This window comes from Tursiops truncatus, chromosome 10 (genome assembly GCF_011762595.2).
Source record: "Tursiops truncatus isolate mTurTru1 chromosome 10, mTurTru1.mat.Y, whole genome shotgun sequence".
In the NCBI taxonomy this organism is placed as follows: Eukaryota; Metazoa; Chordata; class Mammalia; order Artiodactyla; family Delphinidae; genus Tursiops; species Tursiops truncatus.
The window spans coordinates 12152546-12296724 of NC_047043.1; the positions used below are offsets into that span (position 1 = coordinate 12152546).

The window sequence follows — 144179 nt, forward strand, 5'->3', positions numbered from 1 at the left end:
AAGCCCCACTCTGCTCTTGAATTTGGATTAACTCTCCATACAATATTTGGTTTAATTATCCACCTTGCTTTTCTAATTTGTCCTAGCAAGTCCCAAGCAAATGACTTGAGATATGTGTGGAAAGATTTTTTCTTAAAGTCATAGTACGAAATTTAGGGAAAGGAAAGAGATGAAAATTGTTTTGAAAGGACAGTAAGAATTCATATCTAACTATGATGAGTGGAAAGTACACTAGTTTTGAGAGAGAAGTGTAAATTTTTATTTTCTCTAGCAAACTTAAAAGAAATTGCAGAGTTGGTTCTTGTATCATTTTTCTGAAATGCAGCTATAAGTTTTACTGTTGATTTTTGAAGATACTCTGTAATTTCAGCTGCAAAGGCAATGCAGGAGGCAAAATAAATTATAGTCCCCCTTTTTAAAAAAGGCAAATACTTCTGAGAGGCAAGTGGAGCTTTCAGTCATACATAATTTAATGTGCAATTCTTTATTCAGCAAGGCTTTCCTTCTAAAGCCCAGGGAAGCTGGATTCTATTGGGAAAGGAAAATAGATAGTTTTAGAATTCCGGGGTCATGTGAGGCCCATGGCAAGAAGGGATGTGGCTTTATGTTAAAAACGGGGCTTTCCTGGAACTGTCCCAGATTTAAAACTGAAAGCCCCATGTCCCAGGAATCCTCCCAGGCCCAGGCAAACTGGGATACTTGGTGATCCTAAAATATGATTTCCTGTCTAGCTTCCTGATCCCATGCTCTCCTCTCCCCACAGCTAAGCCTTCCTCACCTCTACTTGCAGGTGTGGCCCCCAGTCTCTAAATAATCTCCTTCAATGTTTTCTAAACCTCTTTGATCACAAAGATCATCTGGATGCTTGTAAAAACACAGATTCCCAGGCTGCCCTCGTTTGGGGCAGGTCTCGCGAATCCGTAAGTTCACCAAGAAGGCAGGGGAGAAGTTCGGGAAGCAGGCCCTGGGTAGCCCATATTCAGCTGCGATACAAGGCCCTCTGGTCCAATAATGAGGAGACTCAGCAGTGATCCCTGAGTTCTGTGGTCTGACTTAGACCTTGGCCCACTGCTAGCATTTGGCTTTCCAGAAGGGTCTGCACTCACAAAGATCAGGGACTGTCTCTGAATCTTTGTCCAGAGGCTGATCTTCCCTGTTGGTGGACAGAGGTCTCTGGTGTTTCCTGCCTTTCTGAATCTCTTAAAGAGCTCGTTCTGGTTGTTGCCCTCTTCTCTCTCCGTACTCTGACATCACCTACCCGCCCAGAAGGTGACCTCTTGCCTATCATCAACCTCTGTAGCATAACACCTACCTCCACCTGCAGGGGTCCTGGCCTCTGCCAGCTTCTCCCACAGACTGCGTTTAACACTTTTCTGTCCAGACATTTTAAGAGATTCAACAGCATGAGAAGAATGCAAAAGGCAGGGAATGCTTTTGAAGGGTGTGAGTCCCTGAACTGACTGCTGAGGTTGAATTCCAGCTGTGTGACCTTTAGCCTCAGTTCTTCATCTGTAAAATGGGGGCAATAACAGTGCTGTAATGACTTCATTACATTGTTGGCAGGGTCAAATGGGAAGATATCTGTATCGCAGTTAGCACAGTGCCTGACACATATCAAACTGTTAGCTGTCACCCTCAATGTTATTATTACTGGTGCTATCACAGTCATCATTGTTGCAATGATTGTTTTTTACCAGGAAGTAAGAGAAAGGTACAGAAGATAAGGTAGGAGGAGGTCCTTTATCTTTTTAAAGAATTGTCAAGGGCTTCCTCTGCACCTCCCTCCTCCGCATCTCTTCAGCCTCCTCATCATACCAAAAGATTACAGCAGCCATGTTTTCAAGGTGAACATCAGGATCTATGACCTGGCCATTCAGTAGCAAGGAGTTAATACCTGAACCCTTCTAGAAAATTCTGGCAATATTATCATTATACATTTGGCCTCTTCTTAGAGGACCAAGAATTTGGGCTAGATTATTAGGTTCAATAAAGATGCACTGGATGTATGAAAGCTTTGGTGACCTGCTCTATGAACCCAGCCCCCTTTTGTATTGTGAAGTCCCAATGGCCAACTCACATCTGACTTTTAAGGATATAACCTTCTGCTACACCACCACCGAATGTATCATGTTTTGCCCCAACTCAGTGCATCGGAGTACTCTTCAAAGGGAAACACATTTACATGAATCAATTTATCTCTCATTTCATATCAAAGAAAGCCAATCAGATTATTTCAGCCCAGGGAATCCATTACTAGAGGAATAATTTTGCCTTCTAGCCCTTACTGACGAACAGGATTCATCTTATTTGTGATACTCACATGAAAGGCAAGACCCTCGGCAGATGAAAGAAAGACAATTGCCTCAGCAGAACACTTCAGAAGCATACGCTCAAGGATTGACAATGGCGCTGGTTTTCCAAGGTCTCTCCAGATGGAAGGGCTAGAGCAGAGGAAGGGCCAATTGCACTGTTAATTCAAGAACCGCTGAGTGCTCCAAAGTGTGGTTTTAGCAATACATATTCTTGACCCTTGGCCTTTTGTATTGCTGAGCTCCTCAACAACAGCTCAGGCTTTCCAGTGGTGGGATAAGCATTCTGATAACAAGTTTTACAGGTTTCCCATCACAGCTAGTATTGCACAGGCATTGCAAATTTAGAAGGTGTGGACCAAAAATGTCTCCTGCCACATCAGTCAACAAAGGATGTTGCAGCCCTCAAGCCCTCAGCCACTGCAGCCGCCCAACTGTGCACCCTGAGGGGATTCAGGATGGAGAAAAGCAGGATACTGCCCCTCAATAGTTAAGGTGCCTATCAAAGGAATGATTTCAATGAGCCCAGACTCTTGCACCTTCCTATACATTAACTTGAGATGTCTGATTTCTTCAACAGTCATCTTCTGATGTCCTGACTCCCTGGTTTTTGTGGCAGAAACTCCTATTTACCCTGCTCCTCCCTCACCTCTTCTTAGTCCCTCAGAGCTACCTGCAAGGCTACCTCCTGGGCTGAAGTCCTCAGAAAGACCACCAAATAGAACATAATTCTCAACTTCAGGGTTGTGCATTTTTCTTTTCAGTAAACACTAGGATGAGTCCCACCCATTGTGGGATTGATGTTCTTTGAAGCTTTAAGGTAAGTAAAGGAGGTCCCCTGGGAGCCCCCGTGAACCCCAAATCTCAAAGAATTTTCACCAAAATTGCAGACAATGTGATTTCAGTCAGAAATGTACTTCTCCAAGGGAGAAGTGAATGCCTCTCAGAATCGGGAGTCCAGACTCCCTCCGTCATAAGGCATGTGGCTGCCACCGACCATGTGACTTTGTGCCTTTGACTTGGTTCCGTGGGGTAGGAATGAAGAGGTGCTCCTTGCAGGCAGTGGGTCGTGGCTCCGCAGGGGCCCAGGTTGCCCCTGAGACGCCTTTAAAAGCTCACTCGCGTGGGGCACCTTCTGTGCTGTCCATTCAGACCACTTCCACTCTGGCGTCCTCTTCCTTGGCCGTTCTAGTTGGCACCGTAGAGCTTAGCACTCTAGCATTTTAGGCATGCTAGAGTAGCATCCTCAGCTAGAACCGTAGGCCCCTTGAGAGCAGAGGCTGTGTGCTGTTCTTTGTGTCTCTCACAGCTCCTGTAACCCCAGTGGCTGAAGAAGACGAAGGTGGTGATGCTGAGGATGGTGAAACCGTGGGTAATCATTAGGTAAATCCATTTCACCTGTAACCTGCCTTCACTAATCAAGGTCGTTTTAATTGTTTCCACAGAAGGTTTGCATGTCCTCCCAGCGGCAAGAAGCCTTAACAATGAGGTGTTTGAGGTGTTTTCCAGGAACTTGGAGTCAGCTGTGTCTAGTTTGAGCTGAGCTGGTTAAGACTACAGAGGACCACGACCCTTCAACTGGGCATGTGCAAGTGTCCACTTGGTGACCTTTTGAACATGGGAAGACCTGTAGCTCATTACGCCTGCTCAGAACAACGATTACCTCACCTTTTCCAATCACCTTTCCCCACGCTCCGCTCCCCCTGTCCCCATGCCTCAGACCGGACCGCCGTGCTTATTCTTTATCCCATGAAGACTCTGAGCCCTTCACCTTTGGGGAAGTGGATTTGAGGTTTGTTCTCTCATGTCTTTGCTTGGCTGCCTTGAGAATAAACCCTCTCTTTGATGCAAACCGTGGTGTCTCAGTGTTTTGGCTTGCTGCACATCGGGCATAAGTGATCCTGGTTCGGTAACAATAGTGTTGATGAGGACGTGTTAGCAACAGGCGTAACCAACATCCACTGACTGCCTAAGCCAGGGCAAAGCCCTTTTTATGGGTCTTCTCACTTCATCCTCCCAGGAACTCTTTGAGGTACAGATAAAGAAACTGAGGCTGGAAAAGGGTAAATGGGGTTAAGGTTACTGTAGGGTTGCACAGTGTCCTCCAAAATTCATGCCGGTCTGGAAGCTGTGAATATGACCTTATTTAGAAACAAGGTCTTTGTAGAATCTATTAATTCATTTAAGATGAGGTTGTAGGGGAGGAAAACATGGGTTTCCTTCAGTCCTTCTAAGTTCTTAGGTGGGGCCCCTGTAACCAAAGACAGATTCACAAGAGAATAAACCAACAGAAGTTTATTATCATGTATACTTTCTGTATACATGGGAGATACCCAGAGAATAGTGATTAACTCTCAGAGGTGGCTTAGAATTTAGGCTGAAATACCACCTTTGGCTAAAGATGAAAGAGAGAGGAGTGTGGAGGAGGCTGGTTATGGGAAGGTGACCAGGAAAAGCTTTAAGGTGAGCCCTAAATGCAGTGGCTGGTGTCCTCGCAAAAGGAGGGAAATTGGGACACACACAGGGGATACACCCCGGGAAGACACGCCATGTGAAGACGGAACACTGTAGCTCTGCTGCTAAAGCTGAGTGACACCAGGGACTGCTGGCGACCACCGGAAGTGTGGACGGAAAAAATGCACAACATAAAAGTTGAGAATTATGTTTTATTTGGCGGACAAAGTGGAGGGCTTAAGCCTGGGATGCAGCCTCTCAGATAGCTCTGAGAGAGGCTCCGAAGAGGTCAGGGAGGAGCCAGGATATCTAAGAGTTTTTGCAACAAAGACCAGGGAGTTGGAACTTCAAAAGATTACTGTTAATTAAAGAAAACCAGATATCTCAAGTTAATGATTTTTTTTTTTGCGGTACGCAGGCCTCTCACTGTTGTGGCCTCTCCCTTTGCGGAGCACAGGCTCCGGACGTGCAGGCTCAACGGCCATGGCTCACGGACCCAGCTGCTCTGCAGCATGTGGGATCTTCCCGGACTGGGGTAGGAACCTGCGTCCCCTGCATCGGCAGGCAGACTCTCAACCACTGTGCTACCAGGGAAGCCCTCAAGTTAATGATTTTAACACTTCAATATGTATGGGGAAGATGCAAGAACCTGGGCGCTTGGAAATCATTCCTTTGAAATGCACCTTAACTATCCAGGGCCAGTATCCTGCTTTTCTCCATCCTGAGTCCCCTCAGGGCTCACCATCTGGGGTGCCTGTAGTGACTTGATGGCTGCAACAGCCTTTGTTTACTCATACAGCAGGCAACATTTTTTATTTCACAGAAGCTAGGAGAGAGACCTGGCCAGATCTTCCCTCGGAGCCCTTACTGGGGATCCCAGCAACCCACCCAGCTGATACCTTGATTTCAGACCTCTGGCCTCCAGAACTCTGAGAGAATAAATGTCTGTTGTTTTAAGCTACCCAGTTCGTGGTAACTTGTTACAGCAGCCCTTGCAGACTACCACAGTCACATAGGAGTCTGATGGATACATGGTTGACTAACTAACCTGGGCAGTGACCTAAACCAGCCTATAACTCAGCTCCCCTGTCTGAAAGATCTGGATGATGTCAGCTGCTATGAGATCTGCCACAGCGTCATCCTTGGTGCTTAGCATACCTTGTTCTTTGTGTTAAAGCATTTCACAAAGTACAGCAATCCAAGTGTCTGATATGTGCAGAGCACCTCTGGAAGCATCAACCAGGGGGGACCTGAGCCCCAGGCAGCTTTCCTGGTGGCTTTGTAACCTCGATGGAATATAAGTGGCCCCCAGAAATAATCCCACCCACCGCCAATTTTTCTCAGGCCAATCCTTCAGGTTCAGTGAACTAGCGAGCAATGTCGTTGAATCAGGGATGATGAGCTGTGCCCGGGGTGGCCTGAAACGCCAAGCCAGCACGTTCAGGAGAAGGAAGTGGCATGAAATCTACTTCCAGTGAGTTAAAGTGGAACTGCACTCATACTGGTCTCCCCGCCCCTGTTCCCACCTAGTCTTTCAGCAACAAAATCGTGACATTTCTCCATTTCTCTAATGCACTGTAATATGCAGCATTTGCAGTGGATGGAATTGCCACATGGGGGTTTTGGACACTGGTCTCAGAGGAGGCAGCCGTCCCATGAGGAGGTCTGTGCAGACCCGGTGGGAGGGCTGTCAGGACTGCCAACCCAGTCCAGCTCCTGCCGGCATCTTGACAGACCTGAACCACTCTTATTTTAACTCACAGAATTGTATGTTTTTCTGCTCTTACCCTTTCCCTTAGCTAGATTTTTTTCCCCAATATACCCATTTTGACTCAGAAGGAAATTTTAATAGGGAAGAAATAAAATCTTCACCTTGCTAGGAAACAAACAGGAGTTGGAGAGGTCAGAAAGTGTTACCAATTAAAGAATAGAAAAAAAAATTGTGACAGGCAGACCACACGGAAATGTTTTTCATTTATTCAGAAAGTCACCTAATAGAAAGAACCAGTCTGTCAGAAATACTAACCGGGCACTGGCATGGATTTAGAACAAAGACTACATCTATAAACAGGAACACCCATGTTTTGGGGGATCTGAGCTAGATGGCAGATCTGTTTATTAATATACCTGGGATCAGAGATGCCCAGCCTAGTTAGACCTGATTGAGAGTCACTTTTCTCGAATCCATTGTGCTTGCAACACCTGTCTGCTTGAGATAAGAGAGGGGCCCAGGAAGGTGGCAGAATCGGCATCTTGCCTGGTTAGACCAGATATCGGGGTTGGCTTTATCTAACGGAGCTGTGTGGCTTTACATCCCCAGTGTAACGATTGATAACGTTATTTGTTTAGAACTAATGTACATAGTACTACCTAAGTGTAAAACCTCTCTGAATCTTCCCAGCCAGCCAGCGAGAGCTAGTTGCTGTTGACATCTTCTCCACTTCACAGATTAGCAAACTGTTCTGAGGTTAAGCATCAGCTTATAATGATTAGTATTTGGACCCAGACAGTCTGGAATTAGTAGGCTATGCTGTCTTACTAATCCAGTGGGCTCTTTATCACAGGAATTGCTAGCAAATTTTCATCCCAGAAATATCTGCTGAGATTCTGAAGTGCTGGGTGCTATGCCTAGTGCAGGGGTGGGTGGTGGAAATGTGGATCAGACACAGGCTCGAGACACCAGAAGCCAATCTTCTGCTGGAGAAGACGGACACCAACAATGAGGAGATGATGGGCCGGGCATGGGACCCCTAGAGAGTCTCCTGGTTTAGACTTGTGCTGGCGGTATCAGGACAGGCTTCACGAGGGAGGCAGATCTCATAGGACGAAGGGAGAGTGAGTGGGCGGAGCGTGCATACGGTGTGTGGTGTGTGTGCAGCACGTGAGGTATACATGTGTGTGAGCTGTGTGAGGTATGTGTGTGTGTGTGTTTAGTATGTGCGGTATATGTATGTAGTTTTATGTGTGTGTCTCTGAGGTGTACGTGCGGGGTGTGTGTATGACGTGAAGTATAGGGCTGTGTGTGTGTGTTTGAGTGTGGCGTGGTGTGTGTGGTGGGAGATGTCTGAGTGTATGAGGTGGGCATGTACAGTTATCCCTCGGCATCCTCAGGGGATGGATTCCCACCATGGATACCCAAATCCAAGGATGTTCAGCTCCCTTACATAGAATGGCACAGTATTTGCATATAACCTACATACATCCTCCGGTATACTCATCTCCAGATTACTTACGATACCTAACGCAATGTAGATGCTATTTAAATAGTTGTAAATACAACGTAAATACTATGTGAAGTGTTGCCAGTGTGTGGCAAATTTAAGTTTTGCTTTTTGGAACTTTCTAGAATTTTTTTTTCCCAAATATTTTTGATCTGTGGTTGGTTGAATCCGTGGATGTGGAACCCATGGATATGGAGGGCTGACTGTGTGTGCAGTATGTGAGGCACATGTGCATGTTTACATGTGTGTCTTTGAAATGTATATAAAGGGGATCAGAATATATTACCCCATGTGGCGTAAGAATTATTTTGAGCTAAAGGCAACTGAGAAGAAGGAGCCACAGGAAAAACCCTCTGCCCTCCTCCTCTCTACCTGAAAGCAGAGCGTAAAATCCCCTTCGTGAAGGGGTCTCCCCTCCCCTCTCTCATCCCACGAAGGGAGAGTGAAGCTTATCATGGAAACAACACTGAGATGAGTCTCATAAACAGAACCTTACTAACTAACCCTTATCTTCCCCATTTTATTAGTTTTCCCCGCTTATTTACCTTCCCACAATTCACTGCCCCTAAAGTCTAAACCCCTTTCCCTTTGTCTTGTCACTTCTACACAAATTTATTGCTCTTTGTTAAAGTGATATATAAAGCCCTTGGGTCTAACTGCTTCACTATTTTTCTATGAAGGTCACTGTATACATATGTAATAAACCATTTCTCTTGTTAACCTGTCTTTTGTCAGTTTAATTCATAGATCCCAGCCCTGGAACCTAAGAGTACAGACAAAAATTTTTTTTTCCTGTCCTACATATATGTGGGGTGGGTTTGTGAGGGGTGTGTGTGTGTGTGTGTGTGTGTGTGTAGTATGTGAGGTATATGTGTATATGTTTATGTGTGTGTCTGAGGTGTATATGTGGGTTTGTGTATGAGGTATACATAGGTGTGTGTTTGTGACTTGTGTGTGGTTATGAAGTGTGTGTGGTATGAGATGTATGTGTGTGTGAGGGGGGATGTATGTGTAGTGTATGAGGTCTGTGTGTCCCTGAGGTGTAAAGGTATAAGTGAGTGTGTGTGTGTGTGGTGTGTGGCGTGTGTATGTATGGTGAGGGTATGTATGTGTAGTATGTGAGAAGTGTGTGTTTACATGTGTGTCACTGATATGTATGTGGTGTGTGTGTGTGTAGCAGTGGAGGACGTGTACCAGCAGACCCACCTGTGGAGTCAGGGAGTGAGGAGAAGTGAGGGTGGAGGTTGCACCCGGAGCTGGATCACAGGGAAGCAGGTTGTGTTGTGATGCCAGCTTCTGTGTGAGACACACATCCGTCTCTGACAGCAAGAGCCCTGAGCACCTGCGGGGAGGAAGTCCACAAAGTCGGCTCTGAAGATGAGTACAGAGCCTAGCGAGAGGGGTAACAAGGACGAGGGGTGTTTAGCCTTTGGGTGGCTGAGGTTCCAAAGGTCTACATCAGGGAGAGCATGCTGGGCTGCCCTTCAGCAGATGAGACCCTGGGAGAGGTCCTCAGAGCCCCCGGCGTGGAGGTGGGGAGGCAGCAGGTCGCGGTTTTGAGCTGCACTCCTGCTCCCTCCATCCACCGACTGTGAGATTTGGGATAAGTCTTTTATTGTTCCCGAGCCTCATTTTCCTTCCCTGTGAAGGTAAAGCAAGGCCTTGCAGGGAGGTTGGGAGGATGACATGAGTAGTAATGTGTGTGTCTCGTGCCTCATGGGCACTCAGTACAGTCAGCTTTCTCTAGGCACTTAAATCAGGGCCTCCGCAGGTAACCTCCTATGATATAATCAAATAGAGGGAGAATGATACGGGGGAAATCTGGCCCCAGGAAACGAAGGCAGTAGGTGGACTAACTGTTACTTAAAGGATGGCCTAAGTATCTTGGTTCGGATGCTTTCCGTTTGTGTGTATGAGATCATTTCTGGGAGAACTACATCTCAGCTCTAGAGGCGCCTCCAGTGAACGGCTGGGGAGGCACAAGGGCTGCATCCAGGAGGGGTCAGGTGCATTTGGGAGCATAATGATTACACTCGCTCATGCTAGATCCCTCTGAAGCCTGGCTCAGCCACTTACTACCTGTGGGAACTTACACAAGTTCCTTAATCTCATGTCTCCATTTTCTCATTTATAAAATAGAAACACTTGTATGTATCTCAAGTTAATGCACACTAGGCACGCAGAACAAGGCCTGGCATGTTGTAACTACCATGTAAGTAGGGGCTCTTACTCTCAGTTTTCATCCTAATGGCCTTGTATTTCAGTTCTTCCTCAACTCCTTGGTTGTTCATGCCCTGCTTCCTTCCTTCTACCTCGTGAAAAGAACCTGCTCTTCAGTGCCTCATTTATGCTGATTGAGAACAGCACTCAAGTATTAGACCTTCTGGGTACGTTTTCATATTAACCAGGAATTATGTCTTGAGCCTAAGGGTGAAGCTGCCAACTGTGTATAAGGGAAGGAATTTGGAAAAACGGTTGGGCTTCTCCTAGTTTCCTGGAATTTCCTCTTTGAAAGCATAACACTCATTGATATATATCCTATGGTGAATATAATCCTAAGAATTGATCATTTATGGTTAAAAGATATTTCAGAAATATCTTAGAAAGACTAACACTGAAGTTTCTTATGTCAGCCTATCTTAAACTAGAATTGTGTGTCTGGGTGTGTATGTGTGTAGTCAGTGTATCTTTGATTGGAAATGTATATATATAGAGAGAGATAGATATATAGATATATAGATATGTAACATATGTTAATTTTTTCCTCTTTAAAAGAAATGCATGTACATCAAAATTGATAACTTGTATGCATCAAGGACACAATCAGAGTGAAAAGGCAACCTATAAAATGGGAGAAAATGTAAATCATATTTCTGATAAGGGGTTAATATCCAGAATATATAAAAAACTCCTACAACTCAACAACAACAAATAAAAACCTGATTAAAAAGTGGCAAAGCGGGCTGGGAGCTGAGGCTAGGGCTTCAGAGGTCAGATCCCAGGGAGAGGACTGGGGTTGGTTGTGTGAACACAGCCTGATGGGGGCTAGTGTGCCACAGCTAACTGGGAGGGAGTCCGGGAAAAGTCTGGACCTGCCGAAGAGTCAAGAGACCATTGTTTTGTGGTGCGTGAGGAGAGTGGATTCAGAGCACTGCCTAAACAAGCTCCAGAGACAGGCGTGCACCACAGCTATCAGCACGGACACCAGAGAACGGCATGAAATGCTAAGTCTGCTGCTGCAGCCACCAAGAAGCCTGTGTGCGAGCACAGGTCACCCTCCACACCTCTCCTCTGGGAGCCTGTGCAGCCCGCCACTGCCAGGGTCCCGGGATCCAGGGACAACTTCCCCGGAAGAACAAACCACGCATGTCAGGCTGTTGTAACGTCATGCCAGCCTCTGCTGCCGCAGGCTTGCCCCGCACTCCGTACCCATCCCTCCCCCAGCCTGAGTGAGCCAGAGCCCCAGAATCAGCCGCTCATTTAACACCCTCCTGTCTGGGTGAAGAACAGACACCAGAGGGCGACCTACAAGCAGAGCCGGGGCCAAACACAAAGCTGAACCCCAGGAGCTGTGTGAACAAAGAAGAGAAAGGGAAATTTCTCTGTGAGCCTCAGAAGCAGCAGATTAAATCTCCACAATCAACTTGATGTACCTTGCATCTGTGGAATATCTGAATAGACAATGAACCATCACAAAAATGAGGCAGTGGACTTTGGGGGCAACTACAGACTTGGGCCATGTGGCTGACAGGGTCTTGGTGCTCCGCCCACATGTCAGGCCTGAGCCTTTGAGGTGGGAGAGCCATGTTCAGGACATTGGTCTACCAGAGACCTCCCAGCCACTCGTAATATCAATCAGCAAGAGCTCTCCTACCTCTTATCTCAATGCTAAGACAGCTCCACTCAACAACCAGCAAGCTCCAGTGCTGGACACCCCATGCCAAACAACTAGCAAGACAGGAACACAACCCCGCCTATTAGCAGAGAGGCTGCCTAAAATCATAAGTTCACAGACACCCAAAAACACACCACCAGACGTGATCCTGCCCAGCATAAAGACAAGATCCAGTCTCTCCACCAGAACACAGGCACCAGTGCTCTCCACCAGGAAGCCTACACAATTCACTGAACCAACCTTACCCACGGGGGACAGACACCAAAAACAACGGGAACTATGAACCTGCGGCCTGTGAAACAGAGACCCTAAACAGAGTACGTTAAGCAAAATGAGAAGACAGAGAAATACACAACAGATGAAGGAGCAAGGTAAAAACCCACCAGACCAAAGAAATGAAGAGGAAATAGGCAGTCTACCTGAAAAAGAATTCAGAGTAATGATAGTAAAGATGATCCAAAATCTAGGAAACAGAATAGAGGAAATACAAGAAACGTTTAATGAGGACCTAGAAGAACCAAAGAGCAAACAAACAATGATGAACAACACAATAAATAATATTAAAAATTCTCTAGAAGGAATCAATACCAGAAAAACTGAGGCAGAAGAACAGATAAGTGACCTGGAAGATAAAATAGTGGAAATAACTACCACAGGGCATAATAAAGAAAAAAGAAAGAAAAGATTTGAAGACAGTCTCAGAGACCTCTGGGATAACATTAAATGCACCAACATTCTAATTATACAGGTCCAAGAAGAGGAAGAGAAAAAGAAAGGGCTGAGAAAATATGTGAAGAGATTATAGTTGAAAACTTCCCTAATATGGGAAAGGAAATAGTCAATCAAGTCCAGGACGCGCAGAGAGTCCCATACAGGATAAATCCAAGGAGAAACATGCCAAGACACATATTAATCAAACTATCAAAACTTAAATACAAAAAAAAAATATTAAAAGCAGCAAGGGAAAAGCAACAAATAACATACAACAGAATCCCCATAAAGTTAACAGCTGATTTTTCAGCAGAAACTCTGCAAGCCAGAAGTGAGTGGCAGGACATATTTAAAGTGATGAAAGGGAAAACCTACAACCAAGATTACTCTACCCAGCAAGGATCTCATTCAGATTCGATGGAGAAATTGAAACCTTTACAGACAAGCAAAAGCTAAGAGAATTCAGCACCACCAAACCAGCTTTACAACAAATGCTAAAGGAACTTCTCTAGGCAAGAAATACAAGAGGAGGAAAAGACCTACAAAAACAAACCCCCCAAAATTAAGAAAATGGTAATAGGAACATACATATTGATAATTACCTTAAAAGTAAATGGATTAAATGCTCCAACCAAAAGACATAGACTGACTGAATGGATACAAAAACAAGACCTGCATATATGCTGTCTACAAGAGACCTGCTTCAGACCTAGGGACACATACAGACTGCAAGTGAGGGGATGGAAAGAGATATTCCATGCAAATGGAAATCAAAAGAAAGCTGGAGTAGCAATTCTCATATCAGAAAAAATAGCCTTTAAAATAAAGATTATGACAAGAGACAAAGAAGGACACTACACAATGATCAAGGGATCAAACCAAGAAGCAGATATAACAATTGTAAATATTTACGCACCCAACATAGGAGCACCTCAACACATAGGGCAAATGCTAACAGCCATAAAAGGGGAAATCAACAGTAACACAATAATAGTAGGGGACATTAACACCCCACTTTCACCAATGGACAGATCATCCAAAATGAAAATAAATAAGGAAACACAAGCTTTAAATGACATATTAAACAAGATGGAATTAACTGATATTTATAGGACATTCCATCCAAAAACAACAGAATACACTTTCTTCTCAAGTGCTCATGGAACATTCTCCAGGATAGATCATATCTTGGGTCACAAATCAAGACCTGGTAAATTTAAGAAAATTGAAGTCTTATCAAGATATCAATTACAGGAAAAAATCTGTAAAAAACACAAACGTATGGAGGCTAAACAGTACATTACTAAATAACCAAGAGATCACTGAAGAAATCAAAGAGGAAATCAAAAAATACCTAGAGACAAATGACAATGAAAACACAATGACCCAAAACCTATGGGCTGCAGCAAAAGCACTTCTAAGAGGGAATTTATAGCAATACAATCCTACCTCAAGAAACAAGAAACATCTCGAATAAACAACCTAAACTTACACCTAAAACAATTAGAGAAAGAAGAACAAAAAAAACCCCAAAGTTAGCAGAAGGAAAGAAAACATAAAGATCAGATCAGAAATAAATGAAAAAGAAATGAAGGAAATGATAGCAAAGACGAATAAAACTAAAAGCTCGTTCTTGGAGAAGATAAACAAAATTAATAAACCATTAGCCAGACTCATCAAGAGAAAAAGGAAAAAGACTCAAATCAATAGAATTAGAAATGAAAAAGGAGAAGTAACAACTGACACTGCAGAAATACAAAGGATCATGAGAGATTACTACAAGTAACCATACGCCAATAAAATGGACAACCTGGAAGACATGGACACATTCTTAGAAAAGCACAACCTTCTGAGACAGAACCAGGAAGAAATAGAAAATATAAACAGACCAGTCACAAGCACTGGAATTCAAACTGATTAAAAATCTTCCAACAAACAAAAGCTCAGGACCAGATGGCTTCACAGGTGAATTCTATCAAACATTGAGAGAAGAGCTAACACCTATCCTTCTCAAACTCTTCCAAACTATAGCAGAGGGGGGAACACTCCCAAACTCATTCTACGAGGCCACCATCACCCTGATACCAAAACCAGAAAAAGATGTCACACAAAAAAGAAAACTATAGGCCAATATCACGGATGAACATAGATGCAAAAATCCTCAACAAAATACTAGCAAACAGAATCCAACAACACATTAAAAGGATCATACACCATGATCAAGTGGAATTTATCCCAGGAATGCAAGGATTCTTCAATATATGCAAATCAATCAATGTGATACAAAATATTAACGAATTGAAGGAGAAAAACCATATGATCATCTCAGTAGATGCCGAAAAAGCTTTTCACAAAATTCAACACCCGTTTTTGATAAAAACCCTCCAGAAAGTATGGAACTTACCTCAACATAACAAAGGCCATGTATGACAAACCCACAGCCAACGTCTTTCTCAATGGTGAAAAAGTGAAACCATTTCCACTAAGATCAGGAACAGGACAAGGTTGCCCACTCTCACCACTGTTATTCAACATAGTTTTGGAAGTTTTAGCCACAGCAATCAGAGAAGAAAAAGAAATAAAGGAATCCAAATTGGAAAAGAAGAAGTAAACCTGTCACTGTTTGCAGATGACATGGTACTATACATAGAGAATCCTAAAGATGCCACCAGAAAACTACTAGAGGTAATCAATAAATTTGGTAAAGTAGCAGAATACAAAATTAGTGTGCAGAAATCTCTTGCATTCCTATACACTAATGATGAAAAATCTGAAAGAGAAATTAATGGGAAACACTCCCATTTACCACTGCAATAAAAAGAATAAAATACCTAGGAATAAACCCACCTAAGGAGACAAAAATCTGTATGCAGAAAACTATAAGACACTGATAAAAGAAATTAAAGATGATACAAATAGATGGAGAGATATACCATGTTCTTGGATTGGAAGAATTAACATTGTGAAAATGACTACATTACCTAAAGCAATCTACAGATTCAATGCAATCCCTATCAAAGTACCAATGGCATTTTTCACAGAACTAGATCAAAAATTTCACAATTTGTAAGGAAACACAACAGACCCCGAATAGCCAAAGCAATCTTGAGAAAGAAAAACAGAGCTGGAGGAATCAGGCTCCCGGACTTCAGACTATACTACAAAGCTACAATAATCAAGACAGTATGGTACTGGCACAAAAACAGAAATATAGATCATGGAACAGAATAGAAAGCCCAGAGATAAACCCACGTACATATGGTCACCTTATCTTTGATAAAGGGGGCGAGAATACATAGTGAAGAAAAGACAGCCTCTTCAATAAGTGGTGTTGGGAAAATTGGACAGCTACATGTAAAAGAATGAAATTTGAACACTCCCTAAAACTGTATACAAAAATAAACTCAAAATTGATTAAAGACCTAAATGTAAGGCCAGACACTGTAAAACTCTTAGAGGAAAACATAGGCAGAACACTCTGACATAAATCACAGCAAGATCCTTTTTGACCCACCTCCTAGAGAAATGGAAATAAAAACAAAAATAAACAAATGGGACCTAATGAAACTTAAAAGCTTTTGCACAGCAAAGGAAACCATAAACAAGATGAAAGACAACCCTCAGAATGGGAGAAAATATTTGCAAATGAAGCAACTGACAAAGGATTAATCTCCAAATATACAAGCAGCTCATGCAGCTCAATATCAAAAAAACAAACAACCCAATCCAAAAATGGGCAGAAGACCTGAATCGATATTTCTCGGAAGAAGATATACAGATTCCCAACAAACACATGAAAGGATGCTCAACATCACTAACCGTTAGAGAAATGCAAATCAAAACCACAATGAGGTATCATCTCACACTGGTCAGAATGGCCATCATCAAAAAGTCTACCAACAGGGCTTCCCTGGTGGCACAGTTGTTGAGAGTTCGCCTGCCAATGCAGGGGACATGGGTTCATGCCCCAGTTCTGGAGGATCCCACATGCCGTGGAGAGGTTGGGCCCGTGAGCCATGGCCGCTGAGCCTGCGGGTCCAGAGCCTGTGCTCCGCAATGTGAGAGGCCACAACAGTGAGAGGCCTGCGTACCGCAAAAAAAAAAAAAAAAAAATCTACAAACAATAAATGCTGGAGAGGGTGTGGAGAAAAGGGAACCCTCTTGCACTGTTGGTGGGAATGTAAATTGGTACAGCCACTAATGGAGAACAGTACGGAGGTTCCTTAAAAAACTAAAAATAAAACTACCATATGACCAAGCAATCCCACTACTGGGCATATACCCTGAGAAAAACATAATTCAAAAAGAGTCATGTACCACAATGTTCACTGCAGCTCTATTTACAATAGCCAGGACATGGAAGCAACCTAAGTGTCCATCAACAGATGAATGGATAAAGAAGATGTGGCACATATGCACAATGGAATATTACTCAGCCATAAAGAGAAACAAAACTGAGTTATTTGCAGTGAGGTGGCTGGACCTAGAGACTGTCATACAGAGTGAATTAAGTCAGAAAGAGAAAAACAAATACCGTATGCTAACACATATATATGGAATCTAAAAAAAAGGTTCTGAAGAACCTAGGGGCAGGACAGGAATAAAGAAGCAGATGTAGAGAATGGACTTGAGGACATGGGGAGGGGGAAGGGTAAGCTGGAACGAAGTGAGAGAGTGGTATGGAGATATATCCACTACCAAATGTAAAATAGATAGCTAGTGGGAAGCAGCCGCATAGCACAGGGAGATCAGCTCCGTGCTTTGTGACCACCTGGAGGGGTGGCATAGGGATGGTGGGAGGGAGATGCAAGAGGGAGGAGATATGGGGATATATATATACGTACAGCTGACTCACTTTGTTATACAGCAGAAACTAACACACCATTGTAAAGCAACTGTACTTTATAATAAAGATGCTAAAAAAAAAAAATTGCAAAGGACTTGATTGACATTTCTCCAAAGAAGATATACAAATGGCTAACAAATTCCTGAAAAGATGCTCAACATCACTGATCATAAAGGAAATTCAAATCAAAGCCATAGTGAGATACCACCTCACATCCATCCATCCTTCATGATGGCCACTACTAAAAAAAATTACAACAGTAAATAGCAAATGTTGGCAAGGATGTGGAGAAACTGGAACCCTTGTGCACTGTTGGTGGGAATGTAAAATGATGCAGGTGCTGTGGAAAACAGCATTGCATTTCCTCAAAATATTAAGAGTAGAATTACCATATGATCCAGCAATTCTACTTCTGGGTATATACCCAAAGGAACTGAAATCAGGGTCTCAATGAGATATTTCTACACCCATATTTATAGCAGCATTATTTACAATAGCCAAAAGGTAGAAGCAACCCAAGTGTCTAGTGACAGATGAATGAATAAACAAAATATGGCATACACATACAATGGAATATTATTCAGTCTTATAAAAAGGAAGGAAATTCTGCCACACATTACAACATGGATGAAACTTGAAGACATTACGCTAAGTGAAAAAAGCCAGTCACAAAAAGACAAATACTTTATGATTTCACATATATAGGGTACTTAGAAGAGATAAGGGGCTGCGGGGAGGGGCAAAGGGGGAGTTATTTTGTGGGTATCGAGTTTCAGTTTTTCAAGATGAAAAAAGTTCTGGAGATTGACTGTACACAATGTGATCTGTTCAATTAAAAACAGTTAAGATGGTAAGTTTTATGTGCATTTTACCACAATAAAGATTTTTTAAAGGAATATGTAACTCAAGATAGATTATCATGAGTTGAAATTAATGTCAGTTTTCCAGTCTATATCTACATGTAATATATCTAGAAACAAAAATCTAATTTTATAGAAAAGACAATTTTACAGATTGCCAGTGACTACCAAAGTGGAATTTTAAAAATAATTGTAACTGAAAGGGAAATGTGAATATTTTGAATTTGAATTATAAAATACACTATTTAGGGCAAAGGTAGGGAATCATTTTATTGAGAGCTACAGACCCAGAAGGGAAGATAAGGACCACGCAGAAATAAAATCAACCTAATTTTCTTAAGTGGAGGTTTTTTTTTAAGGAGAGCCATTAAAATGTTTCATTTTATTCAAGTGAAGTTAAGCAACAAGATTTCACACAACGTGTGCTGATGTATATATACTTTTCCCAGCTCCCCATTGTGACTAAAGGTGTATAAAGAAAGAGAAAATAAGGAAGGAAGGCAAATGACATGGAAGCAGAGGGTTCTGAGGGGCTAGCTGAGCTGCTCTCAATGTCTCTTATCAATATTCAGAATTTAACCGGGACTCTAGCCAGCACGCTAGCCCCAAACGACAAAGGCCACAAAGACTCCTGAGTTCAAGTTTCAGCTGGGAAGTCCTTCTCTTTCTTGGCCTCCCTTCAGGTCCTTTGCGCACACAGAGAAATTACTTATAAAACCTTGAAACAGAACATTTCTCTCCCTTGCCCCACCTCCTTTTTTAGGAGCCACTGGCTAGGATACTGGTTATGTGAAGGGCTATAACCTATTGTTTCCTGGCCTCAGAATGGCAACTAGCGACTTCATCAGTGAAAAGGGATCTGGTTTCACTGCAGTGACTGGAATTACTTTGACAGGCCCTGCTGAGGTGCAATTCGGTGACTCCGCAGACAGGATTTCCTGGGGAGGATGGCAGCTGTTAGTCCCATGGCCACCGGGGAGAACTGTCCCAGAGCAGGCTGTGCTGTTGCTCCTGTGATATTGTGCTTGCCTTGCTAACACCCAAGACCTCTTTGTCTCAGCTCCCGGTGGGAAGGGTCGAATGTTAACGCACGGGGTCTTTCAGTTCTGACAGGCAGCCCACCACACTCCCGCCCTAACTGGTCTTTCCTGTCACACACAGGACTGAACAACCTTTGGAATCAACAAAGGGGCAATAATAACAATAAGACCTTGTGTTCATGTGATGTTTGCATGCTCTGTATAACAGTCATGTAATTTATACCATCTTATACAATCATATACAATCTTATTTGAGAACAACGGCAACACAAGTTTGACAGGGTCAGTATCTTTCCCATTTCATGGAAAAAACTGTAAAAGGAGGCTCAAAGGGGGGCACAAAATGCCAGTAATGTCCTCAAGCCCACCCAGTGAGTTAGTTACAGTGTAGGGGCTAGAACTCTGTTCTCTGGACTCTACTCCAAAGCTTATCAGAAGCACAAGCCCAAGAGAATTTTGTGGTATTTCCTTTACCAACATTAAAAGAGTTACAATGTACATTAGAAAACAGCTCCATATCATGAAAGGACCACTTGGCCACTAGGTCTTAATTACAACTATTTTCTCCACTCCTATCCTGCATGAAACTGGATATAGGGTCTTTAGCTGCTACCCCAAATTTTAGCGGTTCTATGTTGTGTTGAGAAACCAACATCCAGGATCTGAGCTGGGTCTCTGATCCCCCAGCAGACCCACCGGTTCCTGAGTGACATCTCTCCCTTTTCTCCTAATACAGACTCCTTAGTTTTTCCTGGTAACGAGGAAAAATTTGAATGGCGTATGCAGTATTTGATGGCCAACTGTGTCTCAAAAATAGGGTTGCCATATTTAGCAAATAAAAACACAGAATACTCAGTTAAATGTGAATTTCAGACAAACTACAATTAATTTTTAAGTAAGAGTACGTCCTAAGTATTGTATTTTATCTGGCAACCCTACTCATAAATGAATAAGAAAGAGATATTTTGAGTTGTTTGGCTGCATTTAACAGCTATTATGACAGCCACCTAATATTCTCCAGATTTTATTTCCAGGGAATACCTCTTATTTTAAAAATATGTATTTTTTGTCATCTTGACTCTAATAAGGCACTTCTAAGTTTCAGATAATTAAATTGAAATGGAAACTCTGATCTCTTTGTGAATTTGGGTTCCAGTTTGTAAAAGATGATCTCTTCTACATTCGAATTAATTGAATATTGAATTAGAAGGAGTCTAGTTAATTCATCAAGAGAAATTTAATTTCATTGTTGACTTGAAACATCTGAGTCCTCAAGCAAGTGCTCTAAATTCACCCAAGATGAAAACTTACAGCAGAAAAGGGAAAAATGAAACTGCCTATTTGTGAGATTAAGATGGACAGAACTGTCTGCTGTTTACATAATTAAATGAGATGTATGTGATCATCTCCATGGTAATAGGTCACAGGGAGACATTCAGAGTAGGGGGAGAGCAAAGGTTTGGTTTAATAGAAGGTTTGCTTATGGAGATATTAAAAAATCAAACAGAACTGTAATGTCTGTAACATAAGGGATGAAAGCTAATACGTATCCAGCGTAGTGTAACGTGCCTTGAATAGCGCTTATCAATCGAAACCTGCATTTTTCTTGAAATGTAAGGTTAAGAAAAGTGCAGAAGGATCCTGGCAAGTTATAGGAGTGCCTGAAAGATTAAAGAACTTCTTTAAAACCTGGTGTTTTATGTCAAGTGCAGTTGTCAGCTCTGGCTCAATTGTATCCATCCTCACTGTACTGTGATTCATGTGGACAGACATATTTTATTGCTTTGTACCCGGCTATAACCTTATACAGCATTAGAATGTCAAATTCAAGTTCACCTCACTCCAAGTTAGGAAAGCACAGTGGATATTTATGAAGCACAATGGAACTCCACTTCTGGGAAATGAATCAATAAAGCTGTGTAGCCAGTGGAGATGGAGGGCTATGACTGGACCATCTCCACAGTCACAGCGATTCACTGATTCAAGTCAACAAATATTCAGTGAGGGTCCTCTAGGTGTCAGGCACTATTCTAGGCACTGGGATTTGTCAATTAAAACAAAACAGATTTAAAAATTCCCACTTTAATGGGAGAATTATAGTCTAGTAAGGGGAGACTAACAATCAAGGCCATTCATTTGTTTGTTCCATAAGCAAATATTCATTGAACCTCTGTATGCCAGGCACTGTTGTAGACACTGGGATATAGTAAACAAAACAATGATCCCTGTTTCATGGGACTTGCATTCTAGTGGGAGGAGCCAGACAGTAAACAAATTAGTAAATTATATGTTAGGAGATGATACACAACTAAGGGAAAAAATAGAGCAGGGTAAGGGGAAATAGGAATTTTTTTGAGGGGGGGCGATGAGGAGTACAATTTTAGATGGAGTAGCCAGGGATGGCCTCGCTGACAAGGGAACATTTGAGTAGAGACCTTAGGGAGTGATGGAGGGAGCCACGAGGCTTCTGGGCCCCAAGCATCCTTTGGCTGGGGGCAGGCATGTAATCCAAGGCAGGCTGATCACAGTGTCTCTCTGGGATTTTTCAACCAGAGCTGACCAAAACCTACCATTTTTCCTCTGCTTCCAAAGCTGTAGAGAGGGAAGCCTGGAGCTGCTTAAAGTGCCCTTGTTCATGAGGAAATAATGATGGAGTACAGAGAAAGAGGGGAAAGAAATGGAGAAGGTGGTCACGGGGGGCTAGAGACCCTGGGTCATGTGAGCCCTGGGGCCAACCCCCTCCTGTCCCTTCAGCAGCTGGATTTTATGAGCCAACGTTTTCCTTCTTTTGCTTAGGCTAAGCCCAGTTGGGTTTCTGTGACTTTCGAGCAGACAGTGTGACCACACGGAAGGGAGCCAAGTGGCCATTCTGGAGCAGAGGGCCGGGGGTACCATCCGCATTTGCTGGAGGTAAGTCACCCGAGAGCACCAATTCTTGATGGCAGGTGCCTCGTGCGGGAAAGCTGAGCTATCAGGGGCCCTTGCCAGAGTAATGTGTCCCAGATGTTTACCACTTAGGGCTTGTAAATCTTCAGGAAAAATTTTCAAAAGTAAGTTGGGCTGGCAACTTTCTCTTTGGTCAAGTGAGGGCATGAGAGAATAAATAAATACACCAGCTACCAACCACTTTCACCATCAGTTCATACAGGATGGGGGCATCTTCGAACCCCAAAGGGGGAGCACAGAGTCCAGAATAAAGGATGGCATTGTGAATGGAATAAAATAGTGCTGTGAAAGACCCACGTTACTTTCCTTGTTTCACAAGGGGCTGGAGAAAGCTCCTCGAAGACCAGCCTCAGTGATTGGGAACTACTGCCCTAGAGCACATAGGAGTTAAAATTTCAAGGAAGAAACCAAGACTAAAGAGCCAGGTTACTCTTCCCAATGAGGTGATTTGTTTTATTAGACACTAAATCCCATGGGTGAAAAGGTTTTGTTGCTGGCCTTGCCTTGAGGGAAGGTAGAATATTGACCTTTTATCATTGGAGACAGAGAGAGAGAACATAGGGTTTTGATATCTTGGGATACTTGTTCCCCAAGGCTGGCCTTTTAGGAGTTTGCTCAGCCTGCGTGAGGAGGTAGTCCGACCCTGGTGAACTTTATATAACCTTTCACACTGGTCCCTAGGCCTTGGATAATCTCTAATAGCTATGCTGTGTTACTTCCTTAGAATTTTCCTTTTCTCTAGGATGGCTGTTTTCCTGAGCACTGCCTTGTGCTAGCCCAGATGTTGGCAAAGTTTTTCTGTAAAGCACCACATAGTAAATGTTTCAGGCTTTGTGGGTCACACAGTCTTTATTGCAGCTACTCCACGCTGTTGATGTTGTGCAAAAGCAGCCATAGAGGATATGTAAACAAATGGGCAGGGCTGTGTTTCAATAAAACTTTATTAACAAAAACAGATGGAGAGCCAGATTTGGTCCACAGGCCGTTGTTTGCTGACTTGTGCTTAGACCCTGTTTCAAAAGTACGATTTAACCCTCTCTTTTTGTTAAAGATGCTGATGAAGTTTGTTGCCTTTACCCAGGGGTAGAGGGAGTGGGGACTAACTGTTGTAGTCTTACTAATACCCTAGAACCTGGACTTCCCTTCTGCCTTACTACTAGGACCTTACACCATATTTATTCTCTGTAAAACAGAACCCCGGGCTTCCCTGGTGGCGCAGTGGTTGAGAGTCCGCCTGCCGATACAGGGGACATGGGTTCGTGCCCCGGTCCGGGAAGATCCCACATGCCGCGGAGCGGCTGGGCCCATGAACCATGGCCGCTGAGCCTATGTGTCCGGAGCCTGTGCTCCGCAACGGGAGAGGCCACAACAGTGAGAGGCTCGTGTACCGCAAAAACAAAAAACAAAAAACAAAACAACAGAACTCCAATATTTTCATTATGTGGTGTTTTCTTATGAACTTATTTGCAAATGCTTTGACTGATAAGGGAGTAATATCCAACATATATAAACAGTTCATACAACTCAATATCAAAAGAGCAAACAACCCAAATAAAAAATGGGCAGAAGAGCTGAAGAGACATTTTTCCAAAGAGGAAATGCAGATGACCAACACGTATTTAAAAAGATGCTCAACTTTGCTACTCATCAGGGAAATGTAAATCAAAACCACAATGAGATATCACCACACACCTGTCAGAATGGCGGTCATCAATAAGAACCAGATAACAAATGTTGGCGAGGATGTGGAAGAAAGGGAGACCTCATGCACTGTTGGTGGAAATGTAAATGGGCACGGCCACTGTGGAAAACAGTATGGAGGTTTCTCAAAAAGTAAAAAGAGAACTACCATATGAACTAACAGTTCCATTCCTGGGTACATATCTGAAAAAAACAAAAACACTAATTCAAAAAGATACATGCACCCCAGTGTTCATAGCAGCATTATTTACAATTGCCAAGATATGGAAACAATCTAAATGTCCATCAACAGACGAACGGATAAAGAAGATGTGGTACAATATATACAATGGAATACTACTCAGCCATAAAAAGAATGAAATAATGCCACTTGGAGGAACATGGATGGACTTGGGGGGCATTATGCTAAGTGAAATAAGTCAGATGGAGAAAGACAAATATTGTATGATATCACTTATATGTGGAATCTAAAAAATACAACAAACTAGTGAATGTAACAAAAAAGAAGCAGACTCACAGACATAGAGAACAAACCAGTTGTTACCAGTGGGGGAAGAGGGGCAACATAGGGGAGGGGGAGTGGCAGGTGCAAACTACTGGGTGTAAGGTAGGCTCAAGGATGTATTGTACAACACAGGGAATATAGCCAACAATCTGTAATAACTCTAAATGGAAAGTAATCTTTAAAAATAGTATAAAAATTTTTTTAAAATTAAAGATAAATGATTTCTTATACCAGGAAATAAATTAAATGTTCTACCCAACCTAAAAATTTTTTAAATAAATAAATTAATTAAATGTTCTTGTTACAGATTGAATTTATACCACCCCCAACCCCCAATTTATGTGTTGAAGTCCTAACCCTCAGTGCCTCAGAATGTGACCTTATTTGGAAATAGGTCTATTGCAGATATAATTAGCTAAATTAAAACAAGGTGATACTTGAGTAGGTTAGACCCTAATTCAGTATGACAGGTGTCCTTATGAAAAGGGAAAATTTAGACACAGATACACATACTGGGAAGCGCCATGTGAAGACTGGAGTTATGCTGCATAAGCCAAGGAACTCTTAGAAGCTTGGAGATCTAGATTAGATTCTTCCCTGGTGCCTTCAGAGGGAGCATGGCCCTGCCAGTACCTTGATCTCAGACTTCCAGCCTCCAGAACGGTGAGAGAATAAATGTCTATGGTTTAAGGCACTCTCTGTGTGGTACTTTGTAAAGGCAGCCTTGGGAAATGAAAAAGGGTGATCCAATGTAGACCAATCATGGATCTCACCTCTCACAAAGGACATGTCAGTAACAACAAGATAGAAAGTAGGCATTCCTAAAGAGTGTCACCTGAGATTATAGACTGAAAAAGAGTTGTTGATGTTTTCCTGGGTTGATCCAGCTTTATGAGGAGATGGTGTCTGGGCCTCATTGGGAAGGAGCACAAGGCCAGATGCCAGGGCACTTGGAAGGGCCCACCGTCCACATGGGTGACATACTAGGCCTCCCTGGGAGAGAACTGGGCTGCAGGGGTGCTGCTGCCTCTTCCTCGTGTGTTCAGGGCACCTAGTTTCCATCAGTTCCTCTGTCTTGCTGGCTTGGGCTTTTTTCTTTGACTCTTAGGTATTTTTTTTGGTATTATTTAAAATTCCCTATTTCCCGCTGATATCAAGATACACAGAAGGAGTCCAAAATCTGGTGGAGTGAGCTTAAATGTGAGTCACACAATCAAATTTATTTTTAAAATCTAACAGATTTTTGGTCTCTCTCAGCTGAAAGCATGTATTCTTCACATGAGCCTTCTGCCCAGATCATGGGAAGGAGAGACTTTCTCAGGTTTATCTTTCCTTAAAACATGTACCAGGGATACATCCTTCAAGGGTAAAATTCTGCTCTTCCTTTAAGCCTTGCTGTACAATTTCCTGGCAGCCACCAGAATTCCAAACACTAATGACTATTCCAAAATAGGAATACAACAGCTCTACAGATAGGTAAGCCAGTAGAACTGACGCACCATTGTCATTCTTCTATTCCACAAGTTTTGACTGAACTTCAAATATAGACCCTACTGTTCCCACCACCATTTTGTAGGCATTCCAAAAGGTATGGCAAAAGATGCTTGACATCACTAATCATTAGAGAAATGCAAATCAAAACTACAATGAGGTGTCACCTCACACCAGTCAGAATGGGCATGATCAAAAAATCTACAAACAATAAATGCTGGAGAGGGTGTGGAGAAAAGGGAACCCTCTTGCACTGCTGGTGGGAATGTAAATTGATACAGCCACTATGGAGAACAGTATGGAGGTTCCTTAAAAAACTAAAAATAGAACCACCATATGACCCAGCAATCCCACTACTGGGCATATACCCTGAGAAAACCATAATTCAAAAAGAGTCATGTACCAAAATGTTCATTGCAGCTCTATTTACAATAGCCCGGAGATGGAAACAACCTAAGTGCCCATCATCGGATGAATGGATAAAGAAGATGTGGCACATATATACAATGGAATATTACTCAGCCATAAAAAGAAACGAAATTGAGCTATTTGTAATGAGGTGGATGGACCTAGAGTCTGTCATACAGAGTGAAGTAAGTCAGAAAGAAAAAGACAAATACCGTATGCTAACACATATATATGGAATTTAAGAAAAAAAATGTCATGAAGAACCTAGGGGTAAGACAGGAATAAAGACACAGACCTACTGGAGAACGGACTTGAGGATATGGGGAGGGGGAAGGGTGAGCTGTGACAGGGCGAGAGAAAGTTATGGACATACACACACTAACAAACGTAGTAAGGTAGATAGCTAGTGGGAAGCAGCCGCATGGCACAGGGATATTGGCTCAGTGCTTTGTGACAGCCTGGAGGGGTGGGATAGGGAGGGTGGGAGGGAAGGAGACGCAAGAGGGAAGACATATGTATATGTATAACTGATTCACTTTGTTATAAAGCAGAAACTAACACACCATTGTAAAGCAATTATACCCCAATAAGGATGTTAAAAAAAAAAAAAAAAGAGTCATGTACCACAACGTTCATTGCAGCTCTATTTACAATAGCCAGGACACGGAAGCAACCTAAGTGTCCATTGACAGATGAGTGGATAAAGAAGATGTGGCACACATATACAATGGAATATTAGTCAGCCATAAAAAGAAATGAAATTGAGTTATTTGTAGTGAGGTGGATGGACCTAGAGACTGTCATACAGAGTGAAGTAAGTCAGAAAGAGAAAAGCAAATACCGTATGCTAACACATATGCATGGAGTCTAAAAAAAAAAAAAAAGGTTCCAAAGAACCTAGGGTCAGGACAGGAATAAAGACGCAGACGTAGAGAATTGACTTGAGGACATGGGGAGGGGGAAGGGTAAGCTGGGACGGAGTGAGAGAGTGGCATGGACATATATACACTACCAGATGTAAAATAGATAGCTAGTGGGAAGCAGCCGCATAGCACAGGGAAATCAGCTCTGTGCTTTGTGTCTGCCTCGAGGGGTGGGATAGGGAGGGTGGGAGGGAGATGCAAGAGGGAGGAGATACGGGTATATATATATACATATGGCTGACTCACTTTGTTATACAGCAGAAACTAACACACCATTGTAAAACAATTATACTCCAATGAAGATGTTAAAAAAAAAAGGATGTGTTTGCCAATGTTTACAACATCAGTTGTAAAAGAGGCCAAGGGTTCAACAGACACTTGGCATTGATCTTTTTAAATGTTGCCTCAACTCAGCACAGTCCACTAGGATCTTTGTAAAAGGATGTTCTGTCACGTTCAGCATCACGGCCTTAACCTTATCTTATTTCGTCAGTTTTCTTATTTCCCCCTCCTGTTTTTTCACCAAGCTCTCTGGCTCTGACACCTGCCCATCTCAAGACTTGACTGGAAAGTACATGGAACTGCCCATTACTGCTCTCCCTCCAACACACTTTCTGTGCCCCTTGGTCCTGTTCTGGTTCCCCTTCACTAGCAGCCCCCCTGAAGTCCACCCCATTTAGGCATCATTAATGGTACTTCATAATATGTTCTTACTCTTCCTTCCTCTACCTTCTAAACTCTCCAGCCCCAAGGCCCACTTCTGTAGACGTGTGCTCCTTGGGAGCTCTGAGCAAGAGGAGGAAGCACTATCAGTGGGGTAAGGATGGTGGCACCGGGCTTGGCAGTCGGGCAGAGGTGGCTTCCTAACATTTAATTGCTTAAACCAGTGGTGAAAGCTTTTGCTTTGGGATCAGCATTCCAGACGGCACGCTGATTAGACAAATGGCTACCCTTGCCTAGTGTACACAAACCTGCTCTTTGGTGGGTACTCAGTAATGGTGGCTATCATTGGTATTATTATCATCTCTCTGTTAGAAGCTGACTGATAAATCAGGTCATGTGTACCCTAAAGCTCATGGAAAAATGTCTCTTCTGATATTCTTAAGAATTTGAATTTGCCACTGGTTTAGTGACCCTAAAATCTACCATTATTTTGAACTGTGTTGGGTTCTATGATTAAAGAGAAATTTGAGACCGTAATCTCTGTCCCCAAACATTATAATCCATTTGAACAGAAGACAGATGATACTTTACTTGATGAAAGGCTGGACTCAGAGTCAGGAAGCCTGGGTTGTAATCTCAGCTCTGCAATTAAAAAATGATGCAATATTTATCAAATTATTATTGGATTTGCTTCAGTTTTCTCAGCTATATAATAGAGGTAGTTGGACTAGATATTCTCTGAAGAATTTTCCAGCAACAACAATCATTCATAGATCCATACAATAGATTAATCTGTTTTGGGTGCTGGAGATACAAAAGTAAACAAAATAGACAAAGTCCTGACCTCATGGAGGTTACATTCCAATGTAAGAGACAGAAGGTAAATATAACATGTAAGAAAACATCTAGTATGTCAAATGGTGAAAAAGGCAGAGGAGAAAACACAGCTGGAATGGGGAAAAGAAAGTCTAGTACAGGTTGGGGAGTTGACTGTAATTTTGAATGGTGAAGGCCTCACAGAGAAGGTGACATTTCATCAAGTCCTTAACAGGCTGAAAGGAATCCAGCCATGTGGCTCTTGTGGGACATGCCTTCCAGGTAAATGAAACAGGAGGATGTTCTGGAAGGAGCACACCTGGCATGGGTTAAAGAATAGACAGAAGATTAGTGTCACTGGAGCAAAGTGAAAGGAGGGGAGAGGAAGGGAGGAAGTGGGAGAAGTGATGGTGGGGAGCCCAGATCAAAGGGCCTTGAGGTCACTGTACAGATTCTAGATTTTGCTCTCATTGAAATGGCAGCCACAGATGGGTCGACCAGAGGACTGATGTGGTCTGGCTTATGTTCTAAAAGAACATGAGAACGTGAGATTGGATGTAAGGACCAAGGGAATGACTGTAAATAGAGAAGAAAAGAAGCCCAAGTCCAAGTCCTAGGGTATCTGATGGTAAAGGGTCAGGAAGATGAGAAACCAGCAAAGGTTCCCAAGCAGTGGTGACCCATGTGGTAGAAGGAAATACAGGAGAGTGTGGTGTCCTCTTAGAAGCCAGGTGTACAAACTATTCTAAGGAATGTATAATTGTAGGACATAAAACCGTCTGAAGGAATGAGTAAATGGCCATCATAGGTTCATGCACAGGCAATTAGAATCCATTGTTCCTTGAAGTTCCTGTGAGCCCAGGGCAGGGCTGGTATTAGTCTCCAGCCCTGGAGAGGATCTGGGCTGGGGAGGTGGGAAGGAGGGTCTGCATAGAAGTTGTTTATGGATTTATCCTTCAGCCTTTTCTAAGCAGGTTATAACTGGGACTGACAGAGTGTGGTCCTACGATGAGGTATGAGTCAGACAGCAGAACAGCATTTGATGAAAGAAAACAATTTTCATTTTGGATCAAAATTCTTCTCCACCTCAAGGTACTAATGTTTTATTCCTGTGCTTTTTTACCCACACCGTTAATTATTTCTTGATCAAAAACATGTGTCTGGGGCTTCCCTGGTGGCTCAGTGGTTGAGAGTCCGCCTGCCGATGCAGGGGACATGGGTTCGTGCCCCAGTCCGGGAGGATCCCACATGCCGCGGAGCGGCTGGGCCCGTGAGCCGTGGCCGCTGAGCCTGCGTGTCCATAGCATGTGCTCCACAATGGGAGAGGCCACAGCAGTGAGATGCCCGCGTACCGCTAAAAAAAAAAAAAAAAAAATGCGTCTGGATAATACCTAGGCGGGTCAGCTGTTCCCCAAATTCTTTTGAAATGCTGAATTTCAAGTTCTGAAAGTTGCATCTCCTAGAAGAGCATCTGAAGATGAAAGTCAGACTCTCTCCCCCTCAGCAATGAATTATGTGAACCTCTCTTATTATTCCCTCATTTTTAAGAAATGGAAACACTTTCACAATGTCTAATGGGCTCTTCACATGTTATTTCACGCACCATTAACATAACTGGATAATAAAATTGATGTTTAAAATACCCTGCTTGTCCCATGTAAGGTGAGAATATGCAGTGACTGTGATTAACCCATGACAGAAGAGGGCAGGCGCAAACAAGGACAGTTCTAAAGCTCAGGACGTGGGTGCCCTGCCTGCCCACTGGGGAGAGAATAATAGTGAGAATAATGATCATTTTATGGTCTATGTCCATTCCCTTATTCAGTCTCCATATACATCATATAAGGAAATACTGCCCCATTTTCTTGCAGAGGAACCTCAGATTAAGTAGATTACTTGGATTCCCTGTCAGAAGGGGTGTATTATGCACTGAATTGTGTTCCCCCTTCAACAACATTCATATGATGAAGTCCTAACCCCCGGTGCCTTCAAGTGTGCTTGTATTTGGAGGTGCAGTTTGCAGAGCAAGTTGTCCTTCCACGGGAGAAGAGAAAAGACACGCAGGAAGAGAGGGTACCGGTGCAGCCTCCAGACCAGGGAGATGAAAGATAAAACTGCCCTGTGATATCGGTTTTCTGGGAGGCCCTGCTCTGCTTCCTGCCCTTAGATTCAGGCAGGGTCTCTGTATCCTTCCAACAATCCCCTTCATTCTGCCTGGATTGAGTGGATTTGTCTTCCTTGCAACCAAGCAGTTGCTCACCAAATCAGCCTCCAAGCCCACACTCTTTCCTATAGGTATAGTGTGTCAGAGGCCTGATAAACGAATCCCTCACAGCCCAGAGACTTTCCTGAATGTACAGGATCACTCTTGTTCACTACAGCCTTATTAATCTTATAAATGTGTTTTAGATGCTGCATTTGTCAGGGTTTTCCAGAGAAACAGAACCAGGAGGAGATCAGGTTACGGTGCCTAGAAGGGGTGGGGCTGGAGGGAGCCAGGAGACGGCTGGCAGCCTATGGGGGGATTTGGGATTAGATATAACGGCAGCCTGAGCCATGGTGAAGGTGGTGGGACTGGAAAGGAGGAGACATTGGCTGAAAACATGTCTGAGATGGCATCTACTCCACTGGTGACTAAGGGAGGAGCTGGTGTGACCGTGGGGTCTGAGGCCAGACTGAGTGAATAATGGGGCCAGTCACAGACGTGCATAGTGGAGAAGAGAAATGTCAGGTTCTGAGGGGAACACGGCACATCCTGACCCGTGTCCACCGGGCATGCCCCACTGAGCTCCTTTCTTCACCAATATCATCACTACCAATCATCACACTCAGTCCTTCCACAATACAACAGGGGCAGACCTAGGATTTGTGCAGACTGAAGCTTATGCAACTTGAGGGGCCCTTTTTGAGAAAGAGAACTGGTAAGCAGCTCTTTGCAGGAAACCGCCCTCGGCAGGAAGCCCCTTCTCTTGTTGCTTTAGCAAAGCTATATCATAACTAACTCTGAAACCAGGCGCCCCCAGGCTCTACTCATCTCTGGCCCAAGCACACCTTTCAAATCTTTTAATCACACAATACCTTGCCTAACTTGTCGGTTCTTTCTACAGATCAAAGAAACGAAGAATAAGTATTGAACAGATGACCAGATCCCTTCCTAGGTTCCCTTCAGTAATCTTCCGAGCAAACTAAGTGACCAAACTGTGTGAACAAGATAACACCTGGGGAAAGATCATGAGGAGGTGACAAGCCTGAACATAAACCTGCACATAAACCTGCACACAGCGCAGGGTGGTGATGACTCTGCCCCCCGCCCCCCGTCTCCATGATTAACTGAGATGACTTCCCTGTTTCCTCCGAAAAGATTTCATGGTCCAGCAGAATCTTCAGAGGTGGTTTTCTGGGGACGTTGGGTCCACCATCTCCCCAGATTGCCAACATTCTGATGAAAGGCACCTTTCCTTTGCTACCAACATTTGTGAATATTGATTTTGTAAGCGGTGAACAGTGGAACCCCCAATTTGATAACAAAACCAAATTAGGAACAGGGTCTTGGAAGGGGGCTATGCAAGCGAGGAGCCCTGAAGCTTGAGTTTCATATTTATACTGTTCAGTCTACCTTTAAACACCAAGTCAACTGCTAAATACATTCACTCACCTAGGCTCACATTTATTTGGGGAACTCTCTGTTTTTTCCTTAACGAGAAGCTCCTGAAAAGCAAGGAGGATGCCGCCTCCCTGTGCTATGTGGCAGGTTCATGGCTAATATCTTGATCTAATCATCTACGGAGTTCCCTGCTTGAAACTAGACCTTGGTGCAGGCTTTCAGAACTTAAAAGTCCTTGAGCCTTATAAGGGGGGCTATGAAATGGCTATAAAACAGACCTACTAGAGAATGGACTTGAGGATATGGGGAGGGGGAAGTATGGGGAGGGGGAAGGGTGAGCTGTGACAAAGCGAGAGAGAGGCATGGACACACATACACTACCAAACGTAAGGTAGATAGCTAGTGGGAAGCAGCCACATAGCACAGGGAGATCAGCTCGGTGCTTTGTGACCGCCTGGAGGGGTGGGATAGGGAGGGTGGGAGGGAGGGAGACGCAAGAGGGAAGAGATATGGAAACATATGTATATGTATAACTGATTCACTTTGTTATAAAGGAGAAACTTAACACACCATCGTAAAGCAATTATACTCCAATAAAGATGTTAAAAAAAAAAAAAGGACCCCTGGGCATAGGAGGGACAAAAGGAGGAAGCAAGGTAGAGCTGACAACTGAAGACCATGGCAGTGGTGACAGCGGCAGTGAATGCCAATGGGGAAGGTTGATAAGGGAGACAGAGGGGGAGGGGAAATTCTAAAAAGGCAGAGAACCCAGAAGTAATTGGGTTTACCTAAATTTGGTCACGATAATATTTTCTGCAATCAAGCAGAAGGTGAATCATTTAATTATGATTAAATTCAGTTATAGGAAAGAAAAACAGGCTCCATTTCTTGTTCATCCATGTATAAGGCTTGCAAATTTGTACCTGCTCTGTGTATTGAAACAATGCCCACTCCCCACAGGCATCACTACTGGGTGGTGGTGAGGATAATGCCTGGAATTAGTACTTTTGCTCAAGTACTAAGTTCTCTTACTGCAGATTGCACTGAGCTGTCTCAGATGACTTGTTCACTGATTCTCAGAATGCTCTTTGAGTGCCTTCTCTGCTTAGCAACAGGCGTAGCACGTTGAGGGGACAGATGTATATCAGATCTGATTCTTTCCTTCAGGAGTTCCCAGTCTGGGAAGTTACTGAAATACGAGAGAACAGAGTTCCACTGGCATTTACGAGATGATGATGAATTGGTGGCTGGAATAATCCCAACCCTTGCTAGTATCCATGGACCAGTAGCATCAGTATGACTGGGAAATTAGGAGAAATGCAAAGTCTCAGGCACTACTCCAGACCTGGTGGATCAGAATCTACATTTTAACGAGATCCTCAGTCCACTGTATACACTTTAAAGTTTGAGAAGCACTGCTCTGGGAGAGATGATTCATGAGCAGAGCTTTAAAGAATGGGTAAGATTTGTAGAAGTTTAATATATTTATTGGTGTTAGATTTCTTTAGGGCTTAGTATAAGGAACCCTCTCTGTAGCCTTGATATTGAAAGCCCTTCTGATTAATAAAATGAAGCCGGGATAAAGGTGAGGAGGGGATATTCAGGCAGAAAGAAGATGGAATTCCAAAAAGCAAGGTCATTTGGAACAACTAATTATCTAGATATGAAGACTGAAAATACATGAATGAAACCCTACTTGTTCTTCTGAATGTAGAACCTTGTGAAAAAATTTATATTTGTAACCATCCTGCTCGGCATGCGGTTAAGCCCAAAAGAATTCTTGCTAGGATGTGTATAAGAAGCCCTCCTGGAAACATCCAGACTTCTTATATTTAATTTTATTTCTTATGGGATGTAACAGTTCATCTTAAGGACCTGCATGAGAAGTGCCTCTCCTGGGTAACTAACTGGCATCTCTAATTTCTGAAGTTTTATAGAGCATGGATTCTTTTGTTTCGTAGAAGAACTTAAAAAATGTATCTGTCTACTCTGCCTTTGGCCAAAGGGAAATAAAAGTACTAGTGATTCTAAACTTGAAGGTTTTCTTTTTTGTCAGATGATATCCTGTCCTCTCCCCTCACAAGTGTCTTAGCTTGACCCCAACCTCCTCTCTCTCCCCCACCGTCTCCACCCCTTCTCCTCTTCTACATCTCCCTCCCTCCGCCTGATCCCCCACTGTAGCTTCTATAATCATCTCCACTGCAGTCACGTTGTTCCACACACACACATGCTAGTAGTCTCCCAGGCTGTAGTTGTTTTTCTACCCAGGTTGCCATTCCCTTTGCTTCTCTGAAGCTCAAATGTCACGTTCCCAGCTGTTAGGAATTATCCCACATCTGGACCCCATAGCATTTCTTTGTGCCTCACAGGACTTTCAAACCTGTAATTTTGTGATGTGTGTCTCTGTTTTGAATGTCTCCTTAAACTGTAAACTGCTTGAAAGCAAGGATTTTGCCTTATTTAGCTTTATACCCCACAACGTCTGACAAGACAAAGAGCAGGTGTTTAACTGTTGAATAAATGAATAATGATAGCTAGAAAGACGAGCAAAAAAGTTCTTGACAGAGGAAAAGAATTCTCAGAGATATGAATGCCGAGTGAGTGGAGTGAGGGGATGACGATGTACATTTAGAACAGGGCTCCCCAGATGTTTTCTGTAAAGGGCCAGATAGTAAATATTTTAGGCCTTGTGGTCCATGCAGTCTGTCTCAACTATTCAACTCTGCTGTTGTACTAGGAAAGCAGCCGCAGGCGATATGTCAATGAATGGGTGTGTTTTGTTCCAATGAACTTTATTTATGGACACTGAATTTTGAACTTCATATAATTTTCAAGCGTCACAAAACACTATCCTATAAAATTTTTTTCCAGCCATTTAAACCTTTAAAGGCTATCGTCAGCCTGCAGGCGGTATAAAAATGGGGTGGGTGGATTTGGCTCTCAGGCCACAGTTTGCCGACCTCGATTTAGAAAAATGATTAAAATATTACAATTAAAGAAGATTCACATCAAGGTCAAAAGGACAATGATTGAGTAAATTATAGTACAATCACTTATGAAATTCTTTGCAGCCAATTAAAGTAATAAAAACTATGTAGCAACATGGAAAATGCTATGATAAACTGCAAGTTGAATAAAGCAGCCTCGAAAATTATGTTTGATTATAACTATGTTGAATGAATCTTGAATAAACTATCTGCAAATTATGTATGCACAAGGACTGAAAGGGAAAATGAAGGCTGTTTGATTTGTATGAAGTTGGGACTATGGATAATTTGTTTTTCCCTAAATGTGAGTATCAAGCTTCCTTCCAATTCTCACGTTCTATGATGCCATTACCATGGACATTCAGCTCAAATTAGTTCATTAAACGATCTCTCTTTGCAGACATAAAAGGAAGAGGACATAATTTAGAGTGGTCCGAGGTCAGGAGAATTTTAGACAGCGTTCCAGTTAATCACTGCTTCATTACAAACAGCCCCACACTTAGTGGCCTAAAACAACCACCGTTTTATATTGTGCTCACAGATCCCGTGGGTCAGAAACTCAATCAGGACACAGTAGCAATGACACATCTCTACCGTCCAATGTCTGTGGCCTCAGTTGGGAAGACCAGAGTAGCTGCAGGTGACTCGAATGTCTGGGGACTGGAAGATCCCTCTTCTGAGGTGGCTTCTTTACCTCCCACCTGGACCATGGGGAGGGACGACTCCAAGGATGCTATATTAGTTTCCTGAGGCTGCCATTTAAAAGTTCCACAAATAGGGTGGCTTCAACAATAGAAATGTATTGACTCACAGTCCTGGAGGGTGTTGGCAGGGCTGGTTCCTTCTGAGGTTGTGAGGCAGAATCTGTTTCACGTCTCTCTCCTCATTTCGGGTGGTTCCCTGGCCATCTGTGGCATTCCTTGGACTGAAGGCGCATCACACTGATCTCTGTTCTCATATTCACATGGTGTTCTCCACACACCTGTCTATCTCTGTGTCCAAATTCCTACTGTTTATATGAACAGGGGACACATTGTATTAGGCTCCACCCTACTGACTTTGTCTTAACTGGATTACCCACAAAGACCCTCTTTCCAAATAAGGTCACACTCACCAGTACCGGGGGTTAAGACTTCAGCATCCCTTGATGGATACAATTCAACCCATAATAGCTGAGCTCACCTGTTCATAGCGCCTACACATGGCCTGACCACATGGCCTGGAGCTGGGTTCTGAGAGGGAGCATCCCCAAACTGACCATCCTAGGTGAACTAGGTAGACGCCGCATGGCCTTTCATGAACTAACTTTGGAAACCATACTTTATTGGCGGAAGCAGTCAAAGATTTCCCAGATTCAATAGGAGGGACAGAGACCTCACCTCCAGGTGACAGGAACAGCAAGGAATTTGCAGCCATTTTTAAAACCCACTACAAGGAGGGGTTTTTAACCCAGGATTTATGGACCCATTGGGAATCCACAGATGGCTTCCAAAGGGTCTAAGAAACCCCAGAAGCTATGCAACGTATTGCATGAGCTCAAGTTCTTTTTTTCTGAGGCATGGGTCCACAGAGCTCATTCTGTGTTCGAGAGGGTGTATGACCTACAAAACGATCAGAAAGTACTGGAATATTGAATCCATCGGCTGCTTCTAAACAGAAAAGGACACTCCTCCCTTTCTCCAACTCAGCAAAAATGTTTTCTGTCTCTGGTTTGACAGCAGAGCCAGCCTTTCTCCTTCCCTGAGGCAGCTTCTGCCATCTGCCAAATGGCATTGTTCTGCGACCCTGGTGTCCTTGAAGCAGCTCAGCAGCCGTAGAGGGAGGTCCCAGTGATCCCAGAATGCTCTGGCTCCTTGGTGCACAGGGATGGACTGAGAAGCAGCCTGTTTCCCCACCTCCTGACCTGGGAGGCTCTGTGACACTCTCCACTCCAGCATGAGAGACCCAGTGAAGGGGTGGGCTCCTGCCACAGCACTGGCCCTTCCGGTTGTCCTTCTGACCTCGTTCATGCCTCTGTGCTATTTGTGTACCTGCCTGTCTCCTCCACTAGCTAACAAACTCCTCATTTCTCTTTATATTAGAAAATATTTAATACCCTGTTTTGCATATGATAATGCTCAAAACGGTTGGTGGTTTCTGAGCTGCAGAAAAAGCTGAGCTGCAGAAAGTTAGACCAGGTCCCCAAGGACTCTGGAACACGGTGCCTCACGGGCTCCCCATGCTTAGGAAAGTCTCGTTTGGGACACGATATCAGCTGCAAACAGGAGCCACAGGGTGAGGTAAGGAGACTGGAGGGGGGGTGTGGGGAGTGAAATGTAGAGCTGATCTGGGTCTTAATCATAATTCTGTCACTGACAATCTGTGGGGCCCTGGCACGGCATTTCTATGGGGCATAGTGGAACCACAGTGTCACTCTTGCCTCTCCTGTGTAACAACTGTGAGAGAGGCAGCTGGTGTACTGGGTAAATGTTTGGTCCCTAAAGCCGGACTACCTGGGTTTGTGTCCTAGCTCCTCCTCTGTTGCCTGTGACCTTGGGTGTTCATGAAATAGGCCTCCACTGCCTTGTCTGTAAAACACCCCTTCCTGAGCTCACCAGCCCCCATGGAGCGCCCTCCGTGAGACAGGCACTGTTCTAAGTGCTTCACACGTATTCACTCCTTTCCTCCTCGGAAGAGCCCTACTGACCAGGTAGTGTTATTACCCATTTACCAATGGTGCAACTGAAGCACAGAGAGGGGTTAACACGCCCACAGTCACATGCTGCCAGGGCGCACGACTAGCACTTGAACCAGCCAGTCGGGCTCCCTGGGCCTGTTTGTGCAACCAATGTGTCAACACACAGCTTCCTGTCCTGATGAGCCTAAGGTGCTTAGCACGTAAATGCTCAAGAAATGTTAGCTGTTAGTAACAATCATTCCTAGTTTCAGTCTCATCTTTAAGTTGGGGCTGATGCCACCTAATTCATGGGAGGACAGGACACAGATAAAGCACTAAGCTGTGCACCTGGGGCTGAGATGCCTGGTTTTTTGTCTTTGATGTCAGCTGCATGGCAAGTGGATGGGCCCCGGGCCCCAGTGACACAGACTTGGGGACCTTCTAGCTTGCATAGTGCTTTGCTCATGGCAGATGCTCAAAAATATGGTTTACTCAATTCTCCAGAACTAGAGAACTCCCACCAGTCCTGGAGAGGCTATTTTAGAAGGACTGAGAGGAAGGATACTAAGTGCTTGGACAGAAATAACAATTGATTCCACCCCTGATTTCAGTCCTAGCTCCAGAAAGAAACTCGCTCCTCATGCAATATATAAGCCTCCCAGCAACCTACTTCATGCTGGTTTCGTTGAGCCCATGCATGGATCTTGCTACCTTTGCTCGTGCATGACGGCTGCTGCCCTGTTCTCACTCTGCCTGTGCAGATCAGTAGTGTCTGTCCCAGGCTTCTGGCTGCCACAGGCTGGGGACCTCGTCTATTTGCTCACTGTCAGCGGTGCAATGCCAAGTAGCAGGCTCAAAAACGTCACTTGGCTGATTCAATAGCTGTTGAGTCTGTTGGAGGTAAAGTCTAGTCCTGGTTATTTACCATCTTGATTTCTTCTCTCTCTGCCCCTGTCTGGGGTGGGGCAGCAATTCTGGGTAACTGTGCTTGCTCTGCAGACCAGCCTTTTCTCTCATGTGGACTGTCCCAAAGTCTACATGGGGGAGTAGGGAGGGAGAGGCATGGCTGAGAGCATTCACAGGCCCATTGGTCACTACCACGGCCGCAAAGGCCAACTTGGATTTCTGCAGGAGAAAGCTTACATTTTGATCTCCATCTATCTGATGGTTCTGAATTGGGGTACTGAAGAGAGGAGAATAAATAATCCACTTAAAAGCCCTATCAATCAGAATGCATGGGAAACAGGCCTGTGGTCTGGCTGGAGAGAGAAAGCCTTCTTGGTAGACAGGAGATGGTCTCTCCAGGCCCCTGCCTGAGGAAAAGGAAGGAGTAAATTGATAAGTTGGGGTCTCTGGCACAAGACCACCTGGGTTCTGGTCTGAGCTCTCACCCTTCCCGGCTGTGCTACTGTGGGCAGATTAGTTTTTCTCCCTTCTCAGCTCTCCCGTCTGTAAAACAGGACAGATCAGAGCCCCCTCCCTCATAGGTGTGAGGCTTAAACAAATTAATTCATATAGAGCACTTTGGGCAGAGGAGACACTGAGTCTCCTAGAAAGCCCCCAATAGATGTGAGCTATTATTCTCTAGAAAAACAGTCCAGAGAAATGGAGAAAAAGAAGTCACTATCAGACGCAGATACAGAGTGTCTTCGTCTAGATGAGCTTGGGTAAAACGCAGCAGCATTTAAACGTCTGGGCTGGCACACTGCTAAGATGGCCAGTAACAACTCAAGGCCTGAGAAGGGTGAGGAAGAAGGGGATCACAGGGCTCTGCAGGAGGGAGCCTGAGAGAGAGGATTCAAGATATCGTTCCAGCCATTAAGGGAAGCAGCTCAGCTTCAGCGTTTGGCATTCCTTAGCTTCTGTGCCTGCGCTCACCTCCTCCTGGAGCGGCATCCAACCCAAGGCTCAAGAAACAACATTAAGAAGCCAGAGACAGTGATCCTACCCAGGAGATTGATGAACACGATCTCCCGAGTGGAGGGCAACGTGAATACATCTCAGGACCCACCCTCCCCCTTGGGCGTGCTGTGGTCCACATGTCTGTGTGCTTCCTGTCATGGCGCTGGTGTGGTACTGTTTTGATGTATGTAAAAGTAAGACTACCTTGAATGAAGTTGCTGTTTTCTTCTGAAGTCTGTTTGCAGCCTGTTTAATCCTCCAGGGACATTCTGAATCTGATTCCAAGAATAACTTTGGAAAGTTAATAAAAAATTTTCTGAAAAACACTGGCAAAGAGGAACTTCCACAGTAGCAGACAACTGTATGGGGCTGGCAGAATCCTGGCTCTCAGTGAAATCTTGCAGCGTGGGGCAAAGATTCCAGAGGAAAAGAATTCTGGGAGGAGAGTGTTTTACAGAGGAAGCACTAAGTAAATCCTCACTCATGCAGTGCAAGTTTTGACATGGAAGTCCGTGTTTATAGGGGATCGGGGCCAAAAGGAAGGCCCTGTAGGTTTCCACTAGGCTGCAAGAAAGTGGATATTAAATGAGAAGGGAGGTGTAGGGGAGAGAAAAGAGACCATGTGGAATGAAAACAAACAAACAAAAAAAGAGTAAGTAGAGAAGGATGAAAGAGAGGGAGTGCTAGAGCACGAGAAAATAGAGGGTGTGGGAAGAAGGAATATTTGATCCTCCACCTTCCTCAAACTTTTTTTTATCACAGTATATGCATCTCTAAGAGGCAACTTTATCTTGAGAGACTGATTTCAAACAGCAAGGATGCTCATATTGCTAACATTGCTAATTGACTAATGCTAATTGACTTATATTGTTCAACACTGTGCTTCCCTTGCTAAGTTACTGCTTAAGACCAGGCAGAAAGAAGCCTGGCTAATTACCACATGAGGATGGAATTGTGTGCCTGGAGGAAGAGCAACATCTTTGCCATAGAAACGATAATATTTCTTCTGTGCTGGCACTGTGCAAGGTTCTGGGGACGCATGTGGCTGTGGGTGAGACCCAGTACCTGCCTTCATGGCAATTACCAGCTAGAGCAGATGACACACGTTAAATGAGCCACTGAGGTTTTTAAAGAGAAAGGTGTCATGTTCATATTTATATTTTACTAAGAGTTCTCTGGCTATGTTGTGGAGAATGCATTAGAAAATGGCAGAGTTGGAGGCAGAGAGACTGGTTAGGGGGTTAGAAGGCTGTTAATAGTAGGTCAGTTGAGAGATGATGGATGCCTGGGAGAGAGAGTAGTAAATGGGGTTAAAAGACATTTGGGGTAGAACTGGCATGAATTGGATATGGATCAGAGGAGAATGGGGTAGGGGCATTACTCACAGTTTCAGACTTGACCAACTGGGTAGAGGGAGTGAAATTTACAGAAATACAGGGCCTTAGGAGAGAAGCAGTCTGTTGGGAAACGATGAGCTCTTTGTTGTGAGGGATACAGTAGATTGAATCACTTGACCTCTATTCTACACTTCTTCTGGTGGCCCACCCTGTACTCCAGAATCTAGACAGCCCAAAGCTACATGGTTTAGGTCCATCAATCGGCTACACTCACATGAATCTTGAATTCAGAGCAGAGGCGACAGAGTCCAAAGCATCCATCTGGCTGAGTCAAATCTAGCAGCTGTAAGAGCCTCTGAATCAAGTGATTTTGACCACAGCTGCCTGCCAGATGCATCAGAGCTAAGCTTGCATTTGGGACAACAGGCTTCTAACTCCTCAGCTTCTTGCTGTGGCAAAGATAGCACTTCCCCTAGAGGGTTAAATCTGCAGCACTATTCTGGGTGTCATTCCTGGACACCTCGCCTGGAACCTTCTCTAGTCTTTCCAACAATGCTTAAGCATGCAATTCCCTGTAGAAGCCCTTAAAATATCTAGAATGTTTCTGCTTAAAATATCTAGAATGTTCCTGCTATCAGCAACTAAAACTTAACAGATATACTAGAAGCAGTGAGCTTGTAGAACCTGCAAGATATGCAGATATTAATACATGGATGACACTCAGATACATGGGTCTGCAGTTTAGGAGAGAGGACTGGACTGGTAATTTGTGAGTTGTTGGCATACAGATTGTAATGGGTGAGATCACCTGGAGAGATATTGCCAAGAAAGAATTTGAAAGGTGAGAAGAAAGGAGGGCCTAGGACAGAAACTTTGGAAATACCAGTTTTTGAGAGATGGTTAGAAATGTTAGTTGGTCATTGGAGGAAGAGGGCTAAAAGGTAAGAAGAAAACCTACCTTAATATCACAGAAGGCAGAGGTAGAAAGTGGGTCCATAAGAATGGATCAACGTGGCAGATGCTGGAGGAGGTCAGGCAAGGTGAGGGCTGGACATGTCTATTGAATCTGGTCTTTGGTAACCTTGGCAAGAGTTTGATTATAGTGTTGGGAATAGGGTTCAAATTAAAAGGACTTCGGGTTGAGGGAGAGAGAAGGAAATTGATACTGTGGGAGTAGGCAGTCTTTTTAAAGAAGGTTGACCATCTCTAGAGGTGATGTAGGATCAAGACCAAGGGAGGGAGGTTTCTTTGGTTTGTTTTAATGCTTAGTCAAGCTAATTCATCCCTCCCCCCAACCCCGTGAAGCATCAGTGAGATAGTACGTAAAATTGTGATACGTATTTCATCTAAATAATGAATCTTTCATGTTGGAGAAAGAGGCACATGTTTGGTGGTGATGAGATGAAGTCAGGAGAGAGTTGTCTTGGGGGAGATAAAGGAGAGGAGACATTATGTATTTTAATAGCTGTGAAAACATAGGAGGGGGTGTGATCCTGATGCTGGGATAGTTTTAGGCAGGGGAAGGGGTGTAGATGAGGAGATGGCTTTAGATAGAGGAAGGATGGGGCAAAGGGAGCAGGTGCATCAGGAATTAGACGTTGTGAGCAGGAAATCCAGGACATGCAGTCTGATGGTATTTATTCTCTTTGTACAATAATAGACAAAGTTCTCTTTTTGGGGGTTTGTGGAGTGCTGAGGATTGGAGATTTCAGGAGAGTGAATAACGTCTTAATGGTCATCCTGTAGAATGAAAGAGCAAAAGCTCACTAACTTCCCATCACTGTCAGGAGCCTGCTTGGGTTTAACAATGAGGAACTGATGGAGGGATCAATCCATCCTAGAGAGATTGGTTCCAAATACAGTCATTCTGTCCATGATACAGACAGAATAAGGGGGAGGCAAGGGGACAGTCACCCAGCAGACACAGTCAGACACTCTGCTAAATGGGTTGTTGGGGAGGGGAGCAAGAATGTGGGTGGATCATGGCTAGAGCAGGATAGATTTCGCCAGAGAGAAATCTCACCCTCGAGTCATATCTTCTTTGCCAGGAAGAGGAAGCAGCTTGCTTTCTTGGTGAACAAAGGCTTAGCTTGCGTGAACGTCTCTGGAGAGAAATGTTTTTGTACATCAGGCTGGTAATTAAAGGCTCCTAACAAACCAAGTCTCATTACTCAGCTTAAGGAGCTGCCTAGATTGCGTCTGGCACGGTGTCAAGTGTCTGCTCGGCACAAAGCTGAGCTGGAGGTGGCCCCTACCCGGGGAAAGGGCCCAGGCTGGGGGCTCACTGAGACCTGCCTGTCCTGCCTGCCTGCCATCTCCCCATCTGCACCCCTTCCCTTGCACCAGGCTGCACTGATGGGAAACAAGCAGGTCCTCACACTGCTCAGGCTTCATTGTTCTCTTTTCCAGGTATTTAAACAAGCTGTAAAGAACAGGGCCATGTCAGCTGCCTGATTCAGTAAACATTACAATGATTAATTGCTGGGATCTCAGTTGCTGTAGGGAACCCCATGCAGGTTAAGTTCTCTCAGCCTCGAGGAAGGCTGCTGCCAGCCGTTCTTCACTAGCCAGCAGGAAAGTCTGTTAGAATCAAAGTTCAGATAAGGTAACACCATTAGTTCCTTCTCCACAAAATAGAGCTGTGTGGTTTGCACTTCACAAATATTTGTGTAATTAATCACTTTCACTGGGGCATGGGGATAATACCTTAGTTTTGTAAAATGCTTTCAGGTTTGCAAAGTACTTTCCCTCCTATCATCTAAGCCCCTCTTTGCTGTCAGGTGTTATTTCTTATCCAGATTAGTATTAATATTAAAAGCAATCACTACCACCACCACAATAGCCGCTGACTTTTATCAACAGCTTTCTACGTACGGGGCACTGTTTCACGTGCATTACAAGTAGCGTGATCAGTGGCAATTAGGGAAGCCAAAAGAAGGAAAAAGATTATGGGTTTGCTGTGCACAGATGACATTTTGCATGTTAGCCAGGGGGACCCGACAGTGGCATGCATTTTTGTACAGTTCCTTGCTAGGAAAGAGCTTGCTTCCTGCAACTAATTTCAGTATTTCTCATCATTCTTTCCATGGCTCTCAAGATGTTCCACGATGTAGGTCCTTCTCTGTATTATTCTGAACAATCCTACTCACTCTAATGAATAAGAACAGCTAACACGGGACACGTCTCTGTACCAGGCTCTGCTGTGAGCAGTTTCTAGGCATCCTCTCATTTAATCCTCACAAGTATCCCATGAGGTGGGTAGAACGATTATCCCTGTTTTCAGATTAGAAAACTGAGGCATAGAGAGGTTAAGTGACATGCCCAAGGTCACTCAGCAAGTAAGTGGCAGGCTGGGAACCTGATCCAGGTGGTCTGGCTCCAGCGCCCACACTCCCGGTCACCATGCTGGGCTGCGTGCCTGATGGACCAGGGCATTCCTTTCAGTCAAGCTTGGCCCCAACTTGAGGAACATGGGTTGGTGAGCCAAGATGAAACCTATTTGCTCTAGAGAGAGGTCAGGTGACCCCCTGAGGAAGCTACTTCTCAGTCTTCAATGTCCAAGTTCATTGCTGTTTTCACTGTACCACGTTGTCACTCCAGGTCTCAGCATCTGAAACCGGAATACCAAAACGTGTTGCAAGAGGCACGGGTCAGCTGCTTTTTTGAAAAATCAGGCTTTTGGGGGTTGGATGGTCACCAATTAAAACTCATTTTTTTTCACTTTCCTCCAAAGAAATGATTGTTTCTCTTATCCAGAAGGGAAGAAACCACCAGAAGCAATAATTTGCCTGGCCCTCCTGCCCTACCCATTGGCCAGCTGTTCTGTGGACAAGAAATGTCCTGACTGCTGGGGCCAGAGCCCTGTTTCCCATGCTCTGCTTTCTGGGTGCTGACTGCCTGCCCTTTGGCTGCCCCACAGCCCCACCTGCTTGGGCTTCCCAGGGGAGCTGGTTTGGGGTGTGGGTGGACCGGGAAGTGAGGTCAGGCACCTGATCCTGGTCCTTCACCTGGGTGCCCTCCTTACGCCGGTATCTTTCAGCAGGAAGGGCAGGGCCCCTTTCATTCTAGACAATGGAATGAAACACACTATCACATGTGTAGTACACAGACAACTGGGTGAATGTTTTCCCTTCGCCAGCAGAGCATGAGACAGTTCTTACACTGCAGAAAGGGTGCTCAGCCTGAGGCCTCCTGGTTTGCTCCCATGAAAATGGAATTAGTGGTTTGTAAAAGCAGAACATTCCCGAAATCATCCCTGAAAGAGCATCATTCACCATCTTACGGGCTACATATTTCATTTGCCCACTTGACTGTCTCTGTAGCTTTATTTGTTCTGAGTTGTTTTTTTAATTCAAGTCACAGCTTATCACCAGTTTTAAAATGTGCCTAGAAGTGGAAAGGGGCTTTTCCTTATAAGAGACCGCCAGCATTGCCAAGGGTGACCTCCACTGTTCCTGCAAACAGAACTGAAACAGCCGGCCACACCCACTTCTGAGCACGTTTGAAGGGCTTAGTAAGTTGGGCCATAGGAACCCCTTGGTGCCACACTCCACAAATGCTGAGCATTTTCAGATGATCATACATGATGTGGTTGCTAAAGACACAGCTTCTGTGAGACCTGAAACGTCACAATTGTTTAAACAGTCCTGAGAAAATGACCCTGAAGTCACAGGTACGGAGAGGAAGTCCATTTCCTCTCCACTTGCAAACCTCCCAGTATGTACACACACACACACGCGTGCACGTGCATGCATGCACGCATGCACGCACACACACACACACACACACACACACACACCACTAATATATCCTGAGGCTATCGAGGCTCCAGAAAGCACCAAAACACCACACTGTGCACAACTTCATTTAATCTAAAACCCTCCAGTTCTCAACCCTGGCTGCACATTACAATCCCGGGGGGATTTTGAAATCCTGATGCCCAGGGCCCACTCCCAGAAGTTCTGACTTAATTGTTCTGGGGTGGGGCAGGGTGGCCAACTGCGCCTGTTTGTCCGGGACTGAGATGTTCCCAGGATGCAGGACGTTGCTAAAATGAAGAACATCCTGAGAATCTGGGACTAGTTGGTCACCATGCGTGGAGATAGGTTCTCTTTGTAAGTGTTCCTAGTGATTCTAATGTGCAGTCAGTGTTGAGAACAACTAGTCTAAACTTACACGCTGAGGACAGGTAACAAGATTTGAGAAAATACTATTCTTTTGTAGAGGATTCTTTTAAAATGACAACAACGATAATAATAATAATATGAGGCCCTTTGTAAATGAGACTTTCTGTCCAAATGGCACCCTTCCCACTCGGTGAGGGTCCCAGGAGAGTCACCACACCCAGGGAGCAGCTTGCCTATTTTCTATTCTCATTGGACTGAAATCCAAACACTGAGCCCCTCTGTTGAAGTGGGGAGGGACCACGGAGTCGATTATTTTACAATTGAAGAAGACCCAGTGCATTCCACGCTGGGTCCCATGAGCTGATGCCGTCTGGCAGAAACACCCAGCAGCTCAGACACTCTTCCTTCACTTTCCAGTTGGCTTTCAAATGACTTGCTTACATCCAACAAGCCTTGTAATAATCACTTGTTTATATCCATCCAACTTTCTCCTGAGTTGCTGAGCTGAGAGTGAGAGAAGAGCATGTGTTTCTGGGAAATTTCTAGATGTGCAGTGATTCTCAACCCTGGTATTGTATTCAATCACCTGGGAGGCTGTTCAAAACCTAGAGCCCATCCCCAGGCCAATTAAGTCAGAATCTCAGGGGCTTGGGAACCAGGCAGTACTTGCTGAAAGCTCCCCAAGTGATTGTAATGTAAAGCCAGGGGTGAGAATCACTGCTTTGGAGCCTGGTTCTCAAAGTGTGGGACCTGAACCAGCTGCTGTCAGCATCACCTGGGAAATTATAAGAAATGCAAATTCTCAGGTCCCACCCTGGACCTACTGAATCAGAAACTGTGGGGATGGGCCCCAGCAGTCAGTTTTAACAAGACTTCTAGGTGATTCTCCTGCACGATAAAGTTTGAGAACCAGTTTAGATGGCAAGATAGTATTTTTGCAAAATCTGCTGCGATACTTAAACTGTTAACTGTTGCCTCTAATTTCCTTGTCTGCAGCAAAACCCAATTTGCTCTTCCTGATGATTCTCACTAATAAAGTGATAAATCTTGGCTCATCTAGGATGAAGAAACACAAAAGATACACCGGAGGCCCTGCTGCTATTTCTGGTCTGGGAACCAACAAAGCAAAAATAATCTTATGAAGCAATGGCGACAAATTATTTGGTCTCCTATAATTAAGGCATCTTTTTTAGTATTGTTTTATAAAGTTTCTAGTCTTTACTTATTGTTTCTTTATCTATCAAGCTTGGAGCAGCCAGAAAAAATTATGCCCCAAACAGTTTTAGAGAGATACTTGGTTGGAGTTCCCTAGAGAAATCTATGATATTATAGGAAGGGGTGACTATGATGCAGAATTGAGGGTAGAGAGCCTAAATTCGCTCTAAGAGAGAAGGGTTGAGGCAGGCACCGCAGGAGGGAGAAGAGGGTGGTCATCAGTAAGCTGAGTCAAGAGACGCAAAAGCTGAGATGACTTGTTCTCCAGTCTGGAGAGTTACTGAAATTTTAGGATCTGAGATCTGCCCCAAGAGTTACTGAGGGGCACAAATGAGTGATTTTGCATTGGGGAATTTCAGACCTCCTATTCCTTACTCACCCCCTCTAATTTACAGAACTAAATAACAGAAAAAGCATTTATAAGTTCATACAGTTTGGGTAGCCAGAATGTTTTTTTTTTTCAGTAAAAATCAAAGAATATTAGGTCACCAATTGACACTTATCCAGACAAGTATATCTATTATGTAGTTTAATCCTCATAACAACACTCAGGTGAGTATCACTGGCCCATTTTTCCAAATTAGGAAACTGAGAGTCAGAGATACGAGGCAAGTAACTTAGTCATTAAATGACAGAGCTAAGATTCTAATCCAGGTCCCTCCAACTCTAAGACCTTTGTTTGCTTCCTTGGTCCAGAAAGGTATTAATTGGAGCCGAGGGCTGTGCAGCCAGCTGACAGGTCTACATCCAACTACAAACAAAAAGATGAGCCCAGAACTTCATTCCTACAGGTGGACATTATTGAGGGCAATTCTCTACAGTGTTTCTATACATCTTGTAACATTTTCTATCCCAGAAAGATGTGGTTTAGCAAAGATAGAGGTCTCTCCAGGGCATAAGGCAGATTGTTTCCTGACTAGCATAAAAAAAGATCCTATCTCCTTCAACAGTAAAGGCTGGGCAAGTTTGGGGTTATAAGATTAGGGGTTTCAACAACTCAATAACAAAAAAACCACCCAATCAAAAAATGGGCATAGGACCTAAATAGACATTTCTCCAAAGAAGACATACAGATGGCCCACAGGCACATGAAAAGATGCTCAACATTGCCAATTTAGAGAAATGCAAATCAAAACTACAATGAGGTATCACCTCACACCGGTCAGAATGGCCATCATTAAAAAGCCTACAAATAATAAATGCTGGAGCGGGTGTGGCGAAAAGGGAACCCTCCTACACTGTTAGTGGGAATCTAAATTGGTGCGGCCACTATGGAAAACAGTATGGAGGTTCCTTAAAAAACTAAAAATAGAACTACCATATGACCTAGCAATCCCACTCCTGGGCATATATCTGGAGAAAACTCTAATTCGAAAAGATACATGCATCCCAGTGTTCACAGCAGCACTATTTACAATAGCCAAGACATGGAAGCAACATAAATGTCCATTGACAGATGAATGAATAAAGATGTCGTGTATATATATATAATAGAATATTGTATATATATACAATATATATAATATCAGCCATAAAAAAGAATGAAATAATGCCATTTGCAGCAACATGGATGGACCTAGAGATTATCATCCTAGTGAAATAAGTCATACAGAGACAAGTATCATATGAGATCAGTTATATGTGGAATCTAAAATATGATACAAATGAACTTATTTATGAAACAGAAACAGACTCACAGACATGGAAAACAAACCTATGGTTATCAAAGGGAAAAGGCAGGGGAGGGATAAATTAGGAGTTTGGGATTAGCACATATAAACTACTATATATAGAATATACAAAAAGGTCCTACTATATAACCCAGGGAAGTATATTTAATATATTGTAATAAACCATAATGGAAAAGAATATATATGTATAACTGAATCTCTTTGCTGTACCCTAGAAAATAACTTAACATTGTAAATCAACTATACTTCAGTTAAAAAAAAAAGATTGGGGGTACAGCTCAAGGTTCCTCAGTTGTGACAGGCCCACTGGGTGCACAGCATCTGTTCACCTGGGCCTGCCTCTGAATTGCCCCCATGGGACTTAGAAGCCAAGGAGAACCAGTATTGTCATGACTAATAAAGTTTTTTGCGTCTGGCCCAGGAGTCTTGTATCTTCTTCCAGCATCTACGAAACCATGGCAGGCTAACCTAGCTTGCAAGCAGGGGAAAGTTTCAGAGCCTTGGCAGTTCCTGACATTGACTCCTACACCTGAGTATTACACATACCAGCACACTGTGCTCCTTCCCGCCTCTCAGTGCTGAGTGGATGCAGCCAGCTCCCTGGAGCTCACCTGTTGGAATCTTCTCACCATTCTGCTGCTTCCCCATCCATCCTGCTGTGATTACTGAATCTAAGCAGTGACTAGAATTGACAGGTGGGAATTAGGAAGATAGCCTTGGCAGATGTCAACTTCAAAAAGACCTGAGACTCTCACATGTGCACCAAACCGAAACACCAGTGCCCTGGAACCACAGCTTGAAAGTGACGTTAGTTGTTTAGGCCACTTTTCACTCAATGTGGCAAACGTTTTTGGAAACTCTTGTCATTAACAAGATGGAAGCTCATACTTAAAAAGGAAAGTGAAAGTGACACAATAGTCACCTACCTGTAATTTCTTCTCTTTAATCCCAGCCCTGTCCTCTGAAAACACACAGACTAAGATACTACCCCCATGCCTACAGCCCCCAAGTCTTCTCATTCTGGATTAAATATTTTCTGGTCCATTAACCACTTCTCCTTAAGCATAGTGATCAGACCCTTTACGATTCAAGTCATTCTCCTCTGAATATGCTCCATTTTATCCATCTCTTTGTCTAAGTCCTTACAGAAAAGTTATTTGGTCTCTGAATAGGTGATGCCTGCATACAGTACAGAATTCAAAAGATACGAATATGTTTCCTTCCCACTCAACCCCCAGCCACCCACTTCTCTCCTCCAACCCCTATTATTAGTCTCTTGTTCTTTCTTCTAAAGATATCCTCTACAGAGTCGATATTCATTGAATGGGCTGAACACACAGGGTACAACCAGAAGACAGCTTTACATTTTTTTCATTACTACCTTTAAACACAGTGAGCAGAAGTTTGTTTTCTTACTTCTTGCTAGCCTATCCGCTGAAACTCTTTAGGCATTAAAAGGCCTATTCTAGTACGAGATTGAAGCCTCAATCTTACATTCAACACAATGCTTCTCTCTTCCTTCCAGCTCAGATGGGACCTTCAGACCAGGGACCAGCAGCGGGGTAGTGGGACATGGTTTGTGACTGCGCTGTGCATCGATCTCCTCTCTCTGCTGCTTCTGGTTCCTCTAGGGTAAGGGGTGCAGGGGCGGTTAGGGGGGAAGGGCAGAGTCTTGCTCCAAGAGTGCTGTCCTGATAGGTCTTTGATACCTCTGTGACCACTGGCTATGCATCTATGTAGTCTCAAAGCAGAGTACCTAGTAAACACTCAACAAGTAGTAATGAATTTATGAGTAAATGGATGGATAAGCTCAACAAATTAGTAGGTATGTCCAGATTGACAAAAGATCACAAGAAAGACAAACAAAAAATAAGCATTCTGCTTATAGCTCTGCTTACCACAGCAAGGCCCAGAGAGGAGAAATGATAAACATGTGTGTTCATGTTAAAACTTTGTATCAACAATGGCCTTTTGGAAAATGTACTATGCAGGACTGTATTAACATAATACTAGTGTGGAGGATAGTAGAACTCTGTATTAATATCCCTAGTTCTCAGTTTCAAGTTCTCTCATTTTGCATGTAAATAGTAGATATTTTTAAACCCAAAGCCAGATTTTATGTTTATTCTCACTAAATTTTATCCTTTTAGTTTTCTTTTCTTTTTCTTTTTTCTTTTTTTTTTTTTGCGGTACGCGGGCCTCTCACTGCTGTGGCCTCTCCCACCGTGGAGCACAGGCTCCGGACGCGCAGGCTCAGCGGCCATGGCTCACGGGCCCAGCCGCTCCACGGCATGTGGGATCTTCCCGGACTGGGGCACAAACCCACGTCCCCTGCATCGGCAGGCGGACTCCCAACCACTGCCCCACCAGGGAAGCCCTATCCTTTTAGTTTTGACCTATTGTTTCCCTCTCTTGAAATCTGATACTTACCTATTATCCAATACATAATTGGCCCTCCAAGATTTTTCATCTATAAATATAAGATCACCCATAAGTTTAAGTGAACTACTGAAGATATTGACCAAATTCAAAGCCAATAGAAATCCTCCTCTAGGTTGACATACATTCACTTTGGGCCTCTCACTGTTGTGGCCTCTCCCGCTGCGGAGCACAGGCTCCGGACGCGCAGGCTCAGCAGCCATGGCTCAACGGGCCCAGCCACTCCGCGGCATGTGGGACCTTCCCGGACCGGGGCACGAACCCGTGTTCCCTGCATCAGCAGGCGGACTCTCAACCACTACACCACCAGGGAAGCCCAATAACACTCTTTACCTCCATATCAGTTAAGATTAAGTTCAGCTACATGAAACAGAAAAATAAATAAGTAAATAAGATAATTTAGTTCTTTCTCACTTAAAGTAAACCGAAAATAGACAGTGCAGAGCTGGTAATGGCAACTCTGAAAGATATCAAGGACCAGGGGTTTTCTTTCTTTCATCTCCCTTACACGTGGCTTCTATCTTAAGACCACCTGTGATACTGTGATTTATTAAGAAATATATATTTGGTCACTCAGATGTGACCAAAATATATTCTTCATATATATCTAGTCTTTGTCCACAGTTCTTGACTCACACCTTCTCAGACTCTCTGAATCTCCTAAGTGTTGAGGGTGGCAGAAGTGTCTCTTGGTATGTTAATGAGACGAGTTTTGGACCCTATCTAAGGATGGGAAAGTTCTAATCCTCTAAGCATGTGGAGAACCAACCATGTGATTAGAGGTCTGCCCCCTACCCTCCTGCCCATCAGGGGATGGGAGAGGACATGGAGGTTGAATCGATTGCTGATGGCCAATGAGTTAGTCATTCATGCCTTTGTAATGAAGCTTTTATAAAAACTTAAGAGTAAACAGTTCAGAGAGCTTCTGGGTTGGTGAACACATGGACATTTGGGGAGAGTGGTGGGCCTCGAGAGAACATGGAAGCTCTGTGTCCCTTCCTACATATCTTGCCCTATGCAGCTCATCCCTCTAGCTGTTTCTAAGTTATATCCTTTTGCTATAAACTGGTGATCTGTTAAGTAAAATGTTTAAGTTCTGTGAGCAACTCTAGCAAATTAATTGAACCTGAGGAGGGGGTCTTGGGAACCTCTGATTCATAGCTAGTTGATCAGAAGCACAGGTAGAAACCTGGGCTTGCTTACTGGTGTCTGAAGTGGGGGAGGGCAGTCTTGTAGGACTGAGCCCTCCGCCTGTGGAATCTGATGCTATCCCCAAGTAGATAGTGTCAGAACTGAGTTGAATTCTTGGACACCCTGCTGATGTTTGAGAATTACTTGTTGGTGGTGTGGAAAATGCCCCCTCCAACACATTGAAATTGGTCTCAGAACACCAAAAGACCATTTAATGGCTCAAGATAACTGCTGGAGCTCCAGCCATTACATCACTAATCCAGACAACAGGGAGGACAAAGGATAGAAGGAAAAGGTATTCCTTCCTTTGAAGGAGTCTTGAATACATTGGGTTTCTGTTGCTGAGGCAGAAGGAGATAATAGACACTGGGTTGGGCAATTGACAGTATTCCCATGTCAGGCGATAAATTTCACTTAACTGGAATGTAGACTACTTTCTCCAGAAGGACATGAGAGAAATTGTGTTAAATTCCTTGCAGCTTTCATTACTAATAAAAAATGAATTCCTAAAGAGATGTAATCTGCTGGCACGTTTATTGGGGCAACAGCTGTGACAAGACAGATGGAGGGCTCTTTAGCCCGGTTCTGTTTCTCATACACACCCTGACTTTAAAAGCCTTACCCCACCCCACCCCCAGGAGCAGAGTTTAGTCACTGGAGCTTGTAGGGTTGTGGCTGCACCAGCCCCACCCTCCTCTCACCTCTGCCCTTTTCAGATCCTCTTGGGTCCTGAGGGAACCCCTGAGAAACAGACTCTTGCTCAACCAGTGGGACTGGACTGGATGGTTAAGTAAGATTTCTGACAGATGCTCATTGCAACTGGCTCAAAATTGATCCTGACTGTTTTTCTTAGGAAAAATCCTTGGAGGCAAAGGCAAAGGGGAGGAGGAGAGGAGCACACTACAGGAAGAAGAGGGTGGAGCTGGTGGGGATACAGTTACTCTGGACTTTTCATCTTAACTCCTCAAACTCAACAGCCAGGAGGTTCATCCCCCATCACCCACAGGGTGAGAAAATTTGGGCCCTTCTCTGAGATCAAGAAACTGGGTGTGCAGAAGGTAAGGCTAGCTGTTTTGCAAACTAATCTGCTAAGATTTCTGAGGATTGGAAGAGTCGTTAGAATTGAGGAAAGTCTATTACAACACTTCTCATGCATCAATGTACACACTGATCACAGGGGATCTTGTTAAAATGCAGATTCTGGTTCAGGGGGTCTGGCTGGGTTGAGACCCAACATTTTGCATTTCCAACAAGTATGATATCCGAGTAAGCTGTAATTGCTGGAGCCTCCATTAGGGTCATGGCCACTGTTGTGGACTAGATGTCTGTGTCCCTCGCCTGCCCAAATTCACCTGTTGAAGTCTTAACCACAGGTGTGGCTGTATTTGGAGATGGAGCTGCTAAGGAAGTAATTAAGATGAAATGAATAACTGAATCACTTTGCTGTATACCTGAAACTAACACAACATTGTAAATCAGCTATACTCCAATATAAACTAAAAATTAAAGAAAAAAAAAGATGAGTCATAAGGGGGCCCTGATCCAATAGGATTAGTGTCCTTTTGAGAAGAGATATAAGAGTTCTCTCTCTCTCTTTCTCCCTCTTTTCCTCTCTCTCCCTCCCACCCCCTCTCCCTCCACTCAATCCCAGAGGAAAGGCCACGTGAGAACACGGCAAGAAGGCAGCCATCTACAAGCCAGGAAGAGCGTTCTCACCAGAAACCAACCATGCCAGCACCTTGATCTTGAACTCCCCGCCTCCAGAACTGTGAGGAAATGAATGTGTGTTGTTTCAGCCCCTCAGTCTGTGGTATGTTTTTATGGCAGTCCAAGTAGACGAATACGGCTACTGTGATGTCTGCTCCAGACATTCTGGCCCCATGACGTTTAGGAGTTCTGGAGAATCAGAGACTCCTGTGCTCTAGGACATGACAAGGGACAATCTCAAAGCCCAGGCAGGCTGACTGCTCCCTGTACTATATTTTACCCCACCCTGATGCTTCAATTCACAATTTCATTAGTCAGTGTATATCAACCTTAGCTGCACACTGGAATAATCTAAGAGCTTTAAAAAGCTACCCCTGCCTGGGTCCCACCCCCCAGGATGCTGATCTAATTGGTCTGGTGTATGGGCTGGGCATCAGGATTTTTTAAAACTCCCCAAGTGATTCATTCTACGGTTGAGAGGCACGGCTTCAAGTAAACAGTTTAGGGCCAAGAAAGGGGTTAATATAAGCCTTAACTCTGTTGAGGGAAAGAATATAGCTCTCTCTATGTGGGTGTGGGTGTGTGAAGGGATTGGCAACAGCAGGAAAGGGTTTGGGAACAAAAGCCTTCACTCCAGAGTTGCAAAGGGAACAGGAACTGGTCAGCCTAATTTCCTGCAAAAGTTCTGATCTGCTACAGAGGCCTGCCCCCTCTGTGATGAAAGGTTAAAGAACTTTCAGAACCAGGCTGTGGAATTTAGTTAGGTGAGAAGTAAGTCCCTGATGGGTAATTCCAAACCTTATTCATCCAGGAAGGCTCCCCAAATGTCAGTGTCAGCCTTCTGATCAATAAAAATCTCCTCTTCTGCTTTCTTGTGGCAGGAGCTCCAATTTCCCCTAGAAGCGCCGAGTTGCACTTACTATTTTAGTAGACAGGGCCTCACAAGGGATAAGGCTTCTATTCTACTTCTCCTTGGAGCTCTCTGAGTTCCCTCTCCTACCCTGAGTCACCAGAGTCAGATGGCCCTCAAAGAGCAATTTTGAACTGAGATACTAAAAGGAAAACAAAAGCAAATGATATGATCTCTTCTTCCTTCATTTATTTGTTTAATTTGTGTTTACATTTACCAATGTTGCACTGTATTGCTCCTACCAAGTCACACTGCACTTCATTGATTTCTGGAATGAAGTTAACTGCTCTGTAGCTGGGCTCATTTTTATCCATAACCTGAGGATAATTCCAACACCCACTGGTGATTCAATCCCCATCTACTTGTGGATTTAAATGATCCTACTTGACAACCTCAGATGCACAGTGCCTGGGTTTGTTGTGCTGGATGAAGCAGTACATCCAGGTAGTAGGCATGTCTAGGAGCTAGATTAAAGATTTAATAGATGCAAACGTCTCTAATTTAGAGGTGCTTTATCTTGTATGTGGTGGGAATAAAAAATTGCATATCCCATACGTGCTATAGAGAAAACACTGAACATATTGTACCCCTTTTAATTCTTACAGCAACCCTATGAGAATAGATATTATTATAATTTCATTTTATAGATGAGGGAACTGAGATTCTAGGACATTCAGTAGTTTCTTTGCCCAAGGTCTTGGCACTATTAGAACTGGGATTTATGGTCTGGCCATTACATTCCACTGCTCCTAGGAAAAGTCTGATTGTCCCCATTTTATGGGGGAAGGAATTAGGCTCTGAGTCTAGATAACCTGCAGGAGGTTTCCAAACAGGAAGTTTATAGCTTGCTCAGCTGCCATACATCTTTCCATTGCCTTTTTTTTCCCCCCAAGACAGTCATGAGCCTCATCACTGTTGGAAATGATCTCCATCTCCATCTCACCATTTATGGGATCTGATAGTGCTGATGGGTTGGTTTCTGGAATTTCTAGTCATTATTGGGCTTTAGGATAGAGACTTCTTTTCTTTTATCCCTTCAAAGATCTTTTCAGAAAGTGGTTAAGCGGGCCTGAAATTACATGTGAAATCAGATGACAAATTTTTTTAAAAGCTGTGTTTTTTCTCTCTTTCTCTCTTAGCAACAAAATATAAATGTGAGCACTTTGCCCTTTTCTGAGTTTACAGCACCCTCGCATCAACTTCTGGTGCCAGCTTCACCGTGATTGGTCTTAACACCTGGATGGCTAGAGTTCTACAGTATCTCATCACCATTTCTATTTAAGAACATAATGAAAATGCAGCTGTCTTAAAGTTACACAGCTTAGAATAGGATGGGATCCTTTACCAATATGGAGGCCTCTGTGACCCAGTTCATTGGAAGATCTTAGCTGGGTTTATGCAGTGACTGGGTGGGTTTTGCACTGGCCTCTCTGACAGGTCTTCTCTGGATCATTGTTCTTGTTATCTCTGTGACAAGGTTGGTGAGGGTTAGGCTTGTGGTTTGGATAAAGTAGTTCTGGATTAAGATCAAATCTTGGCCTCATCAGCAATATAATCTGTTCTACGAATGGAAGTAGTTGGTGGAGTCTGACCAAGAGTAGGTGAGGTTGGTACTTACTATTTAACAGACCCCCACTAAGGCCCCAGAGGCCTCAAAATACCTTTCCTTTGTATCACTTTGGCTCACATTGCCCATCTTATGTGGACTGAAATTAACCCAATTACCTATTTTTACACTAGATCTCAGAAGCTCAGCCACAGGATTTCAATTTTTCTCAAAATACAAAGATGCAGACATTATGCTGAGAGACCTTGAGGAAATGGTCAAGGTTTCTTCTATTAGTACATGTTAGGTCATTAAATTAGGCGTCATAACTTTAGACAGTGTTGTGATTTGAATTGTATCCCCCTCCCTGGAAATTATGTTGAAGTCGTAATCCCTGCTACCTGTGACTGTGACCTTATTTGCGAATAGGGTCATTGCCGATGTAATTAAGGTAAGATGAGGTCATACTGGAGTAGATGGGTCCTAATCTAATATGACTGGTGTCCTTACAAGAAGAGGAGAGGAGACACAGACACACAGGGAGAATACCAGGGGAGGACAGAGGCAGAGACTGCAGTGATGTGTCTATAAACCAAGAAATGCCCAGGGCTGCTGGAAACACCAGTAGCTGAGAGAAAGGCATGGAACAGATCTTCTAGAGCCTTCAGAGGGCACAAGGCCCTGTCAATACTTTGATTTCAGATTTCTGGCCTCCAGAACTGTGAAAGAATCAATTTCTGTTGTGTGAATCCACCAGGTTATAGTCATTTAAGGTCATCCTAGGAAATAAATACAGATAGGAAGGAGAGGCTGGCCTTGATGTAGGGGTAGTGAGTTTCCATGGAGCTAGAATGCAGGGTGCCATCTCCCTTGATGGCTGTAGATCAGAGGCAGGAGCTACCAGCAGCTCTGTGTAGGTAAAGGTGCAGGCCTGGGGTTCAGTCCTCCAGGGAGACACTCCTGCAAGCCAACCAGAGTTCTGCTAAGGCTCTGGGCGTCACCTTCAGGAGGAGCCTGAGATCCCTGAGCAGAGCCACACAGTTTACAAAGGAACAGGTGCTTGGACGGGTGCCTAAAGAAAGAGAAGATAGCCCAACTTTGTCTAATTTTTTTTTTTTTTTTTTTTTTTTGCGGTACTCGGGCCTCTCACTGTTGTGGCCTCTCCCGTTGCGGAGCACAGGCTCCGGACGTGCAGGCTCAGCGGCCATGGCTCACGGGCCCAGGCGCTCCGCGGCATGTGGGATCTTCCCGGACCGGGGCACGAACCCGTGTCCCCTGCATCGGCAGGCGGACTCTCAACCACTGCACTACCAGGGAAGCCCCCAACTTTGTCTACTGCACAATTCAGCCCAGGCCATTTCGCTAACAGGAGACAGAACAGGTCAACTCTTCTTTTTGCAAAATCTCAGAGTTAATTGACCCAGCGCCTGATTCCTGCCTATTTGATCTTGCACCACTCTCCTTAGGGTTAACTTACATTCTCCATTCAGATTTTTCCATCTCCAGCGTTGCCTATCTCTGTGTTTATGGCCTGCCAGGAAGATGGTCCAGGAAGCCAATTTAGGTGCCTTTTGTCTATTAATTCTACTAGATATCCAATAAATGTTGGTTAAGAGATTTTTACTTTTCATCCAGTAACAGATGTCCTTTGAAGTGAATGCTATAGTGCATTCTCTGGAATCCCCCTCAGGACTGAGGCAGTTATTCTTCTGGCTGCTGGGAATGTTGGCTGCTGAGAGCTCACAGGAGAATCCCTCTCCAGGGACTGCCTTTGCCTGAAGCAAACTGTCTTGCTCAAGTTATTTAATGAGTGGTCACTGCAGGCGTACAAAGACTCGCCACCCCTGCCTCAGGTCAGCACGTCTCTGAAGGGTCATCCCAGCTCCAGAGCTCCCCAGAGGACTGGCTGAGGCCTTCAATGCAGCTGCATCACTATTTGACTTCTGTCCAGGCCTGCTTCCCTCATCTTCATGCTGGTCTTGTTCCTGAGAGCACTCCCGCCTGAATACCCCAGCACACAAATGTCAGTGTTTTCTCCAGGGAACCTGATCTAAGATATGTCAACCTTTTATACATACATACATACATATATATATATATATATATATATATATATATATATATATATATATATATATATAAAATACATACAGAGAGAGAGAGGGAGAGAGAGAGAGAGAGAAGAGAAATACATTGACCACACTTACTGGTATCGATATGGAATCTGGAATGCGAATAGCCATAGGCAGGAAAATAGAATGCTACCATGTCTCTGCATTGTCTCTGTCCTCAGCCTAATGGCTGGATCTTTAAGGTTCTACTGCTCCCCACGGGCTTATGAGTTCTGAGCACAGTGCACCTGCTTAGTAAATATTCATAGAATAGGGTAATAGGTGAGTGTTCATGGAATTCAGCTTGGTCCTGGGATGAGCTAAATAGGTCTTTCAAAGAGTTTTTTTTTTTCTCTTTGTGATGAGAAGAGTCATCTTTGGAGGGTGTATTAGTTCCCTAGGGCTGTGTAACAGTAACACAAACTGAGTGGCTTAAACAATGGTAATTTATTGTCTTACAGTTCTGAAGGTCAGAAGTCTGAAATCAGAGTGTCAGCAGAGCCCTGATTCCTCTGGAGGCGTTGGGAAAGGATGTGTTCCATGCCTCTCCTTTAGGTTCTGGTGGTTTTGCTGGCAATCCTTGGCATTCCTTGACTGATAGGCACATAACCCTAATCTCTGCCTTCATGTTCCCTAACGTTCCCCCTATGTGTGTGTCAACATGTCCGAATTTCCCATTTATAAGGACACCAGATATTGAATTAGGAGCCTATCTTACCCCAGTACAACCTAACCTTAACTAATTATATCTTCAATGACCCTATTTCCAAATAAGGTCAAATTCTGAGGTACTGGGCATTAGGACTTCAGCATATGAATTTGGGGATTCAACCATTTTCTATGGGGGTTCTATTTCTGGTTCTGGGATCCCAGAATTTCCACCATGCCCTGTGTTAGAAATACTGGGGCTGCAGAAGGGCCAAGGGAAAGAAAGTGTGACCTGCAGCAGTGGGGTCTTAGTCAGAGGGGGCTGGGTTCTAGTTAGCAGAGGAGTGGAATGTTGAAAAGCTTCACCTTTGCCACTGAGGCCTGACTGGATTGGGAACAGATTTCATGCGTTTAGCTGGTGGATGCAAGCACATAAAAGAGGTCCCATCCTTTAACTGATGCAGATACTTCACCCTCAAGGAAAGGAGTATAACTCCTCACTCCTTAAGTGTGAGCTGCACGTAGTGATTTCCTTCTAACTTGTACTGTGTGGAAAAAGGAGAAAGAGGAACCTTTCAGTAGAGAAACGTGACAAACACCACCTCAGTCAGGTGATCCAGGTTAGCATCAACAGTGCTAAGCGATGTTGACCGTACATACCAGGACATGACGTGATGAAAATGGAACTTCACCTCTGTGATCTTTCTCCCCCAAACACATAGCCCCAGTCTAATAATGAGAAAGCCATCAGACGTACCCCAACTGAGGGACAAGCTACAGAACACCTGACCGGTACTCCTCAAAACTCAAGATAATACAAAATATGAAAAGCCTGGGTAACTCACAGCCAAAAGAAGCTGAAGGTGAAAGATGATTAAGTGTAATGTGGTGTCCTGGACGGGATCCTGGAACAGAAAAAAACATTAGGTTAAAAACTAGAGAAATATGAGTAAATTATGGACTTTATTTATTATTAACGTATCAATATTGGTTCATTAATTACAACAAATGTACCATACTAATGTAAGAGGTTCATAATAGGGGAAACTGGGTGAGGGGTATAGGCAAACTCTATTTTCACAATTTGTCTGTAAAACTTCTAAATAAAACATCTTAATCTCCTAAAATAAAAACGTTTTAGAAACCGAATTTATAAAGTACCACCCTAAACTTCCAGTCAGAAGATAAATAAGTACAAGGAATATAGTGTACAACATAATGACTGTAGTTAATGCCGTTATCCATTCCGAATGAAAGTTAAGAGAGTAAATCCTGAGTTCTCATCACAAGGAAAAAATTTGTTTTTCTTTTTTCCTTTTTATTGTATCTGTATGAGATGATGGATGCTAGCTAAATGTATTGTGGTAATCATTTCACAATATATGTAAGTCAAACCATTATGCTTTACACCTTAAACTTATACAGTGATGTATGTTAATTAGCTGTCAATAAAACTGGAGGGAAAAGTACCATCCTTTGATTACGCTCTCTGAGCACTGACAGGTCAATCCTGTGTTGAAAGAATTTACCTTTGCTTTCACTGGGCTTTCTTTTGTCTCTTTTGAGTATATCCTTAATCATATACTAAAGGATAATTGTTGAAAAGGCACCCATGTCTCTGTCACTAGTCTATGTCTCTGAGTTAGTGCTGCCTACATGTTCGAGATTCTCTCATGAGACACGTCTTTGTACGTCTATTCTAATCCAGTCATCCTCAACCTTCCCTTTTCCAAATATTTCTGTAGAATAATTATCCACCTTGGCTACATACGGAGTCACCTGGGAAGGTTTTGCAAATCCTGTTGCCCAGGCCCCAGCCTGCTCCCCAGGTGACCCAATAGGCAGCCCGGCTCGAGAAACACCCCCAGGTGCTACTCTCCCTTGGATGCCATCTGTGTTATAGGTAGCTTACTGTCCCACGAACTACAATTCCACCTATTCCTACTTTAAAAACTTGGGAAGTTTGCATTTCTAAAACTTTAATAAAGGTTTTCTTTTCTCCTTTTTTCTTAGCAAACAGTTTTGCCTCACAGCTACTCAAGAACAGAAGGTAGGTAAAAGGTTGTTTATTCTCAGGAGAAATATTTAAAAGCAAGCAGGGACACTGACCGATCAGACCATTGGTGGAGCTAAATAATCAGTCGGGGGCTCATTGGCCGAATATTAGCCCTGTTTATTCCACCCTCATCTCTATTTAACCAGAGAACTAAAAGGAGAAGCTATGGAGGGAAAAGAAAGAAATATGATTCTTAGTGCTCTTGGCTTGCTTAGAGTAATGGCAGCACTGAAGCCCCCAAGACACAAAACCAGAGGTTCTAGCAGCTGTTCTGCCCCCTCAACAGAGGGGAACAACAGGTGTGACCCCAGAACTTTGAGAAGAAAGCAAGATGGGAGCTACTCCGCCTTGAATTAATTTGCTCCAGGTTTTATCCCCTTAGATTATGATTTGTACCCGTCTGATGCTTTCATGAAGTTGTTGCCACTGGGAAACATGTCCAAGGCTCACCTTTACTCTGTAACAGAATCAGTGCTGAATCCAGAGAAGATTCAATCTGTTCCCTTCTCCGGTATGACATGAGAATAAAGGGGTCCAGAGTCCAGGTCTTTTATTTTTTTAACCTGGACCCTGGAAGCCAAAGGACAATCCTGCCCAGGTTTATCTTCCTCCATTACTGGTCAATTGCTTTGACCTCTTGACCTTGCATCTGGCTAAGAATCCATGGGCAGCTCTAGGTTTGCCCCATCCAGCAAATGTTGATCTAACCTTTTGGGTCTCCTGACACTATTACGAAATCTATTCCATCAGAAACTAAGTTTTTAAGAGAGGGAGAACTTTGCTTTTGTTTATTGTTTGTTGTTCAAAGAGTATTTATAGAAAATTGCAATATTACCCTTCCACGAGAATCAATCCACGTGTTGCCACTTTTACAAGCTAGGAGTGGAGAAAAGGTATTCTTCGTTTTAGAACGAAGGTTCTAATACCCTATTCCTGTTTTTCAGTTTCCTGCTACATGCTTAAGAAGATCTTTCACTGTCCATTAATTTTGCTATAAAATATTTACAATAAATAAAACAAATAAATATTAATTTTGTCTGCATAATATCTTTCATGATTTCAAATGATTTTTTAAAATGAATCACATACATGCACAGGATTGTTTTGCTTACTTCCTATTTCCAGTCTCTAAAAACTGTTTTGATAAACTAAAAACATGTTTCCAACACTAAATATCTTTAAAACTTTAAAGGCCAAAACAAAATATGATAACAATAAAAAAAGGCAATGTTTAGTCCAAATAGACACACACTACTGTTAAAAATTAAAGTGGTTTTCGTTGGGATCTGCATCAGGGGTTTAACTGCATTTTCCAATATTTTTGCAGTCTGAATGTATCTGCTGACTAAAGTTAATTCTGTTAAATGGTATTTTCCCAAAGTTTTCCTTTTGTAGTTTCTAATTTGGTTTAATTTGGAGAACGAACATTCGCCGTAGATAGAATGACAATGAAACATCATATTATAGTAAAACTTGTATATATGCCACTTTATTTTAAAATAAATGTTTCAGCCAATTCCCAGATACTTGTAATCTTTTTACTATTACTTGTTAATGAGTTTATGGAAAGCAGTAATACTTTTGTAAATGATTCATTATTCACTTGAAAATTTTTCTGCCTTCTGAGTGTTTATCATAATGAGTCATTTAAATAAGTATTTTATTGAAAACAAATTAACTGAAGAATAGTTTTGCTTATTTTGAGCTGCATGTTGCAAAATTGTTATGATACTGACTTGATGAAAATTTGTTTTCTAATTATGTTTTAAATTAGGAAAGTAATATCTGCTCATGTTTCTTAGGAGGTATAAACAGCTCCCCAATCACTCTCTTTTGTTAAAGTTTAAAACAAATTTTTTAAAATATAACCCATATAGAAAAATTTACAAACCACAGGTGTACAACTCAGTGATTTATAACAAAGCAAACACCCCAATGAATAACCACGAAGGTCAAGGTAAAAAACATTACAAGCACCTCAGAAGTGCCCCTTTCCCTCCTCAAACACAACCATATCTTGATTTCTAACACTAGAGATTATTTTTTCTGTGTTGTACTTTATATAAATGGAAGCCCACTACATGAATTCCTTTCTGATATCTTCATTCAACATAATGTTTATGAGATGCATTTTTATGATTGTATGCAGCTAATGACGTCCACCATCACTGCTTTCATTTCCTTGTGTGACCATACACGAGTAAGCTCTCCTACTACCGATACATAGTAGCTAATGACGTCCACCATCACTGCTTTCATTTCCTTGTGTGACCATACACGAGTAAGCTCTCCTACTACCGATACATAGTTTGGTTGCTTCTAGTTTGGGGCTTGGGATGGTTAATTTTATGTCATTTGACTGGGCCATGGGATGCCCAGATACTTGGTTAAACACTTTGGATATTTCTGCAAGGGTGTTTTTGGAGGAGATTAACATTTAAATCTGTAGACTGAGTAAAGCAGATTGCCCTCCTAATGTGTGTGGGCCCTATCCAAACATTTGAAGGCCTAAACAGAACAAAAAGGCTGACCCTCCCCTGAGTAAGGGAGAATTCCTCCTGCCCGACTGCCTTCAAACTGGGACATCAGTTTTTTCCTGCCTTCAGACTCAAACTGAAATGTCAGCTCTTCCTGGGTCTCAAGCTTGTTGGCCTTTGGACTGGAATTATACCGACTCTCCTGGGTCTCCAGCCTGCTAACTCACCCTGCAGACCTTGGGACTTGCCAATTTCCCAACTGCATGAGCCAATTCTTCATAGTAAAATCTCTTTTTATCTATCTATCTATCTATGGCCTATTGATCTCTCTCTATATATGTGTATATATATATATATATATATATATATATATATATCTGACACATATATATATATATGGCCTATTGATCTCTATATATATATCTGACATATATATATATATATATATATATATATATGGCCTATTGATCTGTCTCTCTCTCTCTCTCTATATATATATATGGCCTATTGATCTCTATATATATATCTGACATATATATATATATATATATATATGGCCTATTGATCTCTCTCTCTCTCTCTCTCTCTCTATATATATATATATGGCCTATTGATCTCTCTCTTATATATATCTGACATATATATATATATATATGGCCTATTGGTCCTCTGATGAACCCTGACTAACACAGGGCTCTTATTAATAATATCACTGAACATTTTTGAACATGTCTTTTGGTATAGACGTGCATGTGTTTCTCTTAGCTACATATCTGGAAGGGGAATTGCTAAGTTGAAAGGTAAGCATATGTTCACCTTTAGCAGATACTGGACAACAGTTTTCCAGAGTAATTATGCTTGCTTTCTACCATCTCCACCCTATCCACCAGCAGGGCATGAGTGTTCCCCTTGTTCCACACCCAAGACTGATAATTCTTCTTTTACTGACAATTCTTCTCTTATATTACTGACAATTACTGACAATTCTTCTTCTTTACTGACAATTCTTCTCTTATATTATCTTATATATATTATATATATTATCTTTATTATATATATATAATATATAATATATATCTCATATATATTATTACCAAAGACAACTTTGGTGTTGGTCTTGCCAGTCTTCCAAATTTTAGCAATTCTGCTGGATGTGTACAGGTATTGCATTTTGATTTTAATTTGCTTTTCTTTGATGACTAATGCAGTTGAGCACCTTTTCATGTATTTATTGGACATTTAACTATTTCCTCTTGTGAAGTGTCTGTTCAAATCTCTCGTCTATTTTTCTAGTTGGTTGTCTTTTCCTTGATATGTATGATAAAGTTTTTACACTGACTTTAGTGTAAAAAGATGATGTCCCCAAGATGACTGCTATAATATTTCCAGTCCCACAGGTTCTTCTAGAGCTTTGCCACTCTCCCATCAAGAGGTGGAATCTATCTCCACTTCTCTGGAACCTCAGGGGGCTTCTGTTGACTGCCTTGCCTAATAGAGTCCAGGGGAAGCAATGCTCTGTAGCAGCTGGTACATTTTTAAAGGATGCAATAGCCTCTCAGATTTTAGTCTAAGTCATAAAGGCAACATAGCTTCTGCCTGGTTCTTTTTTGGAACACATGTTTTTGGAACCCTGAACAATTATGAAAGGAGTCTGGCTACCCTGAAGCTGCCATCCTGGAGAACCCACCTGGGCAGGCTACATGGACATAGAGATGCCAAAGAATCCCTAGTCCTCATCTGTCCAGCCCTCTAGTCTTTACAGCTCAGGGACCAGACATGTGAGTGAGGGAGCCTCCAGGATGACCCCAGGCCCAGCCATCATCTGACTGCAACCTCACAAAATGCCTTGAGCCAAACCACCTAGCTGAGCCACTCCCAAATTCCTCACCCCCAGAAATTATGAGCGATAATGACTGTTGTTGTTTTAAGCCATAAATTCTGGGATGATCTGTTATGCAGCAATAAGAACCAGAATAATAACTTACTGTAAAACCAGTGAGGGTGATTAGACCCATAGAAAAAATGAAGAGAGTTGACTTGTCTCACTCAAAGAAAAATATTCCAAACATTAAAATCAAATCAATGTTCTATTCTTATTCTGTACAGCTACTTGAAATGATGTATATTTTAGTTTGCCTCATATCTGAGAAAAGGTTTTCTGTACAGATTTCTTAATTTTTTTCAGACTTTTTATCTGGCATTCCTTTTTCTTGTTAACAGAAAAGATGATTGCTTTATATTTCGTATTGAAATCTACTTTCTTCTTGAAGACATTCTTCACAGAGTCCTCTGACTTTTTGGGGCTCACTCCTTCCTAGATTTGCTGCACAATCGTCAAACTGGGATTTCATTTCAGTATTCTCTGGATTAGTGCCTTATGCTTTTGAATCTCATGCTATCCTTTCTCTTGGGTTCCTTGTATGTTCTGTTAGAACACATGCTTAAGTAATTTGTTAAAGATGCATGAAACATACAGTTTCTTTGTCATTGTGTATCTGTAATCTTCTCAGTTTTGCCTTTACACTTGATTGTCTGGACTCCAAATCTCTCTCGGTGTTTTAGACGTTACGGCATTGTCCTCTAGCTTTCAGGGTTGCTGGAGGTTTGCTGTCCATCTTATACTTGTTCTTTGGCGGTAATCTACTTTTCTTCCTGGAAAGCTTCGGGATTGTCTCTTTAGCCCTCGTGTTCTACAGTTTCTTCAGATGTGCCTACATACAACTGAGGGTCATTTTATTCAAAATCTTGGTATTTGTTGGATTTTTTCAGTTTTTCAGACCTGAGTCTTTTTTCAGATCAAGGTGCTTATGTATTTGATTACATCCTTCCTTCCATTGTTTTTAGAACTGCTTTTAGAAAAACACTGAGCCTTTTTAAAAATCTATTTTTACTGACAATTCTTCTCTTATATTATCCATGTCTTTTTCTTTTTTATCTAGCTTTCTGGGAGATGTCTTCACTTTAAAAATCATGTCCGTAATTGGGGCTTCAACTATTTCCATTCCACTGTCTAGATCTTTCACTGAATTCTTAAAAATTCTGATAATCATTTCAAATTTCCAATAATCCTTTCTTGTTCTCTGATTCACTTTGCCCCCTTAGCAGCCAGTACTTTTTTAAAGGATGCAGTAACCTCTTGAATCTCTGTGAAGATAATTAGATATTTTATAAGATATCTCCCATTATTTTTCCTCTGTTTCCTCAGAAGCCAGTCTGTGTTCACCTCAGTCTTTATCTTGCATCTTGTTGATTTTCCTCAAATGTCTGGTGATCCTTTGTTGACTATTCATATGTACTAAGAACTATATTGATAAATATAGGTTGACTGAGTGGATTTCACTAATAGGTGTGTTTACTCAGAAGGCCATTTTCTGAATGGGAAGGCTGAGTATAGCCCTGTGTAAGTGGGTGGCTTTGCCAGCCAAGCCTTCATTTAGCCAGCAAGTTCAGGACCATCACGACTGCCCAAGGCAGAAGAGCTTTACCCAGGGGTAGAATTCCACTTCAGAGTGGAGATGGATTTATGTCCATTGTGGAGGCTCTAAAGCTGAGGCTAGACAATACTTCTTTCTGCCTCCACCCAAGCTCCCATTCCCTTCAGGAAGATCTTACTCTCTTCACAAAGCAGTCATTGGTGCTCCAGCTAAGGATAAAGAGCTGCTCTGTATGTGGAGTGGGAAGGGAGGGCCTGAGTGGCCCAGCTGTTCTGTGGTTTGTCTGTTCTGTGGTCAACTCCCCTGATCACTGCCCCAGGCCCTTGTTTGTTCTCTTTGCCCACGGGCCCCAAGCTTGGAGCCCCTCTAGGTGAGGATCCTGGCTGAAGACTTCACACTCGCATGTTTTGGCTTGTGCATTACTCTGCTTTGCTACATCAGTATGGTCCCATCTGCTCTCTGACTCCCAGAAATTTATCTAAGTCATTAAAGTTTCTGCTGTGGACATTCTATTTGTTTTCAGGATTCTAACAGACTTAGTCTTTATATATCATTATTGACATTTCAATAGGATCTTGGGAGAAGGGGTAGGCAAATGCACATGCTCTGTCTTTTTGAACTGGACCTAAAACATTTTATTCAGTCATTAAAGCATTTCTACATTTCCCTAAAACAGAAAGAGAGGGTATAATTAATTGTATTAAATTTTCTAATGGAAAAACAGCAGGTCTAAAATGTCAGAAGAATTATCTTGTCCATTATCACCTTCCTAACAATTAGAGTAGCATAGCTGTTAAAAGCCTGGTCTTTGAGTCAGACAACTTAGGGCAGACTCTATGTTACTCCACTTACTAGCTAGGTGAAAATGTGCAATTACTTAAAGTCTCTGGGCCTCAGTTTTCCCGTCTGTAAAAAATGGGCGTAATGATGCTCTTTTTGTGGGTTTTGTGATGATTCAAGTATTCAGCATAATGCCTGGAGTGTGGTAATCTATTAGTGGTAGCCAGTAGCAGCAGCTGCAGTAATATCACCATCACCCCAGTCAGGAGACATTTTCCCTGTTATTCTGTCTTCTCCTAGGAATTGTTGTTCTAATTAACCAGAGTTATGAGACCTTTCTGGGTTTGAGTTTTGGTTGGTTGACCTTCAATCCCTGCCTCTGGTTTAATCTCCAGATTGCAGGGAGCATGGCGACGATAAGAGAGCACAAATTAAATACTGACGATGGAGCAGCACGAACATAATCAGAGCACACAATGGTTTTATAGCAAAGATTTTCCAGCATTTATCTCATTTATTCTTTCAAAACATTTTGATGTATGTAGTTTAGGTATTTATTGGATTTATCCAATATACTTTTTTTTTTTCTTCTTTGGAGCAAGTTAACTTTCTGGGTGTCTGTTGTGGAAAACAGTAATAGTTTTCCCAAGTAACAGAGGATTTTCAAAAGACCCATTGGTATCAATTGTATTCCTCCTGATACCCGGGCCTTTGTTCTAAATGATAGAAATACTTAGTTTTAAGAATTAAGACAGGAATGCCTTCGTAAACCTAGAATAAAAAGCACTGCCCTACTCTAAGAGTTTAAACTCTTTGAACTCTTTTTTTTTACATGAATCAATCCTACACAGAGCTCCAATATATAAAATAGAGGGAAGCAGAGCTTCCCTTGTTGAGGAAGGGGTGTGGACCAGAACTCTGCCCACTAGGCGGCCCCTCTGCCTTCAGCTACTGCCAACATGGTGGCTACAGTGTGGCTGAGCGGTGGCTTCTTGGGCTCTAAGAAACAGAGTTTGAAAACCATTGATCTGACTTATTCCAAGGACAAGTTTTCCTGTTTCTATGAAAAAGCTACCATTTTTGAGTGCCTTTTTGTTGTGCCCAGCCAATGTCCACAATAGTTTTAATCCTCCCAATTAACCACTCCTGGGAGGCATTTACTATCCCATTATTATAGTAAAGAAATCAAAGTCCAAAGAGGTGAGTAACTTACACAACATCCCACAGTTAACAAACAGAGGATTTGGCTTTTTACTCATGATTGGTTCCAAATTCTTTCTCCTGCCTCAAAATGAATAAGGAAATCTCTAAATTCCTTTCTAGCAATAAAATTTCATATTTTCAAGATACCTTTAATGAGCAGAGTACAAAACATTGATCAAAACAATAAACCCTGAGCCAAACTCAGACAGAGAAGGAATAATAAGTACAAACGAAACAGAACATTTGAGTGGACACAGAGAAATCAGTTTTAACTATTTGGCCAGCTTTCTCTAGTCACTGGCTTTTCCTAAATTTATTGTAGTGAGAAATGTCATTTTTGATGTTTCCTTCCCAAGTATCTTTGCTTGGTTTCCTCTTTTTTCAATAGAAACCCTTGTTCCTTACTTTCCGGCTCATGGCCATTGGGTTCTATTTGTGTATGGTTGATGATCTACTTTCAGACCTATTCATTTCTTTACTGAATTTTCTGGGCTCTCATAATGTGCAAGGCAGTGCATTAAGTGTCCAGAGTCATAATCCCTGGCCTTCAGGCACTTATCAACAGGTTGGAATGAGGGAGCCATACCTGTGTGAGATAGCGAGGGACACACACCACACAGGCACAGAGATTATGACAGGAATGCAGAGGTGGGAGGCGTCATTGTGCCTGGTCCAGTCAAGACAGGCTTTCTGTAGGAAAAGGAGCTTGAACTGAGCCTCCGGGATAGACGGGGCTTTGAGTGAAAGGAGAGGGGGAGGTGAGGATAATTCCAGATGGGAAACAGGCAACCAGTAGGACCACCTGGTTGGAGAAGAGGGTATGTGTCTGTCAGAAGGTACTTAATGCTGACCCCATTTCACTATGGGAATGCAGGCCCAGAAACAGCACCTCATTCCTATGAACTGATCTTGAGTCTTTGGAGAAATAAAAATTAGTGTTTCACAAAAAAAGAGAAAAGGGCACTTGCACTTATGATGTTTTTCCTTGTGTCCGTCCTTCAGGGAAGGAATTGTGTGGGTCAAATTCCTCCTAAAACAAAACTTTGGGATTGTATTCATTTCCTAAGGCTGCCATTAAAAAAGTACCATAAACTGGATGGCTTAAAACAACAGAAATTTTCCCTCTCACTGTTCTGGAGGCCAGAAGTCTGAAATTGGGGTATTGGCAGGGCCATGTTCCCTCTGAATCCTGTAGGGGAGAATCCTTCCTCCCTCTTCCAAGCGTCTGGTGGTTTATAAGCAATCCTTGGCATTCCTTGGTTTTTCAGCTACAGCACTGTAATCTCTGCCTCTGTTGTCAAATGGCTGTCTTCTCCCTGTGTGTTTCTGTTCCCTTCTTTTAAGGATACCAGTCATAGTGGACTAAACTCTTCCACCCCTGACTCCAGTATGACCTCAATTTAACTAACTACATCTGCAGCAATCCTGTTTCCAAATAAGGTCACATTCCAAGGCACATGGAGTTAGGGCTTCAACATATCTTTTTGGGGGATGCGAGTCAACACACAACAGGGATGAGCAGGACAACTGCGGACCTTTAAGATGAGGGTTCTGGCTGAAGAGGAAGAGTGAGATTTTTGAGGATCCGTTAGCATCTGCCTCAGAGACTGGTCCTCTGGAGGGCCCCCCCACAGACCACTTTTTGGCTCCTTGAAGAAAACAGTTTCAGATGAAACTAAAAGAGTGCTCTCCCCAGAAATCTCTGTGAAACTCTGGGGTTGTGAAACAGAGAATGAAGCACAAATGCTGGGAGAAGGAGACAGGGGAGGAGAAGAGAGGAGAAGGGAAGGGATTCCCAAGTGGCTAAGAGTACTTGTTTGGCGGTACTCAAGAGTATCATTAGTATGACTTTGTAACCACAGAGCACGACGGGGACAACATGGAGACTCCAATCCAACATCACTTCAATCCTCATGAGATATGGCCCAGCCAAACAGGAAGAATCTGGAAAGGGTATACAACTCGATTTGTAGAAGAGAGAATAATTGAGAAAAGTTAGCTATCACTTGGAGTAAGAGTAACATACCATATCTGCTACCACAGCTGATGACCTAATTGGATATTAGTTCAACTTGAACCCAGAGGCCAAGTTGCAAAACCAGTCCTGATGGAAAGATGCCTTATTGTCAGGGAGTCCATAAAAAGTACTTAGTAGGAGAATTATCCTGAATAACTGTGGGCACATGGGTCCTGGATAAAAATCTGATGGATAAAGAACCTCAGCTCCCTTAAGACACATCATAAGAGCTTTTGGAATAATCACAGGGGCTTTGGGGGAAGGTCCCACAATCACTATGCAGAGACAAGCCTGCAACGGATGTGTGAATGTCTCCCCTCTTAGACAAGGAGTCTTTGCTCCCACCCCTGTCCCCACACCGTCGGTATTTGGAGTGTGGTAGGTCCTCATTGCTTGCCAAATACACAAAACCTGACTTCAATAAAAATAAAGCAGGGTGTGAACAGAAAGGCAACAACAAAGAAAAAATTCAGCAAAGGGTGGCATTTCACCTACAAATGTAGATAACTATTGCCCTCTCATTAAGAATGCATAAGAATGAATAGAAAGACAAATAGGACAAAATTAAAAGTCTGGAAAGAGACAGAAGAACACATTTAAGGTATGAAAAAGGTGCTATCTCAAACAAATGGGGAAAGTTGGATTTTTTAATAAAAGATGTTGGGACAACTGAAAAGCCATTTGGAAAAATATGAAATTGGATCCATACATCATACAGAATACCAGGAAAAACTCCAAATGGGTTAGAGATCTCAATGTGAAAAGTGAACCCATTTATTTTTCTAAGAAAACTTGGGTAAATTTCCAACCTAGTAGTTGGAAAGCCTTACTGTGACTCACTGTTCAGAAGAAATAAAGAAACAGGTCGATAAACTTGTCCAAGCATTAACACTACCTTTGTGTGGCAAAAGTCAAAAGACAAATGACAAACTGGGAAAAATATGTGCAACTTATATCAATAAGGGACTAAGCTCCCAAATAGTTAAAGCACTCTTTAAATAAAATATCATCAACAATAAAAGAAAAATTAACAGAAAAATGGGTAAAATGTACAATCCATGAGAAAAGGAGATGGCCTTTAAAAATATGTTCAACCAGACTTGTAATAGGAGAAATTTATATTAAAATTATATTGAGCTATATATTGATATTATACTGAGATTGGTGAAAACTCCGAGTTGAACAATACTTTCTGTTAGCTGGGCTTAGAGCATCTGGCTCTTCACATATTGCGGGTGGGAGTGCAAAATAGTACAAGCTCTATGGAGAGGAGCTCAGCAACAGCTCACCAAGTTACATATGCATTTACCTTTTGACCCAGCTCCTTGGAAATCCCCTAAAACACATCTACCTCCACCAATATAAAACATATTTGTATAAAGCCATTAATTGCAGAATTATTTTGTAATAGCAAAGGATTAGAAAGAGAAATGTCCAAGAATGAAAACCAATGAGGTGAATAAACTAGTACTAAGGGCCTAGAACACAATGGAGTGCTTGGCAGCCATATAAAAAGAATGAGAGAGTTCTGTAGACACAGATTGTTCTACAGGATACACTGCTAAGCGAAAAAGGGTGCAAAATAGTAATGTGCTGTGCTATATTTGTGTATGAAATCAGAGGAAATAAGAATATAAATATACACACACAAATATACTCTACGTTCATGCATGTATGTGTGTCTAGGTGTTCTGGATCTTTTGTAGAAAGAAATACTGGAAGAATAAACCGGAAACTATGGTCACCTATAACAGATGTGAGTAGGGGGCCAGGGAAGGGGGAATAGGAATGAAAATGAGACATCTGTGAGAAAGACTTTTTATATCATTTTGATTTTGAACCATGAAAATGTGTTACACAGTAAAAAATAAAATCAGGCAAAAAGGAAAAAAAATGAACACATTAACCGGATCATTGAACAACCATCAGAAATCAGAGAGATTCCTGAGTTGAAACTTTCTCCATAAAATGATAATTACTATACAAGCCCTCTGGCACTCAGCAACCTCTGGAAATATTAATAAATATGGGGGATGAGCACTCGGCCCAGGTGCCCCATAACGGGCATAACAGGCATAACAGGAATTGCCTGGAAAGAGCGACGGTAAAGACTGCTGGCTCTGGAGACATGGAAAACTTGGGTTGAATCTGCCACTTGCCACTTCCTGGAAGGTGAGTTTGAGGAAGTAACTTAAAAGTGTCCATCAACAGATGAATGGATGCAGAAGTTGTGGGATATACATACAACAGAACATTCTTCAGCCTTGGGAAAGAAGGAAATCCTGCCATTGGCAATACCACGGATGAACTCTGAGGGCATTATGCTAAGTGAGACAAGTCAGACAGAGAAAGACAAAAAGCCAAACTTATAAGAACAGAGAGTACAGTGGGCTGGGGGAGGGGGGGAGTTGGGGAGATGGTGTTGAAGGTACAAATTCATAACCAGTAGACAGATTAGTCCTAAAGGTCTAAGGCATGGCATAGGGATTATAGTCAAAAACACTGTGTTATAAACGTCGAAGTTGCTAAGGTCTTAATTGTTTCCCACAAAGAAAGAAATGATAATTATGTGACATGATAGAAGTTTAAGGTGATGCTACTGAAGTAATCATATGGTAATATATACATTTATCAAAATCAGCACAGTGTACACCTTGAAACTTAATCTCTGATCCTGTTTCATCACCTGTAACACGGGTACCATATGGATTAAGGGAAATATTGCACAACATTGTCCCTGGTTCACACAAAATTAGCCCCATCCCCCCTCTTTGTGGAAGGTCTACAAATCCCAGGGACAAGAGGTGACCGTGTAAGCGAGCAGGACCCTATGAGGCCTCCCCAGAATAGAACCCACCCATGTTGTCTGCCAGCCTTTTGTCTGTAGGAAAACTTTAGTCAAAGAATAAATTTAATCAGAGAAGTGAGAAAATGCAGAAAGAAAGGAAAACAGTCAAACAAGACAAAATAATACTTTAGCCATTAAACAAAGTCAAGGACCTTTAGTTCTTCCTCAAGGACCATAAGTACTATTCTGAGCCACGTCCTTTGAGCTGTTTTGCAGCTACTGAAACCCCACCAGGTGGGAGAAGTGAACTGTCTGCTGCCCAGAAGCACGCAGATCCCAGACCAGTTGGAACCAGCAGGTTGATGATGCCGACTCCCACTTACCTCACCACCAACCAATCAGAAGAATGCCCACGAGCTGATCACGCCCTGCTCCCTGAACACTGTATGACTCCTCACTAAGCCTTCTTGGGCGGGACACACAGTCTTGAGGGCATTAGCCGGCTGTGGCCCCCCTTTGCCTGGCAAAGCAATAACACTACTTCTTTCTACTTCACCCAAAACTCTGTCGCCGAGATTTAATCTGGCACCAGTGTGCAGAGGCCGAATCTCAGAAACAGCCATGATATCAGGAGCCCCACAGCCTCGGGAGGAGAGGGACTCAGGAAGGAAGTGCACCTTGCTTTGTGGTACAAATGGCAGTTCAGGTGCTGGTCGCCCAGATCTGGCAAACACTGGAAACAGAAAGTTCCCCTGGAGAGCCTGCAGAGCAGGGCACCGAGAATACCTGTCCAGGGACCCAGAATTTAAACCCAGTCACTCCTGGCCTCCACTGCCTGCTTCGTTTTTCCCCTGCAGCAGTTTCCCTTCCTCTCTGGAATTCTCCAGAAATGGCTGTGAAAGAGTTTAGATTCCTTTGTTCTCTTTTGACCTTTGACTAAGAAAAGTGATTCAAAGTCTGCTACAGTGCAAAAAATGAGCTTTGAAAAGTACCTGCAGGAGATCTGAAAATCTTTGAGCTCAGTTTGGATGTTACCAAGGACCAGACCTGGGATTAGTTTTGGTGGGGTTTTTTTTTTGTTTTTTTATAATTCTTTCTTTCTTTATTTATTTTTGGCTGTGTTGGGTCTTCGTTTCTGTGCGAGGGCTTTCTCTAGTTGCGGTGAGCGGGGGCCACTCTTCATCCCAGTGCGTGGGCCTCTCACTATCGCGGCCTCTCTTGTTGCAGAGCACAGGCTCCAGACACGCAGGCTCAGTAGTTGTGGCTCAAGGGCCTAGTTGCTCCGCAGCATGTGGGATCTTCTCAGACCAGGGCTCAAACCCGTGTCCCCTGCATTGGCAGGCAGATTCTCAACCACTGCGCCACCAGGGAAGCCCTGGGATTCATTTTTTATTCATATAATTTTGTCTCAGGAAAAGGCAGAAACACAGATGCACCTCCTGCACAAACTGTCAAGGTTTGTGCAACTAAGGGACAAACGTTGGCCGGGGATGTCGACAGAAAGCAAGGGGCCCCTGGTCTTGGCTCCAAAGTCAAGTCGCTTTCAGTAGATACTGATTCCAGGTATGGAATCAATTTCTGAGTCTGGCTGATTAAGGAAGAAGAGAAAAGAAACCGAAAACTATAATGTTTAGGTAAATCAGTCTTGAAGACACACTGATTGACTGATTGATCATTTATTCATTCATTCATTTTACTCATCAAATAAACATGTATTGAGTACCTGTTACACCAGCCTGCATGCTGGTTGGGGAAGACAGAAACAGAGAAACCTGATTAAGGTACTCGCCAGGAGAGGAGAATTAAAATCAGGAGGGATTTCCGGTTCTTAGGTTTGGAAGGAATCTTAGAGGTCATCTCACATTACTCCTCAAGATCAGATCTAGCAACTGAAGCCCAGAGCAGTCCTACCCAAAGCGATACAGCTGATTAAGCGCAGAGCCAAGAACAGGCTTGGGTCTCCTAACTCCAAGTCCAGTGCTATTTCCATTGCAACTTGCTGGTTCAGAGAAAAATTCTCGTGTGTCGGAGAGAGAGAAAAAAAAAGAGAGCTGGAAAATATGTATTTATTTGATACAATGAAGAAAGGTGAGTTGATGGCTTAATTTTCCTCCTTAAAATTCTGGAGGAAGAGAATTCCTTGAAGACAGGTGCTGGATGGGTAGGGAAAATGTATTTAATTAATCATTTCAGGATTCACTCACAAATATGGGCTTCTTGGGATAATATCCATTAAGATCCTGAAGGAAGGCCTCAGTGTGCTTCGCTGCATTAGTGAAAGATGAGTCACCTTACTATCTTACATACTGGCTTCCTCTTCAAAATACGTCCCTTTGAATAAAAAGGCCTAGCTATCGTGGTTGAACTCAGATTCACTTGGTCTCCATGGCAACAACAGCAAATCCCCGCAAGTCACCGGAAAGGGGCACTTGACATCTTGAAGCACAACAGACAGACCCTTTACATCATAGCGGTTCCTCTCACTGCTAGAAGGGAAGGAGACACCATCAAACACACATTCCACAGCTGCAGAATAAAAACCTCTGCACCCAGCCTGATTCTTGAAGCTGTTGCTGAGTTCAAGAGTCATTCATGAATGTCACTACTTGTAAGCTGACAATTTCAGATGGCTCTCTGACACTCTCTTCCACCACGCTTACCCCAGCCCAAACAGAATTGGACCTAGTTATAATTTACATCTATCAGAAGTTGGTTCGGGTGCATAAGATAGACCATCCAAATGAGCAGTGACTTAAATACTCAAGGTTTTACTCTTTCACTTAAAAAGTCTGTAGATAAGCAACCGGATGCATTTACAGCTACTGAGCAAAGCCTTTAGTAAACAAGGCTCCCTCCAATAAACTGCTCCACCATCCATCCCTAGGGTATGACTCTCTTCCTCGTGGTGCAAAAGCTATCAAACTTCATTCTGCTGGCAGATGTGGAAAGGATGATGTAATGTATGTGTGCCAGCTATCTTTCTAGGAGGTTCTACTGCAATTGCCGAAAAACGTTTGTACAAATATCTCATTGATCAGCACTTAATTATGTGGTTACACCTGGTTGCAACAGAGGCCGGGCAATATAGTCTTGATTCCTAATAGCTTTGTGCCCTTTTAAAAGGCAAAGGTTCTATTATAAGGATGGAAGGGAGCCGGCAGTCCCTGGTATAACATGTAATCTAGGTCCTTTGAAGAGCTACCTGAACCGTTTAATGCCTCTCCGTACAAACGGCAACTCAATTTTGGCCCCTAACTCCAGTCCACATGCCCAGTGTTAAAATGGTCTTCATATAATCATGGGCTAGTGATCCCCAGGTGACAATGTTGGTTGGAGGGGTTACCGCTTAGTGTAGAAGCAGTGATGTAATGAAGTTACCAGGCAGGGGGGTCTGGGGACCTCCATGCGTGACTAGAATTCATGGGCAGATGTGTCTCCAGGTGGCTGTGTGCTCCTGTTCTTTCAGCAGCATGCTCGGGCTGGGGCACACCTGGACACAATGAAGCAGAGGGATGCCACCCCACTCCTGTGGACCCAGGACTGCTGAAGCCAGAATATGCATTTGGGGGTCAGCTGCTGAGAGGAGGCTGGGAAACCTGGGGACTCCAGGGCCTGGAGGCCCAGGTGCATGGAGACTGGATTCGGGTACAGCATCTTCTGCTAGGTTATTTATGGGATAATCCTGCTTGCCTCTCCCTGGAATTAGAGAGGGTCATATTTTCAGGGTTTATAGCTTCAAGGAGGAAAGGCCACAAAAGAACAACTTAAAATAAGACCTCTCAGCCTTTGAGATTCAAAGTAGACTTTCGAACTCCCAGCAGATATAATAGGTTGTTAGAAAGGGCCTTTGTGTCCCAGTGCCTGGCTCCTGGGTATTAAAAGCAAATGTTTCTGCCATAAGCAACAGATTTGGAGAAAATGCTTGATCCTATGACATAAGAGCCAATGTGCTCAGCTCTTAAGTTTTGATTCCATCTGGGGACAAGGAGACAAGGAGAGTCAGGGAGGAGAATAATAGGGAAGAAATGATGGGGGTCTATACCCTGCTGCCTTTGGCCTAGTCTTGAAAGGCAGGGTGCCATGGATCCTCTACATCAGTTTGGGCGTTTTGTGCCTTGAATTTTCCCTGGGGTTTTGAGAGATGGTAGGTACCCATGGTGTCTGCTCTTTCACTGTGACACAGGGGAGGAGAGATGACAGCAGGGGACACCTGGGGAGATGGGCCTGCTGTGCCTTCATGTAAGCCCCCTGCAGACCTATGGAGCACAGGAGCTGTGATGTTTTCTCAAGGGTCCTAGAGGAAAGGATGCGGTCCAGTGACAGAGGACTTGGGGGCAGTGCGCTAAGGACAAGGAGATGATGCTGCATGTACCCAGGCCAGCCGGTAGGGCCAGCTGACCTCCTCAATGCTTTGCCTTTCCACAACCTTCTCAGAGTTTATGTGGCACCCCAGGGAGAGAGAGCAGCAAGTTCTGAAATGACTCAGAGAACTCTGACTTGCCATGTCAAGTCACTTCTGCCATCAGTAAATATCCGGCTCAAGACAAAAAATAAGTACAGTTACGATAAAACAAAGAGCTCTCCATATTGGGCACTTCTGACTTTGTGGCCTGAGAAATTCGAACTTGCTACAAAATTGTATATCATCCAGCTTATTTTAAAAACTGGATTTTATTTCATATTACCTGAATGAAACAGTAAGAGAAGGATGTTACTTCTGGGAGGGCCTCATGTGAGTAAATAAGAGTTACTGGGGGGTTTCTTGCAATTCTTTATGAATAATTTTTTTTTGCTAGTAAACACATTTAATCAAATACTGTTTAATCAGGCATTATTCATATTTGTGGATAAGCAATTGGATAGAAATCAAATAAGGATATTCCGTAATCAGCTTATCAAGGGGCCCCAGCAGAGACCCGGCCCTGGATCTTCACAATCTTCCAATTATCCCTGAAATCTTACTGGTTAATCTGCAAGATGGGCCCTGCTGCTCTGCTTAGCGGCTCTAGGGTAGTTATGGGCATGGGGCCCCACGGGGAGTTGTAGTGTTTCTCTTACATGTGTTATGGCACCTCATGCCCTCAGTGCATTTCATTCTCTCATCCTGGAAAAAATAACCTATCTGTAAATGCCTTAGTGGAGGGTCTTCCCTGGGCCTGTGGGCTCCTGTTCTGGTCACTATATTAGGGATGATTCTCTTCACCCATTGGCTGCGACACTCGGACTTGTTATGTCACATCTCTTAGCCTCTGTTTTCTTGGGATACTCACACCTTCCGCATGGAAATGTTGTAGGAATTAACATAACCCTCAACAGCCGGCACATAGTAGGTGCTCATCGTGTTTCCTCCCTTTCTTGAAACCTCTTCTGGAGTGGAGAAGAATGGCTGAGAGTTTCCTCCACCCCCAAATCCTATTGGAATTTCTGGATAGAATTTGCTGAAGTTCTGCTATAACCAGTGACATATTTTGAGGCCATCCACAAACTTGTATATTCATACTTCATTTTTTATTTTTAAGAGATCTGAATATTTGACTGCTCTTCAGTAGGAACACTGGGAAGCCTTGATATTTCTCAAAGGGAAGAACGATTTGTCAGTCAGATAAATGTGTCCAAGCTACTTGACATACAGGAGCCCATTGTTTCAATGTTAAGTATTGAATTATGTTAGACAAAGATCAGAACGCTGCTTCTAACTTCCCAATGGATGCTAAAAATAGCTGGGATACTGCAGTTTCATTATCTGGAACAGGGGAGAGGAGACTTAAAAAAATTTTTTTAAAAAAGTCTAGCTGAGGACCACTCAAAGTCAATCAAGGTCTATTTCAATAAATAGCAACTAAATGTAGTGGCTTAAACAAAGAAAGAGAAAAAATAGAAAGCATTTTCTATATTGGCTATTAAAATAAAGGACACCAAACATAAAACTCTATCCAACAAACAGCAAAATATAAAACCACATGCTGTAAGATTTTGATTATCTGGAGCCCTTTGGAAAGCAGCTGATAGCTGACTTCTTCTACATAGCTCAGGATTTATATTTTCAAGCAATGAATTTTTAAGACTTTAAATGGAAATCTCTCTAAAATAGATCACACTCTTTTATATATTCTTTAGCAGAGTATAAAGAACATAATTTAACCTCTTCCTGACTTGGGATTTCAATTAATTCTTTTTAATATCAATTATTATACGGTCCTGTGTTAAGACAATGATGCCCTCAAAATCAGTTTTAAGTCCATGGGACTGTTTGCCTCTTTATTAGTCCCAGATTTCTGCGTTTATCAATATTTTCTCTCGCTACCTGCTGTCACTTCTCACTGCTGTCATATGTCCATCTTAAGTGGACGTATGACACTTCCTCCTTCCTTATTGCTTTCAGTGATTGGTAAATCCAATCCAAGTTTGTTAAAGCTATTTATAAACTAGGAATAAATTGATTCTGAATGAACATTTGAGGGTTTGTGAGGAAGGGGTATGAGTCTTAGTGACTGAACTTTAAGATACATTTTATTCAGAGATTTATTTATTCATTTATTTATTTATTTATACTCTGCTGGTTCTCAACTATACCTGGTTATCAGTTGATGTGTAATACACTAAAACTTTTCATAAACTGTAAAGTGCTGTACAAATATAAGGTACTGTGGATATCTTTAGAGACTTTTGTATAACCTGCATCATTCCCGACCCATAGGCATGCCCAGCTCTTTTAGGCCCTGAACTGATCACGCTTGTCTACATACTGGTGGACAAGTTATTATTATGTGACTGAGCAAATACAGAAAGATGGTGCTGGGAGTGGATTTTATATTTAGGGCCCTGGATCATGGATTTTATATTTAGGGCCCCTAGTTAGCTAACAACTACTTGGTGCAACAAGCGCAGCAGGGCATCTTGGCCACCAGGCTGTTGCAGGCTGGGTACCGGTCCTGCCAAGTGGTTGAGATGTGCTTCTAGGCACATCTCTGTGATCCCTGGAGGTGGTGGGATCTGGGGCACCTGGAAGCCTCAGGCCGGCCTCTTTTTGCCTCGAGCAGACTTAGTCGTTTATCTCAGTTTGCTGTACAAATATTCTCACTTTCTCTGTGTGTCCTGGTGTGAAAATGTGCTGAGAAGGGCTGGCGTTAGGTAGCTATGCTGATTGCTAGGGGCCAGGCTCAGGGGTATGGATGGCTTATGCTTTCCCAGACCTGCTATCTCCTGGCAATGCTTTGTTCTTGTCACAGTAACAGGGACATCTATGTGATTGGGTGGTCCAAGAGGTCACTGTCACCAAGCTGCTGACCCAGCCCTCTGTGAGACAACCAAGCTGGTCCTAATATGTGGGAATTGTTTAAAATTAAGCTCATTTGGGACTTCCCTGGTGGCGCAGTGGTTAAGACTCTACGCTCCCAATGCAGGAGGTCTGGGTTCGATCCCTCATCAGGGAACTAGATCCTACATGCATGCCACAACTAAGAGTTTGCATGCCAAAACTAAGGAGCTGGCAAGACACAACTAAGAAGCCCACAAACCACAACTAAGATCCGGTGCAATCAAATAAATAAATAAAAATAAATATTGAAAAAAAATTAAGCTCATTCAACGTGTGCTTATTGAGCACAGACACTGTGATAAACTCTGGAGACGCAAAGGTGGGGGACGTAGGACCCCCACCCAATGAACTTGAGAGGGAGACAGGTGTGTGATGATGTGATGGAGGAAAGCCCCACACAGTTGTGGCCTTCATAAGGGGACGCCTGTCCTTCCTTTATCCCCCAACCCAAACAAGAGATGAACATAGTGTGGCAACAACACCCCATGGCACGTTTGAACTCCTGGGTGGTATAACTGCTTATTACGTGATTGAAGAATCATGGGTCCGTGAAGCTGGTAATCCTGCCATTCTACCTGCAGGCCTCTAGTCCCAGTCTCTGGAGGCCCCCCAGGGCGTCTGACACGTTTAACCACAGAGCAGGAGAGCAGGTTTAACGTCGCTTCCTGCCACACTGCAGATGCAGACATGAAGTCAGCGAGGAAGCAGACACAGTACAGCAGTTTTCCTCTGAGCCAAACAGCCTTGCAAACAGTTTGTTAAGCCTGAAAACGGCACTCTGAGTTGAGATTTTTGTTGAGAACAGTTTGGAATTTGTCAGATTGACCCAATTGGACTTAAAAAAAATCTTAGTCAACCATTAGGATAATAAGTTTTGACCTACAAGAATAGGAGGAAACCAAACAAGTAAACAAAGCCCGTCCAAGGATAGCATCCTAAGTGCCTTGTTTTACAAATCCACGGAGATTTTCAGCTTCAAAAGGAAATACATTGGGCTTCCCTGGCGGCGCAGTGGTTAAGAATCTTCCTGCCAATGCAGGGGACGTGGGTTCGAGCTCTAGTCCAGGAAGATCCCACATGCCGTGGAGCAACGAAGCCCGTGTGCCACAACTACTGAGCCCACGCACCACAACTACTGAAGCCTGTGCGCCTAGAGCCCATGCTCCACAACAAGAGAAGCCACCGCAATGAGAAGCCCACGTACCACAATGAAGACCCAATGCAACCAAAAATAAAATAAAATTTAAAGAAAAAAAAAGGAAATATGTTTACTTACAATTCGAAGGTTGTGGTTTCCTTCTTAAACAAAGTGATATGAGATTTTGTTCAGATAAAACTTGAGGGCTTTGTTCCTCTGAATACCTAAACTCTTTAGATTGAAGCTGGGGTTTATTCCTTCTATCCAGTAATAAGGACAACTAACACTAGTTGAGCATTTGTTGGGGACTGTGACAACTGTCTACATGAATTATCTCTTGTTAATCTGAAATACAGGGCATTTTTGGTGAGTCATATTTTATATTGCTTTAGTGTTTATCACAAACATTGCTTGAGAAAAGATTCAAGGGATACAAGAGAAAGAAAAATGGGCTATCTCAATACGTATACGGCATCGCTGTTGTCTTGGCGATTAGCTGAAGCACAAGATTACTTTTGCAAACATGATCATTCCTCCTCCGAGACTAGCTATATTCTGAAGAGTTCACATGATCCAAGGACTGAAGCTGTGTTTGCTATACATTTGGCTTCCTTCTTTGTACTGTATGGAACCCAATAATGTACCAGCAATGAACTCAGGTCTCCCATATTGAGAAAAATGCTACTTTGGCTGTGAGGAGGTTTCATGAGGCAAAGATTTTTAGACACCCTGAGCAGAATTTTGTGATTTTTCCAGGAAAGGTTCCTGTTTGCCAGGAAAGGTTCAGATGTCTGGAACATCTGAAGTACATGCGCTCCTGGATTAATGAATATTCCAAATTCAAGCAACTCAAGGGTTGTGTTGAAAACAGGAAGTCTCCTCAGAGGCCTGGAGACCGGAAAGCAATTGCAGGGCTCTGCCTTTCCTTCTCCCAGGGCAGCCAGCTCACTGGGCTCCAGTCACACTGGCCTCCTTCAAGCCACACACAACCCTTCTCATGCCTCAGGGCCTTTGCACCAGATGTACCTTCTGCCTGGAAGCCTCTCCCACCCCAGCTCTTTTTAAGCCTGATTATCATCATTCCCCAGGTCTTAGCTCAAAAATCAAGATGCTCTCCCTGACTCCCTTATCTAAGTTAGATCTCCCCAAGTGAAGGCATTTATTCTAATCTATGATTATCTTGTATGTTCACTTGTTTACCATCTGACTCCTTTCATTTCCACATAAGATCCATGACTACAGGGCCTGGGTCACGTTCACCACTGTATCTGCACTGCCCAGCACACTGCTCAGCACAGAGTCATGACTCCATGTGTACTGAGTGAGTGAATGAATGAATGAGTAAATTAATTAGTGAATAAATGAATAACATTGAATTTAGCTATTTTAACAAGATGGGGTATTATGAGATATCACATAAGCCTTCCTACATTTACAGTGTTGTTTCTCTGAAAGATGCCCCCACTGAGCATGCAACTTGGGAGTAATTGATAGACTACATACAAGAGTGAAAATGGGCTAGGACATAAAAAAGTGGGAATAACAATATGGAGATATTAAATGTGCCTCTGAAGAAGTGTAAGGAAAGTCTGCTTGCCCTTAAATAATCTTTGTCTGAAAATATCCCATCTCTCAAAATCTTGTCACTCATCACTGTTTCCCACTCTTGATATGACTTCTCCTGAGAAAATAGAAATGTCCACCCACATTCCTGAATGCCTCATGCTTCCCATAAAAATTGGGGTGGACAAGCAGGGGAGAAAGTATATTGGAGAGGTGTTAAAAAGCCTCCTTTTAGACCCTAATTCTATGGTCTGTTTTAAGGGAGAAACTCCTATCTTAAGCCTTAGGCTTTTGAATCTGTGAAAGTCTGAAACTAACACAGTAAGCTGTTGTCTACTAGGAAATGAAGCAAACAAATACAATGCTAATTTGATGGGTGGAGGAAGGAGGATATTTATTATGAGAAGCCCAGAGTTGCCTGCAGGCTGTGGGAGAATATGGGCTTCTGGAGGAGGGGGAGAAGACTGGAGGAGTTTGAAAGAGGAAAACAAAGTCCTCTCATTCTGAGACCCTTCCCCAGAGACTAAGAGGCTCGGGTGGAGCTTGGGGGTTAAAGGGAAAGGACAGGAGCTGCCCTTTGGGAAAGTTCTTGGATCTGTGCTTCTAACCCCGTTTGCAGCAAAGCTACTGGAATTCTCCAAGGCTTAAGAATAGGAGAAGCACTGTGGCCTCAACTGTGTAGAAAGAAAGATGTTGGCAATGCTTAAAGGTTCTTGTGTCAACATAAGGGGAAGTGGGAAGCTGACTCCCTGCTGCTGAGACCTGTCCCCAGGTCTTGGGGACACATTCTTGGATTCAAATCTACCAACATAAGCTCCAAAGAGTCACCATCTCTTTTAATAAGTCCTAAGTACCACTTGAGGGGTGTCAGGTACCATAAAGATCTAGAGAGGGAAAAATGCACTTCCAGATGTGGGTCAGAAAGGCTTCAGGAAAGAGCTGACTATGAGAGCTGACTATCCATGTAGACCTTTGCTGGATAGAGAAAGAGAAGCTCTGGGGTAGAGAGACCAAAACAGCAAGAGCAAAGACATGGAAGAAGCAACACAGGGGCAGCTGCTAGAGGCTGATGTGGAGACCTGCTGTATTTGGCTGGGAGGAGAGGAGGAAGTCCACTGGCCGCTGGGCACCATGGAAGTGGAAGCGATGTCAGCAAGGAGAACAGTGAAAAAGCAGATGCTGACGACAAAGGGGACACACCTGAAAAATACCACCTTTTCCAAAGATTGATGGGTTTTAACTCTCCCGAGTGAGGTATTCATTTATTTACCAACAGATATTTGTTGAATTTCTACTATGTTGCCAGGTACTATTCTAGCTTTGGGGAGAAAGCAGGGGTCATTATAGACAAAAGTCCCTTCTTCCATGGAGTTTGCATTCTAGTGGGGAGCAGAACAGAGCCAGGCCAGGGAATGACGTGTCAGGTAGAGTCAGTGGCACAGGGACCATTTTGTCTCATGCCTGCAAAAGCAGACAACTCTCCTTCCCAAGGACTCACTTACTCATTCATTCATTATTTATTCATTCACTTTGCTTTTTAAAATTTTTTTGCCAGATACTGTGCTAGGCACTGGAGCAGAGCTATAAACAAGACAAGTAAAATCCATCCCTTTGGGAGCTCATGGTATAGTAAACATGCAGCAGATAAATAAATAATATAATTGGAAGTATGATCATTGTGATGGAGAAAAATAGCAGGGAGAGAGGGGGAATTCCCTGGTGGCGCAGGGGAAATTCCCTGATGGCAAGCGGGTTCTTAAGCGGTTAAGAATCCGCTTGCCAATGCAGGGGACATGGGTTTGATCCCTGGTCTGGGAAGATCCCACATGCCGAGGAGCAACTAAGCCCCTGTGCCACAACTACTGAGCCTGCACTCTAGAGCCCACAAGCCACAACTACTGAGCCCATGTGCCACAACTACTGAAGCCCACATGCCATAGAGCTTGCCCACCACAACTACTGAGCCCATGCTCTGCAACTAATGAGCTCACATGCTGCAACTACTGAAGCCCACGCACCTAGAACCTGAGCTCCGCAACAAGAGAAGCCACTGCAATGAGAAGCCCACGCGCTGCAATGAATAGTACCCCCATTCGCCACAACTAGAGAAAGCCCACACACAGCAAAGACCCAACACAGCCAAAAAAAAGAGAGAAGTGAGCGGGTTCTGAGGGGATGATTGAACAGAGAAGGGATGAACCATGTGCCAATGGGTGAAGAGTAATCCAGAGGAGAGGAAAGCAAGGGCAAATGCCCGGGACAGACTGAGCTTCAAGTGTCACGGAACATAAGTTCATGGGTTGTTATATCTCTCCTCTCCTCTCCTCTTTCCTTTCTTTCCTTCACTTCTTTTAAACACACTCTACTTCTTAGTAAGGACCTGCGTAAATCAAGGCCCCTCTTACTACAAGGGGAGAAACAGTGTGACATCATGGAAAGAGACCACTGGTGTCTAGTTAGAAGACTTGCCTTTGTTTTCTCATCTGCAAAATTGGGGTCGCAGTCCGTATGTTCCAGTCTCTTGTTCACAAGCATCGAGCCTCTGCTTCGTGATGGAAGAGGTACCAACAAATGTTCTTAAGAGGGAAGGAAGGTGAGCTTCTGCCCCCTGCCTGGCTGGCTTCCTCCACACATTCTGGATCCTCTCTAGTTCCATGGCTGCATGTAGTGACCAGGGCGGGAAAGAATTCCACTGGACCGCCTCAAGGTCTGTGCCATAGAGTTGAAAGTTTTGCTGATGTGTGTGGTAGTGATCAGCGAAGGCACTTTGGACCCTTGCCTGGTACCCAGTAGGAGGCACAGAAGTTCTGAGAGCTGGAAGCTGGAAAGAGCTGGTCTGGGGTCCCAAGAGGTGACTCCTTCTCAGTGCATACAGCAGGGGCATATTGGTGTGATAGGCAGGGGATCCCTGCATGGCTACAGGCACCATTAGTTGGTTCACCTTCATTCGGTTTCCCCTGAACCCCTGACTCTATGCACTGCAGTGTGGACCAGGGGTTCTAGCCTGCGAGTCTGGTCTGCAGCATCAGTGCCTCACTGGGGCGGAGAGTGGAGCTTTTACTGATGAAGAGAGTGAGGCTCAGGCCGAGGGAGGGACTTGCCCAGGGCTACGCAGTGGCAGGACAAAAACTTGAGTCCAACTTCCCTGATATAGGATGGGATCTTAAAGGAAGACTGTTATGCTGAAAGAGGAGGTAGAAGCATCCCAAACTTCCAAAGACAGCCTTCCCCGTGGCAGTGACTCTGCACCCTGACTGCACAGAACAATCACCAGGGGAGCTTTTAAAATTCCCGGTGCCCAAGTCTCACCCCAGGCCAAATAAAACAGTATTTCTGGGGCTGAGTCCAGACACCAGTGTTTTTTAAAGCGTCCCAGATGGTGCCAACGTGCCACCAAGGTTGAGAAGCACTATCTAATGGCAAGCTTGCGGATGGCTGTTGAAAATAAAAATACAGTCATTTAGAAACTCTCTCTAAAACAAAAAATAATACTGATAATTTGCTCCTTCTTCTTTTCCTGGTCAATTCAAAGCAGTCATTTTTCAAGATAAAAACCTGGGTTAAGGGGGTGTAAAAGCAGGAGTAAAATTTATAATAAATTACTAAGTGAGAACTAAAAGCCATAAATAATGTAAAAATGAGAAGAGCTGAAAGAACTAGGGCAGGAAGCAAAGCCAAGAAAACAGAGAGAGGTCGCTTGGGGAGGGTCTGTGGGTCTGAACACCAATGGGAGAAGGAAAGCTAGTGAGTGAGTCCTGCCTTTTTTTGTTGTTTTAAATTTTTATTCATTTATCTATTTCTTGGCTGTGTTGGGTCTTCGTTGCTGTTCACGGGTTTTCTCTAATTGCGGCAAGCAGGTGCTACTCTTTGTTGTGGTGTGCGGGCTTCTCATCACAGTGGATTCTCCTGTTGCGGAGTACAGGCCCTAGGCACGCAGGCTTTAGTAGTTGTGGCTCGCGGGCTCTAGAGTGCAGGCTCAGTAGCTGTGGCGCACAGGCTTAGTTGCTCCACAGTATGTGGGATCTTCCTGGACCAGGGATTGAACCCGTGTCCCCTGCATTGGCAGGTGGATTCTTAACCACTGTGCCGCCAGGGAAGTCTGGTCCTGCCTTTTTGAAACTTCAGAGCAATAAGCACCTTGGATACCTGAGGGAGCTCAGCCTTCACAAATGACTAACAAGCTCCACCACAGGCAGCCAGAGCCTCCCAGGAAGGATGGTCATGGCCCAGCGTGTCCAGGACTGAGCAGGGATGTTGTAAAGAGCAGTGGAAACGCAGTAACACTAGCCTCAGGCGTTCGCTCAGCTAGGAGGTGGGGTGTGGGGCAAAGTGTATCAGAATCCATGGGGGACAAAGAGGGGAGAGGGGCTTTGTTCAGCTTGAAGGGCTCGGGTGATTTGGACACACTCCTCCCCTCTCCTCTTCTGTCCTCCATCCCTCCGCTGAGAATCACTGTCCCAAAAAGGCTCCCCTGAAAGCCCCAAACATTCAGGAACTTTGTGATTAGCATATTGTTTTCACTTTCCAGGTGGCTCCCTGAATGACCAAACTGGTAAGGGTAGCAGGTAATGATTTCAAATCATTGGCACTTGAGGACCAACTTTAGTCTCAGTAGTGGTTCAGTCAAAACCTCTCAAGGGGAGGAACATCAGTCACTGTCCTTTGATCAACAAACAATAAATTCTCTGAGCAGATTTGCTTCTGACACATTCCCAGCAAGCTCAGGCTGTGAATGAAGATTTGTAAACTCCAGGTACTTTATTAAATGGTAATCGTTTCTTTGCTTTATGGTTTCAGAATAATCCCTCCTCTCTTAGACACAGTGCACTGAAGAGAGGACTTCCCAACGTAAGCTTCACTCGTCTGAACTGGTGATTCTTTATCATCAGTTAATTATGGTTGAAAGTTGAGAAGGTCCATGGGATTGCCGGGTGTTTGGGGACAAATGGAGATCACTGAGTTTCATAAGTGACCTCGATTAAACTGTAGTTGAGCTGGGGCAAGATAGTGAGCTGTGTATGTGGGTCAGCTTTGCTCTCAGGTATTGCAAGAGTTATGTGTGTGCAGTTCCCTACTTCAACCTCTTTGACCTGCAAAAAAACCTTCTTGAGAAGATAGAGGAGTTTAGATTAAGAAGTACTCATCATGCTATCGGAAGACCTTGTCTCTAAGTCTAGAATATGTAAACAGTTACTACATGACTCTGGCTGAAGGGAAAAATCTGCATGAAGATTTTTCTACTTTCTTGGTATACTTTCATTCAGTGCCAAGTGGCATCTTTCCCTGCTTTATAATGTGGTATCGTTATGGACATGAATGTTCATTTCCCCCACAAATTCGTATGTTGAAGCCCTACCCCCCTGATGGGATGGTATTAGGAGGTGGGGCCTTTGGGAGGCAATTATGATTAGAGGCAGTCATGAGGCTGGAACAGTCATGAATGGGATTAGCATCCTTGTAAGTGTCATGAGAGAGCTTGCTTCCTCTCTCTGCTCTCTGCCACGTGAGGATACAATAAGTCACCACTCCAGAAGAGGAACCTCACCAGAGTCCAACCAGGCTGGCACCCTGACTGCAGACTTCCAGGCTCCAGATGTGCGAAAAATAAATTCCTCTTGTTTATAAGCCAGCCAGCCTATTGACTTTTCAATAGCAGCCTGAACTAAGACAGGTATATTTGAGAATGTTCTCAAAGCATTGACTGGAAAGGCAGATATTATTATCAAAGTGTGGTTAAACAAATATCAACACCCTCAGTGATTCACAGTGTTACTATGGTTTCCTGAAGAAAGAAAAAAAAGTTCCAAATTGGCAGATCGGCATAAGTGGTGCATGATGAGATATCCTTTTGAATGTCTAGCTTAGGAAATGGGTGCCTTTGATGTGAGTGTGTGTAAACGTGCTTTTGACACCTGTGTGTAAATGCATAAAGCAAATATTGAGATGCCAGGCCAGCAGAAACTGCTTGGCATCCACATAAAAATTCCCAAACAAACCTTTAGCATCACAACTCTACAAAACGAATCCTACTGTTCCCATTGAATCATCTAAAATAAGAGGAGCTCTCTTTTGCCTGCACAGAATTAGTCAAGCTCCTCTTCTGCATGATTACATCTCTGGCAGAAGCTTCCTTTGGGCCTAACCCACTTATTTAAGCATGGCTAGTGTTGTATACTGGTCAATGGGAAAGGGATATCTTGTATCTCTTAAAAAACACAACAAGGTTGGGAAAAGAAGAAATAGTCACAAGTCGTTCGATTGGCAGCTGGGAGAAAAGTAAGCCACAGGCTCAGCAGTTGAGTATGTCACTGACCCCTGGGCTCATCCACAAGAGCACAGCAAGAAACAGGCTTCCTGACAGAACACTCAGAATCCCCAAAGCTACCCGGCCCAAAGTCAAGCCATGTTCTGGGAGTCCACTGACAGCTGCTATATAGACTCCAATTGGGAAAGATCATGCCTTAAGGAGAAATAGTATGAGTTGGCAACCTTTCTGGTAAAGGCCCAGAGAGTAAAAATTTTAGATTTTGCCAACCATGCGGTCTCTATCACAACTCCTCCGTTTTGCCATTGTAGCACAAGAACAGCTACAGATGATACGTAAACAGATGGTCATGGTTATGTTCCAATAAAACTTTATTTACAAAAGCAGGCCCTGCACCAGGTTTGGCCGAGGGCCGAAGTTTGACAAACCTCTCCTCCCTGATTATATCATCGAGAACAGTATGGATGAGTGAAAGGTGCACATGTTCACCAATTACAGAATACGATTTTTAGAGGCAGCCTAGGGTAGCATGAATTCAGATCCCAGCTCCACCACTTCCTAGCTGGACAAACTTGAGCAAATTACTAAAGCACTCCATGCCTCAGTTTATCCATCTATACAATGAGGGCAATAATAGAACTTAGTGCTTGGGTAGTCCCAAAGCAGACCCTGAGGGAAGAACTTAGGTGCAGGTGATTACTTGAGAGGTGATCCCAGGAAGCACAAGTGAAGGAGGGGGGGCAAGTGAAACAGAGAGAACGTCATGCAGAGCCATCAAGGCGTGGGTCACTCCTGAGGGGAATGGGGCGTAACCATGCCGAGGACCCTCGGAGGTTCTGTGTAGGATGGAGCAACCAGGATGCTCATCACCGACAAGCAGTCCTCACTATCAGTCCACACGGAACAGTCCACTGGGACTGCAGGGGTAATCGGGGTGGACCGGGGACATGTGAGAGTGTCTGGCACAGTATGTCATGGGGTTATTAGAAAGATGATGTGAAATAATATTTGTGAATCACTTAGAAAAAAACGCCTGGCATTTAGTAAGTACTATTTAAGTGACAGTCAAATAAAGAGTGGACATCCTTCAAAGCAGTAGGAAGAATATTAGGCATGACAAAAACTAAATTGTTGAAATTATGTATCTCTAAAGGCAATACTGGTTGAAAATTTAAATAAGTTCCACAGTGGATCATGAAGGAACACGAGAAATGTTGGGAAGGACGTAGGTATTATAGGCAGCGGCCGCTCCAACATTCTAAAGCTGTGACTTAGTACTCAATACTACATTAGCTAATGGCAGTGATGCAGAGTAACTCTAGTGAGGCTGCGGACAGGCTATCAAATAAAGCTCACACCATATTTAGTGTATGCAGAGCTGTTACGGTGGCATGGCAATCAGGCACAAATAATATGCCATTTGCATAAATTACTATAATTTGTATTACTTTTATACAAGCAAATAAAAGTTTTGCTCTTCTCACACTGTCTTCCAGTATCTAAAACTAGGAAGATATTGACCATTTATCCTAATACGGTTGAATCATCCCAACCACCTGTGTTCAAGGATGAGGGCCCTGAATTTTATCCCGTGTAGTTTGGGCTTCCCTTCCTGACTCTGAATTCCACTCATTCTCACTCTGCAGGTCTCTCCCAAATGCTCCCATCCATGGAGCTCACTTTTCCATGGAGTTTTAAAGCACACTCACATGTTCCCCCTTTTCTTTTCCTGAGTGTTCTGGCTGCCAATGGGCTCTGTCTGGGGAAGGGGCCACAGTCTTGTAACCATATTTTGGCAGGTTGGGGAGAAGGATCGGTGACCAAGGAGATCCTACTCAGGAGGGGACAGGGAGCACAGAGGGAAAGAGCACAGTAGCTTTAGCATCTAGAAGTCCAGGTGGATGGAAGGTGAAGCGTTGGTCTTAACGAGAAATAGGTGATGAAAAGACAGTGCTGGCACCAGTTGGTTCTTGTTTCCCGGATTCATCCGCAAAAACCTGGGCAACAATCTTTGGCACTGGTCAGGAGCTGTACAAATAAGCCTTTGATTACTTCCACAGGCAGGAGAAATGACCTAGAGTGGGAAGAGGAGGAAAGAGCCGTACCTCCTACTCAACCTCGCCAGGCACCCATGTTACTAATGTAGAATAATCTTCACAGACATTTCTAGACAATAGCGTGTGTCTCAGTCAAAATGCTTTTGCTCACAAGAAAGAGAAACAAAACCAACTGAAAGTGGCTTAAACTAACAGGAAATTTAGTGTTCTACAAAAGAAAACATCCATGGTCATTAAATTCATTGCTTCAAAAAAAGGTCATCAAGGATCCGGATTCTATTCTGCCAGCCTGGGTGTATCATCCTCATCCTTAGGCTCACTCTCCCCATGGCTGAAGATGGCTGCTGCCTTTTTGTGCATCACACACAGACACAGCCACATTGAGAAGAAGAAGAGACCATGTGTTCGTAAATGTCTCTTTTCAGAGTGAGGAAACCTTTCCCAGAAGCCCCCCAGAAGATCTTCTCTCTCAACTCATGGGTCACAATGGACCACAGCTCAGTCCTAAACAATCCATGGGCAAGAGGAGTAGGAACACTGAGGTTGGCTTAGATGGGTTAGGATTTGCCCCTGTAGCTGGTCTGGGGTTGGGATCAACCTCCCCTGATTCATGTGAGGGAGAAATAGATTCCAAACCAAATTTGGAGCTCTGACGACAAGGCAGCAGGTGGATGGAATGTTGCCTGACAACCGACAGTAGGATTTTAGAGAGATCATGAAGGCCCACCTGATACTCTTTTACTTCCTGAAAGCTTTCCTACTTATCTGCAGGTGGCTAAAACCTTTTTAAAGGTCCAGAGGCCTTTGAATATGCAATTTCAAAAGAAAAGCACAAACATATGAATATGGCTGGAAAATAGTGGGAGTTGCATGAGTTTCCCTTTATTGGGATGCATGCCTCCCCCACCATTCTTTGCGCCCATTATGGGCAGGAGACTACTATTCATTGTGTCCCCAGTATGCAGCTCAGGCTGACACTCATTTCCTGTCTTGCCAAGTCTCCCATGTGCCTATCTTGATGGGAACCATGATGAGACACAGTCCAGTCATGCATCCCAGACGTAAGTCTGACTTATCCTGGTCTAAATGGTTCCACCCCAGGCTGATTTGGTACCTTTTCTTGGTCCCAGTTCTTGACAACATATTTTTCAGAGAATTTATCCAAATGTAATGACTATACAGACACCCGCCCCTTAAGCCTGAGCTGTTGTTTTTCTCCTGCATATTTAGTCATAGTGTCTCCATTCTCCACCAGCATCAAGTTCCAGAAGACACTTCTCTGCTTTATCTTTAACCAAGTAACAGTCTACAGATTAGTTTGACATCTATTATTGTTATACCTCTATGGTTTTGCTTTTGGTTGAATTTATCATTTCCTCTAATACCTTGTTTTCTTAAGTTCACATTTCCTGCTTTCCCCACCAATCGTCTCCTCTCCTGAGACCCATAATCCCCACTGTTCTGTTCTTGCCAGTCATCATCTACCTATTATAAAGGAGCCTTCATCAAACTCGCATTTCTATCAGCAAAAGATAACCTGTGTCCACAAACACAAAATGGCACGGACATATACACACTACCAAACGGAAAACAGACCGCTAGTGGGAAGCAGCCGCATAGCACAGGGACATCAGCTCGGGGCTTTGTGACCACCTGGAGGGGTGGGATAGGGAGGGTGGGAGGGAGGGAGACGCAAGAGGGAGGGGATATGGGGATATATGTATACGTATAGCTGATTCACTTTGTTATACAGCAGAAACTAACATGGCATTGTAAAGCAATTATACTCCAATAAAGATGTTAAAAAAAAAAAAGTTAAGAGAAAGTACCAGAAAACAGTGCCTCACAGGGTGGCTGAACATATTGAATTTGATTTCCTTCAGCAGGTACCCCTTGCTGTTTACACAAGTACAGTTATTAAGACACCAGACATGATTTTCCTTGTAATAAAGTTTCTATATTCCTCTGCTCTTTGGAGAAAGTAATAAACTGCTGGGTACACAGCAAGTCCAATAAATACCCCCATACACTTAAAAAAAAATTAAAAAAGAGGCAGTACCAGACTTACAAACGTCTCATACAAATGGCCAATTTGTATGTACACCATCCCCCCACTCCCCATCACCTCCTTCAATGCATATAAACTAGGAATTGCAACATGCATAAATTCAGTGCTTGTAGAAGCCTACCAAGTGGAAACCTAATGTTCTTTTCCCTTCTACAGCTGATCCTATTTTGTACCCCATGCAAATGGATGCTGATATTTATATAACTTTAAAGGGCTTATAAAGTCCACAAAGGAATCTGACACCCATATTAAAGTTGTATCCTTAGTTCACCTCATTGTAGAAAAGTATTGCAAAATATTTGAAGTTAATTCCCATCTGGCCACCTCCACAATAGCTAACCACAGCAGGAGAACTTAGAGAAATGAATTCCAGGCATGCCTGATAATTTGTTTGCTGTATGACTTTAAGCGAAAGCTTTAACTTTCAAAATATATGTGATTTTCAAAATAGGCTTCAGAAGAATACAGTGAATGTAACTGTTCCATTGAGGTGTGACAGACTGACTCAGGGTTCTTGGAGTCTGCTGTGGATTTTGTTGATTCATGAGGTTGGGTTATATTTTGCAAACTGTCTTTAATAGTGTTTATGTATATTATACATACATTGTAGGATCTTCTTTACTCCACTGTGGAGATTACTGCATAGGCTGTGAATGTCTATTCCCAGTGGAGCATGCTTTCTGCTCTGGAAAAAAAGAAACCATGAGTTGATCAGAGATGGGGTGTTAGAGCATATTTAAAGGCACAGAGACCAGTGGTAAGAATGAGTTTATGGAAATACTTAGTACCAGTCCCTAAGGGAGTAATCACAGATAGACTTTGAAGCTGCTTAAGAACTGGCAGCATCATAGATTTTTATAATCACCCTAGTAGCTGCACTAGATTAGCCTAATGTAGTTCTGGCACATAGAAGATGTACAATAACCACTTGTTGAACTGAGCTGAAGCTTAAGAAGAAGGACTGAGGCTTAGTACATGCAAGAGGGGAGGAGCAGCTAACCCTTTTTCAGAAATGAATTAAATCTCAATGCTCTTTTATCCGCTTCAGAGTTTGAAGTCTATTTTCCTATGGTCAGTGCTTACAGGGGAAGGAATGGGTAGCAGAAGAAGATACAGGAAGAGGTTATAAAGATAACAGTTCACACTTACTGGGAGCTTACTATAGACCGAATATTATGATGATGGCTTACCAGGACATCAGGGGAATGAAATGAAACTCTGGACCCGTTAGCTTTTAACTAACTTTGTTCTTTAATTATGAAATTAATTTCTAATATTTCTTCATAGTATTCCAATCTACCTGGGCATTTTAAAATAAAGCAAAGGCATTTTAGTTTGCTCTTATACTTGAAAACTCATGATGAAACAGTAATGAAGGATTTCATTATGTCAATGAAATGACAGCTGTGGATATAGCCAGACTGGTGTTGATTTATAAAGGAAAAAATTGATTGGCCAAATTTTAACATGGCTTTGGACATTAATCACAGTAGTCTTGAAAATAATTTATTCTAACCAGCCTGCCATTCTCCTCTGGGGCATGAAGAAGCAGTGTGCTTGGGGCTAAACAGGAGAGAAGGGCTTACTCATTCATTTATTTATTCAACAAATTGTTATTGGCTCTTATTAAGCGTCATGCACTGTGCTAAGCACAGCGGATACAACAATGACTAAAACTAACTCCTTCCTCCCAAGGAGCTCATGTCTAGAAGGGAACACAGATATGTAAACAATTAATGTCAATAGAGTATGAAAAAAATTTTAATGGATGAACTATCAAGTATAAGGAGCCTATAAGAGGAGCATCTAATCCAGTCTTAGGGAAGAAAGGGAGAGAAGAGGAAGGCATCTAAAGCAAAGTCCTGAAGGATGACTTATCAGGAAGCCAAGAGCAGGGACAGGAACATTCCAGAGACAGGGAAGGAACCACCATCAAACAAAGGCCCCAAGATCATGGCTGTACACAGGAAGAAACAAAAACAGTGGTGGAGTCACATGGTGAAATGGGATGTTGATGTGGGCATTCAGGCCATATTCCTAAGGGCAACAGGACAATAATCATTAATCCAAGTGGTATAAATAATTGAAACGACCGCCAAAAGAACTACGACAGCAGGCATATGAAATATGTCTCGCAAGGTTTGCAGCATGACTCCCAGCACTTTAGGCTCGTGACTTGCACTTGCACATAGTTGATTGCGTGAATCGAAATGCACACTAAAAGTGAACATTTAATGATATGTGCACATGTATATTCGTGTAGGCCTATTTACTATTGAGCTGCATGGAAATTGAGCCTAAATAACTATAATCAATAGTGCTTTTACAGAGTTAAGCCAATATTCTTTTCTCACCCTGTTAGCTCCTAAATATCTATTATCAATGAAATGTCATCAACTGTTCCTCAGCTCACAGCTCACTTGCAGATTATATACAAGTTAAAAGACAAAAATCCAATATATTATTTCCCAGGATCTGGGGTTCTTCCCATCACTTCACATGCTCCATGTTGAAATAACATTATGTATGAGTGAATCAAACAAGTGAGGTATTGTATGGTTAAACAGCAGTAAGGCAGCAAGTAGATTTTGAAACTATAATTAGTTTGTGGAGGAGCATTTTTATGGTGAGACATAAAAAGAACCACAGAGTAAAAGGCTTCTTAGGAAAGGCCAGAGACCATCTGGATGCATAAAAACAAGAGGGCTCATATGGTCATTAAAAAGTCTTTGGTTACTGTCATTTTATATCAGGGTTTCTCTCTTCTTTCTGTGAGTGTTTTTACACTAAGGGGAGTTGTACCTTTAGCAATGGAATAAACTGTGCAGTCCATAACAATTTTGAGCAAAAGTAATAAATCAATGGAAACAGAGTTGGCGAAGGCTATACATCAAAGATTGCCACCTCAGTAACTGCAAACACAGAAAGAGAAATCTTTGTAATTTGCATATTGACTAGTATGAGCTTCATTAGGCTGATGGGAGCTACAATGAGACAAGCTTCAGATCATCAGATGAACTAGCCCTAGAGGAACTGCGGAAGCCCAGGGCCCAGGCCAAAAGCAGGACAGCCTTTCTCCTACCACTCCTAGTTATGGGTTCCGTCACTATCTTACTGGCGGGGAAGGAGGGAGGGATGGATTGTTAGCAGTAGAACAACACAAGAGCTGTATCTGAACATTATTTCAAGTTTGCTGTGTATCTCCCTGCATATGGAAGGACAGTGTTCTCAGTCTTCTTCTTCTCTTTTGTTTCTTTCCATCCCTGGTGATCTGAAGTTATGCTATGAATGGTAATCAATGTCCACAAGAAAAAAATTTTTTGGTCCTTTTGATCATTTTTGCAAACCAGCAACGCTGGTATCACTTGGGTACTCGTTAGAAACAGCAGAATCTTGGGCCCTACCCCAGACCTACTGAATCAGAATCTGTATTTTAACAAGAAACCAGGTGGCCCCAATGATGTGGGTGAGCCACACTAAAGAATCTGAAGCACGTTGTGAGGCTCTAAGAAGCCACCATCATCCACCAGCATGGAGCCAGGAATGAAATCTTCACAACCTTCACGACAAGGGTCACCTGTTGGATGGATCCAGGACACCGGGAGAAGTGGAGCAGAAAGGGAAAACTGAAGGGAGAGGAATGTGCAGGGCCTCCCAGGAGCACACTGAGGCTGACTCTGAATGAACTGGGAGGTGACGCAGCAGGGTAAGTCACATTTTGTTCTATTCTTTGGGCTCTTCTTTACTTGTAATCAGCTTCTTGTAGAAACGCATCGCCTATATGTGTGCTATTTTATGAGATATGATGACTTATCTTTTGAGTTTTCTGAGGGTAACTTAGTCTTTTTTTTTTTTTTTTTTTTTGCTATATGTGGGCCTCTCACTGCTGTGGCCTCTCCTATTGCAGAGCACAAGCTCCAGACACACAGGCCCAGCGGCCATGGCTCACGGGCCCAGCCGCTCCGCGGCACGCGGGATCCCCCTGGACCGGGGCACGAACCCGCGTCCCCTGCATCGGCAGGTGGACTCCCAACCACTGCGCCACCAGGGAAGCCCGTAACTTAGTCTTGTTTAAAACTGTTAGTTAGAGCACATACTTTGCTGGCTTTCACTGATCCCTGTTGATGCAGGACCCAAGTTCTCCACAACGTTTGCTCCACAACTATTCGGGAGACCTTCCCAAAGGAATTGCACATGTGCTCCCAAGCTGTTACCATGCGGCATCTGTAGGATCTCCTGGCCTTTTCTGGATAGACCCACCTTTACTAGGGAGAGTTGCCAACGTTGAGCATGCGTACCACTTCTGTTGGGTTCCACTGGGCCTGGAGGGCTGTGGCCCATGCTGACTGGACTCTTGCACCACCGTTGCTAGAGAGGTGGAGCCCCTATGGGCCAGCAGCCAGGTGAGGAGGGCATACGCTTGGAGAGTTTCCAAAGCCTCTCACCCTGATATATGACAGAATTTTCAGTTTTTACCCCCAATCCCTCTGAAACTTCCATTGGACCTGGCCTGTGAAGATCCCTCTTACACTGAGATTTTTTCTTTTGAGGTAAAGGTGATTTACAATATTTTGTTAGTTTCATGTGTACAGCCTAGTGATTCAGGGGTTTTTTGCAGATTATATTCCATTATAGGTTATTACAAGATATTGGGTATAATTCCCTGTGCTGTTCAGTAACTCCCTGTTGCTTATCTATTTTATGTAGAGTAGTTTGTATCTGTCAACCCCTTGCCCCTTTTCTGGTCCTCCCCCAACAAGCTTATTGAGTTAGTTTGAGTTCATGAATTCTTTCCTTGGCCCCATATAAAAATGAACTTCTGATGGGTCCTCCCCACCAATCTATCCTAAATGTTCAGATATTTCTTAATCCAAGAGATTCCACAAAGCTGAAGCTGAGGCTGGGACTCCCACTACCTACAAACCGTATTAGAGAAGAATTCATACCTCAGCACAGATTCAGCTCTCTTAATCGAAGTATTTTTACGATGCACTAAAATTTTTTAAAGGCATCACGGAATTTCAAAGAGCTTTCCATTGCTATTGTATCAGGGCTACTTCTCACACTCAAGTCCTCTCTTTATGTCCCCTCTCTCTTCCTTGCAGTGGGTTCAGGGACTCAGCCTGCTTTCCCCTCCTGGTGGTGGCAAGAAGCCTCTCTATCCCAAGAGTGACTGCCAAAAGGGGAGTAGTTTCCGCAAATATTCCAAGTTCTTGCTGTACCTTAAGACTAATACATTGAGTTTCATTGTTAATCCCTTTAGGAAACAGACCTGGGAAAATAAAGACTAGCTCCAAGGTAAAAAAGGATCCGAGTGCATCCAGAACAATGTTACATTACAGAGTATTTTCCCTTCCACATTTCCTGCACTACTCTCCCTACCTCTTCACCTCCTCTCTGCCTTCCATTTTGCTCTGTTGTTGGGCAGAGAAAACACAGTTATCTGTCCACAGATAATCTGTCTCAAATTCTTCCACCACATCCACAAAAGAAAGGCAGAAAAAAATGAGGAAGAAAATGTAGAGTTTAAGTTACGCCCCCAGAGTCTGAAGCCTTGAGTTTGAGATCCAGATCTGCTATGCACTAGCTGAGAGATTTGGAAAATTTGCTTAATCTCTCTGAGCCTCAGTTTACCCATCCAGCAAAGGAGGATAACTATACCTATTGCCAGGGTCTTTGTGAAGGAAAAAATGAAATATTTCTAAAAGTACCTGAAGTTCTTGAATATTGCCTGACACAGATGATATATTATTTATGAAAGTCTTTTGTCATCTCTAAGCCACTATATAGTTTTTAAAATTAGTTTTATATATATTAGTTATATATAAATTAGTTTTAACATTGTATATATAATATATGTGAAACTAGTTTTATATATGACTGTAGTTTTTACACTCCTTGATTTCTCTGAGGTTCTAAGTCCACAGTCTCATAATTGTTCACACCTTGTAAGGCACAAGATAAATAACAGCATTTTATTTCAACTAAAATTTTGCCTTTCATAACTGAAAATTAAATGGCCCTGAAATGAGAGATTTGGGAACATGCTGCTAGGACCATTCAATTCCTAAATATAATAAAACCCTTCTTAAAAAAAGAAAAACTTAAACTACTGCAACTAGAAAAGTTGTACAATTAAAAGTGATTCCTATTATCAACATATACGCACCCAACATAACAGCACCTCAATACATAAGGCAACTGCTAACAGCTGTAAAAGAGGAAATCGACAGTAACACGATAATAGTGGGGGACCTTAACACCTCACTTACACCAATGGACAGATAATACAAAGAAAAAATTAATAAGGAAACAACATATGCTTTAAAGGACACAATAGACCAGACAGATTTAATTGATATTTATAGGACATTCAATCCAAAAATGGCAGATTACACTTTCTTCTCAAGTGCACGTGGAACATTCTCCAGGATAGATCACATCTTGGGTCACAAATCAAGCCTCAGTAAATTTAAGAAAATTGAAATCATGTCAAGCATCTTTTCTGACCACAATGCTGTGAGATTAGAAATCAATTAGAGGGGAAAAAATGTAAAAATCACAAACACATGGAGGCTAAACAATACGTTACTAAATAACCAAGAGATCACTGAAGAAATCAAAGAGGAAATCAAAAAATACCTAGAGACAAATGACAATGAAAACACAAGGATCCAAAACCTATGGGATGCAGCAAAAGCAGTTCTAAGAGGGAAGTTTATAGCTATAAAAGCCTACCTCAAGAAACAAGAAAAATCTCAAATAAATCATCTAACCTTACACCTAAAGGAACTAGAGAAAGAAGAACAAACAAAACCCAAAGTAAGCAAAAGGAAAGAAATCATCAAGATCAGAGCAGAAATAAATGAAATAGAAACAAAGAAAACAATAGCAAAGATCAATAAAACTAAAGATGGTTCTTTGAGAAGATAAACAAAATTGATAAAACATTAGCCAGACTCCTCAAGAAAAAGAGGGAGAGGACTCAAATCAATAAAATTAGAAATGAAAAAGGAGAAGTTACAACAGACAGTGCAGAAATACAAAGCATCCTAAGAGACTACTACAAGCAACTCTATGCCAATAAAATGGACAACCTGGAAGAAATGGACAAATTCTTAGAAAGGTATAACCTTCCAAGACTGAACCAGGCAGAAATAAAAATATGAACAGACCAATCACAAGTAATGAAATTGAAACTGTGATTAAAAATCTTCCAACAAACAAAAGTCCAGGACCAGATGGCTTCACAGGTGAATTCTACCAAACATTTAGAGAAGACCTAACACCCATCCTTCTCAAACTCCTCCAAAAAATTGCAGAGGAAGAAACACTCCCAAACTCATTCTATGAGGCCACCATCACCCTGATACCAAAATCAGACAAAGATACTTCAAAAAAAGAAAATTACAGACCAATATCACTGATGAATACAGATGCAAAAATCCTCAACCAAATACTAGCAAACAGAATCCAACAACACATTAAAAGGATCATACACCAGGATCAAGTGGGATTTATCCCAGGGATGCAAGGATTCTTCAATATACGCAAATCCATCAATGTGATACATCATATTAACAAATTGAAGAAGAAAAACCATATGATCATCTCAATAGATGCAGAAAAAGCTTTTTTTTTTTTTTTTTACAAAATTCAACACCATTTATGATAAAAACTCTCCAGAAAGTGGGCATAGAGGGAACTTACCTCAACATAATAAAGGCCATATATGACAAACCCACGGCAAACATCATTGTCAATGTTGAAAAACTGAAAGCATTTCCTCTAAGATCAGGAAAAAGCCAAGGATGTCCACTCTCACCACTATTATTCAACATAGTTTGGGAAGTCCTGGCCACGGCAATCAGAGAAGAAAAAGAAAGAAAAGGAATACAAATTGGAAAAGAAGAAGTAAAACTGGCACTGTTTGCAGATGACATAATACTATATATATAGAATCCTAAAGATGCCCCCAGAAAACTACTAGAGCTAATCAATGAATTTGGTAAAGTTGCAGGATACACAATTAATGCACAGAAATCTCTTGCATTCCTATACACTAATGATGAAAAATCTGAAAGAGAAATTAAGGAAACACTCCCATTTACCCCTGCAACAAAAAGAATAAAATACCTAGGAATAAACCTACCTAGGGAAACAAAAGACCTGTATGCAGAAAACTATAAGACACTGATGAAAGAAATTAGAGATGATACCAACAGATGGAGAGATATGCCATGTCCCCGGATTGGAAGAATCAACATTGTGAAAATGACTATACTACCCAAAGCAATCTACAGATTCAATGCAATCCCTATCAAATTACCAATGGCATCTTTTACAGAACTAGAACAAAGAATCTTAAAATTTGTATGGAGACACAAAAGACCCCGAATAGCCAAAGCAGTCTTGAGGGAAAAAAACGGAGCTGGAAGAATCAGACTCACTGACTTCAGACTATACTACAAAGCTACAGTAATCAAGACAATATGGTACTGGCACAAAAACAGAAACATAGATCAATGGAACAGGATAGAAAGCCCAGAGATAAACCCACACACCTATGGTCAACTAATCTACGACAAAGGAGGGAAGGATATACAATGGAGAAAAGACAGTCTCTTCAATAAGTGGTGCTGGGAAAACTGGACAGCTACATGTAAAAGAATGAAATTAGAACACTACCTAACACCATACACAAAAATAAACTCAAAATGGATTAGAGACCTAAATGTAAGACCAGACACTATAAAACTCTTAGAGAAAAACATAGGAAGAACACTCTTTGACATAAATCACAGCAAGATCTTTTTGATCCACCTCATAGAGTAATGGAAATAAAAACAAAAAAAAAACAAATGGGACCTAATGAAACTTAAAAGCTTTTGCAAAGCACAGGAAACTACAAACAAGATGAAAAGACAACCCTCAGAATGGGAGAAAATATTTGCAAACGAATCAATGGACAAAGGATTAATCTCCAAAATATATAAACCACTCATGCACTCAATATTAAAAAAACAAACAACCCAATCCAAAAATGGGCAGAAGATGTAAATAGACATTTCTCCAAAGACATACAGATGGCCAAGAAGCACATGAAATGCTGCTCAGCATCACTAATTATTAGAGAAATGCAAATCAAAACTACAATGAGGTATCACCTCACACCAGCTAGAATGGGCGTCATCAGAAAATCTACAAACAACAAATGCTGGAGAGTGTATGGAGAAAAGGGAACCCTCTTGCACTGTTGGTGGGAATGTAAATTGATACAGCCACTATGGAGAACAGTATGGAGTTTCCTTAAAAAACTAAAAATAGAATTACCATATGACCCAGGAATCCCTCTACTGGGCATATACCCAGAGAAAGCCATAATTCAAAAAGATACATGCACCCCAATGTTCATTGCTGCACTACTTACAATAGCCAGGTCATGGAAGCAACCTAAATGCCCACTGACAGACGAATGGATAAAGAAGATGTGGTACATATATACAATGGAATATTACTCAGCCATAAAAAGGAACGAAATTGGGTCATTTGTAGAGATGTGGATGAATCTAGAGACTGTCATACAGAGTGAAGTAAACCAGAAAGAGAAAAAGAAATATCGTATATTAACGCATATATGTGGAACCTAGAAAAATGGTACAGATGAACTGGTATGCAGGGCAGAAATAGAGACACAGATGTAGAGAATGGACACCAAGGGGGAAAGCAGCAGGGGGTGGGGTGGTGTGATGAATTGGTTGATTGGGATTGACATATATACACTGATGTGTATAAAATGGATGACTAATAAGAACCTGCTGTATAAAAAAATAAATTAAAAACAACATCAACAACAACAAAAGAAACCTAGACATCTTTTCTTAGGTTTGAAAGCTATTTGTATTGTTTTTCAAAGTATTTAGAAATACTTAGAAAATAATGTAATACTATACATATAAGGCAATGATGTGCACATTTAGCTTTCAGTGGAATCCTAAACGTTTTTAACCTGGGTTACATATACTATGTGTCAGAGGATGCCACTCATATTCAAAGCCAGAAGTTCACCTGTGTTGCTATCGAGATTAACAAAACTTCATTCCTAAAAAAAAAGTGATTCGTACTTCTAAAAGCTCTTCTAATCATGTCAACCTACAGATTATATTAAAATAGAGGAAATCTGAACAAATAAATATTGTAAAAAGATCAACACACCTCTTGTCTTGGTTTTGATAATCAGATTATTACTTGAATTTCATTTAATCATAAGTAATTTTTTTTCTTCCAAATTTAAGTGTGAGCACAGACATCTATTTTCCTTGGTTTTTGTTTTTTCCTCTTGAGTATTCCGTGGAATTGAAATCAAAGTGATGTAAAGTTCACCCTTTCTGCCGCCTCTGGTCTTATGTTATAATCTGATAGACAAGGCATACATTTCTTTTCTCAGTTCTAAAAATACTGAACATATGTATATATATAACTGATTCATTTTGTTGTAAAGCAGAAACTAACGTACCACTGTAAAGCAATTATACTCCAATAAAGAGGTTAAAAAATAATAATAAATAAATAAATAAAAATACTGAACCCCAATAGCCAGGAGTCAACTGTAAAAATTTAATTAGAGTTCTAGGAGAAAACATCTCAACTCAGAATTGGTAATTTGGCTTTAAAATTAGGGGAAAGGAGAAAACTGATGCTCAGCGGCTCCATTCTTGCTGTCCCCACCCCCATCCTCCTTTGTCGGGGTCCCCATGGTTTTCCTAGGAGCAAAACACCCCCAGGCCCCTGGCTAGCTAAGAGATCAGCCTCGTTGATATGACCTTTTACTAGGACACATATCTGGAAGGTCGGTGGGGTGGGTCTTTTAATCAGCAAGCTGACATTTACATGAAGTCAGAGTGTCTTGGCCATAACAAAAAGCTGGTTTTCACTACATTTAGAGATGGTTGGTTCACCTTTTTGCATCTTTCTATGCCAAGTGTAGAGCTGTAACTCAATTAACATTTTCATTTCAATCGAGTTAGTGATCTTGTTCTTGACCTTGTACTCAAGGACCTGTATAATTTAGCTGAGAATATAGCCTTTTGCCATATTTATAACTGATATATTAGCAGACTTGGGGGGCATGAAAAGCTAAAAGAATATAGGATCCATGTCCAAGTACCTAGAGAAAGCAAGAATTAAAAATAGTTTGGGGAGATGGACTGGGTCTTATTAAATATATGTGATGTTTCCCAGTTGGAAGAAAATTGCTGCTGGGAAAGTGAGTTGGAGGTCAAAGTTTTAGGGATACTTCAGTCTTACTGACGTGCACTCAGTTTCACGAGAGTCCAAGCATGATGCCTCTTATTTTCACCAATCCTCATTTCTATTCAAGTGATCCCCAAGACTAAATACATGTATGTCTTATTATATAAAAGCCATCTGTTCAGTTTCAACATTATGTTACGTTCTTCCCCCCGCCAGGTTTTTGACATATAACTGACATATACTATCATGTAAGTTTGTGTACAATGTGATGATTTTATAAATATATACAGATATATTTCTATATCTATATATATTATATATAGAGAGAAATGATTAGCACAATTAGGTTAGTTAACACATCCATCACCTCACAAAGTTACCTTTTGTGTGTGTGTGTGTGGTGAGAAGTTTTAAGATCTACTCTCTTAGCAAATTTCAAAAATACAATACAGGATTGTTAACTATAGTCATCATGCTGTACTTTTAGATCACCAGATCTTATTCATTTTTGTAACTGGAAGTTTATACTATGCTACATTTTTTTGTGATTTTTTAATAGTATATGGATTTTCCAATATTGGTAAAGATCTTTTTGATAATTCCCTTAAAGATTTTTTAACATACAAAACATTAAAATTTTCTTGAAACAATAGAAGGCTGGAAGTCAAATGGTAAATATATCCATGGTAAAATAATGGTGCTGTTGTTTTTAGCACTATGAAGGGAGATGTAAGGTAGGTAGAAGAATAGCATGTTGGTTCTAGAAGAGACTTCAGAGATCATCTCAACCCTCCCATTTTACAGGTGGGAACGGAGGCCTGGAGAGTGTTCATGACTTGCCGGAATCACATCCAGTTCTCCTGACAATTCAGTAATTCTTGTGCACCATAATTAAATCACGTAATGATTGATTATATAACCATTATTTTTTAAATGTTTAAATAAACATTATAATTAATACTTATAAAATTACATGATTTGCCTTACAATCTTTGACAAGGATATAAACTGAAAAGTGTATTATTACACAAAGCCTCTTTCCTCTGTCCAGGAGCCAGACTGGACCTAATGGATCCTGAATTGTTGGTTTCCCCTCATGTTCAAAGCAATAGGAAACATCCAGCTGTTTATATAATAGTCTTATTTGTTTTAGGAAAACAATTTATTTAAGAAGCTTACCAGAAACCTTTCAAAACTGAGATATTATCTGTGGAATAAACTATTCTGCTTAAAAAATAAATATTTAAAATGAGATCATTTGATTTCTATCTATCATTGCTGTACAGCTCTCAGGATTCTGGAAAAATAAAATATATGTCTTTCTTCCCTAACCTAGAGATAAAATTTCACTTGTTCTTTTCATGAAAGAAAATTCGTGAAAAGAAAGAAGAGTCAAAGCAATTCCAATCAAAAGCCTAACAGGGCCTGTTTGATTTCCTTTTGTTTTATACAAAAAACTAACACACTGACTCTAAAATTTATTTATAAATGTTGAGGGCCACAAGCAGTCAAGGAAAGCCTAAAGAAGAGCGAAGTGGAAGAACTTGCTCTATCAGACATCGAAACTTAATATAAAATGATGAAAGACAGCGTGGAATTGTTACAATGGTAGACAACCCAATAAAACAGAACAGAGTCCTGAAACAGTTCACGTGTATATGGTCATTTGATTTTTGACAAAACTGGCACCGCAGAAGAGTGGAAAAAGGATGATCTTTTCAATAAATAATGCTGGGTCAGTTGAGGTCCACATGGGGAAAAAAAATATGACCTCTGTCATAGACAAAAATCCAGTCCGGTAGATTATTAATTAAAGTAAACTATATGCCAATATTATAATTGTAAAAAAAGATTAAGTTGGGCTTCATCAAAAATAGGAACGTATGTCCTTCAAAAGACACAACTGAGAGTTAAAGGCAACTGAACAAGTAGATCTGTGCTATACTCAGCATACATATAGAATTTCTACAACTCAATGAGAAAAAGATAAAGAACTCTACATGAATATTCAGCTAGACATATTTCATTTTGAGAGTAAGTCCAGTCCTTCTCAGAACTTTTTGAGCTCACTTTTGGGCACAGTGTTTCCTACCCTTAGAAAACTACCTATTCCTCAATTTAAGCAGTAGTTTCAAAACAAAGAATGTGATGGCCCTGTGATAGTAAAGACAAGGAGATAGAAGTTACTTCGTTACTTGAGTTACTTCAAATCTGATATTCCATGTGACCTTTTGGAGTTTTTATTTGTGTTTAAAATTTAAAACAATAAAACAGAGTGCAGACTGCAAGGTGTAATTTTGCTTTTGGCAATGGAAAATTTTACCTCATGCATGAACTCTTTTATTGAGTTTGAATAATATTTTTAAAATTTAACTTTATTATTTTTAATTGTTAGTTTATTTTAAAATGAAAGAACAAATCAGGAAAACTATTATTACTGATAATTATGTAATTGCTTCCAAAACTAATCTTATCACATAAAGTGTTATAGATGCTATCCAGGTGTCAAATACTCTACATTTTTCTGCTACCTTGGACTCAAAAGATGTGTAAGATTCCTACTCAAAAAAACTATAAAATGTTATTGGGAGATATTAAAGATGTAGATAAGTAGAGAGGTATATTTTGTTGAAGGATTGAAAGACAATTATTGTAAATACATTAATTCTCTTTAAATTCTGTATTACAGAATTAACTTTGTATTACAAAGTCAAATCAAAATCCCTCCAATTTTTTAAAAATGAGACATAAAAGAATAAAAATAAATTTTAATACTTTAAAACTAAGAATATGTGCTTACCAAAAGTCACTATTAACAGAGTAAAAAAGCCAGAGAGTGAGAGAATTATTTGAAATACATATAACTGACAATTAACTCATATCCAGAATATATAATTAAGAAACAAATACATAATTAACAAATATATAATTAAGAAACAAAACATTGAACAAAATAATCCAAAAAGCCAGACACAAAATAATGCACACTGCAGATTTCCGTTTATATGAAGTTTAAAAAAAGAGGTAAATTTAAATTCTAGTTTTATAACTAGATAAAGAAAATGTGGTATATACATACAATGGAATATCAGTCAGCCTTAAAGTAGAAGGAAATACAGCCATTTGTGACAACACAGATGAACCTGGAGGATATTATGCTAAGTGAAATAAGCCAGACACAGAAGGACAAATACTGCATGACTCCATTCATGTGAGGTATCTAAAACAGTCAAACTCACAGAAGTAGAGAATACAATGGTGGTTGCGGGGCGGGGGGGCGGGCGGGCAGGGTTGGGGGAAATGGAGAGTTGCTATTCAAGGGGTATAAAGTTTCAGTTACATTAAGTCGAATAAGTTCTAAAGATCTGCTGTACCACATAGAATCTATAGTTAACAGTACAGTATCATGTACTTCGAAAGTTGTTAAGAGGGTGGATCTTCCGTTCTTACCACCAAAAAACAAAAACAAAACAAGGGACACAAGGAAACTCTGGGAGGTGGTTGATATGTCTATTACTTCAGTGACAGTTATGGTATCACAGGTGTTTGCATAAGTCCAAACTCATCAAACTGTACACATTTAATAGGTACAGTTCTTTGTATATCAATTACACCTCAATAAAACTATTATAAAAAACCCCAAACTCTAGTTTATCAGGGATGTCATCTTAAGTGGCAAAACCATACAGAAAAGGAAGGAAGTGGTTAGCATAAAGGTTAGCGTAGTGGACATCTTTGCTTGGCATAAGGTGGGCTTGCGGGAGGCTGAGAAGTTCTATTCCTGTAACGTTACATGGGTGTGTGCTTTATGGCAACTCATTGAACTGTACATTTGTATACACTCCTCTGGTTTTGTGTTTAGTTCACAATAAAAACATTTTTCTAAGTTAATGGGAAATGATAAAGTGAGAAAGTGAGTCTATCTAGACTTCTCTTTCAAGAAGCGTGGTTGAAGGTTCTGTCCGGCCTCTTTAATGAATCAACCAGGCCATATGAACTTGTGCCGATGCCATGTTGTAGGTGAACTGGGGCATGTGTGGTTCTTTTGGTAAATATCAACACCACAATAGTGAAAACTATTAGCCTTTCTGTGATGAAGTGTTTTAAGAAAAATTACAGACCACGTAACAATCCTCCTAATACTACAGCCCTGCCACCATCACTCTCTGAATCCAGAATTCTTCCAGGCCTGGTCTTTGTTCTCTCTCTGCTCCTCATTCCACAATTCTCTTGGTTTCTCTCTGCCCATGGTGGCCTCATACTTTGTTTATTTCTGCCTAGCCCCTTCGACAGATGGTTTTGAACTGCCTAGCCAGCCTTTGGCCCTGACTCCTCTCTCAAGTCACAATTCTGTTACTGCTTTCGAGCTCAGATACGAATGTTTACACCACCCAGCAAAGAGGGGTACAGAGGTTGTGCCCAATGTAATTGAAATCTTGTAACTGCAGAGGTGCTTTATGTGCAGGTCCTAACATGGCATATGAATCATGCATAGGATGCAAGTATTCTGGTCTAATGGGTTAGACATCTTGGCCTTGACTAGGTGTCCTTTAAAACTATTAGCTCACAAAGTTTAAAAAAAGCAAAATATTTTACTTATGGGAAGTATTCATAGTCAAGTCACATTGCTGGAGCATTTTAGAAATTGATTCCCATTTCCAGTAGTTGAATGTATAATTTAGTGTTTATTAAGTATATGGTCTAATGTTATTATTTATGTTCTAAAAGAGTCAAGAAGAGGTAGTATAAGCAATAACTTTATCTGAAAATGTGCATGCTATAATAAAAGTAGATATAAGTCATCTTAAATACTGCATATCAGTTTTTAGTTCATTTTATTAGAAATCTTTGCATTTTCCTACAAATATAAAAGGTATCCTTTTATTTTTCCATATCAGAATGCACTTCCTTTGCACAGGAAGAATGACATATTTCATAATAGGTATTTAAAAATTCTGAAATAGTTAATGTTGATGTTTTAATAAATGACAAATGACCACAGTGTTCTAGGCAGGTATAACTCACTGTTTGATGTTTCATTTTAATCCAGTTTTCAGTTAACACACACTCTTCTGGTATAGTAAGGGAAGAAAATGAAAGAATCTTTCTCCCTGGAAAGCTAAATATTTTAGTCGGGTTTAAAAAGTATGTGCACGAGCCCTACAGCAGTAGTAATGAATGATAAAGGCCATTCTCCAAGGATTTGGTATAACACGGTCATTTTTCACCACTATTATTTTTCTGTCATTTTTTAAAAAACCCATCCCATTGCCTTTTCATGCTATTATGTGTGACTTTTTTCCCCTCAAGATTTCTGGGCTGTTGCTATCACAAAAATAATGATGAAATTTTGCTTAATGTTCTTTTGCTCTTGAATTTCAAATGAGGAACTCTGCACTGTCTACATCTCTCACGTTGCCCACCACAGGCCTTGTTCATGCAAGAGGAAAAGGTCTCCCCAGTACTTAACCAATCCATTTATTTTGGAGAACAGTAATTTCACCAGTAAGCAGCAATTTCATCACTTCTACAATCCATTTCCACCAGAATGAAGAATAGTTCTGAGATGAATTTACATGATGCCACTTAGGTATCTTTCTCCTAAATTCAGTCAATGAATCCTGCAGAGTGCTTAGGGATGCTGTAACAAAACTAATAAGAGTATATTGTATTCATTTATTCTACAAATATTTATCATTGTCTACCATTAGCCAGGCATGTGGCTAGGTACCAAGGATACAATATGGAAAAGACAGACATGGTCCCTGCCCTCATAGGAGACACGAGCTCATGTTAACATGGAAAAGCTCATGTCCCAAGTGTTACAAAAGCACAGCATACTACTGGAACACCAGGAGGGTTATGCGATCGAATTTTAGGGAAACAGAGAAGGCTGCCTGAAAGAAATGATAGCTAAACAGGGACATAAGCAATGAATAGAAATTAGGCAGGCAAAAAAAATGAACCAAAGAGAGAATATTAGTTACTTCAGTTGGAGTGTGGATTTCAGGGGAGGGATAGAGTGAGGGCAGTATGCCAAGATGAGGCCAGAGAGAATGCAGGAGGCGGAGGGCCAGATTTTTAAGGACCTTTTAAAATGAGATAAAGACTTTGGATTTGATTATCTGTGCAACAGGTAGAAAAACACTGGTATTTTTCGGCATGTGCAGTTCTGGTACTAGAACTGGCTTCAGAGGAACAGAATCTTAAGGATGAGTTCTCTGAATTGGTGACTGTTCCATGTCAATCCCACGGGAGTCCTCTGGGGCTGTCATTGGAAAGCTGCTGGATGAGTCTTAGTGCTTGGAGGATCGTGGGGCACCCTCTGATCTGATGAACAGCACAAATAACAAGTGGGTAGTGGCTGACATGGCTTTGGAATTAACTCTGTTTCACTTGGCTGGGAATTTTCCTTTTGTGCACTCAGCTTGAGAGTGAATTTGGAGGGAGGAAACTAATGATTAGGTTGGGTCTGTACTAGAAAAGTTAAGGGCACTGGTCAAGTTATTCTTCCCGAAGCATCACTAGCAGTTGCTGAAAATAACATCAGCATTGCTAAGTAGAGAAAGGATCATTTGCAAGGCTTGTTGTTTCCCAGCTCTTGGTTTTCTGTGCTATGTAGGTTAGGAAGGCAGGTCGCTGTTCAGGAAGCAGGGTGCAGGACCTCCCCTGGCGCACAGAGTGGTCACAAACTCAGAGAACTGTGTTCTTCACCCCAATTTAGGCTTAAATTGAACACAAATGTCAGTGCAGACCTTTATCACATCCTCATGACTGTACAATGGAGAGAGACCCCTAACAGCCTCCTCCTTCAGGCCACCCCGACTCTTGGGCATCAGCTCCCTAGAGCATCAGTTCTACCATGTTTCTCCTCTACTCAAAAACAACCAATGGCTCCTCAGTCCCTCTAACAGTGGTTCTCAGCTCTAACTGCATTATTAGAGTTACCTGGAGAGAATTTTTTAATACTAGTGGCCAGACACTTGAATCAGAGCTATAGAATGAATGCTTGTGTCACCCCCAAAAATTCATATGTTGAACTCCTAACCACCAATGGGATGGTATTAAAGGGTAGAGCCTTTGGGAGGTGATTAGGTCATGTGGGTGAAGCCCTAATGATCAGCATTAGTGCCCTTAAAAAGGAGACCTAAGAGAGCCCTCTTGCCCCTCTGCCATGTGAGGACACAGAAAGAAGATGGTTGTTTATGAACCAGGAAACTCTTAACAGACACCTAATCTACCAGTGCCTTGACCTTGGACTTCCCAGCCTTCAGAACTGTGAGAAATAAATGTTTGTTATTGAAGTCACCCAGGTTTTGGTATTTTTGTTGTATCAGCCCAAACAGACTATGATAATCAGCATGTCAATATTTTTTCATATCTCCTTAGGTTATTTTAACATGCAGCAGGGTTAAGAATTGTTGACCTGTATGACAGAATTTAAACTCCTTAGTTTGATATTCAAAATCATCCAGAATCTGGTCCTCACCTACATCTCACCTGGTGTGGTATGTCCAGAACACTTTCCTACCCAGGAAAAAAGGATGCTGCAATTTCATGCCACATCCTCCATCATAAGGTAAGTCAGATATATACCAGCATGTGGGTTACCTACTGCATGTGCAGATGGAGAATGGTTTAGATAAGAAAGGATAGAAATGAAAAAAAAATAGAAAGAAATGAGTTTAATAGTGTCTACTGATGAAGATTAATGTCATTAGTAGTAGGAAAAGACAAGGTAGCTGTACTTTGAAATCTACACAACTATTTTCTGGATTCTGTTCACACTTTTGATAGGGAGGCTGTGGCAACAGTGGAAATAGAGCTGGTGATTGTTTGACTGGGATGACCTTTGGGAGTGAAGAGGTGAGAGAGGTGAAGGAGAGCAAATATAAAAGTTCATAGTCCTGTGCAAGATCCTTACTGATGCTCACAATAGATGATCCCGGTTTAAATTTTTAAAAAAACCTTTCTCTGAATTTCTCTGTCCTCTGTGTTTTGAGAAGCTGTAGCAGACATTTTTTTCCTGAGGTTGACATTTTCATCAGAAGAGACAGCCTGGGGACTCTGATAATAGCTGATCACAGGAATCCTGGATGACCAGTGTGGGTTCCCCTGCCTTGATTCTACTCTAATTAGGTGATCACAGCCATCTCTCTTGACATGTCTGCAAGGTGCTGGAGATACTTGGCAATGAATCTGTCAGTCACGCAGAGAGTACAAATGGGTTGGGTCAGAGGTAACCAGAAACCTTGCCTTTATGTCGCATTATTTATTTGGAAATTGGTCCACAGGCATGGAAAGGAGGATATAAAACACTGTAAATATATACTACATATGAACCTTGCCATATTTTATTCTAGGTTAAAAGATTTGAAATTTGAGCTATTCTATAGTAATAAAAATGAAGAAAAATTTCACATAAACCCAGGAATACTAAAGAAAGCTATGAATAATGAATTTGGGTAAGTCAATACTGTTTTGATGTGCTAGCATAACTTGCTACTTAAAGGAATTCTGTAATGAGTATTTTTGTAATACAAGAAAACCTCCTGTAAGGCTCTCTGCATTCTAAATTGTTTTACAATTTTGATTTTTCTGAAAGTTGTGTATACCAAGCTACTGTTAGATAAAAGACATTAAATTGGGGGTTGTGGTTGTTGCCCCTTTGTCTTGCTTTTCTGGGTTATTTAAGCCATGATGACAGACCTGAATGACTGCAAATCAGGGAAATTTTTTTTAATACTTAGCTCTAATGGTATGGGGCTCAATTATACGCTGCCTTATGCAGCGAGGAGGCACAAAATGAAACCCATCTGAGCACAAATCGTTGGCTCCTCTCTTCCTCCTGTGTCCTTCCTCGTGTCCTGTAGACACCTGACTTTTGAGGTGTCTACTTCAGAGCTGCAGGTTAGGGACCCAAGAACCTTTCTTCATTGGGAGCTCTACTGGGGAGAAAGTACTCTTTGACAGTCGAGACATCTTTGGCTCTAAAGCACACATCTATAATCAGATCCACTCTTTTCAGAAAACCAGGAACAGGGCACCCAAATGCAAACCCAAACTTCACACAGCTTGAGCTTTTCAAAGTAAGAAGGGAAAAATGACAGCGAATGAGCCAACACTGTGCTAAGTGTGTGATCCACACACCCTCACTTAGTCCACAGAGCATCACTGTGGGCGGATGTTACTCTATCTCCTTCCTACAAATGAGGGCCTCTGAGGTTAAACTATGTGCCCACAGTCATAGCTGGCAAGTGGCAGAGTTAGAATTTTAACCCAGGTGGTCTGGCTCCCTAGTAAATGCTCCAAAACAGTATGACCTCACTGGAGTTGCCACATCATTTCAGCTTAGCAGTGAGCTGTTATTGCCTACTGAATCCCTTTTCGGCTTTCTGGATCTTTTTCACAAAAGCCCTCTAAATGCCCAGGCTTGCTGATTATATATATATTTTATCTTTATTTATGTATCTTTGCATCCTTCTAGAATACACTGCAAAGGAATGGCGATGGGTGCTGCTTATTTGTTTGCCTATTTATTACCCCTGATTTTGGACAACACTTTTAGTCCTGATACAGTCTTCATTTCCATCTGTCTTGAGGAAATGAGATGGAGAGAGAGAGAGAGTGTCCCCACTGATCCCTGTCATAACTGATAAAGTTCCACTGGGACAGAAAGCCCTCACTGGCTTCTCAAAACCTCTGAATTAGGCTTCAAAAAGGGCACTGGGGTCCAAGCACAAACAGCAAATCTTCCTTCCAACTCTGTTTTTAGACCAAACAGTTGTATAGTACCTACCAGAGCACAGTAATGGCCAAAGTTTATTGTTAATTTTGATCACCCCAGTGGGTATCATTGTTCCAGCCACAAAGAACCAAGGTTACCACTGTTACTGAATGGTAATACAGGGGGTACATAAGCAAAATTTATGTGAAAATAAGCAGCAAATAGTCTCTGAATACTTATTTTATGTCAGTCACTAGAGATGGGATATTGATCTTCACAATGTAGCAGAGAAATAAGACAATAACCATGTAACATCATCTGTAAGTGCAAAAGAAGTTCTCTAGACTTTTTCTCAGTCTTAATCTATTTTTTCCTTCTCTTTTCCCCTACCACCTACTACCCCTCCCCCCTCCCCCCACATCTCCTTTGTGTGCCCTGTGTTTTTAGAGTCAATGCTGGCTCTCATGGCTGATTTCCCGTGAAGACCTCAATTTTTTCATAGCGGCAAAGATAAACCTGTCCCAGCTTTATCTCATATAACAAATTTAATCTTCTTGAGTTCTACTTCCTCAAACAGTTGACAGGCTCATCCAAAGGTGTTAATTGCTTATAAAGTCTTAACGATCATTTATATGTTAACAATCACCTATAATATCTTGACTCCTAGGAGCAAGAATTGAGCTCACAAAAACAATAGGTATTGAGAGACATGAACGTCCTGTTAAGAGACAAATCTGTCTAACTCTGCGTGCGCTTTTTAACATGAGATTTCCAGTCATGTCACAGTTTCCAAATTGAAATCCTTGCCATTTATCTGGGCCTTCTATAGACTTCTCTGACCTGTATGTAATTTAAGAGGAGAATTTTATTTTCCTTTGTAAAGATTGCTTTTATCTTTTTTTTTTTTTTTTTTTTTTTGCGGTACACGGGCCTCTCTCACTGCTGTGGCCTCTCCCGTTGCAGAGCACAGGGTCCGGACGCGCAGGCTCAGCGGCCATGGCTCACGGACCCAGCCGCTCCGCGGCATGTGGGATCTTCCCGGACCGGGGCACGAACCTGTGTCCCCTGCATCGGCAGGCGGACTCTCAACCACTGCGCCAACAGGGAAGCCCAAAGATTGCTTTTGTTAGTCAAAGACATCAGCAGCAAGTTTGAATTTGCATTTTAAATTTAGAATGATTTATTTCCAACGAAAAGTGTATCACTGCTGCAGTTAGTCTAGGAGTGACTAGGGGACTAATAATTTATATTGAAAGACTATTAGAAATGTGAGCTTCCTTATAAAGGAAAAGATTGGCACACTTGACTTCATAATTTAAAACCTCTATATGACAAGAGACTCCCTAAACACAATTATGTGACAAACAACAGACCTGGAGAAAATATGAATACTTGCAACATACATAATCAAAAGGTTAGCACTAAGACTGCAGTAAGAAGCTCCTAGCACGCAATAAACAAACAGCAAACCACCTAATTTATATGGGGAAAAAAATAAAAAACCCTCAGAGAAAAACACAAATGATGAATAAGCACATAATAAGCTTAACCTCACTAATCAAAGATGTGCGAACTTTCTGCTTATCAGATTGGCAAGGTTATATAATATTTAGTGTTATTGCTGGCAAAGAGCACTGCCGTGTTGTCTGTGTAAATTGGGAGTCAAGTGGCCTCGGTTCTCTGTAGTTATTCAACAACATTTATCAAAAATATGTGTCTTTTTGACACAGCAATTCTTCCAAGGATCTATCTGGCACAAATATGTGCAAAAGTGGAAAACATGTATGTTCAAAAATCTTAATTGTAGCATTCTAACGATGAAGTCTTGGAAACAATCTCAGTGTTCACCCCCAGAGGAATGGATAAATGCATCAAGGTACATGCAAGCCACACATGCAAAGCAGCTGAAAAATGAGTGAGAGAGTACTCACATGGAAAGATATTACCTGCTTTGTTTTTTAAAGTTCCAGGGCAATTTCTATTTCTATGTAAATAACAACAAACACCATAATCATGTCTGTGGGTATAAGTGTGGATGTGTGTTTATAAAAAAATGCCTGGATGATCCAACTGTTGGCAGTGATCTCCAGAGAGAAGCCTGGGATTGGGGCAAAGGAATTTTTTATTTTATTCATTTCTAAGTTGCATTTTTAAAAATTACTTTCATTATTAAAAAAAGAAAAGTTCTGGAATTTTCTTATAAAATAGTGTGCCAAATGACACAGATTCCACTATAGTGTTTTCATGTTTCAGAAGAATTATGTATCTCTTTAAATGCTCCCATTGATAATGCATATTTACTCATTTACTCAAATTTCCCATCAATTCTTTAGAATTCTGGAACGTGCACTGCACAGAAAGTCAGGATATTCAAGTTCTAGTTTCTGTTCTATCATGCCCTTGTTGCTCAGGTACCCCCCAATTTTCAAAAGTTCACTTTACGCCACTTCGCTTTTACAAAAGACTTACATTAGCACCTGTTTTTGCTAAGGGAAAGAAATCCAAAGAGTATTTTCGCGTTTAGAAAAACAACTGAAAAGCAAAAATAGTTTCAGCATTGGTTTTGCAGCAGTCGTTACCGGGGCAGCGCCCACCGGCCCCACCCCACCCCTGCCGCCTCCCCAGCAGGAACAGCACCACTAAGCCCCTTCCCTATGCTCAGCATCTCAGCATCAAGCCACGATAGCTTTGAACTGTGTCTATGAGCACTGGTCCTTCATTTCCATTTACTTTCGGCATCTGTTAGCAAGATGCATCCTAAGGTAACTGCTTCTTCGCTTTATACCACTTTGGCTTCTAAAAGGTTTAACAAGGGTGTTCAACTTTCAGATGGTGGGGAAAACATGTTATCTCTTTGCAGACCAATCATTTCATGTCTCCGAATCTCTGAAAAACGAAATCTGGGCACCATTTGTTGTTCTCTAACTCTGGTCCCCGCTGACCCCAGGCTCTTCTCCACACCTATCTACCACCCACCACCCTGCTTTTCAACCAAAGCAATTCTGTTTGTCTCCATTTTGTTTATTTATTTATTTATTTATTCACCTAAGATTTTGTCTGATTTCTGAGCAAAAGTCATTTGAAAATATCCGGAAGAGATTATTTTAAGCTCCTTCCAGAACAAATACTTCTTGAGTCTATGAAATCCAGGCTCTGGTCAGGGATGCAGACCTTTTAGTCAGTCCTTAAATTACCCCAGCCTGGAATTACCCCTGCCTTTCTCCCTGTGCATCAGGCCAGAAACACAGACCTTTTTTATTTTTCCCAGAACATAAAGTTGAACTGTACAGGCTGTAATGGATATGAATGAGAAAGGTCAACACACATGTGCCAGGAAACAAGGGGCAACATGGACTTCTGGGGAAAAGGGGGAGCTCTTCCTATCCCCCCCCCTTCAAATGACCATTGGGTCAGTTGGCGTTGCTCCTGGCACAAGGGTTTTGCTTTTGCTTATGAACATGCTCTGTTAAGAAATAATAGTGGGCAGAGATCCGTGCGAATACATTCATTAGGGAGATGTAATTCAGGCTTCACAGTTAAAGGTCAGACCAGAAACCAGCACCAGCTCTCAGTCGCAGCCAAGGGAGGAGAGAGTCAGGGCCTGATCTTCTCTCTCAAAGCCAATGAAACACAGGGCCTGTGTTCAGGGTCAGCTCCATTCATACCGTAAGTTGGGTAAAATTTAACAATTGGGTGGCCTTTTCTTTCACTTGGGTGAAAAAACAAAATCAAGAACTTCTAGAGAGTTCTAAATGGAAGCAGACATAGCAAAGTTAGAGCAGATGTTACTCCACTGCTGCTACCCATCCCATCCTTTCAAGACACATGATATAAACTCTACAACTCACCTCTGACATCACTGACTGCATCACAAGGTAAGAACCCATGAAACTATTTGCCAAAGTAAGAGGCAAAAAAAGAGGGTCAAGATACAGCACTCATTTGTCATATTCTCATTTGACAGCCCAAACATAATCTGTGAGGCCACCTTAGAAGTGAAACAAATAGATGGGTTACTTATTTATTCTAAACTATTTTTTCCATAAGAAAGTCTTAGTAGCGTGCTTAAAATATCACAGACTAAACCTACTTGACTCCAACTCACTGAATCCCCAGTTTCCTCTCAACACCTCTCTCTATACCACATATTAAATTCATTCTTATCCTTCGGATTTGTGTTATTGAAGGAAGGGCTCTGTGCCCTATTTTTCTTACATGCCCCCAGAGGTCCAAATGAAATGTAACACCCTGTAGACTAAATATAACTAAACTGTTTTGCCATTAAAAGGACGTGATACAGTGTAGAAGCAATTTGAAATATGTTACTTTGCTTAGTAAGCATATTAAATTTGACAGAGACTTCAAAGCATAAGCTACAAAGGAAGGGAAGAGTAGATAGATGGGAAACTACCTCTGTGATTTAAAAAAATATAAATTTTGATCACCAAAGGGCTACTATGTAAACAACTTTTCAGCACTTCCTGTGTGTCAAGTTTTTTATATAAGTTAATTACTGACACAGTAATGCTGAGAAACAAACTACCCCAAAACTCAGTGGCTTAAAACAATAAGCATTAGCTCAGCAGTCTATAGCTTGGTGATTTAGATTGGGCTCAGCTGGGTGGTTCTTCTCATAGGGCTTGGCCTACATGTCTGGGGACTGATTGGTTGTCAGCTTCAGTTGGAGTCGTAAGGTTAACTGGATCAGGTGTCTCTCACCCTCTAGCAGGCCAGCCCAGGCATGATTTCATGGTATTATCAGAAGGCAGGAACCCGAGCAAGTCCCAACGTCCAGGTGCTTTACAAGCCTCTGCTTGCATCATGTCTGCTAACATCCTATTAGCCAAAGTCAGTTGTATGGTTGAACCCAGGGACAGAGCAGGAGGAAGGGCACTCAGATTTACAGAGGAAAGAATCTGAATATGTGAAGAAATCAAGAATTAGAGCCATAAATGCCGTCTCCCCAGAGACTCTGTACTAATTTAATTGATTTCATCTCCTTTAACTTCACAATAGCTCTAAGAAGTTATTACTATTATCCCCATTTAATAAATGTGAATACTAAGGATAAGAGAGGGAAAGGCTAACTAACTAACTGGTAAAGGACAGAGCTACTAACTTCTTCTGCTCTAATATGTGATCTGTCCCCACACATTTCTAAGTTTCTTAGACCTTTATTATTTACCAAAAATACGGAAAATTATGGCAGAGAGAGAGAGATTTGGCACAATTCAGAACTGAAGAACCTAGTCGTCTTATTCCATTTGTGTCATGAATCTTTTCCAAAAAGAATGGATTTACTATATGTAAGTTATATACAAATAAAAGACAAAAGAAAAGAAAAAGAATCTGAGTTGACACCCAAAGAGAATACCAACTAGAGTTCTGGGAGGGAACCAGTCAAAATGACTCAAAAAAAAACATATGGAAAACTAATAAATAAAATACCAAAGAACATTCTGAAAAGTCAGAGTATTGAAAGTCATTTGTCTTTCCAGATACTGCAACACATTAAAAAGTTACAATAATTTTTAAAAGTACTGTCATGTGAATTGACAGACAAATCAAACAGACCAGAAAGCACAGAAGTAAGCCAGAATCCACATAGGAATTTAGACTGTGATAAAGGTGGCAATTCAAATCAGTGAGGAAATGATGGATTGCTTCATAAATGATGCTGTGGTAACTGGATAGTCCTCTGAAATTTTTATTATATTTCTGCAATACCTTACACTATAAAAATTTTACATCTATCAATGATGTAAAAGTGAAATGAAACAGTAATAGCATGTGAACAAAATATGAGAGTACGTTTTAAACACATGCAAAATGAAGGAAGATATTTTTAGGTTTGACATAAAACCCAAGTCCCACTGCAACCCAGTCAAGGGACTGTGGAACACACCTCAGAATTATCCCACTGAGGAGGGAGGAGGCCAAGTTATTTATCCAGAACTCCGGGAGCATTAATTTCCAGCACTTGTGGCTATTGCAAGGAACCTCCACAGTAGGCCAAAGGGATATAAGAGGGCACCAATGGCATCTGATAAATATGGGAAACAAAAATGTTATGGGTCATTCTTTAGGTGAAATAGTGAGAGATAACTCTCCTACTTCCATGCCTTCGTTCTGCACTCATGAAATCTGGTTGTGGGAGGATGAGCACCAAATGTTGATTGCTTGTTCAAAGTATGTGGAACATCTTGTAAGACAGCCCTCCAGATTGTAAAAGGTTTGGTCTTGCAGCTACCACCATAGTTGGATCTTGCAAAGGCCATCCCACCTTTTTTTTTTTTTTTTTTTTTGCAGTACGCGGGCCTCTCACTGCTGTGGCCTCTCCCATTGCAGAGCACAGGCTCCGGACCCAAAGGCTCAGCGGCCATGGCTCACGGGCCTAGCCACTCTGTGGCATGTGGGATCCTCCCGGACCGGGGCACGAACCCATGTCCCCTGCATCGGCAGGCGGACTCTCAACCACTGCACCACCAGGGAAGCCCCATCCTACCCTTTTTAAGGTCAGCTTTTCCTGGGTGACAGGATTCACAGTAAGACCAGTGAACCCCACGTGTATGTGCCTATTGCCTATCTTCTGCAGTAAAATGAGTTCTTTGTTCAGAAGCAAGACCACCTTTGGACCATCAGGCCATGATGCCCAAGTAGAAGAGCTGCTTGAATTTCAACTTGAACCAGTTACAGAGCCTCTCTAGCTTTGGGCCACGCTCATGACCACCATCTTTAAGGGTTACTTGGCAATAGGTTGGAGCATTGTGCCTCTTTCTTAATGTCAGAGAATGTAACATGATGCAAACTGTCTTTCACTTTGAAGGGGACATCTTGAATGTCTCACAAATCTCCAGAATCTTCACTGAGATTCACTGAGGTCTCTGAATTCTCATGAGATTTATCACCACCTTATGGCACATATGTGTTTTATCAAGGTATCTCGGGTACTTGATACTTTTTGCTCAATCAGCATGATCTAATCAATAGAGCCATGCCCTATGGGATGATGAAGTGATCGAGGTCTCTACAGATAGATTAAGGCAGCCAACAGGATGTCAGTAAGGATGTGTGGCTGCTGGATAAAAGCAAACTGCATTGAGTGGTGTCTACTTATTGGTTAGGAAAAGCGTGTTTGCCAGATTGACATCTGCATATCAGGCTCCAGGGACTGTGTTGATTTGCTCCATAAAAACAGATTACATCTGTAACAGCATCTGCAGTTAGAGCCACTACCAGTTAAGTTTCCTAAAATCCAGCTCTTCTCCCAGACCTCCAGCACTCCTGCACAGCCCAAACGGAGGAGGTTAAATAGGGAGACAATTGCAATCAATTCTCACACATTTTCCAGGTCCTTGATATGGTCATTAATTCTGTAACTCCTCCTAGGATGTGGTATTGCTTTGAAGCGGGGCTCCCACATAGCCCATCTTTCCATAGTAGCCCTCATTCCAGGAGTCAGAGAATAAGTGTGGAAATTTTTTCAATTGCCAGATTATGCATTCAGGAACTAGACAAATAAACTCAGGGTCTAGTGTGAGACAAATTCTAATCAAAACTCTCTTATGTCGCTAAAATCCCACAACACCCAGTCTGACCAGTGGACCTGTTGTCAGGGTCCCCAGGAAACTCTGGATACTGAGATGCTTGTGGTGCCCATACAACATTGCTTCTGACCAAGGAACTCTTTTAACCAAGAAGAAAAGTAATGAGCTCACACTCATGGGATTCTACTCAAAGACAATATCCAGAATTGCCCCCAAATCTGGTATCCCTCTTTCCTCCTTGCACAGGCACCTTGGCAGGTCAATGCAGAACTCTTTAGGGAAGGCTAAGAAATGTATAATACACATAGGTGGTAATGCTGTGTGACCTTTTTTAAAGGAATGAGTCTCCCCTGCATTTAGGGGTTTAGAGTCTGTGAACTGGCTCAGATAGGGAAATTTGGTGGGGATCTGAGTGTCCTCTGGTGAATAGTCACCAGGCCTAAAGTTTTATCAGTTATATAAATCAGGCCTTAGAAGGTTGCCCATATAATTCAGTACTAGAGATGAATGATCCATTATCTAGGACAAAAGATTTCTGAAGGGAAAACCATTTTGATCACTGATCTGGCCCTGCTGCCTCTTGCAGTGACCACACCCAGCTTAGCTCTCATGGTTAACTAGGCCTCTGTCATTCTGGGATCTCACCATCCTCACTGCATTCAAGAATCCCATTCCAATGGCAGGACCTCCCACCTTCATCCCGGGCTCACTGTCAGAGCCAGTTTCCTATCTAGAACACTATCTGCAAGGGAGCCTGGGAAACATCATTTTTAGTTTTCTAACTCCTGTGACACAGGAAGAGGCTTGGAATGGATGCCAAATCCAATATATGAGAACTTTACAAGAGAAAGAGCATTTTCTGTGAATTTGGAGAAAAGGTTGAGCTTATGCTCATGAGTAAGATAGATGAATGGATTAGGAATGTATGCAGGGTGTACAGAGAAGCTTCTTCAGTCTAAATGGGTAGGGAACATGTCCTTTTGTAAAACTGGCCTTTTGATCTCCTCAAAAATAAGTATAAGAGGACACATACAAAGCAAAGACCTACCAAATACAAACTTTTGCAGTCAATAAAAATCATGTTTGCAAAGAATATTTAATGGTGTGAGAAAGTGCTGATTATATCACACTGAGTGAAAAAGGGGTTATACAAGAGCATATATACATTTTTAAATCTTTTAAAAATAAATTTATTTATGTATGTATGTTTGGCTGCACTGGGTCTTCATTGCTGTGCGTGGGCTTTCTCTAGTTGCAGCGAGCGGGGGCTACTCTTTATTGGGGTGCACTGGCTTCTCATTGCAGTGGCTTCTCTTGTTGCAGAGCATGGGCTCTAGGTGCCCGGGCTTCAGCAGTTGTGGCACGTGGGCTCAGTAGCTGTGGCTCGCGGGCTGTAGAGCACAGGCTCAGTAGTTGTGGCGCATGGGCTTAGCTGCTCCGCAGCATGTGGGATCTTCCCCGACCGGGGCTCGAACCCGTGTCCCCTGCATTGGCAGGCGGATTCTTAACCACTGTGCCACGAGGGAAGTCCCGAGGATATATACATTTTAAATTAGTGTGTGGATGTGTATACACACATGTACTGTATACACATATGTTACACACTCATATACTGGAAGGAAGCATCTCAAACTGCTAAAAGTGGTAGCAGAACCACAAATGACAATATATTTTTCTTTTAAACATTTTTCCAAAATTTTTGCAATTATGTCATTTTAAAAGTTAGAATTACTTTATAAAAAATATTATACCACAAGAAAATGGAATAGCTAATGAATGTGTTTTGGTTAAAGTCTAAAAACGACTAGTGTCATCATTATTCTACAACCCTAGAATTTATTTTCTAACATAGTGTAAAAAGAGAACACTTTAAAAATTAGGCCCAGGATTGGGAGAGAAAAATGTGTTTCTAAAACCTTTAGTTTGGGCTTGATCTCAGAATCATGGAAGTAAAAACTAAACTCTGGACACTTAGCCTGATTTCATGTTTGACTGTATCAATAAATCCTCCCATTGTTTTTAAATGAAAACATAGATGAACTCCTAATATCCAAAACAAACGTAAGTGAAGCGCTTCATTTGAAACCAAACCCTCTAGCAGGATGCTTAACTTTATGAAAATCCACTTGAAAGCCACTGACCTAGTCCAACCCATCATTTTCCAGATGAAGGGATCTCCAGAGGGAAGGGGCAAATCTACCCTATAACCAAAGGTCAGATAAGAGGATGTCCCCATGATACACGCAGGAGTCTATGGTCAGGTGCCTCTTATCACCATTCAAGGCATGAAGTCCAAGATACAGAAGGAAATCACGTCTCAAAGGACTGTGAGAGGGCAAAGACAAGGGTCCAAACCATGCGGTTGCCTTGAAGGATCAGAAGGCAGGGACAGAATGCAAGGGCCAGCTGCTGCTTTTCTGAGACTCTCGTGATGGTTTACAAAAGTACTGCAGGTTGGTTTAAGGAGTTGGAATGGCGCGGACCTGCAATAGCTTGCTGATGGCCACATGACCCTTAGGACTAAAAACCACATGTCCCAACTCAGTAAGATGGCCTGGCTAATTCACACACACACACACACGCCTGCCTGCAAGTAATCCTCATAAACTTCACGCTCCCATATCCACCTAACTTGAACAGTCTTTACTCAGCGTACTGCCAATCCAGTGGATAATTTCATTCATTTTCCTACTTGGCATCTCCTTAGTGCTTTCCTTTGCCCATCTTCTCAGAACTCTACAGCCCTCTCCCATTGCATCAATTAGCATCTAGCTATGGTGATAAAACTTTGGTGTGCTTGATAATCATCTGAGAAGCAGGATTAAAACAATGATGTGGGGTCCCAATTCCAGAGGACCTGGGGAAGGAGAGGGTACAATTTTACATAGATGGCCCTTGAATCACAGTTTGAGATACACTGAACAATATGGTCATGATTCTCAGTCTCCAGTCCAGTCTTTCTCCAGGGCTCAAGGCCTAAAATATCAACTGCCTGATTAATTTGGACAAATTCTCTCACGGTAAATTCATCATGCTCTTATCCACCCACCCCCAAATCTACTGTGTCCTTTCCCCGCTTGCTGTGGTCCTCTACAACTGTGAGCCCATTGTTGGCCTTTGCTATCTCTTCTCCCTCACTCATTTCTAATGGCTTAAGCTCATCCAAAGACAGGAAGAGCCACTGACTTTATACTGATCTGTCATCCCCAAATTTCTGAGTCCAATCATTGCAATGGCTGCTACCTGCTTCAATGAAGGGAAGGAGAAAGTACAGGAATAAATATATGACTAGTTCCATGCCCTTGTGAGTTTCCCAAAACACTATTATAAAAGGCAATTTGGTAGTCAATTTTTATTGAAGCTTCAGGACTAATTGAGGGACAGGGAGTAAAAGCAGTGAGCAGGGTTGTTATACAACTGATTGCTTAAAACTGAATATTGAGCAGCCTTATTCTCAAAAATCCTTCAGTCAATCCCCTCCCCACCTTCTTCTCTTCTATTCAGGCCACACCTCCTTCCATGTGGTTCTGGCTCCCTTTGAGCTTTCCTTCCTCTCCTCCACGTGCACCATCTGACACTCCCACTTCGTGGGCATAGCTCCTGCAAAGCAGAGGAGCTGTCCTTACCTCACCCAAGCCCATCCCAGTCACAACTGGAGAGCAACCTCCACAACTAGAGTGAACCGTCAGTGGATTTTAAATACAGAGATGTTTCTCCTTCAGGAAAAAAACTGCTGCCAGCTCTTAATCCAACAATTTTTTCTCCCTGTGTCATATCATTACTTGGCTCTTCTCAAATTGCTTTAGTATTAGCCACAGTCTGACCACAATGGTATTTTTTATTCCTTTCGTCTTGTGAGGGTGGTTGTCAGCTGCAATCAGGTGTTAATGAGCCTGGCCTGGGGTTCAAGGCTCCTGAGTAGTAGTTAGCTTTGTACTGGTCCCAGGTGGTAGTCCTTTCCTCCCTCCTGTTAGCAACATTGCCAATGCATGTGGTTTATTACAAGGAAGACCAATGTGGGGGAAAAAAGAGGGGGGTGTGGGGAGACCTTTTTCTCATTAACCCTAAAAGATCAAAAAAAAGAACTAGAACCCCTATTTCACTGAGAGTTCTGGTTAGTGAATTTTTATGGTAATATTTAGTGGCTCCTGGTGGCCTAGGGTTTCCTTGGTAAAATTAGGTTGGTTCTTGTTAAATCTCTTCTTAGACAAGGCAACAGGCTCTGCTTGTCCTTGGTAATAATTATAATTAGCACTTTCTATTGAAGGTAGCCTTGAAGAAACTATGCTTTCAATTTTTTAATTTAAAATCTAAGACCTTACATGTGCCAACAATGGATATATCAATGGCAGAACAGAGCCCTTGCTTCACCTGGAAACAGGCTAGACAGGCATGTTTATTTCTAAAGAAAAAAAAATTTTAAGTCATTCAGCAATCATCTATGAGTAGGGAGAGATAAGGCTGATGGTCTGATGACCATTTTAACAGGGACTGAACCAATTATAGACATAATTTTGTTAATGTGATTTGTTGATGATGTCAATATAAGAGAAGATATGGTCTGTATATTTCTGTAAGGACTTTTCTTAGCTCCAGAACTATCTGGGTAATTTTGAGGAACATACTATCCAGTAGGGTCCTTGGTTTCAACATTTATCAAATGAGGGAATTAATATTTCTAGATCTCTCCATTGCTCTATGACCCTTTTGCCCCCCACCAAAATTTTTTTTCAGTAGGACTAGCAATACAGCCTGTTCCAGTGAATAACATAAACCCTCAGGCCTCTGTGCCATTCTTATGTTGGACAAATTCAAAATTGCTCTTCTACTTCCATTAAGTGGTCCTTTTTGGGATAACGGATCCTTTTGAGAAGCTGATGGATGCTATGAAACTTCTCAGTTTGGAAAAAAAATAAGAGGAATCTATACACAAGTACACAACATAGTACATATGGTTTTAGAAGATTCACTGACCTCCTGAAGCCTGTCAATGGACTTTGTAAAGGGCCACAGGCTCCTGTTTTTTAAACTCTGGACTAAATGTTAACTTTCAGATTCCATCCTTAGGAATGAAGATGTAAACAAGGTCTGTCAATGGGCTACGGGATATAGTAGGTTCCAAGAAGTCTCTGGAATTCTATGCAAAATTATATGAATCTGTGTTCAAGAAGAGGGCCTCCAGTTTTCATCAAACCCTCAAAAAGGATCTATGACCACAAGAAGTTTAAGAATTACTATTAAAGTTAAATTGCACCTGGAAAATCCACTGAATTACTACTTAATTAACACAACGATAGGAATAGGGCCCAAAGGTGTGTGGGAATGGAAATCTAGCTAGAAAGATGTTAAGAGTTGTCCAGGAAAACATAAGGAGGGCCTGATCTGAGGATGACAGTGGAAACAGAAAGGAAAGAATGAATGACAAAGGCATCTTTTAGACAGCCAATCCCACCCTCGTGTGCTTTGTCATGAATGGGTTTCCATGGATGAGTGATCCTCTTCCATCACTGGGTATTTTTAGCTCTATCTACAAGTTATCCCTCCTGAGGTAGGGGTTCCATTTTCCTTCTGGCCTTATAGCTTTCTGAAACATAATACATAAATAATTCATCCCTAATTTTGGAAGGATAACTTGAGGCTCCTGATGTATGGGTGAGGAATAGAAAATGTTTTGCTGAGTTTGATTTGAGAAGCAGTATAGAGAAAAAGAAGACTCAGCTATGGGGAAAAGTGGCTTGAGAAGCTACTGGGGGAAAAGGATTTCTGCGAGAGAGAGAAGAGAGATGAATCTTTAGCAAAAGGAACTCTGGAGAAAAGCAAAGATGTTAAAAGAAAAGGAATATTTAAGAAGCTATGCTGTGTGGCATGCAATAGAATGCTTTACAGTACTTTCTTACTGATGCTTTAGTAAAGTCCACATCATGTAGATTGGCATAAACCCATAATCTGGACTAATGGTTTTCAATCTTGCCTATACATTATAACCACCTGAGGAACTTCTAATCAATACCCACAGTGTTGGCCCCATCCCAGATATTCTGATATACTGGGTTGGCCAAAAAGTGCCTTTGGTTTTTAAGTAAAAATAAAAGATACATTTTTCACTTTCACCAAGAATTTTATTGAACAACGTATTCACCCTTTTGTTCCACTACCTTCTGCCATTTTTCGGGCAACTTCATAATTCCATCTTCCCAAAACTTTTTATCTTTTTGAGCAAAGAACTCTTCCAGGTGCCTTGTACAGTCTTCCAGGGAATTGAAATTTTTTCCATTAAGAGAATTTTGTAAAGAAATTTTCCATTAAGATAATTTTGAAAAAAAAATTTTCCAAAATAAATGGAAATCCAAAGATTCAATGTCTGGTGAATACGGTGGATGAATCAGAACTTCCCAGCCAAGGTGTAACAGTTTTTTGCCTGGTCATCAAAGAAACACGCGGTCTTGCGGTATCCTGATGGAAGATTATGCGCTTTCTGTTCACTAATTCTGGATGCTTTTCGTTGAGTGCTGCTTTCAGTTGTTCTAACTGGGAGCAGTACTTGTTGGAATTAACCATGTGGTCTTCCGGAAGGAGCTCATTATAGAGGATTCCTTTCCAATCCCACCATATACACAACATCATCTTCTTTGGATGAAAACCGGCCTTTGGTGTAGTTGGTGGTGGTTCATCCACTTGCCCCACGATCTCTTCCATTCCACATTATTGTACAGTATCCACTTTTCATCACCCACCCGTCACAATTTGTTTTTAAAACAGAACATTTTCATCACGTTTAAGTAGAGAATTCAATGAGGAAATACTGTCAAGAAGGTTGTTTTTCACTTGACTTACGTGGAACCCAAACAGCAAAGCGATGAACGTAACCAAGCTGGTGCAAATGATTTTCAACACTTGATTTGGATATTTTGAGTATCGGCTATCTCCCACATGGTATAATGTTGATGGTTCTCAATTAATGTTTTGACTTGATCGCTATTAACTTCAACTGGTCTATCCAACCACGGGGCATCATCGTCCAGCAAGAAATCTCCAGCATGAAACTTCACAAACCACTTCTGACATGTTCAATCAGTCACAGCACCTTCTCCATACACTGCACAAATCGTTTTTTGCATTTCAGTTGTGTTTTTACCTTTCTTGAAATACTAAAGCATAATATGCCAAAAATGTTGCTTTTTTTCTTCCATCTTCAATATTAAAATGGCTACACAAAAATTCACCAATTTTGATAAGTCTTTTTTTAAACGCACACTGATATAACAGCTGACGCATACAATCTAACAAAATTGTTTCGAATGAAGTTAAAAACAACTAAGCGCTACTGGAGCCATCTTACAGATAAAACCAAATGAACCTTTTGGCCAACCCAATATTTGGTCTCAAATGGGGCCTCAGCATCAGTATTTTTAAAAGTTCTCCAGGTAAGCTAATGTGATTTTGAAACCAATGGTCTAGGGTTCGGAATAGCGGTTTTCAATCATCCTCTGATTCCAATCATCAGAATCATCAGGTGAAATTTTAAGCAATATGGAGGCTCTCAGACCAATTAAATCTGAATCTCTGGGCATGAGAGTTTTTTCAAAAACTCCCAGGTGATTCTGAGGCAACATGAAGTTGTAGAACCAATGGCTGTAGAAGAAAATTATACCAGGGCCTAAAAGGCAGGATGAATCCATTAAGAAGCCATATATACTGCTTCTTATTGGCACTAAATAACTAGTTCCCTGCCCTTGGTGTCTCACCCTCAGAAGGTATTTATCAACATTTTACTTCTAGGCCAAGTAAATGAAAAAGAGAGTAAGAACCTACCCAACACTGAAACTACCCTCTGGATGAAAAAAGAGCTAAATGTTTGGGATAAACGAAAACATCCAACACAACCCTTGTTTTGCTTAAATAATTAGCCCTTTAACATTGGTTTCTTATTAAAAATCATTCACAGTGGTAAATGACAGGAACTGTGGTTTATAGTGATATAGGGTAAAAGAAAAAGAAGACTACCTTTAGAAGAGCTGAGGGCCTTTCCTCATTGGCACCTTGTAAAATCATGAAGGCTTTTGTTCCACAGCCAAAAGGCTTTCCCATAACTCACCTCACAGTAGCAGGGGACATTTAGCACTGTCACAATGTAAGTATTTGGGGCTCAGATTTATACAGAAGCATAAACACGCACACACACACACACACATACATGTATACACACATAATATCTTAGATATATTCATAAGCATACTCACACGTGCGCACACACACACTCATATGATTCCTTTTAGCTGATTCTGTAAATTCTTTTCTTGTTCGTAATATGTGGAAGCAGTTAGCTGGTACTACAGTGACTATTCCAATTTTTAGGGCAATGAAACAGGTTGCCTGCAAGCCATAAAGACTCTTTAATTTTTAAAAAATGCCAGTGTTTTGTTTTTTGGCAAAATTTGTTCCTTACTTGCAGAGGACAGAACTGTAATTGTACAGTAAACCTGCATTTTGTCACTCTGAAAGCTGCTGGCATGCCATTTGTTCAAGAACATGACACTATGGTTATCCTCCTAGTACCTGAATTCTAATCAATTTTCAGGGTTGTAGTTTCAGTATGAAAAAGAAAACAGAAAGAAAGGATGAATCAAAAGTCTAATCCTGAGAACTGAATAGAGCTAGTGAGAGCCCATGGGCCATTCTAGAGAAAGGAAGATAATCTTTAATTACTCTAGAACAGCTCAAACTTAGCCCTAAGTCCAAGAGACCAATGCCATTGAGTTAAGAAGATCAGATTGATTGTAAAACTATCTACGTAGCAGGAAGTATACTGATATGAAAAATGCCTTTATACTGACACATGGAATATAATTCAGGCAGGATGTGTTTTGTTTTGTTTTACCATAACAAAGTAATAAAATGAAAACCCAATCATGATACCAACATGATACCAAGCCATTATGGAACTTTTTTTTTTTATTGAGTCTGAATACAATGGCAGAATTTCGTGCCACTTTTTAAAAGCACTACCTATTTTGATTCAGTGACAAAAACAAATTTGTTTCCAGGGACAGTGGTTACTTTCCTTTTGCTTCTGTGAGTCAGGACAAGAGGGGAATTCAATCAGCCATGTGTGTACTGAATGCACAGAGGAGACAGGAGAAACCATCCAGCTGGGGAACTACATGGTGAAAGGCGTGGGGTAGGGATGAGCAGAGAACCATGGAAGGCAGGATGAAAGGACGCTAGTGAGACATATGTTGGAATTCTGGAGAAGATATATAATCTCCATGCCTCAGTTTTCTCATCTGTAAAATGGGGATACTAATAATATCTACTTCATGGAGTTGTGAGAAGGATTAAATGAGTTAATACATGTAAAGGGCTTAGCACAGCCTCCATAAATATTAGCCTCTATTAGTCATCTTTGACTCATCCTTCGTCTACCTAATACATCCAGCTCATTTCCAAGACTTACAGATTCTATCTTCACAATATCTCTTGCATCACCTCCATGTTTTTCATTTCCACCGCTGCTTTCCTAGTGCTGGCAGGTCCTCACTATTTCTGATCTGAAATTCTGTAGCAACCTCCACAATGGCCTCCTCACCCTCACTTCTGGTCCGTTGTGTACACTGAGACCAAAGTATTGATGAGAACCACAGATCACAGCCCTCCACTGTGCAAATAGCTGGGAGTGCCCTGTGTCCATAGAATGAAGAATCTGGTACTAAGGCTGTGCACCCTTCGGCCCCCAGCAGGCTTCCCCGCTCTGTCTCCCACTACTGTCCGCAGTGTCCTCTATATATCAAGCCTAAGCATGAGGCACACATCTGAAAAAAACACTGGGCGTTCCCCACACTGTTTCCTGTGTTCAGCACGGGCTACATCCGGGCTGTCCCTCTCTTCTCTCTCCCCCACTCCCTCCCTACCACCCCATCTGAACATTTCTGCTTGTTAAAATCATACCCATTCCTTCTGTTTGAGCTTAAATGCTACCTCATCTGTGAACCAGCCTCCCTCCGGCTCAGCAACCAGATATAATGTCTCATCCTTGAATCCTTAAAGCACTTTCTGAATATTTCTCTAAAGTAATCCCCCCCCCACTATGGTACAATCATGGGTATTTGTGTAATCTTTTTTTTTTAACATCTTTATTGGAGTATAATTGCTTTAGAATGTTGTGTCAGTTTCCGCTGCATAACAAAGTGAATCAGCTATATGTATACATTTATCCCCATATCTCTGCCTTCTTGCGCCTCCCTCCAACTCTCCCCATCCCACCGATGTAGGTGGTCAGGAAACACTGAGCTGATCTCCCTGTGCAATGCAGCTGCTTCCCACTAGCATCTATTTAACATTTGGTAGTGTATATATGTCAATGCTACTCTCACTTCGTTCCAGCTTACCCTTCCTCCTCCCGTGTCATCAAGTCCATTTTCTACATCTGCGTCTTTATTCCAGTCCTGCCCCTAGGTTTGTCAGAACCTTTTTTTTTTTTTAGATTCCATATATATATGTTAGCATACAGTATTTTTTTTTTCTCTTTCTGACTTACTTCACTCTGTATGACAGACTCTAGGTCCATCCACCTCACTACAAATAACTCATTTTCGTTTCTTTTTATGGCTGAGTAATATTCCATTGTATATATATGCCACATCTTCTTTATCCACTCATCTGTCGACGGACACTTAGGTTGCTTCCATGTCCTGGCTATTGTAAATACAGCTGCAATGAACATTTTGGTACATGACTCTTTTTGAATTATGGTTTTCTCAGGGTATATGCCCAGTAGTGAGATTGCTGGGTCATATGGTAGTTCTGGGTCATATGGTAGTTTTTTAAGGAACCGCCGTACTGTTCTCCATAGTGGCTGTATCAATTTACATTCCCACCAGCAGTGCAAGAGAGTTCCCTTTCCTCCACACTCTCTCCAGCATTTTTTGTTTCTAGACTTTTTGATGATGGCCATTCTGACTGGTGTGAGATGATATCTCATTGTAGTTTTGATTTGCATTTCTCTAATGATTAGTGATGTTGAGCATCCTTTCATGTGTTTGTTGGCAATCTGTGTATCTTCTTTGGAGAAATGTCTGTTTAGGTCTTCTGCAAATTTTTGGATTGGGCTGTTTGTTTTTTTGATATTGAGCTGCATGAGCTGCTTGTATATTTTGGAGATTAATCCTTTGTCAGTTGCTTTGTTTGCAAATATTTTCTCCCATTCTGAGGGATGCCTTTTCATCTTATTTATGGTTTCCTTTGCTGTGCAAAAGCTTTGAAGTTTCATTAGGTCCCATTTGTTTATTTTTGTTTTTATTTCCATTTCTCTAGGAGGTGGGTAAAAAAGGATCTTGCTGTGATTTATGTCATAGAGTGTCTGCTTATGTTCTCCTCTAAAAGTTTTATAGTGTCTGGCCTTATGTTTAGGTCTTTAATCCATTTTGAGTTTATTTTTGTGTATGATGTTAGGGAGTGTTCTAATTTCATTCTTTTACATGTAGCTGTAGCAGTTTTCCCAGCACCACTTATTGAATCAGCTGGCTTTCCTCCATTGTACATTCTTGCCTCCTTTAACAAAGATAAGGTGACCGTATGTGTGTGGTTTTATCCTCTGGGTTTTCTATCCTGTTCCATTTATCTATATTTCTGTTTTTGTGCCCGTACCATACTGTCTTGATTACTGTAGCTTTGTAGTATAGTCTGAAATCCAGGAGCCTGATTCCTCCAGCTCCATTTTACTTCCTCAAGATTGCTTTGGCTATTTGGGGTCTTTTGTGCTTCCATACAGATTGTGAAATTTTTTGTTCTAGTTCTGTGAAAAATGCCAGTGGTAGTTTGATAGGGATTGCACTGAATCTGTAGATTGCTTTGGGTAGTACAGTCATTTTTACAATGCTGATTCTTCCAATCCAAGAACACAGTATATCTCTCTGTTTGTATAATCTTTAATTTCTTTCATCAGTGTTTTATAGTTTTCTGCATACAGGTTTTTGTCCCCTTAGGTAGGTTTATTCCTAGGTATTTTATTCTTTTTGTTGCAGTGTAAATGGGAGTGTTTCCTTAATTTCTCTTTCAGGTTTTTCATCATTAGTGTATAGGAATGCAAGAGATTTCTGTGCATTAATTTTGTATCCTGCTACTTTATCAAATTCATTGATTAGCTCTAGTAGTTTTCTGGTAGCATCTTTAGGATTCTCTATGTACAGTATCATGTCATCTACAAAGAGTGACAGTGTTACTTCTTCTTTTCCAATTTGGATTCCTTTTATTTCTTTTTCTCCTCTGATTGCTGTGGCTAAAACTTCCAAAACTATGTTGAATACTAGTGGTGAGAGTGGGCAACCTTGTTTTGTTCCTGATCTTAAAGGAAATGGTTTCAGTTTTTCACCATTGAGAACGATGTTGGCTATAGGTTTGTCATATATGGCCTTTATCGTGTTGAGGTAGGTTCCTTCTATGCCTACTTTCTGGAGAGTTCTTATCATAAATGGGGGTTGAATTTTGTTGAAAGCTTTTTCTGTATCTATTGAGATTATCATATGTTTTTTATCTTTAAATTTGGTAATATGGTGTATCACATTGACTGATTTGCATATATTAAAGAATCCTTGCATTCCTGGGATAAACCTCACTTGACCATGGTGTATGATCATTTTAATGTGCTGTTGGATTCTGTTTGCTAGTATTTGATTGAGGATTTTTGCATCTATATTCATCAGTGATAGTGGCCAGTAGTTTTCTTTTTTTGTGATATCTTTCTCTGGTTTTGGTATCAGGGTGATGGTGGCCTTGTAGAATGAGTTTGGGAGTGTTCCTCCTTCTGCTATATTTTGGAAGAGTTTGAGAAGGAAAGGTGTTAGCTCGTCTCTAAATTCTTGATAGAATTCACCTGTGAAGCAATCTGGTCCTGTGCTTTGTTTGTTGGAAGATTTTTTTTTTTTTTTTTTCAGTAAGCAGCCTCTCACTGTTGTGGCCTCTCCCGTTGCAGAGCACAGGCCCCGGACGCGCAGGCTCAGCGGCCATGGCTCACGGGCTTAGTTGCTCCGTGGCATGTGGGTTCCTCCCGGACCGGGGCACGAACCCGTTTCCCCTGCATCGGCAGGTGGACTCTCAACCATTGCGCCACCAGGGAAGCCCTGTTGGAAGATTTTTAATCACAGTTTCAATTTCAGTGCTTGTGATTGGTCTGTTCATATTTTCTACTTCTTCCTGGTTCAGTCTCAGAAGGTTGTGCTTTGCTAAGAATTTGTCCATTCCTTCCAGGTTGTCCATTTTATTGGCATAGAGTTGCTTGTAGTAATCTCTCATGATCCTTTGTATTTCTGCAGTGTCAGTTGCTACTTCTCCTTTTTCATTCTAATTCTGTTGATCTGAGTCATCTCCCTTTTTTACTTCATGGGTCTGGCTAATGGTTTATCAATTTTGTTTATCTTCTCAAAGACCCAGATTTTAGTTCTATTGATCTTTGCTATCATTTCCTTCATTTCTTTTTCATTTATTTCTGATCTGATCTTTATGATTTCTTTCCTTCTGCTAACTTTGGGTTTTGTTCTTATATCTCTAATTGCTTTAGGTGTAACAGTTGTTTATTTGAGATTTTTCTTGTTTCTTGAGGTAGGATTGTATTGCTATAAACTTCCCTCTTAGAAGTGCTTTTGCTGCATCCCATAGGTTTTGGGTCATCGTGTTTTTATTGTGATTTGTTTCCAGGTATTTTTTGATTTCCTCTTTGATTTCTTCAGTGATCTCTTGGTTATTTAGTAGCATATTGTTTAGCCTCCATGTGTTTGTATTTTTTACAGTTTTTTTTTCTGTAATTGATATCTAGTCTCATAGCGCTGTGGTCTGAAAAGATACTTGATATGATTTCAATTTTCTTAAATTTACCAAGGCTTGATTTGTGACCCAAGATATGATCTATCCTGGAGAATGTTCCATGAGCACTTAAGAAGAAACTGTATTCTGTTGTTTTTGGATGGAATGTCCTATAAATATCAATTAATTCTATCTTGTTTAATGTGTCATTTAAAGCTTGTGTTTCCTTATTTATTTTCATTTTGGATGATCTGTCCATTGGTGAAAGTAGGGTGTTAACGTCCCCTCCTATTATTGAGTTACTGTTGATTTCCTCTTTTATGGCTGTTAACATTTGCTTTATGTATTGAGGTGCTCCTATGTTGGGTGCGTAAATATTTACAATTGTTATATCTTCTTCTTGGATTGACCCCTTGATCGTCATGTAGTGTCCTTCTTTGTCTCTTGTAATAGTTTTTATTTTAAAGTCTATTCTGTCTGACATGAGGATTGCTACTCCAGCTTTCTTTTGATTTCCATTTTTTATGGAATATCTTTTTCCATCCCCTCACTTTCAGTCTGTATGTGTCCCTAGGTCTCAAGTGGGTCTCTTGTAGACAGCATATATATGGGTCTTGTTTTTGTATCCATTCAGCCAGTCTATGTCTTTTGGTGGGAGCATTTAATCCATTTACATTTAAGGTAATTATCGATATGTATGTTCCTATTACCATTTTCTTAATTGTTTTGGGTTTGTTGTTGTACGTCTCTTCTTTCTCTTGTGCTTCTTGCCTAGAGAAGTTCCTTTAGCATTTGTTGTAAAGCTGGTTTGGTGGTGCTGAATTCTCTTAACTTTTGCTTGTCTATAAACCTTTTAATTTCTCTGTCGAATCTGAATGAGATCCTTGCTGGGTAGAGTAATCTTGGTTGTAGATTTTTTCCTTTCATCACTTTAAATATGTCCTGCCAGTTCTTTCTGGCTTGCAGAGTTTCTGCTGAAAGATCAGCTGTTAACCTTATGGGGATTCCCTTGTATATTATGCGTCGCTTTTCCCTTGCTGCATTTAATATTTTTTCTCTGTATTTAATTTTTAATAGTTTGGTTGATATGTCTTGGCTTTAAAAATACATCATTTAGGAGCTTTGGAATGTAAGTATAAAAATGGGACTTTGTTTAGAGTGTTTGTGTGTGTGTGTGTTGCGCGCGTGTGCTTGTGCATGCACATGTTGGTGGTTTTGGTATCTAGTATCTTATAATGATTGAGCAGTTTTCTATCTACAATGAATACTTTAGAAGAGTTTACATAACATAGGACATATTAGCTCCTCTGGGTCAGAATATATCTTTAAATATACTTTCTTGTTCCCTCTGTAGTATTGGATTTTCAGTTTTACAGCCTTTTTTTGCTATTAGCATTACTCATTTATATTGGTATGTTTAAGTATATGTTAGATATTTAAGTATATATAGATATATAGGTATAAAAGAACAAAGTTTATATATTTTAAGTATTATTTTGCTAGATTTTAAAATATATTATAATAAAGCTTAAAGAAGCAGTGCCTCATTTGCCCATTTGTAATTTCATAAAGAATCAATATTGTAAAGAACAAATTGTACCCCTCTCTTCTTTGGAGATATGAAAGGATGAAAATTTATGTATTTTCATGTGTGTTTTCACCTGCTAGACTTGGGATTTGGAATTTTATATAAATAAACTAACTTATGAATATATTTTATATATTTATATAACAATTTTATAGAAATAAACTAATAATGTCTTTATTCAGGAGGCATTTGATCTCTGCAACCAAATGTTTGCCTTGTGGAAGTAAGGTGTTACTGGTTTTTTTTTTTTTTTTTGCTGCTTCTCTTACTTATAAGTTAATAAATGCACGTTGTAATTTGAAAAAAATATATACATATATATGTGTGTGTCTTGCATGTTTCTCCTGTAGGGGACTCTCTGCACTTCCTGGACTTGATTGACTATTTCCTTTCCCATGTTAGGGAAGTTTTCAACTATAATCTCTTCAAATATTTTCTCAGACCCTCTCTTTTTCTCTTCTTCTTCTGGGACCCCTATAATTCTAATATTGGTGCATTTAATGTTGTCCCAGAGATCTCTGAGACTGTTCTCAATTCTTTTCATTCTTTTTTTTTATTCTGCTCTGAGGTAGTTATTTCCACTATTTTATCTTCCAGGTCACTTATCCATTCTTCTGCCTCAGTTATTCTGCTATTGATTCCTTCTAGAGTATTTTTAGTTTCATTTATTGTGTTGTTCATCATTGTTTGTTTGCTCTTTAGTTCTTCTAGGTCCTTGTTAAACTTTTCTTGTATTTTCTCCATTCTATTTCCAAGATTTTGGATCATCTTTACTATCATTACTCTGAATTCTTTTTCAGGTAGACTGCCTATTTCCTCTTCATTTGTTTGGTATGCTGGGTTTTTACCTTCCTCCTTCATCTGCTGCATATTTCTCTTTCTTCTCATTTTGTTTAACTTACCCTGTTTGGGGTCTCCTTTCCACAGGCTGCAGGTTCGTAGTTCCCATGTTTTTGGTGTTTGCCCCCAGTGGGCGAGGTTGGTTCTGTGGCTTGTGTAGGCTTCCTGGTGGAGGGGACTGGTGCCTGTGTTCTGGTGGGTGGGGCTGCATCTTGTCTTTCTGGTGGGCAGGACTGGGTGCGGTGGTATGTTTTGGGGTGTCTGTGAACTTATTATGATTTTAGGCAGCCTCTCTGCTAATGGGTGGGGTTGTGCTCCTGTCTTGCTAGTTGTTTGGCATGGGGCATCCAGCACTGGAGCTTGCTGGCTGTTGGGTGGAGCTGGGTCTTAACATTGAGATGGAGATCTCTTGAAGAGCTCTCGCCGATTGATATTACGTAGGGCCAGGAGGTCTCTGGTGGCCCAATGTCCTGAACTCTGCTCTCCCACCTCAGAGACTCAGGCCTGACACCCAGCTGGAACACCAAGACCCTGTCAGCCACACTGTTCCTTGCTGAGCAGCAGCAGCAGCTGCTGCCAGGAGTGTCTGCCAGCTGCTGTCCCTGGGGGGCCCAAGGCATGGCAGGACATGGGTCATGGCGCCCCGAGTCTGCGGCACGGTTACCTGGGCTGGATTGCGTCTGGGGCCACCGCGGCAGCCGTGAGAACTGCAGGGCTGCCGCTGAGCGGGCCACCAAGTGGGCCGTGGCACGGACAGTCTGCAAACTCTCAGCCCTGGTGGGGCCGCACGCGGCATGTCCACACTCGGCCTGGACATTGCAGAAATGCTGCTCAGGGGCTCAGATGACCAGGGCGGGGTTCTGTCTGTAATTTCTTCCTATGCTCCCTTACTGACCTCTCCAACTTCTCCACGCTTCTGGGCATGCAGCTCCATCCTCCTTTTTTTACTGTGAGCTTTTTCAGGGCCTGGCCCTCTGTCTTACTGATCTTTGTCTCCACTGCAATACCTAACCTCTATGCTAGCACCAAGGCTACACTGAGAGCTCAATAAATGTTTATGGAATGAAAGACATGCATTGCAATTAAAAGTTGTTGATTTTGCAATGACCAATGTAAACACACAAAAAAACAAATGGTGGTTGGAATAACCCACTGTGAGAGACACAGTTGGTGTGTGAGAATTTGAGAATATATTTCCAGCATTGAACTGAGGCCACTTGACAAGTATATAATTATTGTGGAGGTGGTGCCACGTAGCCTCTTGAAGCACATGGAAGATATTCCTTAAGGAATTCTTTGCCCTTTGTCCTACTGTTTAATGAGGTTTCCCAGACACCTGGGTTCCTAGGAGAGAATAGACTATTCAATGGTAAATACCTATATCTTCATGACGTATGTATTTTCCATAGAAAATTAATAAATTGGTGCTTTGGTTTGCAAATTAATGCAGTGTGGAATCTTAATTCAAGGCCGGATCATTGCTGGCAAATTGCCAGAGTGTTCTAGCTGTGCAGGTTGCTAAGGTTTGGTCCTGCCCTTGGATGCCCTACTCAAGGCCTTAGAAGAAAGAACAAAAGGAAAACAAAAAACACCCTTTAAGAGCCCACCTCTCCTTTTATTAAAACAAGTCTAAATTCCCCTTTGGGCCTCAGACTACTTCTGGACCTACTGATTCACTCCAAGTCTTTATAAGTCATCTCTCCTCCCCCTCCACACTCTGCTCAGGGCCAAGTCTAAAGATCAAAGGAGAGGACATGAGAGTGAGGATCTCGGACTGGTAACTTAAAGTGATCTGCTGGCCAGGGAGGGAGAGCCAGTGTGTAACTTCTGCCCTCCCAGGCCCTCTGTTTTTCCTTTAGAGCCCTCCCAACCCTCCTTGCTCTCATGGAACCATCCCCACCTCTTTCTCAGGCTTGGTTTGTCTCTGGGTGGGAGTCTCTGAATGTCAGCCTGTGTGCATCTGTCTCTGCTAATCTGTGATGCTATTAAAGTCGTTAGGATTGTATATATCAATATGCAAATTTATGCAACAAATAATGCGTAACTTAGCATTTTACTTTTGAGCGAAAAGACAATACATGATTACTTACAGTGATTTTATGTCCCCCAGAAACTTCTGGTTATTGAAAAGACTTCTCTGCAACTCGTCTGGTGTAGTCCTTGTCTCTGTTGCTGCTCTGCCACCAAGAGAAGGCAGAGGGAACGTTACTGATAGGACTGAACATATTGGAATGGGCCCTAAAAAATAAAGCATAAAAGAGAGATGTACAAACTGCTAGCATATGGAAGCCAAGAAGGGAAACTTTAAGCGGAAGACACTGAGCATAATCATTTTTAAGTGGCACTGTGTGAGTGGGAAATGTTTCGCTAACGAGTCCTTAGAGAATTGAGTTCTACACTAGAAAAGGAGGAATCAATAATCTTAAATGACCTGAAAAGAAAGCAAATACATGCCAACACTCATCCACTCCATAGAATTAATGAGCAAAGCAGCCAAAGTTTGCTACATGGATCTAAGAAATTATAAGAATAGATTTTTCATGAAAGTAAAGTCCTTTTATTTTCTATTCATTTTATTACACAATAAATCAAGAAATTTAAAGGAGCTAGGTATTTTGAGAACCTCATTGTTTGAAAAAAGATCAGAAGTGTTTTTTTATTCCCAATCTTCTTCCCCTACTCTTCAAGGGCAGCCAAGGTCATTTCTCACTCCTAGGGCAGCCACATTCTGCACGGACAAACACTTAAGCTAATGATTCGGGGATTGTGTTTCTTTGTCAACTAGCCTCAAATTCATGATGTTTTAAACTATTCTCCAAGGAAGTCTGACTATCCAAGCAGCATGCCCCACACCTCTAAGGGAAGAAGCTTAGAGGAGCCTATCAGTGCAGGAGGGGGGTGCATGATCAGGACCAAGCAATAAGTGAGACGGGAGGCGAGAAGCAGCCTAGCCTCCACCCTGCATTTACCTGCAGAGATGTTTCGCCCTGCAGCTGACTCCGCAACACACCCAGTTTCTTTTCTTCTCTGCCTCCTTTTCTCTCCTTAGGTTCTCTAGAATCCCATCTGTCAGGGTTTTTTATGCTTCCACAACATGTCAGTTAGTATCCCTTTGGGTTATATGTAACAAAAAGCCAACTACAGAGGCTGAACCAAATTGAGCTTTATAAGCTGAATCAAAAGTCTAAGGGTCAGCAGACTAGGGCAGATACTTGAGGAAGTCATCAAGGGCCCAGGCTCCTAGTTTCTTGCTCCACTGTCCTTACTGTGTGCTTTCATCCCAAGGGTTGCAGGATGGGTACTCCACATACAGAAATGGTGTCTACATTCCAAGTCAGAAGAAAATGAAAGAGAAGGGAAAGGGCATAGGCCAGCTGAAACTATACCTTAGCAGATAAACAAAAACTTCCCTAGAGGTCCCTCCCTGTAGACTTCAATTATGCCACCAAATCTGGGTCACATGGTCACTCCTAGCGGCAAGAGACTCCTAAGGAGGTGAATATTTTTAGCTGGGCACATCATCATCCTAAATAAATTTGCATTTCTCTTTGTAAAAAAGAAGGAATGAATTTGGGTAAGCAATTAATTAATGAAGAATATTGGGGTGCACTTATCACATGCAGGTAGTCTTACAAGGTGTTACATGAAATAGAAAGGTGTCAGACAATCACATTACTTATTGTATAAACACTATGGGAGTTTGGGAAAGGGCAGGAATACTGTAAGACCTGGTACTGTCTAGAGTAGGAATCTGCAAGGTGAAAACTATTTTCCACATGAAAAGATGTTCAACATCATTGTCACTAGGGAAATGCAAATCAAAACCACAAGATACCACTTCACACTCACTAGGATGGCTATTATCAAAAAAAGCAGAAAATAAGTGTTGGTGAGGATGTGCAGAAATTGGAATCCTAATGCACTGCTGGTAGGAATGTAAGTGGTGCAGCCTCTGTGGAAACAGTTTGGTGGTTTCTCAAAAGGTTAAAATACAACTACTATGTGACCCAGAAATTCCACTCCTAAGCATAGACCCCCAAGGATTGGAAACAGGAACTCAGATACTTGTATGTCAAATTCACAGCAGCATTATTTACAATAGCCAAAAGACAGAAACAATCCAAGTATTCACCAACAGGTGCATGGCTAAACTAAATGTGGTTTATATGTTCAATAGGATGTAATTCTGCCATAAAAAGGAATGGAGTTCTGATACACAGATACACTTTGAAAACATTATGGTAAGTGACATAAGGCAGACACAAAAGGACAAATACTGTGTGATTCCACTTATATAAAATACCTAGAGTAGGCAAATTAATAGAGACAGAAAGTAGATTAGGGGTTATCAAGGGCTGGGGGGTTGGGAATGGGTAGTTTTGCCTGATGGCTATGTAATTTCTGTTT

General features: G+C 41.9%; 2 long non-coding RNA genes across 2 annotated transcripts; one reads left to right on the forward strand and one right to left on the reverse strand.

Moving 5' to 3' along the window:
* Window positions 1-2338: 2338 nt before the first annotated feature.
* Window positions 2339-95685, reverse strand: LOC141279633 (uncharacterized). Its single transcript, XR_012334214.1, has 3 exons — window positions 95627-95685; window positions 60705-60764; window positions 2339-2441 (listed from the first exon to the last, which is right to left on the reverse strand). It is a non-coding gene; the product is annotated as an uncharacterized lncRNA (long non-coding RNA).
* LOC141279632 (uncharacterized) lies at window positions 53801-62953 on the forward strand. The gene is made up of 4 exons (XR_012334213.1): window positions 53801-53995; window positions 54589-54705; window positions 61873-61909; window positions 62860-62953. It is a non-coding gene; the product is annotated as an uncharacterized lncRNA (long non-coding RNA).
* Window positions 95686-144179: the final 48494 nt, after the last annotated feature.